The sequence below is a fragment of the Dromiciops gliroides genome, chromosome 5 (assembly GCF_019393635.1).
Source record: "Dromiciops gliroides isolate mDroGli1 chromosome 5, mDroGli1.pri, whole genome shotgun sequence".
NCBI classification, from domain to species: Eukaryota; Metazoa; Chordata; class Mammalia; order Microbiotheria; family Microbiotheriidae; genus Dromiciops; species Dromiciops gliroides.
The window spans coordinates 190,700,748-190,844,793 of record NC_057865.1 but is presented as its reverse complement, the minus strand read 5'-3'; the positions used below and the strand labels follow the sequence as shown (position 1 = coordinate 190,844,793).

At 41.3% G+C, this 144,046-nt stretch overlaps 1 protein-coding gene across 1 annotated transcript; it reads right to left on the bottom strand.

Moving 5' to 3' along the window:
* Positions 1 to 83,985: 83,985 nt before the first annotated feature.
* CD9 (CD9 molecule) lies at positions 83,986 to 142,965 on the bottom strand. The gene is made up of 8 exons (XM_043967202.1): positions 142,738 to 142,965; positions 105,676 to 105,778; positions 92,756 to 92,853; positions 91,889 to 91,963; positions 87,080 to 87,178; positions 86,838 to 86,927; positions 85,713 to 85,796; positions 83,986 to 84,154 (listed from the first exon to the last, which is right to left on the bottom strand). Exons 3-8 carry the CDS (start codon positions 92,819 to 92,821, stop codon positions 84,089 to 84,091), a joined length of 480 nt encoding a protein of 159 aa, XP_043823137.1. The 5' UTR covers positions 92,822 to 92,853; positions 105,676 to 105,778; positions 142,738 to 142,965; the 3' UTR covers positions 83,986 to 84,088.
* Between the last annotated feature and the right edge of the window lie 1,081 nt (positions 142,966 to 144,046).

The window sequence follows — 144,046 nt, the reverse complement described above, 5'->3', positions numbered from 1 at the left end:
TACAATTTTTTTTAAAACCAATGGAGTCCCTAAAAGTCATGGGACGCACAAAAAGATAAATAACTAGAGGTGATCGTGGGAAATGGGGAGGTGGCTAGAGAGGAAAAAAATACCAAACCACCTAGAATATAGGCATATATTAAACTTGAGAGTGGTTCCTAATCTGTGTTAATTTTCATGGCACACTAATATGGTTTTCCTTTCAAAACATTTCATTTTAGGGGTGGGATCTATATTTGAGGGTAGCCTATGTTTGGCTCATTAAGATAATTCCCATTTGGACTTTGAGTGTTCCTAAATGGATGATCCCCTCAGATACTCCAGTGTGGTTGTTGTGGTAACCCAGTGGTAACCTCAGATCCTGTGAAAAGTACCATAGTAAATAGCATGGTAAATGCATAATGGGGTCCTCTAGAGAAGATTTGGTACAGGCAAGGAGGATAAAGCCATGACCACAGGGCACCACTCTGGGACCCTTAATGGTTGAACTCAGTGTAATGAGGAAGGGTAAGATAGTCCCTTATCTGTCTGTCAATTCCCCCACTTGCCATGACAGCGAGGCAAATCTTTTACTAAATAGGAAAGGGATACATCAAACCAATGGGGGTAGGAGGCTGGGACCTGGCTCTCTCCTGTCCTTAGCCTCTGAAGAGTTAACAGTTGGGCTTGCGTGGCTATGGAGTCCAAAGTGTGGACCCTTATCTCTGAGGAGTCCTCAGCTTGCCTCCTCCACCCTGGTGCTAGGAAGAGGGCAATTTGATCAGACATGTCTTGGACTTTGCCCCTGGGATGGAACCTTTTTAGGGCCTTGTGCCAAGTTGATGTTTCTCTCCTGGAGCCCAGGGGATAGAGGCCAGACCTAAGCTTAGGTCCAGACAGGTAATATCCTCAGTTCTCAGATATATGGTGAATAGGGGGATCCTACTCCACATATAAAGATCACCCCAGACTTCATAGAGGATTATTTACTGCTTGGGATGTACCTCCTCTTTCCTGTCTGCCTCCTACCAAATTCTGCTCAAGGTATTCCTCCAGAAAGTCTTCTCTGATTAACCCCATTAACCTATTTGGATTGGTCTTTCCACTCAGCATTGATTTAGTAAGCCCTGCCCCACTAACCCTTCCTGGTTGCATATCTTTGGGACTCATAGGACCTCTTGTAGCAGCCATGGTGAGGGGCTGGGCTGCTGGGCTGGACAGTGGATCCCAAGTGATGGCCATAGTCTAGTCACTTTATAAGAGGGGGCAAAGTGCAGATACAATCAGGGCTTGAAGTCAGGAAGACCCAGATTTGATACCTGCCTACCTGCTGTGTGACCCTGGGCAAGTCACTTAACTCACATCTCAGTTTAGTCACATATTCCTGTATTGTCTTACCTTACAGGATTGTTGGGAGGCTTAAATCAGTGGTGTATTAGAAGCAGGTTGCCGGATTGAAAGCCGTATTTAAATGTTAGCTCTCATCATGAACACTTACAGCAGATGTGTGCTGTAGGGGTGGGGACCTTTAAGAATGAGTGAAGTAAGGGGCAGCTAGGTGGCACAGGGGATAAAGCACTGGCACTGGATTCAGGAGGACCTGAGTTCAAATTGACCTCAGATACTTGACACTTACTAGTTGTGTGACTCTGGCAGGTTACTTTAACCCAATTGCATCACCAAAAAAAAAAAAAAAATGAGTGAAGATGACCATCTGTATTAAAACAAATGGGCACTGTCGCCTTGGAAAAGTCTGGATTTTCAACACTGGATGGGACCCACTTCAGTCTGTTCTAAGTGCTGGTAGAATACTGCAGAATGGGGGCAAATGCTCTGGAAGACCCCTGGAAGAATGTCTTGTACATTTTAATACATTTCATAGTTGCATCTGGAAGACCAGTGTTCAAATCCAGCCTTTAGATGCTTACTAGCTCTGTGACCTGGGACAAATCACTTAGCCTCTCTTTGCCTCACATCTTCAACTGTAAAGTGGCGATAACCTACTTCGAAGGGTTGTTATGAGGTCCCAATGAAATGTTTAGCATACTGCCTAGCATGGGCACACAGTAGTGCTTAGTAATTTCTTCCTTCCTATTGGTTGTCTTATTCTCACTGTATGAATGGGACATGGGATATGTATCAGGAGGGATGCACACAACCCATCTCAATAGCTATCAGCCTTTTTCAGAGGAGCTGGAGGACTTAGGTAACAATTTGAATGGGGCATCTTTGTTATTTTTTAATTAATTCTTTTTCATCAGTGAAAACCTACCTTCTCTCTCTCCCTCCCCTCCCTCCCCCACAACCACTAAGAAAGGAAAAACATAACTCCCATTGCAAACAAATGTAGTCAAGCAAAACAAATGTCCAAATTGGACTTATATGCACACACATATGTGCATGTATATATGTGGCTCTCTCTCTATGTCTCTTTCTGTGTGTGTGTTTGTAGGGTATATGTATATATGTCTCAGCTTCACTCTGAGTTCAGGAAGTGGACAGTATTTTTCATCATGATTTCTCTGGAATCATTCACGTTTGGTCATTCTTTTGATTAGAGGTCCTAAGTCTTTCAAAATTATCTTGACAATATTCTTATTTGTTTATTTTTACAATATTCTTTTCATTTGTGCATTGTTTTCTGGTTCTGTTCACTTCATTCTGCAACAGGTCATGCAAGTTTATTCTCTGAAACCACCTCCAAAGGGTCATCTTTGGCACTGTCATAGAAGCCTATAATCATATGTCTCACACTGAGTGATGGGTTTGCAAGAACAGTTTGAAGATCAGGGTGTATTTGGACTATTGGACTTTGAAAAAGCAGATGAAGATAGATCAATATACCATGTCATCAGAAAAGATGCACTGGATTATAACTTGGGTAGTTCCTAGTTTCCTTTCTTCCTTCCTTCCTTCCTTCCTCCCTGTAACTTGTATGCATGTCAGTAATGAAAAACTTTTTTATCTGAGGGGATATCATATTAGCAACAGCCCTGCACACCCCCATGTGCTGTGCTGCAGACACAAAGCTGTCTGGCCATTGTTTCACCTTCTAGGAAATTGATGCCTGGGTACAGGGAAGTCTTGAGAAGAGAAGAAGGAAGAAGAAAGAATCCAAGGGGGAGGAGGAAATGTGGTGTCTGGAAAGTCCTGAGTTTCCCAAGGGTGGAGTATTGAACTAGAACAGAGCCATATATTGACTTTTGGGCAGGTGCTAAGTATGAGAATGTGAGGCACTAATTGCTATGGAGACTGCCAGAGCTGCAGACCAGGTAGAGTAGTGAATAAGAGTTATTAGTATCAATGCTCAGGGTTCCTAACATGTCCCACTGTTCTCCCCAGTTTTCAGTCTAGAACCTGGGTATTGGAGTTTTCTCTCCTCACTATGAAGGGCCTTTGTGCTCTCTGTGGTTGGCCTAGGAAGAGGGGCAATGGGAATGTACTCATTTAGGGAATTGTTGTTAAGAATATTTCCATGTTTTATTTCTTCTTTTATTTTAAGTAAATGTTTCTACTGCATTTATGTCATGGTTTTTCTAGTTTTTTCCCCCATTAGCACTGTAGTAATTGAATACCTAGACTCATGTTGACTTTAGAGATTTGAACTTTCACATAAAGTGGGGGCTTGAGCTGTGACCGATATACTTATTTCTAAAATACCCCACTTAGAGTGGAGTATTAATGGGCTACATATTTATCATTCTTAATTTCTCTATTTCACTGTGAATTTCCTCATTTGTAAAATGAAAGGTTTGGATTAGATAATCTCTAAGATCCATTTTAGGTAAAAATCTTATGTTCCTATAATTGGAGGGAGGTGATAAATATCAACAGGGGCAGTTAGGTGGCACAGTGAAGAAAGCGCTGGGCCTGGAGTCAGGAAGACCAGAGTTCAAATCTGGCTTCAGATATTTTGTAGGTGTGTGACCCTGGGCAAGTCACTTAACTTCTGTTTACTTCAGTTTCATTTGTAAAATCATGAATAATAACAGCACCAACCTCCTAGGGTTGTTGGGAGGATCAAATGAGCTAATAATTGTAATGCATTTAGCACAGTGCCTGGTATATAGTAAGTGTTATAAAAACATTTTTACTATTATATCTTCCTCAGATCATAGCATGCAGGTGATTCTCAGATAATAATATTGTTCTCTCTTGTCCCTTCACTCTCATTCATGAGTCTTATCGCAAAGAATAGAAGTGGAGGTGGTGAAGAAGAAAATACCCATTCTCCTCTATCCTTCTACCCAATTCCTGCTAATCAGTTCTGAAAGGATTCATAGGGGAGAAGGTTTCTTTTAATATGGACACTCTCCATTTTTCCAATAGCCTCCTTTTCAGCTTTCACTGTTATATAATCCTTTGGTCTCTATTAACTGTCTCCCAACCCTTATACTCTTGTTTTCTAGACAATTGTTGATCAACTGGATCAATTACTGGGAAAGAAGAGTGGCAAGGGTGGGCCTATAGAACTTAGAAATCTTCTTGTCTTCTCTTCCTGGATCCTAACCTGACAAAAATCTATCCCTTTTCAGTTTGGTATGGTAGAAATTAAAAAACAAAACAAAACAAAAACACTTTTAGACTTAGAGCCAGAAGACCTAGTTTCAAATCTTGAATGTGCTGTTTATTACCTGATGTAGGATAAGTTACTTAACCTCTTTGAGTATCAGGTTCCTCATCTATAACATGGGTATATTAATATCAGTAGGGAGTATATAAGATAAAGTATGAAAATTCTTTGTAGTTATACATAATTATCAACTGTTATCATTTTATGTTGTCCTCTTAGGGAAGAGATGGAATTGGTAAGTGCTAGGGGCTAACACGGGGGCTAGAGGTAATATAGGGTTGGAGGAGGTGATGATTGCTGATGGTAAACAAAACAAAGTTCTCCAGTGCTAAGAACCTCAAAGCACTTTGTAGAGCTCATCTCTAGTTTCCTCTCAACATTCCCCAAGAGAAAGGAAAGAGGGGTAGAGGGATTTATGCACATGCAGAAAGAAACTAAGGTCCAGAATGCACCAAGGATATGCTCATAGATAGATAGACCTAGAACTGGAAGGAACTTCAGAGGAAATAACTTACCCAGGGTCACAAAGGTAGTAATTGTCAGTTTCTGGATTTGAACCCAGATTCTCTGAATCTAAAGCCTTTTATGCTGTGCTGCAATGTTTCCCAAGTTTATGTTCTCTTGAATTCATTTGGATTGACAGGTCTCAGTGAGGGGAGAGAGATTTAACCTCTTAATCTTTCCCATCTATTCCCTATTGCTGTTGTCCAAGCCTATCCTCTGCCTCTGTCCCAGTGACTCTTTCCAGGTATTTTGAGAGGAGAGGTTCTTAGAGAAGACTCTAGAAAATGGGAATTATGTCCTAGAGAAAGGGCCTGTGTTGGCAGCCAGGATTCCTCAATCCTATTTGTGAATTACTATGTGAACCTCCCTTCTTGGGACCTCAGGTTTCCCTGTCCTTCTTTGTTAAAGCACAGAGAAAACCCCTCTATTTTAATTCAATTCAAATATATGAATATTTATTAAGTATCAACTAGGTACAAGACACACATATTAGGTCCTATGGATGCAAAGGTAAAAAGATAAAAATTATATTAACTCCCGTGACATGAAGACAAATGGCATAAGACCAAGTAGGATGTGATAGGGATTAAGGAGAGATCCAGAGAAAGTACTCTAAGAGAATTTGAGGAGAGAGCAAAAAACCAAAGCAACCTCTTGGAAGAATTAAGGAAAACTTCATGGATGAGGTGACCCCAGACCTCAAAGGAACAGGATTCATCAGACAGAGAGGAGGAGGGAGTTCATTCCAGGTATGGGGATTGCTTCTGTGAAGCCAAGAGAGAACCCAGAAGTTTCTTTTCCAAGCTCTGAAAGCTGGAGGGTCAGAGGTCAAGGTCTGGAGTAACTAAATTTTGTTAGCCTGGGGATACAGACTCAGACTGGACATCTTGATAACCAAGTCCTCCTCTTAGCTATACAAAGACCTCTCTACACGGCCTGAGTGTGAATTATTTCTCTTTATGCCTCTGTTTCCCTTCATTGAGAATAACCCTCATTCCCCAATGACTGATTATAGCAATGCCACTGTAGGTGGGAGGATCACGGTCCAGGGTTAATGATTTCCTGGGATTAACAGCTTTAGCCAGATGGTAATTAATGGGATAATAGTCTATGCACTGCGCTGTCTCAGATTTTTGGAGGAATCTGGCTACTTCCAATTCTGCTTCTCCCTTCCTTCTCTTGGCAGAAGGCTCAGGGAGGCTCCCTAGAGCTGCTGAAACCATTAAGGGGTGAATCAAGGGGTGCCTGACATCTCCACCCAGCCCTCATCTCTCAAGGCAGGAGCTAATAGTCATCCTGGATTAACAGGCACCAGCAACTGGTCATCACCCTTCCCTTGCGAGGAAGGGTTTAATAATGGGGTTCATATCCTCCCTGCCCAAGAGTGAAGAATTTAACACTGGTCAGTGATGGAGCACAGGTGATGTTGGATAACCTCAGGCACTCAGGTGGGCCAAACACTGCAGGCCATTGGTGCTCCTTCTTATAGAAGAGTCAGCTTGGTGTTAGTGGAAGAGTGTTATTCTCAAGACCTGGGTTCAAATGCCAGCTTTGTCATTATCCAGCTTTGGTGTTAGTCACAGCTCAGCCTTAGTTTGCTTAGCTATAAAATGAGTGAATTGAACTAAATGGTTTCTAAAGTACTTGTTAGCTTCAAAGTTTTGATTCTGTGCTTTCTCCCCACCCCTACCCCCACCCCCAAATGTGCTAAGGGACAGGTTCTGCAAAAGATCAATAGAAAAATACCTCAATTCAATTCAACTGTAACCTGTATCTCAGAACTCCAGCTTTGAGGTCACAGAGACGGTGTTTGTTCGTAGAGGCTTCTTAGAACAAATAATTTCTATGATGTCTTGTGAGTCCCCCCCTCCACCCAGGGTTTACCTAGGAAAGATCAGAATATGGCTGATTTTTTCCCCTAGTCATAATTTCCCCCTTGGAATATTCGAATTTGGTTTTATGACTGTCAATAAAAGACATTGGATAAAGAACAGGTTTCATTTATCTTTCCCCTTCCCCTCCCATAATCCTCAACCCATAAACATAAATCACCTAGAGAGCTCCCCTTCTTTTGTTGAGCTTCTACCTTCCCCAGGAACTCATAGAGACATAGAGTCTTTATTTTTTTAAAAAAGTTTTTAGTTTTAAAATTTTTTCAATTGCTATTGATTAAAAAATATTCATATTACCTTGATTTCCAAATGTATGCTTCCTCTCATATCTTATGACAAAGAATAAAAAGAAAAGAGAAAAAGCAGTTCAGTAAAATCATAGAACACTTCAACTAAACATGGACAGTGTATATCATATTTCACATCCCTAGTCCCCCACCTCTAAGAAGAAGGGGGGGTGAATTTTCTCCTCTCTTCTTTGGAGACAATCTTGGTCATTATTATTATATGATGTATCTTTTGTAGTAATCATTTCTTAGAACACAGTAATGGGGGGGGCGGCTAGGTGGCACAGTGGATAAAGCACCGGCCCTGGATTCAGGAGTACCTGAGTTCAAATCCGGCCTCAGACACTTACTAGCTGTGTGACCCTGGGCAAGTCACTTAACCTCCATTGCCCCGCAAAAAAAAAAAAAAAGAACACAGTAATGTTCTATTACATATATAACTCCACTTTGTTTAACTGTTACCCAATCAATGAATGTTGACTTTATTTCTAGTTTTTTGCTACTACAAAAAAAAAAACTCAACAAAACTGTGTATTTTGGTATATAAGAGACCTTTTTATCTTTGACCTCACTGGGGTATATGCCTAGAGGTGGGACCTCTGGGTGAAAGAATATGGCCATTTTCAGACTTCAAGTGCTATAACACTACCATAGGTGGGGCCTCCCTCCAAGGTGAAAGAGGTTGGCTTGCTGGAGAGTGAATCAGCCTCCTTTGGTGAGCCTTGCTTTCTTCAGGGTACTCTAGACTTAATACTATTACCCTGTGTTCCTACATGGAGTAGGAGAATATAGCGTATTCACAAATCATTCTAGTGCAAGAGAATATATATCAATAGCATAATAGAGGTGCAAGCAAAGTGCCAAATGAAGAGCTGGATTCTATTCAATGCAATGAACATTTATTAAGCACCTACTGCATACTAATTATTATTCTTGTTTGATTTATGACCAAGAGGATCAGGAAAGACCTTCTGGAGGAGGTTGCATTTAAGGTGAGTCTTAACGACATAATGAAGTTGGGATTTAGACCATTATAGGTATAGGAAATGGGTGAAAGCAAAGACACTGTGGCCGAAAAGTATTTGGAATTGCTGAGCAGTTTGACCGTAGTGAAGAAGAATTAGTAAAGAATAGTGTGAGTATGGAGTGGGGTAGAATGGAAAGAAAATTGAATTTGGTATTAGAACACCTGAGTTCAAATTCTGATTTTGCCACTTACCTTTGACAAGTCAATTTCTTTCCCTAGAGGCAGCTAGGTGGTTCACTGGAGAGAGTTTGAGGCTTGGAGTCAGGAAGACTTGAGTTAAAATGTAGCCTCAGACATTTACTATGTAACCCTGGGCAAGTTATTTTACACGTCTGCATTTTAAAAAACTCACACTATAGGGGCAGCTAGGTGGTGCAGTGGATAGAGCACCAGCCCTGGAGGACCTGAGTTCAAATACGGCCTCAGATACTTAACACTTACTAGCTGTGTGACCCTGGGCAAGTCACTTAACCCCAATTGCCTCACCAAAACCAAAAAACCAAAAAACCCCCACACTATAAAATGGAGATACCTCCCAGGATTGAGAGGATTAAATAATATAATATTTGTAAAGTGCTTGGCACATAGTAGGCACTTAATGACTGTTTCCTTCCTTCCAGAAGCTCAGCTTCTTCATCTCAGTAAAATGAGGGCATTCAGTTAGAATTTGGAGGCTCTTAACATTGGACCTTTTGGCATTCTAGTGAAGCCTACAGTCCCGGCTCAGAATAATGTTATTAAATGCATAACATATGTAGACTTGCAAAGAAAACAAATTACATTGAAATACAGTTGCCAAAATATTTAACAAAAAATTTTTACGGACCTCAGGTGGGTTAGATGAACTTTCTTCCTTCCTTCCTTTCTTAATTTCTTTCTTTCTTTTTTATTTTGTTAAATTAACTTTCAAGTCCTTTGCCTTTCTGGAAAGTCCCCAAATTGAGAGAGGGGATATATAATGAGACAAGGGATACAAGAAAACTGTAAAATCACAAAGTACTTTATGAACATAAGTCATTTTTCTGGTTCATGACTTTTTCCCAGGACCATCCCTGCCCTTGGTTTGGACCTGTTCCCAACCAAGGGTGGGGTATAAGAACTAGGGAAGAGCCTGCTTTGACTGATCCTTAAGGCTAAGAAGGGCCATGGAGAGAAGGTATTGGCTAGAAGGGTGAGCTATCTAGGTCATTTAAGGCACCTCCCTGAACTCCTTTCCAATCTTGGCTACTCTGAAGTTAGATTCCTTGGAATGACAAAAATAAACCCCAAGTGAATTTAGTTCCCCATTTGCTCCCTGACCATGTTATTTCTTTCAATCACTTTCCACAGCTCCACCATCTATATTGGAGGATCTATAGCCCCATCTTGCTGATAGTCCCTGGAAATACAATCTAATCAGACAAGTTGGGTACTCCTGAACCCACATGCTTCTATTACTGAGTTCCCTGCCTCCCCCTTTTACCACACACATTATAGTGGAGTCATGTTTATGACTCCTAATTGACTCCAAGTTCTCCTAATTCTTAGATCTCAGAGATAGGTTCACTCATTGGGGAAAATACTGTGGACTACATTTTCCAGGAGGTTGTGGGTGAGTTTCTCAGGTTGGTAATGTCATCTGGCATGTACTCTGATTGGGTAAACATGATTTCATTGTACCTAGTTTAAAAAGAAGACTAGAGTCTCACAGGGCTGTGATCAGGGGTGTTGTGAAGTCCAATGAAATGTGTGAAGGACCTGCAATATTAGCCTACAGTCATCAAGGCCTCAAGACTGGTAATGACTTCATTTCTGAGCTTTCTACTGAGCTCAAGCAATGTTTAAGAGTAATAGAAGGGTATGCTGGTAAACATTTTAACAACCTGGCTTTCTAGGAAAATAAAGTATGCACACATACTTTTGGGTTTAATCTGCATTATTAATACTTTCTCAAGTTTAGACATCAAAACAATAAATGAGCCCTGACTTGTAGCAGTTACTGATTCCTTGAGGTGTATATGCTCCACTGAAAAATTTAATAACCAGTCCCTTAAGCCTTTTAGAGCTGGCTCCAGCTTACCTCTGCTTGTGATCACTGGGAGGTACAGGGACAGCAAAGGGGAGAACAGAGACTGAAGAAAATTTTAGCCTCATCCTGAACTTCAGGGTACCTTGAAAGTCCGGTTAGAGAATCTTTATAAAATTCTCCCTAGTTGAGCCTCTTTGCTGGGCACTGAGGATCAGTGTCTTTCTGGAGTTCATAGTCAGAACTGCTTTCCATCATGAGGAATTAGGATTCCTAAAGCTGTTGCTGTCCTCATGTAACTGTCTTTCTGCATCTGTCTGCAAGTTTTGTCATTTGCCACTAACGTTTCAGGTGGACTACACTAGTGACTCTGGTCCCTGGCAGGGCTCTGCTGAATCTCTCAAAGTGTAATCCACTCTTAGAATAATTATTCATAGGGCAGCTAGGTGGCGCAGTAGATACAGCACCGGCCCTGGATTCAGGAGGACCTGAGTTCAAATTCAACACTTGACACTAGCTGTGTGACCCTGGGCAAGTCACTTAACCCTCATTGCCTGCAAAAAAAACAAAACAAAACAAAAACCAAACAAACCCCCAAACCAAAAACAGAATAAATATTCATCTAGCAATGAGATAGACTAAACAGGAAACAAATAAGGGTGCCATGTGTTTCTCGATACATAGGAACCAGGTGGGAGATACAACAACACAATGAGAAACATCCTCTGACCCCAAGCAGCTAATATTCTAGTGGGAGGATTGTGTTCAATTTATTGGAAAAGATAAGGGGAGCGATGAAGTAATAAATGCCTTCTAAACCAATTACTAAACTTGCTGTTTTTTACTTGACTTTTAGCTCCCTCTTACGGTGGAGCCCTACTTGCAAGCTACACTGTGTCAAACTTTAGAGGGTCCCAGGTGTTTTGGTTTGAGGAGGGCAGGTTTTTTCTCTCGCCTGGCCTGTTTTCTGGTCTGAAGGTAAGTTCAAGCCAACTTGCTAGTGTGGTAAAAATGAAAGCTTTTAACTAAAATTTAAAGAGTTGGTTAACAATAACTGAAGGATGCAGTTTTTGAAGGACCCACCCTTTCGGGGAGGAGACCGTGACGAACAGCCGTGTGCCTGCTGATACCGAGCACTCCACTTCCGGGGTGCAAGCTTAAAAGCAAGGAGAGAACAGAAGTGGGGTCTCTCTCTCTCTCTCTCTCTCTCTCTCTCTCTCTCTCTCTCTCTTTCTTGCTCTCGCTCTCGCTCTCACTCTTGCTCTGCACACACACGCTGACTCAGGTTTGACGGCATGCTCTGGTAATTGGCCTGGTCCTTGGTAGCAGCACATGCTTGACGCAGTTCTCAGCCTTAGAGGTGGCCTTGGGATTTGATGAGTTTTATAAGGAATATAGACTAAGCTTAGATCTAAGATTATTTATTTGTATTTCTACTTTCCTATTTCTCTAATCAGCATCACCTTGTTTGTTGGCTAATTAATTCCCAAACAATAAAAGCTAAGTAATCCATCTCTAACTAAAGCTCAGAGGTTTCTTTCTCTTATTGGTCTGGGAGATATATAAGGGAAAGGTTAAAGGGGAGTTTAATGTTCTTATATCCAATTTTAAATCTCACACTGGTTAACAAGCCAGCAGAGTGCTGTGGTGGTTTTTAGCTTTGATGAGCCTGAGCCCCTCCCCCACCTGGGCCTCCCACCACTCAAGATTTCTTCCTGTTTCCCTGCTGGGGTGGGATATCCAAACTCCTCCTCAGGTCCCACAGACACCCCTGTGTTTTCCACCCCCTGGGCCAGCTGTTCAACCCTCTCACCTGATGGTAAGCTTAGTTCCAGAAGACATAGGTGCTGCAGCAGATTTGGAGGCTGGGGGTAAATTCCCTTGTGAAGCATGTTTGGGGTCTGTGTCGGTGCGATGGGGGGGTGGTGTTGGATTCTGCTCACAGCCCAGTATGGCTCCCTTTAATCTGGAAAATAATCTCAGCGTCTTTTTGTGGGTTTTGCCTCTCTAAGGCTTGTTTCATTGCTGTTTTTCTTTAGCGACAAAGAAGATCAAGTTGCACCCTCAGAAGAGGATAACAATCCTCAGGGCCCCTACATTCAAAGCTTCCAAGAAAAATATGACTTGGTCTCAGGCCACGGAAGCACTCAAAAGGGACTTTGAAGAGAAAGTAGGAGAGATAGAAGGTAGATTTAGAGAGGTGGAGGAAAGAATGGAAAGAGAAATGAGCAATGCAGGAGAGTCATGAGAAAAAAGTCAACAACTTGAAAAGCCAAATGGAAAAGGAGATAAAAAAACTGTCTGATGAAAATTATTGCCTAAGAACTAGGATTGAACAAATGGAAGCTAGTGACTTTATGAGAAACTAAGACACAGTAAAGCAAATCCAAATGAATAAAAAATAGAGGGCAATATGAAATATCTCCTTGGAAAAACAACTGACTTGGAAAATAGATCCAGGAGAGATAATTTGAAAATCATTGGACTACCTGAAAACCATGACCAAAATAAGGGTTTAGACAGCATGTTCCAAGAGGGAAATTTGTCAAGGAAAATTGCCCTGATATTCTAGAAGGAGAAGGCAAAATAGAAATTGAAAGAATCCACTGATCACCTCCTGAAAGAGATCCCAAAAGGAAAACCTCCAGGAATATTATAGCCAAATTCCAGAGCTTCCAGGTCAAGAAGAAAATATTGCAAGCAGCTAGAAAAAAGGAATTCAAATACTGTGGAACTCCAATAAGGCTAAAACAAGATCTAGCAGCATCTACACTAAAGGACCGGAGGGCACAGAATATGATATTCCGGAGGGTAAAGGAACTGGGACTACAGACAAGAATCACGTACCCAGCAAAACTGAGTATAATCTTTTAGCGGAAAAAATGGGACTTCAATAAAAAAGAGGACTTTCAGGCATTAGTGATAAAATAACATGGGTTTATTTATAGAATATATTTTATATGGAATATAGAACATGCATCCACATCATTCATTCATTTATTTATAGAACACCTACATGGGTTTTCTAAATGTATAGATACTTCTTGCTCATGGGTGGCATGGATGGATATCTCTGGAATTTGACCCACCCTTCTCCAAGGGTAATTTCTATTAGAGGGAGGCAGGAAAAAGACCATTGTCTGGTGCTTGTTCTTTTCCTGGCTAGATTAATATCTGGATATCCCACTCAGATATTGCTGGTCTGGGGGTACTGTTTTCTTTTTCTTTTCTTTTCTTTCTTTTTTTTTTTTTTTGGTGAGGCAATTGGGGTTAAATGACTTGCCCAGGGTCACACAACTAGTAAGTGTCAAGTGTCTGAGGCCGGATCTGAACTCAGGTCCTCCTGAATCCAGGGCCCGTGCTCTCTCCACTGCACCACCTAGCTGCCCCTGGGGGTACTGTTTTCTAGATGGATTAAAAACAAATGCCAGTTTCTTGGTTGTTCTAAATGGGAAAAGTAGTGCTTGGCTTGCTCTCTTAAGCCTAGCTCATTCCCATCCAATGCTGATTTGGGGGTGGGTAGGTGGAGCAGTGGATAGCGCAATGGGCATGGAGTCAGGAAGACCTGAATTTGGATTCAGCCTCTGACCTTGTGACCTTCACCAAATTTCTTAAATTCAGTTTCTTCATCTGGAAAATGGAGATAACAATAGGACCTACCTCCCCCTCCCAAGATTGTTATGAGGCTCCAATGAGATAATATTTACAAAGTGTTTAGCATAATGCTTGGCATGTGGTAGTTGCCATATAAATGCTAGTTGTTATTATGTTTGTACAAAAGACCAACATAATCAGTATATAACAAGTAGGTCATTTAAACAAAATAGCAAACAGAAACTGGTGAATTACTACAGGAAATACAGAAGGGTGAAAGCTTTTCTGATAGGATTGAGATAAGATCTCAGTTCAAACCAAGAGAGAGATCAAGATCTCACCCAAGGGGAAATTCTCTCTCTGAAGTCTCTAAGTAGGTAAGCTGGAAATCAAGGACTCATCGAGGAACCAGCTTCCCCTACATGACAGAAGCTTCCAAAGTCTTTCTCTCTACTGGTGTCTGCTGAACAGTCACTGGTACCATATGCCCAAATGCCTCTCCCCTAAGAAGTTCTGGCATCAACTCAATTCCTCATGTAGGCGTCATCTCAGCATTCTCTCCACCACTGGGAATCACATCTCCCTCTCTACAGGCCCTCCTCCACCACATGTGGGAGGGAGCCAGGGTTACAATAATGAAAACAACCTTAGAAACACAGAAACTGAATAGAGGCAGAAGTGTTGGTGGCTATGGAAGTGGAAGCCAAAAAAAACAGATGAACTAAAACCACTGGTGAGTCTCAACCCAGACACCAAAATGTCTTTATTGATGGGGTGATTTCTATACACATTTTTAATGGGAATTAGTTATTTGCATGCCAATATTAAAGCAGTGATAAGCTCCGCCCCCCAACATTAGTCATGTTATAAGAGAAGAATCAGAACAAAAGAAAAAAAAACACAGGCAAGAAAGAATGAACAACAAAAAAGCAACAACAAAAGTGAAAATAGTATGCTTCAATCTGCATTCAGACTCTATAGTTCTTTTTTCTGAATGTGGAGAACATTTTCCATCATGAGTCTTTTGTCATTGTCTTGCATCATTGTATTGCTGAGAAGAGCTAAGTCTATCATGGTTGATCATCACACAATGTTGTTGACACTGTGTACAATGTTCTCTTGGTTCTGCTCATTTCACTCAGCATCAATTCATGTAAGTCTTTCCATGTTTTTCTGAAATCCATCTGCTTATCATTTCTTGCAGCACAATAGTATTCCATTACATTCACATATCACAACTTGTTTAGCCATTCCCCAATTGAAGGGCATCCCCTCAATTTCCAATTCTTTGCCACCACAAAAAAGAGCAGAGCACTGATTAGCTTTAGAACTTTGAAGAATTTGATGACTGGAGGAGAGAGGGAGGCTCTGTTTCACTTAAATCCAATTCACTCGAAAAGACATCACCCCTGAGATGTCATTGTCCTCTACAAGAACGAAGGATGAACAACAACATGAAGACCTCAAGGTATGAGGGAAATTACCTGAGGGTGATGATCCAGCATGGAGGCTACTCTGAAAGAACATTCAGTACAAAGCTCCTGAGGTGAATCAGCAGGAACCCCATTCAGCCCGTCATTCAAGTTGGAGCCATTCAATTTGGCTCAGGCCAGCTCATTTTGCCTGTTAGAGAGACCTGGCTCTGGGCCAACCCAATTTGGCTGTCAATGGAGGTCAAAGTGTTTCATTTGATTTGACCAAGCAGAACTTCAGGAACAATGGCATTTTTTTTAATTGATGGGGATGAGGAGTATACCAGGTGATGATATTGGTTAGAACCAGGTGGCCCTTAGTGAATAAAAGCAAGGATCCATCCTGTTGAACCTACTTCTTTTACATCCTGCTCAGTGGTGCTTCGCTTTGGTACTTCCCCTTCACCTGCTTTGTCTCCCCCAGCCAGGCTACATGATCAAATCATGTTTGCCCACATAGACCGCAAAGCAGGCAAAACAATAGGACATGCTCCACTGAACCAGTCACCAAATCTCAACCCAGCAGCCACAAGTTAGGGGACCCCACAGGGAATACAAAAAGGCATCAATCACGGTCTCTGCCCTTGTGAAGCTTGTAGCCTCTGGGGGAAAAAAGGCAAAGCAAAAACATAAGAAACACGGCGTATTCTGTAAGTGCTCTGCATTTAGAGGGGGCAGAGATTACTGCAGACTGGAGACACAAAAGGGCGGGGGAAGAGGGAAGACCCAAGGTCTTCTTCTTCTTTTTTAAAATTTTTTTTTTTTTTTGCAGGGCAATTGGGGGTTAAGTGACTTGCCCAGAGTCACACAGCTAGTAAGTGTCTGAGGCCGGATTTGAACTCAGGTCCTCCTGAATCCAGGGCTGGTGCTCTATCCACTGTGCCACCTAGCTGCCCCAACCCAAGGTCTTCTTGATGAAGGAACACAATTAGGATAGCCTGGTAGAGTGAGCATGGCATTGTAGGCACACAAATTCCAAAGATTAATTAATTAACTCCAAAGCCCTAATAGAGTTGTCTAATACATTCAGCATGAAAGAGCCAGCATCTGACATAATTTGGAAAATGCTGAGGTAGGGAAAGAGCAGTCTCCCCCTGAGTGTCCAAGTAAGGACACAATTATAAATCGAAAGGCTAGACTGCATCAGTACCCAGAGTGCTATCAGCCAAAGGGTGAAAGGATAGGAAAACTAATTGTGGGAGGATAGATTCAGGCCAGAGGGCCAGGACCAGATTGGAAGGCACAATCGGAAGGCATGTAGAAAGAACTCATTACATTTGATTCAACTAATCTCTGAGCTCAGTCTGTGTTTTACAGAAGCTACTTGTGTTCTCGGCCACCAGTGTGATTAATATGTCAGTATGGTTCATGGTTGGTTTCACCGTGGATCTTTATTGACCCATTTGCAGCCATTAAACCTTGAGCTCAGATGTCTTGTCTCCTCACACCTATACCTCTGCCGTTCCACTAGACGTTAGGAACAGCACTCTTACCCCTGAACAATGCACTTGCCCACCCAGAATAGAAAAGGACTTGGATAGTGCCATTCAGAGTCAGGGAACTATCCTTGCAAAGAACATGGGATGACTTTGGTGTGAAGAAAGGCGCCCCTATGTGGTAAACTAAAATATATCGCACTGCAGTGATGGAGACCTGCTGTTTTGGAGACCCCAGAAAAATAGAGTGAAGTGATTGTATACATTCAAAATCTCCCAGGGGGCAGTTGTGTTCAGCTTCTTGTTTAGACTCTCTTTTGGGTACTCATAGACATGCTGCAAAGGCCTGGACAGCTTCCAACTTTCCCAGTTACTAACTATGGGAGAAAATATATAGTCAAGAAAAACCCCCAAACCAAATAACAACAAAACTAAGAATAGAAAGCAATTTGTATAGAAGGGTGTCCTCTTTGGGAGATGAATGGATGCAATAATGATAACAAAGTTCCATGGAAAGCAGTAAGATGACCTAGGTGTTCTGATGCTAGGAGATAGAATGGCTGGAGGTCTTGTTACAGCATTTGGTTTGGGTACTCTGGATGGCTATTGGACTGGGAAGGAGTTGCTGTAGAAAGGTGACTCTTTTCCTGCAGGGCTGGAACAAGTATAGCTCAGAAATGGGAGCAGACTAGAAACCCAAGTGGAGGTGATGTGAGGAGGACCATGGAACCTCTAAATTACCTTTAGAAACATAGAAAGTCTTGGTTATTCTGTGAGGTCCAGGAGAGAGGAGAAAAAACAAACAAACAACAAACCCACCAAGTCTTGGTCCGATTATCTACCAGGAACAAGATATCATCCTACCCTTGGGGTTTATTTAGGTGCATAATGTTATAGATGACCCAAGGAAGAAGGGGAATCATAGAACATCTGTGCTGCATGTTCCACTGGGTTCTGTTTCACGTGACTAAACACACAGGTTGATAGATAGGCTGAATAGCGTGCTCCATATCTGTGGAGCATGATAGGCCCGGGCCTCTATGAATTCAGGAAGATCTGAGTTTAAATCTGACCTCAGACACTAGCTGTGTGATCTTAGGTCTGTCTGTCTTCCTCAGTTTCCTCAACTATAAAATGAGAATAATAATAGGATCTACCTCCCAGGGTTGTTATAAAGACATAAGGATAAGACAATATTTGTAAAGCATTTAGCACAGTGCTTGGCACATTGTTGTTCTTTGTTCTCAAAGGAGACTATGACATCAGGAAGGTGATGTCATGACTTTCAGTGAATCAGATTTAAGAGAGGGAGGGCTGTGCAAGGCCACCAACCTCATGCTCTCCTCCAGAGTCATCAGGGTCTAGTGGCAAGATATACATCAGGACGACTGGAGATGACCCCGGATGTTTTAAGGCATTTGGGGTTAAGTAACTTGCCCAGGGTCACATGGCCAGTAAGTGAGGTGACATTTGAACTCAGGTCCTTCTAACTTCAGGGCCAGTGCTCTATCCACTATACTACCTAGCTGCCCCATGGCACATTGTAAGTGTTTAATAAATGCTTATTCTCTTTCCTTCTCTTCCCTTCCCCCTCTATGAACAATTACTGGAGCCTTGGTCGAGGTCTCCTTTGCATGGTTAGCCTAGGTCCAGATCTGTGTCTAGCCTTAAAACTCTCCTCTATTCAATCCATTCTCTATATAACTGCCTGAGTGATATTCCCTAAGCACAGGTTTGACCATATTAATCTTCTGTTCAACAAATTCTAATGGCTCCCTATTACTTCTTCTTTTTCTTCTTCTTCTTCTTGTTTTTTGGCAGGGCAATGGGGGTTTAGTGACTTGCCCAGGGTCACACAGCTAGTAAATGTCAAGTGTCTGAGGCCGGATTTGAATTCAGGTCCTCCTGAATCCAGGGCTGGTGCTCTATCCACTGCGCCACCTAGCTGCCCCCCACCCTATTATTTCTAGGCTTAAATACGAATGCCTCTGCTTACCATTTTACAACCTGGCTCTAACTACCTTTTCAGGTTTATCACACACACACACACACACACACACACACACACACACACACACACACACACACACGCCTACCCCGCCCACAATCTAGTCAAATTCACCTTCTTCTTGCTATTCACATTTGACAGAATATTTTTCATCTCTGCCTTTTTACAGACTTATCCAATGCCTGGAATTCACTTTCTCCTTACATCTTTCTCTAAGAGTCCCTAGCTTCCCTTCAAGTCCCGCTCAAGTACCAAATCCTATATGAGGCCTTTCCTGGTCACCCCAGGTGCTGCCTACCAAATTAACTTGCATTTATGTTGTCTATATTTTGCATGTCCTTTTATGTAGGGGTGTGTTGGTAAATATTTAACAATTGACTTTTTTGGGGGGTAGATTGTATATGAAACTATGAACAGTTATATTTATAGTTTGGTTTTTCTACTATGGATATCTTAAAAAATAAAAATGCAAATTTAACATGATAGTTGCAACACTATTCTGCTTGTTTGTCTTTCTTTCTGAACTTCTTTCTACTCTCTTCTGTTAATTTTTAAATTATTCCTTTATATATTTTTTCATTCCCGTATAGTTACATAAATGGCTTGTGTTTAAAAATATAGTTCTCATTTTGCACCCTTAGCCCATCACTTCTCTGTAAGAGGTGGAAAGAGTATTTTATTATCATTCTGCAGATAAGAAAACCTAGGCCTGGGAGCAGCTAGATGGCGCAGTGGATAGAGCACCAGCCCTGGATTCAGGAGTACCTGAGTTCAAATCCAGCCTCAGACACTTAACACTTACTAGCTGTGTGACCCTGGGCAAGTCACCTAACCCCAATTGCCTCACCAAAAAAAAAAAAAATATTAGAAAAGAAAACCTAGGCCTGAGGATTTTCCCAGCATCACATAGTAATGTCATCTGATTCTAGATCTTATATTCTTTTCACTGTACCATGTTGTCCCCACTGATAGCATGGAAGGAGCCCTGCCCTTGGGGACCTTCTTATCTGGATGCAGCATTGAGCTCTTCTAAGCAAAGTGTCCAGAAGCATGGTAACAATGAAGCGGCCCTCCCCGAATCTCAGTGTCTGCCTAGGACCCAGCACCCTGGTACAGAGGCACCAAACACCTGCCCTACAAAGCTCCAAGAGCCACTGGAACCAGATTAAAATTTAATTGGGGTGGGCAGTGAGGTGGTGCAGTGAATAGAGCACTAGCCCTGGAGTCAGGAAGACCTGAGTTCAAATCCTGCCTCAGATGCTTAACACTTACTAGCTGTGTGACCCTGGGCAAGTCACTTAACCCCAATTGCCTCATTTGCCCCCCCCCAAATTTAATTGGGAAATATTTAACAAAATAAATAAAATATAACAGAGCATAGATAACATTAATGAGATTTTCTAAGTCAATATGCAGCTGCAGGGATCCTTATGAACAGTTTAGTGGACCCTGTTTCTATTTAAATTTGATACACAGTGCTAAGGTTATGAAGCACCAGCCACTGAATTCCCCAGTTATATTTATGTAAAGTTCCTCAAAATGTTTCTCTACTCAGAACTGCAAGGACTTGGTTTGGAACAAAGTGGGTATCAGTGGATTGTTTCAATGACTGCTAACGTAGCAAAGGTCCTCTTGGGGATACTCATTCTCTGTGCCAAAATCAAGCCCATGAAATTCATAGATGTCCCTGAACCCTACACAGGTGCAACCTGTAATATTGTGCTGTACTTAGAATCAGGAAGACCCTAAGTTCAGCCCTGGATTCAGGAGGACCTGAGTTCAAATCCAGCCTCAGATACTTGCCAGTTACTAGCTGTGTGACCTTGGGCAAGTCACTTAACCTTCATTGCCCCACAAGAATTTGCCCTCAGAGACTGACTGTGTGACCCCAGGAAAGTCACTTAACCTCTGCTTGCCTCAGTTTCCTCCACTATAAAATGGGAATTACAACAGCATCTATCTCACGGGGTTGTGGTAAGGATCACATGAGATGATATTTGTAAAGCACTAAGCACAGTGCCTGCTACCTTGGAAGTGCTTTATAAATGCTAATTCCTTTTTCCTTCTTGCCTGGAAGTTCAATCTCAAGGGCCAGAGGCAGGGGATGACATGTGAGGAGCAGGGGATGGGTGGATGGGGGCAAGTGATGTCAAGCCATCTCCTAAATACAAGAAGCCTCTGGTCCATGAGTGATTCTTTGCATGCTCGAGGTTCTCCTCCCCCCACCCAAGATGTGTTGGTTCTCTGATATACAAGACTACTGGTGGGTGGGCCAAGAGAATGTTGGGAAATTTGCCATCACTTTGGCTTTGAGAGGTCTTTTTAAAAATTACTTAATTTTTCTTGATGCCTTTTATTTTTCTATTACCTACATTTCTCCCAGTATCTCTTCCCCTGTAGTCCCCACCCTAGACCCATCCCCTAAAACAAAGAATATTATTTAAAATAGAAAAAGTAAGAAAAGAAAGAATGAGCAAAAATGATGAGTACACTGAAAATGTCTGAAAATGTATGCAACACTATATCTCCTCTACACATTATTCCTCTACCTCTGCAAAAAGGTTCTCTCTCTCTCTCTCTCTCTCTCTCTCTCTCTCTCTCTCTCTCTCTCTGGTAGGGCAATGAAGGTTAAGTGACTTGCCCAAGGTCACACAGCTAGAAACTGTCAAGTATCTGAGGTCAGTTTTGAACTCAGGTCCTCCTGAATCCAGGGCCGGTTCTTTATCCACTGTGCCACCTAGCTGCCTCTGCAAAAAAGATTTACAAAGGAAATTTTGGAAATAGCTATGTTTTCATCCCAGTGCCTCCTTGCACATAGTAAGCACTTAATAAATGGCATATCTCCAATAATTTTTACCACACCTCTCTTGTGGCTAAATCCCTTGAGAAGACTGTCTATAAGAAGTGCTGCCATTTCTTCTTCTCTCACTCTCTTTTTTTTTTTTTTTTTTAGTGAGGCAATTGGGGTTAAGTGACTTGCCCAGGGTCACACAGCTAGTAAGTGTTAAGTGTCTGAGGCCGGATTTGAACCCAGGTATTCCTGACTCCAAGGCCAGTGCTCTATCCACTGCGCCACCTAGCTGCCCCATCTCACTCTCTTTTTTAACTCTACACTTCAGCTTCCAACCTCATCATTCCAGTGCCAATGTTCTCTTGATAGTTACTAATTATTTCTGCTTTTTCTCAATTCGCATCCCTTTGGCTCTCCCTGCAGCCTTTGGCACTGTCCATCACTCCGGAGCTCTAGCTTTTCATGACACGAATCTTGGTTCTTTCTACCTATTTGATCACTTCTCCATCTCCTTTGCTGGAACTTCATCCAGATAGTTCCTACTTAAACATGGGTGCCCCACAGGACTCTGTCCTAGGTCTTGCTTATTCTCCTCTTTCTCTATAACATTTTACTTGTTGATCTCTTCCATTTCCACATTTATAATGATTATCTCTGTGCTGTTGATTCTTAGATCTCCTTATCCAGCCATAACCTCTCTCCTGACCTCAAGTTTTGCATTTCCAGCTGCCTATTGGATATCTCAAACTGGATGTCCCACGGACATTTTAATTAAACATGTCCCAAACTGAACTCATTTATTTCTTCCCCGTTCCTGCCAAGTCCTCTCCTCTTTCTAACTTTTCTACCATTGTTGAGGATATTACCATCTTTCTGGGCACCAATGCTCACAAACTAGGTATCATCCTCAACTCTTCACTCTCGCTCACCTCCCCACCCAATCCAGTCAGCGACTAGGTACTGTCAACTGGACCTGCATTACATCTCTGGCATGTAACTCCTTCTCTCCCTTGACACTGCCACTACCTGGTGTAGGCCCTTATGCCTAGAATATTGCAATAGTGGATTGGTTGGTCACTCTGCTACAAATCTTTCTGAACTCTAGTTCTTCCTCCTTTCAGTGGTCAAAGTAACCTAACAGGCAAGTCTCACACCCCACATTCATTAAACTCCAGTGGCTACCTATCCCCTCCAGGATCAAATGTAAACTCCTCTTTAAAGCCCTTCATTACCTATCCCTGCCCCTACCTTTTAAGTCTTTCTATAGGTTCATCATTTGGAATCCCTCACCAGGAACATAGCTAACTGGAACCCACTCTGGGCCTCTTGACTCACTATTTATTATTTTTTTTGCAGGGCAATGGGGGTTAAGTGACTTGCCCAGGGTCACACAGCTAGTGTCAAGTGTCTGAGGCCGGATTTGAACTCAGGTTCTCCTGAATCCAGGGTTGGTGCTTTATCCACTGTGCCACCTAGCTGCCCCTCACTCTGGGCCTTTTGAAACACATAGTTACAATCACCAAATCCTCGGTATGACCCTGGACCACCAGTCCAAGATGACCGAGTCACCAAACTTTACCTCACCCAACCCAGGAACATGGGTGGCTGTTCCCTTCTTCAGGGAAAGGCAAATAGTTCAGCTTCCCTTTGTCACGTATTCTGGTGCCTGACAGCTCAGACTCATCAGGGAGTCTCTTTTTTCTTACTTGAATCCCTCCTGGTACAATTTCACCCAATTTCCTCATATGCTCACCTCAACAAAAATGAAGGACAGCTTCCTGTGTATGATGACACTTCTGAGACAGAAACCCACAGTGTGGGTATCTCTGGGGCAATGAATATTAACTGATCCATTTTCCCATTGGCCCCAGTCCCTACCATCAATAGCATTTGGGCCTCCTAGTATTCTAGAACCAGAATGGCCCTGTCCTCTCGTGGAGTGCTCTATTTTCAAGTTGGTGAATATCTTGGTGTTGTTTGTCCTTTGCTCAAAGAGGACCTAAGGTGATGTCATGACTTGCAGTGAATTGGATTTAAGTGAGGGAGGGCTGTGCAAGGTTACCAACCTCACTCTCTTCTCCAGAGTCATCTGGAGTGACAAGATATAGATCAGGATAATTGGAGATGGCCCTGGATAGGTGAGCATCTACGTCATTCAAGGTGGATCACAGGATTTAGAGCTGGTAGGGGAAATCTTAGGTGGCTAGAGTCCCAAGCCTGGAGTCAAGAAGACTCACTTTACTGATTTCAAATCCAGCCTCAGACACTTACTGACTATGACCCTGGACAAGCCACTTAATCGATTCACTTTGCCTCAGTTTCTCATCTGTAAAAAGAGCTGGAGAATAAAGGGCAAACTGCTTCAGTATGTTTGCCAAGAAAACCCCAAATGGGGTCATGAAGAATTGGACACAACTGAAAACAACTGAACAATAACAATAAAGTAATTTTTATAGATGAAGATGCCCACCTCTGGTCCTAACCTAGTTCTGTATAACCTATGGCATAAAAAAAAAGCTCTGGGTCCAAACTTGGAGGCTCCTCAATAATCTACCCCCTTGGACCTATGTACTCTATCCAGGGATTCTCTTGGGAATGTCAACATTTGGCTTGTGTCTAGGTGTACAGTGTGGGGTAGAAGAACAAATATTGACTTAGAGTTAGGGGACTAAATTAATTTCAAGTCCCAAGCTCCATTTTTGTCACTTTTCATCTCTGAACTTTAATTCCATCATCTATGAAATGGCGATAATATTTGCACTACTCAACACACAGGAGATAGTTATGGAACTACTGTTAAAACCTTAAAGTATCCTATAAAAATTAACTGTCATTACCTAGTCCCCAAATGTACTACTCCAATGTAGCTTTATGGCATGATGGTCATCTGGGATTTTTGGTCTATGAGAGAATGAATGGAAAAAAAAAGCCATTTATTAATGATGAAGGGGATGGTTTAAGAAAAACCTGGGAAGAGTTGTATACAATGATGAAAACTAGAGTAGAACCAGGAGTATAATTTATTATTTTTATTTAAAAATTTTTTATTTATAAATAATGAATGAAAGAAATAATATTCATTAAAAAAAATTCTGAGTTACAAATTCTCTCTCTCTCTCTGGCCCCTTCCCTACCCGTTGAGTAGACAGCAATACAATATCATTTGTACATGTGAACTCATGCAAAACATATTTCCATATTAGCCATGTTGGAAAAAAAAGCAAGAAAAATAAAGAAAGTGAAAAAAGTATGCTTCAATCTGTGCTCAGAGTCCATCGGTTCTCTTCCTGGAGGTGAATGGCATTTTTCATCGTGGCTTCTTTGGAATTGTCTTGAATCATACGCTTCCATGTTTTAAATGATTATCTCTATGCTGTTGATTGTTAGATCTACTTAATAGATCAGAGTATCTGCTCCTCTTCTTGGTTAAACTCTTTGATAATCAATTTCACTTTTAAAGTTCATATGTTTTGACTATTTTTTTATCATCTACTAAGGTCTTTATTATCATTCAAAACATCTTACCCATGCTTATGGAAAATCTAAAACACACATTTCAAGCATTTTGGCCAAATTAACATTTTTAGCTAATAGAAGATTAATAATTAATATATTATAAATGTGTAACAGGTTTAAGATCTACACCTCTGAGATTATCACAGGATATTTTTGTGAGTTGAAATTTCTTCACTACAGAATCCTACTCATTTCAGAGAAATCTTTTTAGGTAGACATATATAAACTACAGCAAACAGAATAGGGCTCACAACTTTGAATTAAGCTTAATAAACTTCAAATATAATATGACCACTATTATTGAAACACCATTATTAAAATAATTGATTAGTAAACTTAATTATTTTTCTTTTCAGGAAGTTTATAAAATCATACTTTTTATACCCAACAGAAGAAAAATCTTAAGAGTTTGCAAAGGTTTGTTTTTTTGTTTTTAGGGTTTTTTTTAAACTCCCAAGTCGATCAGTCTCTCATCTTATTGTTACTTCCCATTTTGATCCAATTATAGCACAGTTCTTTGGGGGAACCATCAGCAACATCATGAAGAAAAGAAGATGAAGCAAAGTAAGAAAACAATTATTCCCTGAGTACAGGAATAGTTTAAAAAATTTTCTTAGTCAAGAGTCAAGCGGTCAAGAGGTAAATGAGCATTCATTGAATGTCTTACTATGTTCTGAGAATAGAAATATAAGCAAAAGTAAAGATGGTCCCTACACACAAAAAGGAAGACTGTATATTAAGGGGTGGGGGAGAGAGATAGAGACAGAGATGGGGGTGTGGTATCCAAGAGGGGACAAAATGTAGAGAGTCAGGATTGGAACTAGGAAAGGAGCAAAGGATGGGTGACCTGAGCATTTCCTCAAAATGGCAGTTCCAGGTGAAATTTGTTGTTGTTGTTTGTCCTTGGTTCTTGAAGAGGGCCATGATATCAGGAGGTGATGTCATGACTTGCACTGAACTGGATTTAAGTGAGAGAGGGATGTGCAAGGTCACCAACCTCACTCTCCCCTCCAGAGCCATCTGGGTCCAGCAGAAAGATATACATCAGGATGACTGGAGATGGCCCTAGATGTTCAAAGCAATGGGGTTTAAATGACTTGCCCAGGGTCACATAGTTAGTAAGTGTCTGAGGTGAGGTTTGAACTCAGGTCCTCCTGACTCCAGGGCCAGTTGGGTGGAAGGATATTTAAGGATGTGAGAAGGCAGCTGAGTCATGGTGGTAAAAGCTTCCTTGAATCCTTGATGTAGCTAGTTAATAATAAATGTTTCTTGAATGAAAGTAAACAGTATTAACAAATACATCAGATTAATTGCAGAGACAAAAGGAAACAATAATAGGGGCCTGAAAAGAAGAGGCAAGAAAAGTGGGAAATGATCTCCTTGTTCATTAACATTTGTTTCAGGGTCAATCAACAAACATTTATTTGTCGTTTACTATGTATGTGCCAGGCACTGTGCTAGGTTCCAGGTATGCAAATACTGAGAGTGAAACAATCCCTACTCTCAGGCCCTGGTATGACAGGTGGTTGTGGTGTCAAACAGAGGAGTTTGTATTTTATTTAAATAAAGATAAAGCCTTGAAAGTCAGGGACCTGAGTATTTTGTAGTTGCTATCAGTCTATCTATAAAGAATCTTGCTCAATTTCCTCCTATCTCTGACTCCACCCTGTAGTTTCTATGACTTCTCGCTGATTATGGGTCATAAATCACAGGGTCATAGAATTTAGAGGTAGAAAAGAATTTGGAGATCACCTAGTCCTTAACATCAGACTTAAATAGAAATAGATCCCTGTGGGCAGCATATTGACTTAGAAAACCACAAATTTATATCATCTATGTTATGGGCCAGCTAGGTGGCGCCATAGTGCACAGAGTGCCTGGTGTCAGGAAGATTTGAATTCAAATCTGACCTCAGACACTTACTAGCTGTGTGACTCTGGGCAAGTCACTTAACCCTGTTTGCTTCAGTTTCCTCATTTGTAAAAAATGAGCTGGAAACATTGTGTAATGATCAGCTATGAATGACTTAGGTCTTCTCAGCAATACAATGATATGAAACAATTCCAAAGGACTCATGATGGAAAATGCTCTCGACATCCAGAGAAAGTACTGATGGAGTCTGAATGCATATCGAAGCATACTATTTTCACTTTCTTTATTTTTTCCATGGTTTTGTTCTTTTGGTCTGTTTCTTCTTTCACGATATGACTAATATGGAAATATATTTTACATGATTACACATATATGACCTATATCAAATTGTTTTCTGTCCTGGGGAGGGGGAAGAGACGGGAAGGAGAAAATTTGGAACTCAAAATTGTATTTAAAAATTGCCTTTACATGTAATTGGAAAAATGAAATAAAATACTATTCAAGTTTTTTTTTTTTAATTTAAAAAATGAGCTGGAAAAGGAAATGAGAATCTTTTCCAAGAAAACCCCAAATGGGATCACAGAGAGTAAGACATGACTCAACAACAGCAACAATCTTTAGTTTTATTTATGTTGTTAAATATTTTCCAATTACATTTTAATGTGGTACTTGCTATTGCCCTGGGGGTTTTTAAGGTCTTAGACAGCGGTCCAACTCTCATTTTACGGTGGGAAACTGAGGCCCAGAGAGATTGTGTGACTTACCCATGGTAGTAGCAGAATTGGAATCCAAACCCAGCTACTTCATCTCCAAATCCAGGGCAAATGGATTGCCAGAAGGTGGACCTGAAGGGTGAAATATCTCTCCTCTCCTTTTCTCTCTTCAACTAATTGAATTTCCAAGTACTCAGTGGGTGCCAGCTGAGTCTGGGGGAGAAACAAGTAACATTGTGAAGGTGTCACATTTAGATCTGGTACAAGTGAGTACCTACCTGAGACAGATCAGAAGTCAAGGACTAGTGAAACTGAGGAAATATGAGGTAATGGGAAGTCCTACCTTGTATGACAGGATACAGGGGTTAGGAAATGAATGTGTTAAGGGGTGAGCTGGAGCCAGTTTTCAATATGAGTATTTTACACATGAAAAATGAGCATTTGCAACAAATCAGGGCTTGAGTTATTGTTTTGTTGATTAAGGTTTTATTGTTGTTGTTCAGTTGTGTTCAATTGTGTCTGATTCTCTGTGACCCTATTTGGAGTTTTCTTGGCAGAGATATTGGAGTGGCTTGCCATTTTCTTCTCTAGCTCATTTTAAAGATGAGGAAACTGAGGTAAACAGGGTTAAGTGACTTGCTGAGGGTCACATAGCTAGTTTGAAGTTAGATATGAACTCAGGAAGATGAGTCTTCCTGACTCTAGGCCTGTCGCTTTATCCACTGTGCCACCTAGTTGCCCTGATTAAGATTTAAGAAAGCATTAATAATTACATTTAAACTTAAAAGTGCATTCTGCATACATTTTTTTTCACTCTGAGAGAGCCTGGTTGTTAAAATTTTACCAGCATACCTCTGCTTAGATATAGAATGTGTGTATGTGTATGGAAAGAGGTAGGGGGTAGGGTATAGAGTACCCTTTGCAGAGACAAGGGTGCACTTATGGAGGGGTGGAGAGGACAGTATAGGTACAGGCTGATGTTCAGTTTAAGAGCAATAGTAGACAACCCAATAGCCTTGAGGCATTGTCTAATTTTCTTTAAGTCCTAGGAAAGATGGACAACTAGGTGGTGCAATAGACTTAGAATCAGAAACATGCATCTTCCTGAGTTCAAATCCAGCCTTAGACACTTATTAGCTGTGTGACCCTGGGCAAGTCATTTAACCCTGTTTGCCTCAGTTTCCTTAGCTATAAAATGAGCTGGAGAAGGAAATGACAAATCATCTTTGGTTTGGCAAATGTCCAATATACATCTTTGCCAAGAAAACCCTAAATGGGGTCATGAAGAATTGAATGTGACTGAGATGATTGAACATCTACATACCCAGGAGGGAGGGGGAAAGGAGAAATAATGACTTGTAGTTGCTTCAGAAACTTCACAGCTTCCAAACCATTTCAGAATCAGCATATCAAGGGGAAGCTGGAGAGGGAAAAAAAGGATTAGGAAGCTGAGGAGTTAGAGAAGTCAATTAGTCAGTCAAAAACTTAATTTAGTGCTTACTTTATGCCAGGCATTTTGCTATGCTGGCAAAAACAATCCATGCCTTCAAGTAGTTCACATTCCTTTTTAAAAATTTACTTTTTATTTAATTTTTTCTCAATTACATGTAAACAAAAATTTTTAACATTTGTTTTTTTTTCCTGATAAAAGTATTTTATTTTTTCCAGTTACATGTAAAAATAGTTCTCAACATTTGTTTATACAAACTTTCCAATGTCAGATTTTTCTCCCTCCCTCCCTTCCCTCCCCCCTCCCCTAGACAGCAGGTAATCTGATATAGGTTATATATATATATACATAACATTAAACATATTTCTGCATTAGTCATGTTATAAGTTATAAGAGAAGAATCAGAGCAATGAGGAAAAACCTCAAAATAGAAAAACAACAGGGGCGGCTAGGTGGCACAGTGGATAAAGCACTGGCCCTGGATTCAGGAGGAGCTGAGTTCAAATCTGGCCTCAGACACTTAACACTTACTAGCTGTGTGACCCTGGGCAAGTCACTTAACCCCAGTTGCCTCACCTAAAAAAAAAGAAAAAGAAAAAGAAAAACAACAGCACCAAAAGCAAAAGAAATAGTATGGTTCAATCAGCATCTCTGCTCCACAGTTTTTTTTTTTCCTGGATTTGGAGATCCCCTTCCATCATAAGTTCCCTGGAACTCTTCTGTACCATTGCATTGGTGAGAAGAATCTAGTCCATCACAGTAGATCAACACACAATGTTGATGATGCTGTCTACAATGTTCTTCTGGTTCTGCTCATCTCACTCATCATCAGTGCATGCAAGTCCTTCCAGGTTTCTCTGAACTCCTCCTGCTCATTGTTTCTTATAGCACAATAGAATTCCATTACGTTCATATACTACAACTTGTTCAGTCATTCCCCAATTGATGGGCAACCCCTCAATTTCCAATTCCTTGCCACCACAAAAAGAGCAGCTATAAATATTTTTGTATATGTGGGTCTTTTTCCCTTTTTTATGATCTCTTTGGGGAAAAGACCCAGAAGTGGTATTGCTGGGTCAAAGGGTATGCACAGATTTATAGTCCTTTGGGCATAATTCCAGATTGCTCTCCAGAATGGTTGGATCAGTTCACAGCTCCACCAACAATGCATTAGTGTTCCAATTTTCCCACAGCTTCTCCAACATCCATTATTTTCCTTTTTTGCCATATTAGCCAGTCTGATAGGTGTCAGGTGGTATCTCAGAGTTGTTTTAATTTGCATCTCTCTAATCAATAGTGATTTAGAGCATTTTTTTCATGTGGGAACAGATAGCTTTGATTTCTTCATCAGAAAACTGCCTGTTCATATCCTTTGACCATTTCTCAATTGGGGAATGACTTGGATTCATATAAATTTGATTTAGTTCCCTATATATTTTAGAAATGAGGCCTTTATCAGAAGTACTGGCCATAAAAATTATTTCCCAGCTTTCTGCCTCCCTTCTAATTTTGGATGCATTGCTTCTGTTTGTACAAAACCTTTTAAATTTAATGTAATCAAAATAATCCATTTTGCATTTCATAATATTCTCTATCTCTTGTTTGGTCATAAACTGTTCTCCTTTCCAAAGATCTGAAAGGTAGACTATTCCTTCCTCTTCTAATTTACCTATGGTATCACCTCTTATGTCTAAATCATGTATCCATTTTGACCTTATTTTAGTATAAAGTGTAAGATGTTGGTCTATGCCTAATTTCTGCCATACTATCTTCCAGTTTTCCCAGCAGTTTTTGTGAAATACTGAATTCCTATCCCAGAAGCTGGAGTCTTTGGGTTTATCAAACACTGCATTACTAATGTCATTTGCTACTGTGTCTCCTGTGCCTAGCCTATTCTATTGATCCTTCACTCTATTTCTTAGCCAGTACCAGATAGTTTTGATGACTGCCGCTTTATAGTAAAGCTCCAGACTTGGTACAGCTATTAACATTTGTTTTTAAAAATTTTAAGTTCCGGGGCAGCTAGGTGGCACAGTGGATAGAACACTGGCCCTGGATTCAGAAGGTGACCTCAGACACTTAACACTTACCAGCTGTGTGACCCTGGGCAAGTCACTTAACCCCAAATGCCTCACCAAAAAAACAAAAAATTAAGTTTCAAATTTTCTCCCTCCCTTTCACCACTTTCCCCCTCCTTGCAAAGGCAAGCAATTTGACTACATGTGTAATCATGCAAAAACACTTCCATATTAGCCATGTAGCAAAAGAAAACAGACCAAAAAAAAAAAAGAATAACAAAGTAAAAAAAAACCACAACTATGCTTCAATCTATATTCAGACTCCACCAGTTCTTTCTCTGGAGGTATATAGCAGTTTTCATCATATATCCTTTGGAATTGTTTTGGATCATTTCATTCTGAGAATGGCTGTTATTCAAAGTTTATCATCATACAATATTGCTGTTACTGTATACAGTGTTTTTTTGGCTCTACTCATTTCACTTTGCATCAGTTCTTGTAAGTCTTCCCAGGTTTTTCTGATAGCATTCTAAATAGTTCACACTGTAAGGGAGGATCCAACATGCTACATGAGGGGATATCTCTCTCTCCACAAGATAAACAACAGAAGGGAAGTACTAGCATTAAGGGGGACTTGGATAGGTTTATTATAGAAGGTGAGATTTTAGCTGAGACTTTGAAGAACAGTACTGAGGAGCTCTAATTCTTTTTTTTACTTTGTTCAAAGACTGGAGGATTCTGTCATCAAACATGGTGGATGCACTTGATTCATGGTCAGTGTTGGGTGGAACGGATCGATAACTTTGATTAGAATAGACCCAGTGAGACAGAAAGACCAAGAGGGTAGCCAGAGGAACCGAGGGGGCAAATGGAAAATACTTTGAACAACAAATGTTATGTAGCAGCTCTTTCCCCCACTCCTGTTCTGATACCTTTCATGGTGAAGGTTGGTGTTTTTGGATTTTTGATGGCTATAACCATTGAAGTTCAGACTCTAGCCAGTCCTGAAAGGTTCTGAGTACAGCATGGCAACAGACACACATGCTGCTGCCCATGGCTAAGTTTAGAGGGCCTCATCACCAAAAGATTGGCCAAAGGGCAAAGAAGGAAGGAGAGTGGATAGGCATCTGATCTTTGTGGTTGGAGAGAGCACCCATGGCAATGAAATCAAGCGTCAGTTATTCAGAGTAACCAAGAAGATGGTTGGACAGATCTAAAGCTCGAGGAGAGGAACAGAAAGACATAAAAACACTTCACAGGGGTGCTTTCCCCACACTAATGTACCCTCTTCTCCTAGTAGGTCTCACTTCTTGAGGAGGGTAACTTCTTGAGGAGGACATAAGCACAACACTCCACCAGAGGGCACTGCAGAGCTAGGGATATTAGCATGCTGGGGTCCTAGCTCCTTGCTTCCCTATTGTCACCAGCCTAGCTTCTCCTGGGGTTGGGGCTCTTCTCCTCACCCTAAAGGTCCAGGGCTGGTGATTATATTGCTACTCTCATTTTCTAGCGTGAACAAAGCAAGTGGACCACTTAAGGAAGCCTCCTGTGGTGATTTGGGCTGGAATCCCACCTCTGACATACTTGTTGGCTGGTTACTTAACTTCTCTGAGGTTCAGTTTTCCTATCAGTAGTCCCATATGGCACTAATTCTATTTGTAGTAACTATCTCACAGGGGAGTACATAAAATGCTTCCCCAACTTTAATGTACTATATAAAGTCAGTTATTATTGACAAGAAGAACTCTCTGACTGTGAGGGTATGTGAAACAATGAACCTGTTCTACCACACATAACCTGTGTCCTCATGTGCAAGTCTCTTATCTGTGCTCTCTTGGCCTCAGTTTCTCCATCTATGAGAATTAGGGAATTGGTTGATGAGATTCCTCCCAATCCTAACACCATGTGATCCTGAGTCTTTGGTGACTAAGGACTGAAGAGACAGCTTTCCTGGAGATGGAGGCTCAGGAACAGGAGAGATGCTGGTTCCACTCTTACCCTGGTCCCTTAGCCTTGTTTGTCTGTGCTCTGGAAGCAGAGTGGAGGGAGGGAAGAAGTCAGGAAGAAGAGGGAGAAGGTTAGGGCGCCATCCTATTCTACTTCTCCTGCACTTGTCCCAGGAACTTAGAATAGCTTCTTCTCCGCCTCATCTCCGAGTCCCAATTAATCTGGGAATGAATGAGAGGTAAAGAAAAGGAGGCAGATCTTGGCTCTGGCAGACACGACTGTCTGGAGTATGTTTTAGATTCTGTTTTGGTTTGAATGGCTGTGGGTGACTCAGTTTCCCCTTTGATCTGAGGAAGAAGAGACCAAGTTGATTAATTGTGAGTAAAGGGCTTTGAGATTGGTGGTGGCGTGGAGAAAGGGGAAGAGCAGCTGACAGGGGTGTGTGTGTGTGTGTTCCTCTGCTTCCCTCCCAGGGGAACTTTTGCTTTCTCTGGTTCCTCTCTCTCAGGGGGACCTCTCTCTCTCTCTCTCTCTCTCTCTGTGTCTCTCCCACTTTCTCCTCCCTCCCTCCCCCTCTTCTCCCTCTCTTCCTTCTCTCCCTCTTTCTCTCCTTTCCTTTTTCCTCCTCCCATCCTCCCCCTTTCTTTTTCTCTCCCCCTTCCCCCTCCATCCCTATCTCTGTAGGTAGGACTAGCAATATTTCACAACATCCAGTCCAAGGTTGAGATCTGTCTTAGACCTAGGTTGGTCTGGTCACAGACACTGAAAATTGACTTTCAAACATATGTTTGTTTATTGTGAAGCTCTGAGTATCTGAGGTTGCACAAGCCTTTTTGTAATTTAGCATAGGCTTCAAAAAATGGAACAATAAAGGTCATAGTGAGGCTTTCACATCTGAATCCATAGGGAATCAAAAGAACTCTGACTTCCCCCTATCTGTGAGCCATCAAAGGGATTCCAGAGATCTGAACATTTCCCATGACTTCCAGTACTGCTATGGGTGGGGCCCCTGCCAAAGGTCAGGCTTTACTCCTCCACAGCTGGGCTCTATACCTCATTGCTCTTTCATCAGCAATTCTGCAGATGCTCCCCTATTTCATTGTTGCTGTGCTCAGTATCTGGCTGGTGCTTTGACATCTTCTTCCTGCTGAAATTGTCCTCTCCTCTGCTCTGCTGCTTTCCTGAGAATCTTCTCTAGCAGATGGTACTAGTTACCTCCTCTCTAGGTACTAACTCTGAAGTAGTTGGAGTCTGGGGATGTAAAAATTTGTCCAAGGATCCACTGAGAGGTACTGCTGCCAATCAGACTTATCGACCCACAGAGACATCTTAATAACCGGTTTATATGCTTTTTATGTCATAGGAACGTTTACACTATAGTCTCAGCTCACAGTGCTGTCAAATGTTTGGCTCCTGGGATGGTGAAACTGAGTTATAGAACAGTTGAAGGTTTAAATAGTCCAAAGGCATTCAATGTCCCAGAGGTAGGAAAGAGCTGCTACATAACATTGAAGTTTTTAGGGGGTCATAGAGTCACTCCTACTCTCTTTCCATTTGTCTTTTCTCCCGTTTTGTTCTGGGACAGCTGGCCTAGATTATGCAAATGAACCCAGGCTGTTTCTTGGAGATCACTAAAAGGGAAGGAGAAGAGGCAGGATCTTTGGTTTCCAACCACCATTCCCAGGGAAGAGCCAACTCCCCAACAACTTTAAGTGTCGATGACTCAGAAGGAGAAGGGTAACCCCTGCCCTTTGTTCCGATTATTTTACCTTAAACCACCATGTGGGAGAGAATGTGATCTGAAAAAGGAAAGAGAAGAGAAGGGAGAGAAGGAAAGGTGGGGGTGTAGAGAGAGAGGAAGGAGAGAGGGCATGGTGAGAAATTGTTTAGGTATGGGGTGAGAGGGAGGTCTGGCTGCTTTTCTAGATGTGGCCGGGAAGAGGGAGGCAGTACCACCCCACAGAAAGACAGAACCAGCTTTGTGAGATCTGAGGGGCAGGGCACTCAGGCTTTCATTCCTGTGGTTGAGTCACTTCCATGGTAGAAGGATGAGTCAGCCTTCCTTGGGGCTTCCTGCCTGCCCACTCCATTTGCTCCCCCTTATCCGCTGCCCTTCCCCATCCTCCCACAGCCAGGGCAAAGCCGAACACATACAGCCTTCCTTATTTCAGAAAGGGCTCAGGCTGGAATTAAGAGAGCAAGTGGAACTGCGTGCTTTGCTCTGACCTCCTTATTTCTCCTGGCATCCTTTGCCCTCTCTGCCCCTCAATTTCTCCCTTAGGCACAGGTGCGGAAGGATCCCATGTCACACCCAGAGCCCAGGAGCCCTGATCTTCCAGTCCAGGCACCGTAGATTAGTTCCCATGAGAGGCGGTGTGGGGCAAGGGCTGTGGAGACAGAAATCCAAGTCCCAGTGCTGCCTCTTACTAGTGGTGTGAGCCAGGGTAGGTCGGTCACTTATGGGACCATAGGATTCAGTGTTGGAAGGGACCCTTGAGATCATTTAATTTACTGAGGCTTTGAGAGATGCTGTTGCTTTCCCAAAGCCCCACAGATATTAAGTAAACCTATGGTTCCAACCCAGTGCCCTTTCCAATATGCCATGGTCCCTTTCTGGACCTCAGTCTTATCTGTACATAAAATGGGAAGAAAACCAAACAAAAATAAAATGGAGAAACCCTCAGAATACTATTATGAGGAAAATGTATTGTAAGTTATAGATCTATAGAAATCAATCAATCAATGAACATTTTATTAAGTGCCTAATATTTGTCAGGCACCATGCTAAGCACTAGGGATAAAAAGAGAGGCAAAAGACAGTCCCTGACTTCAAGGAGTTTCTAATGTAATTGGGGGGGGGGATGTAATTTAAACTTTCTCATGGATTCATCACTTCCTGCTTCTTTCCTTCCCTCTGAGATTGGGTTGACTTTTCTCTTTCTTAGTCTCAATTTCTTTATCTGAAGTTTGATTAAAAAAAAATCCAGTAGAATGGGCTTGAGGGAAGAGTGGGTATGTTTTTGCATGGGCAGTTAGGTGGGGCAGAGGATAGAGCCCTGGGCTTAGAATCAAAAAGACACCTTCCTGAGTTCAAATTTGGCCTCAGACTCTTACTACCTGTGTGACCCTTACCCTTGTTTGCCTCAGTTTTCTCATCTGTAAAGTGAACTGAAGAAGGAAATGGCAAAACACTTGAGTATCTTTGCCAAAAAACAAAAACAAAAACAAAACCCCACTGTGATCCTGGAGAGTTGGACCTCACTGAAAAATAACTCGATATCAACAACAAATGTCTTTGTATCCTCAGTTCTTTGCACATAGTGTTTAATAAATGTCTATTAATTTGAATTCAATTTCAGTTTTCTGCAAGCATGAAATGGAAGTTGCTAGACTCAGTCTGGAATTGGGGGTGAGGTTGGGGAGCTTGACCCATCCAAAGATAAGGGAATTGTCTGAGTGGGCACACCTCTCCATCATTTTTGGCCAGTCCTTTTTTCTTTCTCAGGACAGTTGGTCTACAAAGCCTGGAAATGGTATATGGTTCCTTGTCCCTCCTCTCTCCAAAATGAAAACCTTAGAGGAAGGTACTGAGTAGAGAGGCAGAAATGACAGTGCTGCTTTCCACCTACAGCAGTTAATTGATCTACCTTAATAACCAGTCCTAGCTCAGCAAGGGGCTTTGAGATTCACAGGGTTTAAGAACCCCACTTGCCCAGCTTCCTCCCCACCCCCTAGCCATTTGCCTATTGTAGTGCTCAAAGGAAGGAAGGAAGAGTCCCACTTTCTGCTATTTAAATTTAAATGGTTGTGTATTGTAATGGGGGTTTGGCACCAAGCCCCTATTACATTATGCAATTTGCCCCAGGGGGTAACACTGGGTGTTTGTTTTTTTTTAACTTTCTCCACTTAATGTAAACTGAGTCAGAATATCCCCTTGTTTCACATTGAAAGGGGCAGATTCCTTACCAAATTGAATAGACAGGGCTTAGGTTAGCTTCTGGGCCTATGATTTTCCCCACCTCTATGGAAATGATTAATGTGCACCTTCGTTAGGACTCTGAAATCTGAACTGCTGGAGGTGTGACCTCAGTGTAACCTCAGCAGGTACCTGGGCTTTTATTTAGTCTATTCCATTATTGATTATAATTTTTTTTTGAGATAATTGGATTAAGTTACTTGCCAGGGTCACACACAGCTAGTGTGTGAGGCCAAATTTGAACTCAGGTCCTCCTGACTCAAGGGCCAGTGCTAAATCTACTTCGACACTTACATGCACTATTTATTGATTATCTTAAAAAAAACATACACCTATTCATTAGAGGGCATTGTTTGGAAACTGTTGCTCTTATGAATTTTTTGTTAATTGCTTTCGATGAAAATATTAGAGCTGGAAGGACCCTTAGGGACCAACTGGTCTAACTTTCATTGTACGACGGTAAACACACACCTAGACTTTAATGATACCAATAATTTGCACCTTTGCTGTGTCTGTTTGATCAGTGTAGGTGCTCTGTAGTCCCAGGGTACCTAGAAAGACAGCAGGCATTCAGAGCCTCATAAATCCCCTGGTGTCCCTATTTACCTCTGGTAAAGGACACTCCTTCTGTAGTTTCCTAGGGGATATGGTGAGGCAGGACAAACATCAATGATTGTCCCTGGTAAAAATGAGATAATAGGCCCGGTACGACCATTTTCAGCAGGGCTGTTGTGATGAAAAAGTGCTTTACAATACGAATGCCGAAGCTGTTGAAATTTGAATTCAGTCTCAGGCAGAAGGTCTTGCTTCAGGACTGACTTGCTATCGTGTTATTATTTTAGTCAATCAATCAGTAAGCACTGATTAAGCACCTACTATGTGCCAGGTACTTTGCCAAGAGGTGGATAAAGTATTATTTTATAATTTATCATCTCAATACCTTTTCCACATGTCGTTTTCCTGAACTTTTGGATTTCACAGAAGCAGAGAATTTGAGATTTAGGAGGGACCTCAGGGGTAATCTAATCCAACCCATACACGGAAAGAATCCCCATGACAGCTAACCTCGACAATATTTCACCTCCTCTATAGCCACCTTCCAGACCAGCCTTGCTACTTTCTGGACAGCGGCTACAAGCGCTTGTCTTTCTCTGATTGGCCCAGAAATGTGGTCCGGTTCAGGGGCCAATGGAAGATTCAGGGCCCGCCTCGGAAGGAATTCCCATTCTTCTTTGGCTCTTTTCCTCTCCCTTCCCACCTCCCACAAAGCTCTTCTTGGGGATCTCTCCTTTTTTTCCAGCTACCAGTACGATCCACCCAACCCCCTCCGACCCCGCCCAGGCGTCCTCTAGGCATTCAGCACCGAGCAGCTGCCTTCTCTTCTTCCCTCAGCTGTTTACATTCCTCTCTCTTAATGCCTCTTGGCTTTTTCCTACATTGGCAACCAGCTTCTATAGTGCAGAGTTCCGGACTTAAAGCTGGTTCACAGGGGTCCAAATCTCAGCCTGTCCAGGATTGTACTGGTAGTGAGTAGCACAACAGCGATTTGAACCAGGTCCATACAACACTTTATTGATTGATTGGTGAGGCAGTTGGGGTTAAGGGACTTGCTCAGGGTCACACAACTAGTAAGTGTCAAGTGTCTGAGGCCGAATTTGAATTTAGGTCCTCCTGAATCCGGGCCGGTGCTCTATCCACTGTGCCACCTAGCTGCCCCAATACAACACCTTAAACAAAACAAAAACCTTGGAAACAGGGAAAGAAGCAGTTCTATAGATTTTCTAAAATAGCTTCCACTAAATAAGTGTTCCATGTTTTTCTAGCTGCACGAAACTCTTCTCTCTTCTGTTTCTCCACTCTTTCCTTTTCCCACCTCCTCTTTCCCGTCCTCCCATTTTTCCTTTCTTCTCTTTCTTGCTTCCTCCTCCCTATCCTATTTCTCCTCCTATCATCTTCTCCCCTCCCACTTTTCTTCTCTTTATTTTGCGAATCCTCCCATCCCTGCCTTCCTCCTCTCCTCTCCCTTTCCTCTTTCTCCTCTTTATTCTGTTCCTCTTCCTCCTCCTCCCCCCCCCCAACATTTTTAGTCCTCCAGCCTGGTTCCCGAACCTCCTTGTAATCAGGGACAACCTCTCTCTCCCCCCCCCCCAATAGAATTTGTCCCCAGACAATCTCCTTTGCCATAAAGGCATAACCCCCAGGTTCCTCTCTGAGCCTCCTTCCCATTGAACTCCCAAATAGTTCTCCTTAGGAACTGACTAAACATGGGTAAATATTCACTGTTTGGGTCTAAGGGAGAAGGAAGGAAGGATAGAGGAAAGGGTGGGTGATAGAAAAAAAATGACTCAACACTGAGCCAGGCATGGAAGGGCAAGAGCCCTGTTGTGGTTACCATGGTGCAGGGTAGAAAGATAAGCTGTCCTTCTGTTAAGGGCTAAAATTCTAGCTAAACTGTCTAAAATATCTAATGAGTGGTCGCCAATAAATTATAAGCTTTAGCAAGAGTTAGACTTTTAGGCATTTATTAAGGAGAATAAGAATTTGGTAAAGAGAGAAGGAAAGGCCTAGATTCCTATCTATTAAAGGGAGAGCACATTTCTAGCTCCACTCTCCACCAGAGTCCAAAGGAAAGAGAGTCAGATAGAGCGCTAGTCTCTTCCTTCTTCCTCCCACTACCCAACGTCACTTCCTGATGCCAAAGAAAAAACTCCTGGTCTTGCCCTCAAAGACCTTCGCTTCATGGGCGGAACTGTTCTACAGTAAGTCTCCAGCAGGTGGCGTCATTCCAATCGTTACACTTCCCTGGACATTTTTAGTAGAGGACCCTGGCCTCTTTCCACCAACTTACTCTGTTTATACCTTTTAAAGCAATTGACCCAAATCAAGATGGATGCTCTAAGTTTCTGGGATAGGTATTCACCATTCATTCCACACTTTCTCCATGGAGTTGAAAGTTGGAACCCCTGAAGCTGAAGGGAAACTCCCATTCCCTAGGGCAGGACTCAGATGGGCTGGGCCCCTGAGGAGGCACCCTATTTGGCCTCACTGGAACAGAGCAAAGACCTGGGTTTGAGAATCCACAGAAAATTGTAACTTGGGAAAGTAATGCAAGCCTGAGCTTTGTCACTATGTGGCCCAGCAAGAAGGTTAAAAACTAAAGCAATGCACACATAACACTATATCAACACAGGGATTCAGGTACACCGGGCTAGGGTTGCTCACATATAGAAGCGTACAGGGGCAAGATCTCAGTGTAAATACATGTTCACAGTGGGGTCTAACCAGGGAGGGAAGTTTTTATACCTTAAAGACAAACTTAGCTGAGAACAGGTAATTGATGCCAGATATGGGAGGGGACATTCCTAGTCAGAAAATATACTATTTTTCATGTTCTTTCTTTTGAATCTTTTTATATGGAAATGTTTTACGTACTTGCACATATATAGCTTATATCTGCTTGCCACCTCAGGGAGGGGGGAGGGAAAGGATAGAATTTGGAACTCAAAGCTTTAAATAAAAATATTTATTAAAAAATTTTAAAGTAGAAAAGAACATGCTATCGCTGCTTGTATATTTATGGTCATTAGGACCATTTAGCTTAAACAACTCCATATTAGAGTTCTATCACTTACAACTACAACATCAAATGATATTATAAAAAAAATCACAATTACATTAAAAAAATCACAATCACAGAAGGGCTGTCTTAATTTGGAAGGTACCACAAAAATACCTTTGTCCTGAAAGAGTTGTTGAAATCCCTTTAAATGTTCTTCCCTTTGTATTAAGAAGAGGCCATTCTTTTAAAACCCTAGGAGGTAGGGTGTGGTCCTGGGGATGTTGGGCAGTTAGAAGGTAGTCTAACATTAAAAAAAACTGCTGTTGCTTATCAGAGTAGCTAATATGACCAAAAAAAAAAAAAGGATAATGTTGGATGTTGGAGGGGATGTGGGAAAACTGGCATGCTAATCCACGGTTGGTGGAATTGTGAACTGATCCAACCATTCTGGAAAGCAATTTGGAACTGTGCCCAGAGGACTATAAAACTGTGCATACCCTTTGATCCAGCAATGCAATTACTAGGTTTATATCTTCAAAAAAACCTATTTGTACAAAAATATTTATAGCAGCTCTTTTTGTGGTGGCTAAGAATCAGAAATTGAAGGAATGCCCATCAGTTGGGAAATGGGCAAACAAACTGTGGTATATGGTTGTAATAGAATATTATTGTGCTATAAGAAATGAGAAGCAGGGTGATTTCAGAAAAACCTGGAAACACTTACATGAACTAATGTATAGTGAAGTGAACAGAACCAGGTGAACATTGTGCACAGTAACAGCAATGTTGTACAATGAAGAACTGTGAATGACTTAGTTATTTTTAGCAATACAATGATGCAAGACAATCTCAAAGGACTCATGATGAAGCATACTATCCACCTCCAGAGAAAGAACTGATATTGATTTAACACAGACTGAAACATGCTATTTTTCACTTTCTTTCTTTTGAATCTTTTTATATGGAAATGTTTTACATATTTGGACATATATAGCTTATATCTGCTTGCCACCTCAGGGAGGGCAGAGGGAAGGGATAGAATTTGGAACTCGAAGCTTTAAATAAAAATATTTATTAAAAATATAAAAAGATTAAAAAGATTTCTATAAGTAAAAAAAGAAAAGAAAAATGCTGTTGGATCCAGGGACTCCTTTCTCCTATAAAGGTTTTTTTTTTTTTTCTGATCTGAACACATGAATGCTGTTGGTTTAATTCTGGGGGAGTCTGGCCTCTAAGGAGATAGGTCAGGCTCTCTGCTCATTATTCCCATTCCAATGCTCTGGAGGCAAAATTTACTTATAATTCAGATAATGGATCATATTTAGTTTTCCCCTAAAGGGGGATATACATTACAGTATGAATCAGGTATGAGACAGGTGATGAAATAATAGAGTGCTGGGCTTGGAGTCAGGAAGACCTGAATTCAAATTCTACCTTAGACATTCAGTAGCTGTATGACCCTAAGTAAATTACTTAACTTCTCTCAGCCTCAGTTTCCTTGATTGTACCTCACAGGGATGTAGGGAGGACCAAAGGGAGTAAGATATGCAAAGCTTTAAGTGCTAGATAAACGCTAGTTATTGTTATGCATAAAATAAATGTTAAAGATAAAAGACTCAGTCTGCAATTACAAAATAACTTACACAGGATTTTATAGTTTATAACTATGGTTATAATCTGCTCGGAGACTGCTACTTAAGCCTCAGCAAATGATAAAGCGGTTGGCAACACTGCTGATTAGGCACCATGGTATCTTTGAGATAAAGCTAGGTTTCTGTGAGTACCAGAAGATAGAGAGAAGGCACGTGACAGGAAAAGATCTAGCAGAAACCAAGTTTAACAATGGAAGAAAATTTCAGAGGGTACCATGGAAAGGGAGGGGAGCAAAAGGAGAGCAGGTAGGGCAGGCTAGAACTGAATTTGGGGGAAGGGGTGAGGCATACTGCTGGTGCCTGCTACCTTCCCATGGATGTACTGCTTATCCCACTAAGCCCAAGTACCTTGTTCAAGAGATGTGGGTCCCCAGTGCTTGTGAGAGAGTAAGTCATTCCCATCATGGTGGGTAGGCAAGAACTGGGAGACCGCTGTTGACCGCCCTAGGATCCTGAGGGTTGGCAGCCCAGAGGGCAGGTAAGGACGGCTGAGCAGCTCCAACTCCCCAAGATATTGGCATCTGGGGCAAAGCTTCATCTATACTGCACTTGTTCCTGCTCTGGCAAGGTGAATGGCGGTGGGTGGATTTCATTACCTTTGAATCGCAAATCTCTTGTTTCTCAAATAGGAAATTTGCCACAGTAGGAGGCTTACAGGAGTTCCCTAGGGAACAGACAAGAGAGAGAACAAAGGATTATTTTATCCAAGTATGGATGGCAAGGAGACCTTCTGCTGTGACCTGTTGAGAATATGCCATGCTTGTGTTTTTGCCAAGAGCATGCAACACCTGTGTATGTCCAAAGTGCAAATTGCCCTAGATGAGAAATTGTAAGAGCTAGAGGAACTCATTTCTGTTCTCCAGGTCATCAGGGAGAATGAAGTGTTCCTTGAAATAATTGAAGTACTTCAAGGAGGAAAAAAAAAAAAGAAAAAGGAGGTTAAGGAGGGAGAGGGGATTGTTCTGTGTCAGGCAGTAGTTGGGAAGTTAAGAAGAATGCAGTCGTCAGAAAGAATGGTCTATCTATTATAAATCTTATTATTTATTTATTATAGATTTATTATAAATCATAGTGAACACAATTAAAATTTCCTTCCTAATAGTAAATTCTGAAAATAATATTTAAATGATATATTTTTTAATACTTGCAGATGCTAAAGGTACCTGGTGAAAATTGATTTCCATAAAGTTTACTTGAGAATGTTAAACAGCATGATTTAATTATTTTAAAGATGCAATTATAAAATTACAAATTTGGGGATATTTTTCTCAAGGAAAATAAGTATCTGAGTAATTTTTATAATTGTTCTTCAGGTGTCCACCTGTGAGAGGGCAATATTCAAATATAAATAGTGTAGCCAGTTCAAAAAGGAGAAGGCTGTGTACATGCTATAGATGTATTCTATTTTAAATGTATGTACTAATATATTAAAATATTTACTCATTTAAAAAAAAGAAGAAAAGAATGGGTGAAGAGTAACTGTTGAATATTAGAAAATATAGAATACTCGTTTTGTTGAAGGAGAAGCCTGGCCATCTTTAGGAATGTCGTTTAAGGGGAACAATGAGTAAGCTAACTGTGCTGGAAAAAAAGGAAAGGATAATCCTAAAGAAAACTATAACATGGCAGTCAATGCTAAATGCATCAGAGAGCAGCAAAACAAAATACTGTATGATGTCGTGTCTGAGGAAGCTCAAGGTCCTTATCAACAGAAGGAATCCGTGAGCTCTTCATGGAAGAGGTAGTATCCTTCACCCTGGGACTTGGGAGCATTTAAAATTTTGCTTAACCAAATACTGAAGGAATTGGGGTCCATTATGTCACTATGATGCCCCTCCCCGCAACTCTTTTTATTTTTGGTATGGTATGGTAGAAAGAGACCAACTCTAGGAATCAGAAGACCTTTATTCTAATCCCAGTTTTGTCTGCAATTAGTTGTGTGACCTGAGGTATGACATTTTCCTTTCTGAGCCTCAGTTTCCTGATCTGTAAAAGGAGGAGGTTGTATTAAATGATCTTTTAAGTCCAATTCTAGGAGGAGTTTGGTGAAAATAGAAGACTAAGAGCCACATTCTTTGAATCAAGAAGTTGCTTTTATTGAAGTGCAAGAACATGCATTGAACACTGCTCAATGCCTTTCTTTAATTAATCAATCAATAAGCATTTAGTAAGCTACTACTGTAGAGGCAGCATGGGGGAGCACAAGCTAGCTTTAAACTATTTTTAAGTTATGGCTCTATGTGCCTGACACTGTGCACGTAGGTATACAAAGACCAGCATTGGGGGGCACCTAGGTTGCACAGTGGATAGAGCACCAGCCCTGGAGTCAGGAGTACCTGAGTTCAAATCCGGCCTCAGACACTTAACACTTACTAGTTGTGTGACCCTGGGCAAGTCACTTAACCCCCACTGCCTCACTAAAAAAAAAAAAAAAAAGAAGTTAATATGGGAGGAGAGCGACTTGTTAGGACCATTAGGAAAGACCTCATCTAGGGAGTTAGTGCTTGAGTAAGAACTTTGACGGAAACCAGGAATTCTGGAAACGGATGTGCTGAGTGAATGAATTCCAGGCATAGGGGCACAGTCAGTGCAAAAGCATCAGCCAGTTTGGCTGGACCATTGTACTCATGGAGTAATATGCAATAAGGCTGAGATGTTTTATCCTGGAATCGTGAGTCACTTGAGTTTATTGAAGAGTAGGGTTGACATGATGAGGTTTGTGCTTTAGGAAAATCAGTTTGGCAGTTGGGTGAAGGATGGAATGAGGAGAGAAACTTGAGGCAGAGAGAGCAATTGAGAGGCTATTGCAAGAGTCTAGATGAGAGGTGATTAGGGCTTGAACTAGGGTGGTATCTGAAGGGTACCCAGGGATGCTGCATAGATAACACAACCCTGGGGGTTGGGGTGGAAGGAGCTTCTGAGGGGTAGGTGGAAGAGTCTATATCCTTCTCAGAGAGGTACTTCCCTTGCAGTGGTCAACCCATCTGTGCTCCCCTCCCTTCCAACAGCCACCTGATCATAGTTTCTTGTCAGTCATCATCTGCTGTGCTGCGTTCGAGTCAATTACTGGCCTATCACAAGTCCCTTCCCGTTCTAAAAAACTATAATTTTCTGCAGCTTCTATTTGGTCTATTTTTGTTATCATTCAGTTTTTTTAGACTCTTCATGAGCCCACTTGGGGCAAAGTTATTTTCCATTTCCTTCTCCAGCTCATTTGACAGATGAGGAAACTGAGGCAAACAGGGTGAAGTGACTTGCCCAGGGTCACACAGCTAGTAAGTGTCAAGTGTCTGAGGACCAACTGGAACTCTATTGATTCTATTGATTCCAGGGCCAGTGCTTTATCCACCGTGCCACCTAGCCACCCCTTTATTTTTGACTAAATTTACTAAATTTTTACTTAAATTTAGCATTTCTTTCAAATATTTAAAAACAGTATTCCAAGGAGTGCATCTGTTTTACCTGACTGCCAGAGGTCCTCCATGACAACTGAAGAACTCCTGGCTTAGATCTATCAGGGGATGATGGCTTCAGCAAGTGATCATATTTCCAACTGTCTCCCTAACCATATCATATCCCAATGGAAAAAGTATGGAGTTCCTGGAATCACAAGCCTATGAATAATCTAGTTTCTGAGGCAATGTGCCCTTCTGGTATCCTGCATTCATCACAAGGTATCTCTCCCATCCCTACCCTCAGGGGAGCAATTAGAAATGTTATGTATGCAGGAAGGATATTCTCAGAGAAGTTGTTCATCTTATGTATGGTTACTGTACATTGACTTCATGGTAAAAGAAGGCATGGCCCTGGGTAGCCACTGGCATCTGGTTTACACAAAGAAAGAAAGAAAGGAAGAGCTGGGACCAGAATCAACCAAGAACTTACTGAGCAATGACTATATGCTTAGTACAAGGTCATATAAGATATGCTCTCTTGCTCCCAAGGAGCTCTGAGTCTACTTAGGGAGACAGAGGAACACATGAAACCATTGTGAGCTACACAAGAGAATCTACATATAAATACACTGCATAATTAGCCATACAACCGTGTGCTCTAATAGAAGATTAGAGCAAAGGGAAATCAGTGAAGGCTGGGGGCCTAGGAAGATGGAGGACATGGGTGAAACCTTGAAGGATAAATAATAGAACCTAAGAATTCTTGATCCTAGGCTCCATGGTTAATGCACCTCCTGGGAAGTGGAAGTGAAGCAAGACAAAGGAACAGGAGGTAACCTCTGATTCCTCAGCTCCCCAATTTAGAGGAAGATCTAGCATTCTTTGTATGTTAAAAAACCCATCTGCAGAGAAAGAACTGAGAGTATCTGAAAACAGATGGAAACACATTAAAAATTTTTTTTTCATTTCCTCTTTGACAATTCCTTAATCTGAAGTTTTGAGTTTTTTGACTTTTCTCTCACAACTAGCTAATATGGGAATTTTCCCATGACTACTCATGTATAACTTATTTTGAATTGATTGAGCTCTTGTGGGTGGGGGGTGGGAATGGAGGGGGGAAGAGAAGTTGGAACACAAAGTTTTAAAAAAATTGATGTTAAAATTTTGTTTTTACATATATTTTGGAAAATAAAAGTCTATTCAAATGAAAAAAACAACCATTGCTGGACTCAAGGGCTTGGGTGCTACATCACTTCTTTCTCTAGTAAGGGAGTCCTCTGCTTTGGAATTGATGGAAGAGGCAAAAGGAGGTTAACAGATAAACTCAGGCTTGAGTCCTTACCAATAGTACCTAAAAGAGTTAACAGAGAAACTAAGATTTGTGTTCTTATAGTAACCAAAAGGGTTTGTCCCTACCAATCCTCACCATCAACAGAGACAGTAACCATTGATCATTAATAGCCATTAATATTCCTAGATGACAGGACACCTAGAAACCAGATCTTAAGTATGTGAGAAAATTATTAATAATAGGGGTTTTGGGACTTCCAGGGGCCCCCTTGCTGAGAGAGCCTGGCTAACCTTTCTTGTTTTTTGCAGGGCAATGAAGGTTAAGTGACTTGCGCAGGGTCACACAGCTAGTAAGTGTCAAGTGTCTGAGGTAAAATTTGAACTCAGGTCCTCCTGAATCCAGGGCCGGTGCTTTATCCACTGTGCCACCTAGTTGCCCCTCCAAACCTTTTTTTTTTTTTTTTTAACATATAAGGTATTTTATTTTCTCCGCTATATGCAAAGATAGTTCTCAACCCTCATTCATACAAGCTTTACAACTTCAGATTTTTCTCCCTCCCTCCCCTCCCTCTCCCCTCCCCTAGACAGCAGGTAATCTGATATAGGTTATAACTATATATCTATATATCCATATACACATACATATAGATATGTATATATATATACACACATATATATATACACATAATAACATTAATCCTATTTCTGCATTAATCCTGTTACCAGAGAAAAAATCAAAGCAGTGATGCAAAACCTCAAAATAGAAAAAAAAACAAACAACAGCACCCAAAACAAAAGAAATAGTATGGTTCAATCAGCATCTATACGCCACAGTTCTTTTTTTTTTTTCTTGGATTTGGAGATCCTCTTCCATCATGAGTTCCCTGGAACTCTTCTGTACCATTGCATTGGTGAGAAGAATATAGTCCATCACAGTAGGTCAACACTCAATGTTGATGATACTGTGTACAATGTTCTTCTGGTTCTGCTCATCTCACTCATCATCAGCTCACGTAAGACCCTCCAGATTTCTCTGAACTCCTCCTGCTCATCATTTCTTACAGCACAATAGTATTCCATTGTATTCATATACCACAACTTGTCCAGCCATTCCCCAATTGATGGGCACCCCCTCAACTTCCAATTCCTTGTTACCACATAAAGAGCAGCTATAAATATTTTTGTACATGTGGGTCCCTTTCCCCCTTCCATGATTTCTTTGGGCAAAAGACCTAAAAGTGGAATTGCTGGGTCAAAGGGTATACACAGCTTTATCGCCCTTTGGGCATAATTCCAAATTGCTCTCCAGAATGGTTGGATCAGTTCACAGCTCCACCAACAATGCATTAGTATTCCAATTTTCCCACAGCTTCTCCAACATTTATTATCTTCCTTTTTTGTCATTTTAGCCAATCTGATAGGTGTCAGGTGGTACCTCAGAGTTGTTTTAATTTGCATCTCTCTAATCATTAGAGATTTAGAGCATTTTTTCATATGGGAATATATAGCTTTGGTTTCTTCATCAGAAAACTGCCTGTTCATAACCTTTGACCATTTCTCAATTGGGGAATGACTTGGATTCTTATAAATTTGATTTAATTCCCTATATATTTTAGAGATGAGGCCTTTATCAGAAGTACTGACCTCAAAAATTGTTTCCCAGCTTTCTGCCTCCCTTCTAATTTTGGATGCATTGCTTCTGCCCTCCAAACCTTTCTTAAGGTCAGCCCAGAGTCAGTAGTTACCTCACTCAAAACCACACCTACCTTGAAAGCCTTGTTCCCGCCAGAAGATCTGAACTCTGACCTCAGCACATTCTACTCATGGACCACCCTCAAATGCAGTGAACCAATGGATTTGAGTGATGCTGGCCAATTAGCTTGGAGCGATGCGGAGGGACTGCCTCTCTCCCAACCCACAGGTAGCTTCCTCTCTGACAGGGACAAGATCTCTGTCTTTTTGGCCAGAGACTCAGAAGTGGTGGGCACGTGCCTTGTTCTAGGTATGTAGGGCTTCTGAACTTTCTGAACTCCATGTGTTCTCTCTTTACTAATATTTAATATACTTTAATAAATGCTTAGTGCCCCCAAACTGGTGTAGTAGCCTCTAATATCTAAGTAACAAATATATAATAAACCCCAGCTAAAATTCCCTACACTTGGGACAGTAATAGGGTGAACACATTTAATTTTACTCGCCACAAGTAAAGAGATACCATCAACGCAGAGACCCTCTGGGTCTGACAAGTTTAAGCATGTCTTTAGGAACATGTGCAGAGAAGGCTAAATGTGTCCTTAGGTTCACCTTATGGTATGTAAACCCTAAAAACACACCTCCAGGGAAAAAGGTACCCCCCTCATGGGTTGTCTTAGGACCCCAGGAAGTCCAAATTAGGATAAGACCTTTCATGAACCTCCAACAAGGAGGAGACTAAGATAATGAGGAGATAATCTACTTTTTTCTCACTATAAATATAACTATTCTTCCCCCTATTGGAGACACCTCCCTGGTGCTCTCCCTGTGGTCAGTACAGTGTTTTTTTTTGTTTGTTTTTGTTTGTTTTTTTAGTGAGGCAATTGGGGTTAAGTGACTTGCCCAGGGTCACACAGCTAGTAAGTGTTAAGTGTCTGAGGCCGGATTTGAACTCAGGTACTCCTGACTCCAGGGCTGTTGCTCTTTCCACTGTGCCATCTAGCTGCCCCAGTACAGTGTTTTAATAAAATTTGGGAAACTGAGTCACTGAGTCTTGTAATTCTTTGGGACGCCTCATGATCAATCTGATCAATCAAATCCATCCATCCCCACATCATTTCCACAATTGTAGTCTAGACCTGGTACAGTCTGAGAGGAGCCTAACCTCTAATAACAGTGGGGATAGGCTCCCTTTTTTTTCACATTCTTCAGCTCATTTAATCACCACCCCAACAGTGGGCATTGTTTAAAGCTTAGATTTTGGCTCAAGTCTATGTCTCTTCAAATAGGGGAATAAAAGGGTACTTGATGTACAATATCCATCAGATATGGGACAGATATTTATCTCCTACACACAGAAGAAATGTTCTATCATCTCTATCTTGACCATTTTGGAAGTGCAGCAGTCCCTTATGGCCTGATTCCACTGCTGATGGGCACAGAATGGACCAGCTCTGTTTCTGAGCTGAGCCAGTTTAGCCCTCCTTAGGTACCCTGATAGCCCCTATTCCTGGGGCTCACCATATTGGTGTCACACTTAGTACAGATACTTCAACAACTCTAGCTCTATGGAAGCACAGAAAACCCATGTTTAAGTGATCCACCTGCTTCAGCCTCCCTCATTAGCAGGGATTAGAAGTGGACACCAATAATTTTTTTTGGTAATTAACATTTTTATTTATAGTTTTGGGCTCCGATTTTTATCCCTCCTTCCCTCCCTCCCCTCCCCCTTCTCTGAAGCAGCAAACAATCAGATGTGGGTTATATAGGTATGATTATGTAAAACATTACCATATTTGTCATTGTGTTCAAGAGAACTTAATTAAAAGAAAAAAAATGAAAGAAAGTGAAAATTAGCATGCTTCAGTCTGTTCCATCAATATCAGTTCTTTCTTTGGAGGTGGATAGTATGTTTCATCAATAGTCCTTTGAGATAATCTTGGACCATTTGTATGTTGAGAATAGTTGTCTTTCACAGTTCTTCATCAAACAATATTGCTGTCATGGTGCACAATGTTCTCTTGGCTCTGTTCACTTCTCTATACATCATTTCATACATGTCTTTCCAGGCCTTTCTGAAGTTATCCGGCTTGTCATTTCTTATAGCACAATAATATTCCATCACCATCATATACCACAGCTTGTTTAGCCATTGCCTAATTAAGGGGCATTCCTTTGGTTTCCAATTCTTAGCCACCACAAAAAGAGCTGCTATAAATATTTTTGTACAAATAGGTCTTTTTCTCTTTTTGGGGATGTCTTTGGGATATAAACTTAGCAGTGGTACCGCTGGATCAAAGGGTATGCACATTTCTATAGCCCTCTGGGCATAGTTCCAAATTGCTCTCCAGAATGGTTGAATCTTTTCACAACTCCACCAACAGTGAATTAGTGTCCCAGCTTTCCCACAATCCCTCCAACAACCGATATTTTCCATTCTTGTTATAGTTGCCATTCTACTAGGTGTAAGATGATACCTCAGAGTTGTTTTACTTTTCATTTCTCTGATCAATAATGATCTAGAGCATTTTTCATATGAATATTCATAGCTTTGATTTCTTTGCCTGAAAACTGCCTGTTCATATCATTTGACCATTTATCTATTTTTATAAATTTGACTCAGTTCTCTATATACTTGAGAAATGAGACCTTTATCAGAGATATTTGTTTCAAAAATTCTTTCCCAGTTTTCTACTTTCCTTGTAATCTTGGTTACATTAGTTTTGTTTGTACCAAAGTTTTTCAATTTTATATAATCAAAATGATCTATTTTACATTTTTTACTCTCTGTATCTTCCTTGGTACTAAATTCTTCCCCTGTCCATAAATCTGACACCTAAATGATTCCATACTCTCTTAATTTGCTTATGTTATCATCCTTTATATGTAAATCATGTACTCATTTTGACCTTATTTTAGTATACAGTGTGAGATGTTGGTCTATACCTAGTTTCTGCCATACTGTTTTCCAGTTTTCCCAGCAGTTTTTGTCAAATAATGAGTTTTTGTTCCAAAAGCTTGGATCTTTGGTTTTATCATATACTAGATTATTTCAGTCATTTACTATAGTGTAATTTCTACCTATTCTATTCCACTGATCTACCCCTCTATAGCCAGTACCAAATTGTTTTGATAATTACTGCTTTATAATACAGTTTGAGATCTGGTACTGCTAGACCACCTTATTTTGTATTTTTTTTCATTGATTCCCATGATATCCTTGAACTTTTGTTTTTCCAGATGAATTTTATTATCATTTTTTCTAGCTTTATAAAATGTTTTTTGATAGTTTGATTGGTAGAACACTAAATAAATAAACTTAGGTAGGATTGTCATTTTTATTATATTGGCTATGCCTACCCATGAGCAATTAATATTTTTCCAATTGTTTAGATCTGACTTTTGTATGAAAATAATGGGCTTTGCCAATGCCCAAAGGCCCCAGCTCTAGGGTTTGACTTGGATTGATTGGATTGACTGAGATTGACTGACTTTGCTGATTAACTCACTTAAAGTTAATTCAATTGAAGCCACATCTGCCTGGCCCTCAGGAGGGTGTGATCTTAGGGACTGTGGACTCTGACCTCAACATGGGACCACCCTCAAATCCAGTGAACCAATGGATTTGGGTGATGCCAGCCAATTAGCTTGAAGCAGTGTAGAAGGACTGCCTCTCCTTGGGACGCAGAGGAAGCTTCCATGCTCAGTTCGTCTCTCAAACAGACTAGTGGTGGAGAAATTGAGGAAGAACCAGGCAAGGCTGGAATGCTAGGCTAGATAGGCCTTTTCTTAACTTTCTGACCCAGGTAATCTCTTTTTTTCTAATAAATACTTAATGCCCCAAAACTGGTGCTAAAGTTTCTTCTTCTTCTTCTTCTTCTTTTTTTTTGAGGCAATTGGGGTTAAGTGACTTGCCCAGGACCACATAGCTAGTAAATATCAAGTGTCTGAGGTCAGATTTGAACTCAGGTCCTCCTGAATCCAGGGCTGGCACTCTATCCACTGAGCCACCTAGCTACCCTCTAAATCTTCTAATTTATAAGTAAACCCTAGCTAGCTTTCCCTACACTTGAGAAAGGAATAAGGTAATCACACATTTAATTTTAAATGTCACACTTTATTTCTGTGAAAAGTATTTTTTTAAGTTGAATTTGAAATTGGGGTGATGCCCATCAATCGGGGGATGGCTGAATGGCTGAACAAATTGTGGGATGAGATTGGGATGGAACACTATTATGCTGTGGGAAGTGATGAATAGGATGCTATCAGAAGGCTTTATGAAAAATGCAATCCATCCACAGACAAAGAACTGATGCTACCTGAATACAGATTGAAGTATAATTTTGTTTTTTGTTTTTTTTAGTTCCTCTTTCTAAAGTTTTTTTGTTTTCTTTTACCACCTAACATGGAAATGTTTTGCATGACTGCACATGTATAACTTATATTGAATAGCTTGAGTTCTTAAGGGGGTGGGTGGGGAGGGAGGGAGGAAAAGAATTTGGAACAAAAAGGTTTTTTTTTGTTTTTAGTGAGGCAATTGGGGTTAAGTGACTTGCCCAGGGTCACACAGCTAGTAAGTGTTAAGTGTCTGAGGCTGGATTTGAACTCAGGTACTCCTGACTCCAGGGCCGGTGCTCTATCCACTGCGCCATCTAGCTGCCCCTGGAACACAAAGTTTTAAAAATCAATGTGAAAATTTGTTTATACATGTAACTTGAGGAAAATTCTAAATAAATAAATAAATAAAAAAAATAAAAAGTATTTTGTAGTTCTGCTCATATAGTTACTGTGTTTGTCTTGGGAGATAAACTCCTAAGTGTTTTATATTGGCTACAGTTATTTTATTTTATTTATTTATTTTTTTAGTGAGGCAATTGGGGTTAAGTGACTTGCCTAGGGTCACACAACTAGTAAGTGTTAAGTGTCTGAGGCTGGATTTGAACTCAGGTCCTCCGGACTCCAGGGCTGGTGCTCTATCCACTGTGCCACCTAGCTACCCCTTAAAGTTATTTTAAATGGAATTTCTCTTTCTATCTATTGTTGATGGACTTTATTGGTAATATATAGAAATGCTAATGATTTATGTGGGTTTATTTTGTATCTTGCAACTTTGCTAAAATTGTTAATAATTTCAGGTAGCTTTTTAGTTGATTCTTTCCAATTTTCTAAGTATAACATCATATCCTCTGCAAAGAGTGATAGTTTTGTTTCCTCATTACCTATTTTAATTCCTTTAATTTTTTTTCTTCTCTTATTGCTATAGCTAACTATTTTTTTGGGGGGGGGGCAAGGCAATGAGGGTTAAGTGACTTGCCCAGGGTCACACAGCTAGTAAGTGTCAAGTGTCTGAGGCTGGATTTGAACTCAGGTCCTCCTGAATCCAGGGCCAGTGCTTTATCCACTGTGCCACCTACCTGCCCCTATAGCTAACATTTCTAATATAATATTAAACAGTAGAGGTGATAATGAGTATCCTTGCTTCACCCCTCATTGTATCGGGTAGGCTTTTAGGTTATCCCCATAACAGATGCTTGCTGATGGTTTTAGACAAATAGTACTTATCACTTTAAGGTAATCTCCTTTTATTCCTATGCTCTCTAGTGTTTTTAATAAGAATGGGTGATGTATTTTGTCAAAGGCCTTTTCTGCATCTATTGAAATAATCATATGATTTCTATTGCTTTTGTTATTGATATGGTCAATTCTGCTGATAGTTTTCCTAACACTGAACCAGCTTTGCATTCCTGGTATAAAGCCCACCTGGTTTTAGTGTATGATCCTTGTGATATATTGCTGTAATCTTTTTGCCAGTATTTTATTTAACATTTTTGCATCAATATTCCTTAGTGAGATTGACCTATCATTTTCTTTCTCTGTTTTGGCTCTTCCTGGTTTTGGTATCAGCACCATATTTGTCTCATAAAAGGAATTTGGTAGTACTCCTTCACTTATTTTTTCAAATAATTTATATAGTATTGGGATTAATTGTTCTTTAAATGTATGATAGAATTCAATTGTGAATTCATTTGGTTCTGGCAATTTTTTCTTAGGAAGTTCATTAATGGCTTGTTCAATTTCTTTTTCTCAAATTGGGTTATTTAAATATTTTATTTCTTCTGCTAATCTGGGTAATTTATATTTTTGTAGATATTCATCCATTTCATTCATTTATTTATTTATTTATTTTAGTGAGGCAATTGGGGTTAAGTGACTTGCCTAAGGTCACACAGCTAGTAAGTGTTAAGTGTCTGAGGCCAGATTTGAACTCAGGTACTCCTGACTCCAGGGCCAGTGCTCTATTCACTGCGCCACCTAGCTGCCCCCATTTCATTTATATTATCAAATTTATTGGCATATAATTGAGCTAAATAGTTCCTAATAATTGTCTTAATTTCCTCTTCATTGGTGGTAAGTTCACCCCTTTCATTTTTGATACTAGTAATTTGGTTTTCTTGTTTCCTTTTTTTGATCAAATTAACCAGTGGTTTAACTATTTTATTGTTTTTCCCCATAAAATCAGCTTCTAGTTTTATTAATTAATTCAATGGTTTTCTTACTTTCAACTTTATTAATGTCTCCTTTAATTTTCGGGATTTCCAATTTGGCATTTAGTTGGGGATTTTTAATTTGTCCATTTTCTAGTTTTTTTAGTTGCATGCCCAATTCATTGATCTGCCTTTTCTCTATTTTATTGATGTAAGCAGTTAAGCATATAAATTTTCCCTTAAGAATGGCTTTGGCTGCATCCCATAAATTTTGATATGTTGTCTCATCATTGTCATTTTCTTTAATGAAATCATCATTTCTTTCTATGATTTATTCTTTGACCCACTTGTTTTTTAGGATCAGATTATTTAATTTCCAACAGATTTTTAATCTCTCAGTTGTCCATTCTAATTTTTGTTTTAAAATAAATTTTTATTGATAGCATTTGTTTTTACATAGCCTAAATTTTAAAATCTATCTCTCTACTCTCTCCTTCCGAAGAAATTTATAACATAGAATAAAGATAAAACCCCCCAAACCCAACAAAACTAATCAGCACTTGAAATCTGACATTATATACACTATTCCACATACCTAGGCCCCCACCTCTGCAAAGAAGGCTGGCAGGTCTCTTTTCATATCTCTTCTTTGGTACCAAGTCTGGTCATTATAATTTCACAGCAATTCAAGGGTTTTTTTTGGTCATACATTCCATTTACATTACTGTAGGTAAAAATTGATATTAGATTTCCCATGCATCTCTGTATGCATCATATTTATTGTTTCTTATAACATAGTAATACTCTATGACATTCATATACCTTGACTTGTTGAGGTATTCTCTAATTAATGGGCATCTACTTTGTTTCCAGTTCTTTACTTCTATAAAAAAGTTCCATTATAGGAGAGGGAAAGAAGGAGGGATAAAATTTGGAACTCAAAATTTAAAAATTAAAAAAAAAATGAGGCAATTGGGGTTAAGTGACTTGCCCAGGGTCACACAGCTAGTACATGTTAAGTGTCTGGGGCTGGATTTGAACTCAGGTACTCCTGACTCCAGGGCCGGTGCTCCATCCACTGCGCCACCTAGCTGCCCCTGGAACTCAAAATTTTAAATAAAAATGTTTATTATCAAAAAGAAAAGAAAACACAGACCAAGGAGAAACACACACATAAAATAAAGTGAAAAATAGTAAAAAAAAAATTCCCATTATAAATATTTTGTAGTACATAAAAACTTTCTTTGTATTGTTGATCTCCTTGACACATATGCCTGGCAGTGAGATCTCTGCATCAAAAGTTGTGGACATTTTAGTCACTTTCTTAGCTTAATTCCAAATTGTTTTCCAGAATGGTTGAACCAATTAGTATCCCCATGTCTTTCTAGAACCTCTCCAACATCGATTTCCTTCTTTTAACATCTTTGCCAATTAGTTGGGTGGGAGGCAACACCTCAGAATCATTTTCATTCACATTTCTCTTTTTATCAATGTTTCATATGGTTTTTAATAGTGTGTAATTCTTTGGAAAACTATACCCTGATGCAAAGTGAAGTGAGCAGAACCAAGAGAACCATGTATACAGTGGCAGCAGTATTGTGCAGACAAATAACTGTGAAAGACTTAGTAACTTTGAGAGTGATCTACTAGGACTCCAAAAGCCTCATGATGAAAAATGCTATCTGCTACCAGATAGAGAATTAATGGACTCAGAATAAAGACCAAAGCATATTTTCCCCTTACTTTCTTTTTTCCTTCTTTTCTTTTCCTTTTTTCTTTTCTTTTTCCTTTTCTTTTCTTTCCTTCTTTCCTTTCCTTTCTTTCTTTCTTTCTTTCTTTCTTTCTTTCTTTCTTTCTTTCTTTCTTTCTTTCTTTCTTTCTTTCTTTCTTTCTTTCTTTCTTTCTTTCTTTCTTTCCTTCTTTCTTTCTTTCTTTCTTTCTTTCTTTCTTTCTTTCTTTCTTTCTTTCTTTCTTTCTTTCTTTCTTTCTTTCTTTCTTCCTTCCTTCCTTCCTTCCTTCCTTCCTTCCTTCCTTCCTTCCTTCCTTTCTTTCTTCCTTTCTTTCTTTCTTTCTTTCTTTTGGAACATGGCATGAATACATGTTCCATACTATCTCAATGGGTGGGGGAATTTGAAAGAAAAAAGAAAACTGTTCATATTCTTTGACCTTTTATCTAATAAGAACTTTTGGTCATCTATCTATCTATCTATCTATCTATCTATCTATCTATCTATCTATCTATCTATCTATCTATCTATCTATCTATCTAATATTTCTGTCAGGTTATAATCCATTTATTTAACCAAAAACTTTATTGACATTACCTTTATTTCTGAATATATCTCACACCTCTCCCTTAACTCATTTTTTTATGTAGCCCAGCTGGCTGATCATTCTTTCAGGCATTGTCATGGGTCATATATAGAACACAGGGCATAGCTGTGTTCTATATATGTATAGCTGAGCACACATTACCCAGAGTTTCCAAATGCCCCTGTTGTTGAATTTGGTATTGAAAGAGGAGGCCAGGAAAGGAACAGGGTGCTGGCATAACTATCTTACTAAGCTAAAAGGAGTAGGGCTACTAGGACTCAGAATAGCACAGCCTTCCCAGGGGACTCTTTATTGGTGACTGATACAGATGACAGAATGAAGACTTCCAGAGACTGGCAGGAGTTGGTGGACTGAAGGCAGAAGGCATATTGGATGAGCCTGAGTGGTCAGAATTATTTGCTTCCACTCTGCTCCTAAATGGGAGCTTAGACTACATAAAGCTACCCATTCCTTCTTTGAACCCTTTGACAATTACTTCCTGGCTTCCCTCTGCCCAATGGGAGAGAGGAGTGAAAGAGAGACAAGTCAATTGTCCATTTTTGGCCGTGAGTCAAAAGTGGCTAGATAGATTGATAGATGCTGTCTATGCTTTTGCTTCTCTAACTATTAATGTCTCAATTCCTAATCTATCTTAACTTCTTGATAAAACAAAACATAACCACAATCTTGTGGTTATCAACCCAGGTCAATGTAGTGAATGACTGAGAGCAAGGGAAGAAACTATAAAGTCTGTCAGAAGGAGAGATTTCCCCTCCACCCCCTTTAAAGAGACTAGTGAAATTTTCCAGTGTGGAAAAGAAAGCCCTGTAGTCAATAGGAGGAAGAGAAAGAAAGTATATGAATTTTGCTTATCCTTTAGACTGTAAGTACAGTTAAAGAGACATATAAGGATAAGTGAGCCAAAAAATAGCTGGGGTGATGACTTTGATACTGGCGTAGGAATTATCACCAGGGTTATGTGTTTTTGCTACTGTAGTTGCTGGTCATCTACCTTGAGGCTGCTAGCTGGTGTTAGGGGGATTTTCTACCACCCAAATCCAAACCCCATTAGAGCTCCTGTTACATATACATGCTTATGGATGTAAACATTTGAATATATTTAAATATACTTATATATGTACTTTATATATGAATGTATTTTATGTACATACATACATATGTATGTATGTATGTACATACATAAATACAAAATTCAGACTATAGCAATAGTCCAGGCATGAGGAGATGAGGGCCTGCACCAGGGTGGTTGCAATACCAAAAGAGAGAAGGTGGTATATTAGAGAGATATTGCAAAGGTGAAATTGGTGAGAGAGGGTGAAGAGTCAAGGATGACACCTAGGTTGTAAGACTGAGTGATAGTAGTGCTTTCATTAGTAATAAGGAAGTTTGGAAGTGGGGGAGGTTTAAGGGGAAAGATGAATATAGTTTTGAACATATTGAGAATAAAGTGTTCGTTGGACACAATTCAAGATGCTTGAGAGGCAGTCAGAGATGGGAGCCTGGAGGTCTGCAGAGAGACTGGGGCAGGATAGCTAGATTTGACAATTATCAGCACAGAGATGAGCATCCACGACAGAGTTCTGTGAGATGCTCATAGTTAGTGGGTGTGATGTGGATAAAGATTCAGCAAAGGAGGTTGAAAAGGAGCAGTTATGTAGACAGGAAGAGAACCAGGAGAAAGCAGTGTCATGGAAACTTAGAGAGAAAAGAGTATGAAGGAGAAGAGAATGATTAACAGTGTCAAAGGCTGCACAGAGGTGAACAAGGATGAAGATAGAACTGGGTAGACTTAAAAAGCACATACTGGTTGAAGGGAGCCTTTCTCATCCTTTCCTGCTTGTACCTGAGTGAAAGAAATCCTTTCCACCTGGGCAAACATATGGACTGTGAATAAAGGCTCTGGGTTGTTTTTTTTTTTTTGCAACTTTGCATTTATTCATTTCTATTTTTAGCTGAAGGAGTATTGGAAATGGCCACAACCCTGTGAACTAAAAAAATGTTGGGATAGTATGATGATAATTTTGATGCCCCCTACTCAAATTATTCAGCATTTATGCAGTCTATTTTGATTTGATGGGTATCAGTGATTGTATTAGTGAATTAAGCAGAATAGGATTGTTTAAGTTAGTTATGTATGGGAATGTTGTTAGGATAACAGTTATGATTGTGTAATGATCAACTGTGATAGACTTGGCTCTTCTCAGCAGTGCAATGATTCAAGACAAGTCCTTTTTTCCTTTCCTTTTCCTTTCTTTCTTTCTTTCTTTCTTTCTTTCTTTCTTTCTTTCTTTCTTTCTTTCTTTCTTTCTTTCTTTCCCTTCCTTCCTTCCTTCCTTCCTTCCTTCCTTCCTTCCTTCCTTCCTTCCTTCCTTTCTTTCTCTTTCCAGGAGAGTGGGGTTAAGTGACTTGGCCAGGGTCACACAGCTAGTAAGTGTCAAGTGTCTGAGGCTGGATTTGAACTCAGGTCCTTCTGAACCCAGGGCTGGTGCTTTATCCACTGCACCACCTAGCTTCCCCTTTTCTTTTTCTTTTCTTTTTTGATCCAAGACAATTCCAAAGAACTCATGACAGAAAATGTTCTCCACATCCAGAAAAAAGAACTATGGATTATGAATGCAGATTGAACCATATTGTTTCCATTTTTTGGCTGTTTTTTTTTTTCTTTTTTGAGGTTTTTCCCTTGTGTTCTGATTCTTCTTTTACAATATGACAAATGCAGAAATATGTTTAACGTTATTATACAGAAGCCAAGATGGCAGAGGAAAGATAGTAACCTCTCCGAGCTCCCCACATAATTACTCCAAAAACCTTCAAATAATGCCATAAGACAATTATTGGAGCAGCAAAACCCCACAAAAGGATGGGGTCAGATAATTTTCCAGCCAAAGACCATCTTAGAAGGTTGCCAGGAAAGGTCTGTTGTACTGGGATAGGAGTGGAGCTCAGACCTAGGCTGCACCAACACAGATCCAGCCCCAGACAGGCAACACCAGAGAAAGAGACCTCTGGAGCTTCTGAATTGGCTGAAGCTATGGCTACTTCTGAAACTCAGCTCACAGTCTGGTGAGAGGATTCAGTGGCTGGCCTGGGGGAGATTACAGGGGTTGCTGCTGGTGCTGAGGTGGAACTTGGTTGTTTTGCCTGTGCTGGGAACCAGGAAGCAGTTTTGAGTGGCAGGCCCAGATTGGGGAGGGGTGCAGGCATGCCCAAAGCTAGCAACCATAATGAGATAGAATTCTGTTTCTGGGCTAAAGAGCAAGCAAGCTTGGGGCTATTTACAGACCAAACCACAGGCCAGGGAAGTGAAGAACCTGCCTCTCCTTAAATAGATCCACCTGGGACCCCCTGAAACTTAGGACATTGTGTGCTGGAGGCAGGGCCCCACTTTAAGAAGGAGTTAAAAGTCAAGAAATAGCCTATAAAAAAATGGACAGAAAAAAATGCGGAACATTGAAAGTTTCTTTGGTGACAAGGAAGATCAAAATACACCCTCATAAGAAGATAACAAAGTCAAAGCTCCTACATCCAAAGCTTCCAGGAAAAATAGGAATTGATCTCAAGCCATGGAAGTGCTCAAAAAGGACTTTGAGGATAAAGTAAGAGAGGTAGAGGAAAAAATGGAAAGAGAAATAAGAGTTATGCAGGAAATTCATGAAAAAAAGTCAACAGCTTGAAAAAGCTCTCTGAAGAAAATAATTGCTTAAGAATTAGGACTGAACAAATGGAAGCTAATGACTTTATGAGAAACCAAGACACAATAAAGCAAATCCAAATGAATGAAAAAATAGAGGGAAATGTGAAATATTGCCTTGGAAAAATAGCAGACATAGAAAATAGATCCAGGAGAGATAATTTGAAAATAATTGGACTACCTGAAAACCATGATCAAAAAAGAGCTTAGAAATCACCTACCAAGAGATTGCCAGGGAAAATTGCCCTGATATTCTAGAAGCTGAAGGTAAAATAGAATTTGAAGGAATCCACCATTCATTCACCTCCTGAAAGAGATCCCAAGATGAAAACTCCCAGGAATATTATAGCCAAATTCCAGACCTCCTAAGTCAAGGAGAAAATATTGCAAGCAGCTAGAAGGAAACAATTCAAATATGGTGGAGCCATGGTAAGGATAGCACAAAATCTAGCAGCTTCTAAATTAAAGGATCAGAGGGCATGAAAAATGATATTCAGGAGAGCAAAGGAATTGGGATTACAAGAAAAAATCACCCATCCACCAAAACTGTGTATAATCTTTCAGGGGGAAAAATGGGACTTCAGTGAAAAATAGGATTTTTCAAGTATTCGTGATGAAAAGACCTGAACTGAATAGAAAATTTGACTTTCAAATGTAAGACCCTAGAGAAGCATAAAAAGGTAAACAAGAAAAAGAAGTCATGAGATGTTAAAAGGTTAAAATGTTTACATTCCTACATGGGAAGATGATACTTCTAACTCATAAGAACTTTCTCAGTTTTAAGGCAGCTGAAAGGAATAAATTTAGACAGAGGGTACAGATGGGAATTGATTATGAAGGGATGATATCTGTAAAGCATTTATTTTTTGTTTATCTTTTTTTTTTGTGGGGCAGTCAGGGTTGGGGATCATGCCCAGGGTTGAGCAGTTGGGGAGTGTCTTATGTCTGAGGCTGGATTTGGGCTCAGGTCCTTCTTGGTCCAGGGCAGGTGCTTTGTCCATTGTGTCACCTAGCTTCTCCATGATGATATCTTTAAAATAAAATTAAGGGGTGAGAGGATTGCACTGGGAGAAAGGGAAAGGGAGAGGTGGAATGGGGCAAAGTATCTCATAAAAGAAGCAAGAAAAAGCTTATGGAGTGGAGGGGAAGATGGGGGAGGAGTGAGGAAGTGAATGAGTCTCACTCTCATCTCATGACTCAAAGAGGGAATAACAAAAACACTCAAGAGGATATAGTAATATATCTTGCCCTGTGGGGAAGTAGGAGGGGTGAAGGAAGGGAGGGCAGATTGGGGGTGGGGCAGTCAGAAGCTTTTGAGGAGGGATAGGGTAAAAGAAGATAGAAAATACAGTAAATATCATGGAGAGCAAAAGGGATGGAGGGAAACAGCAATAGTAACTGGGAAAAAATTTGAAGCAGAGGCAAGAGCAATGTAAGATGAAGATGATGGTGATGATGGTGGTGGTGGTACTTTGATGGGCTACTGTGAAGAAAATTCTTTGTTAGTTATGTGAGATTTAAAATTGGATATACGAGCATTAAACTCCTCCTTTTAACTTTTCTTTTATATATCTCCCAGACCACTAAGAAAAAGAAGCCTCTGAGCTTTAATCAGTGAGGGATTAGTTTTTATTGTTTGGGAATTAATTAGACAACAAAAGGTGATACCAATTAGGGAAATAGGAAAGTAGAAATACAAATGAATAATCTTAGATCTAAGCTTAGTCTATATTCCTTTATAAAACTCACCGAATCCCAAACTGCCTGCCAGGCCGAGAACCAGCACCAAACACCAGACGTGTGCGCTGCCATGGCTAAGCTGAGAAGCCAGAGAGAGAGAGAGACTGAACTTCTGTTCCACCCTCAGTTTTAAGATGGTGTGCCAGAAGTTCCTCACGGACTCCACCCCAAAAGGGAGGTCCTTCAAAAGCTGCTTCAGTAGCATGCACTCAACTCTCAAATGATTCAGCTAAAACTTCCATTTTTTACCACAGTTATAAGGTACTATATAAATGTTAGGTATTATTGTTGTTGCAATGATCAACCTCATGGGTATTTTGTAAAGAAATCTCCTTTTAAAGTACTATATAAATATAGTTTACTTTTTTTTTGCAATTGGGCAATTGAGGTTAAGTGACTTGCCCAAGGTCACACAGCTAGTAAGTGTCAAGTGTCTGATGCTGGATTTGAACTCAGGTCCTCCTGACTCTAGGGCCAGTGCTCTATTCACTGCACCACCTAGCTACCCCTGGAACACAAAGTTTTAAAAATTGATGTTACAATTTTTTTTACATGTAAGGTGGGGAAAATTTCTAAATAAATAAATGAGAAATTCTATATGTGCAGTTTTTGTAAAAATAAAGAAAATAAAATAATGCAATTGTACATATATAACCTATATCAGATTGCTTTCTGTCTTGGGGATGGGGGAGAGAAGGGAGGGAGGGAGGGAGAAAAATTTGGAACTAAAAATCTTATGAAAACAAATGTTGAAAACTATCTTTATATGTAACTGAAAAATAATAAAATACTTCTATGATTAAAAAACAAAAAGAGTGGTTTGGGGTGGAGCCAAGATGGTAGAGGAAAGACATTAAACAGAGGGCTCCTGATACAATCACCCCCAAAATAGCAATAAAAGAACCCTTGGGGCAGAAAAACACACAAAAATTCGGGCTGAGAGTTTTCTACAGCTATAGATAGATTTCAGGGGGCCATGCTGGGCCACGAATAAAGCCTAACCCTGCAATCAGGCCAACACACCAGACACCTGCTGGAGGAATTTGCCCCAGTGCCTCTGAATCGGCTGCAGCACTGGTGTCTTCTGGAACCAAGCGTGCGGTCGGGCTGAACAGCTGGCCCGGGGGTGGGGGTTGGGGTAAACGCAGGGGTGCCAGTGGACTGGGGGGAAGGATTTGACTGTCCCACCCTAGCAGGGAACCAGGAAGAAATCCTAAGGGGCTGAAGGCCCAGGTTGGGGAGGGGAGCAGGCAGGCTCATCGGAAACTAAAAACCACACCACAGAAAGCTTTGCTGGTTGGTTGCTTAGTAAGTAGGCCTGAGGTTATCTCTGAACCTGAGAACAGGCCAGGTGAGATTAAAACCTTCCCCCCTCAAACCAAAACACCCGGGACCCTCTGAAGCTAGGAACAGGAGTGGAGCCAAGAAGCAGCCCCTCCCCTACCCCCCTAACCCCCAGTGGAGAGTTTAAAATCAAATGAATGCAAGGCCAGGCAGGCTGAGAAGAAGCCCACCCATCCCCTGGGCCACACTGTAGCTTGAACAGTGTGTCCTGGAAGCAGCGCCACACTATAAGGAGTTAAAAGCCAAGAAATAGTAATCCAGGATGAGTAGGCAGAGAAAGCAGAAGACCATCAAAAACTTCTTTGGGGGTAAGGTAGACCACAATACAACCTCAGAAGAAAAAGATAATAACAGGGTCAAAGCTCCAACACCCAAAGCTTCCAAGAAAAATATGAACTGGTCTCAGGCCATGGAAGCTCTCAAAAGGGACTTTGAAGAGAAAGTAGGAGAAATAGAAAGAAGATGTAGAGAAAAGGAGGAAAGAATGGAAAGGGAAATGAGAGCAATGAAGGAGAGTCACAAGAAAAAAGTCAACAGTTTGAAAAGCCAAATGGAAAGGGAGATTAAAAAACTGTCTAATGAAAATAACTGCCTAAGAATTAGGATTGAACAAATGGAAACTAGTGACCTTATGAGAAACCAAGACACAGTAAAGCAAATCTAATTGAATGAGAAAATGGGGGCAATGTGAAATATCTCCTTGGAAAAACAGCTGACCTGGAAAATAAATCTAGGAGAGATAATTTGAAAATCATTGGACTACCTGAAAACCATGACCAAAACAAAAGCTTAGACACCATCCTCCAAGAGATTGTGAGGGAAAATTGCCCTGATATTCTAGAAGCAGAAGCTAAAATATAAATGGAAAGAATCTACCAATCGCCTCCAAAAGGAAAACCTCCAGGAATATTATAGCCAAATTCCAGAACTCCCAGGTGAAGGAGAAAATACTGCAGGCAGAAAGAAGAAAGGAATTAAAATACTGTGGAGCTCCAGAAAGGATAAAGCAAGATCTAGCAGCTTCTACATTAAAGGACTGAAGGACATGGAATATGATATTCCAGAGGGCAAAGGAACTGGGACTACAGCCAAAAATCACATACCCAGCAAAACTGAGTATAATCTTTCAGAGGAAAAAGTGGAATTTCAATGAGAAAGAGGTCTTTCAAGCATTTGTGATGAAAAGACCTGAACTGAATAGAATATTTGACTTTCAAATACAAGACCCTGGAGAAGCATAAAAAGATAAACAGGAAAAAGACTTCATGAGGGATATTAAAAGATCAAACCATTTACATTCCTACATGGGAAGATAATACTTTGAAATCATAAGAACTATCCCAGTAAGAAACTCACAGAAGACACAGGTCCAGGGGGCAGGTAGGTGGTGCAGTGGATAGAGCACTAGCCCTAGAGTCAGGAGTACCTGGGTTCAAATCTGGCTTCAGACACTTAACACTTACTAGCTGTGTGATCCTGGGCAAGTCACTTAACCCCAATTGCCTCACTAAAAAAAAAAAAAAAGAAGAAGACACAGGTCTGAACTGAATATGAAGGGATGATATCTGTAAAGCATTTATGTTTTGTTCTTTGTGGGGCAGACAGGGTGGGGTGTCTTATGTCTGGGGCTGGATTTGGGCTTGGGACCTCCTGGGTCCAGGGCTAGTGCTTTGTCCACTGTGCCACCTAATTCATGATGACATCATTAAAATAGGGTTGAGGTGTAGGAGGAATAAACTGGGGGAGGGAGAAGGGGAGAGATGGTCTGGGGAGAGGTAGTTCACATGAAGGAAACAAGAGAAAAGCTTATGGAGGAGAGAAGAGGAGGAAGGAGTTGGGGAGTGAGTGAACCTTAATATCATCAGAATTGGCTCAAAGAAGGACTAACATACATACTCAAGTAGGTATAGTAATATATTTTTGCCCTGAGGGAGGGGAGGGAGAAAAGGGGAGGAAGAAGGGAAGGAGGAAAGGGCAGATTGGGGGAGAGAGCAGTAAAAAGCAAAACACTTTCAATGAAGATGAAGATATTCTGCATTATTGCACCAGTATGACATATTGAATTGCTTGATCTCATAGGGAGGGTTGAGGAGGGAGGAAGGAAGAAAAATTTAGAACATAGAATTAGCTCAGGGACCCTGATCTCATTGGAGTGGGCTCATGGAGGGAATAGATTTCATACCCAATCGGGAGGAGTAATCTATTTAACCCTGCAGGAAAGTAGGAGGGGAAGAGGATAAGGAAGGGAGGGTGAAAAAAGGGAGTGCAGAGTGAGGGAGAGGATAGTCAGAAGTAAAACACTTTTGAGGAGGAATAGATAAAAAGAAGATAGAGTAAATGTCATGGGAAGGGAGTGGGATGGAGGGAAATAGTTATGATGATTGATTATAATGGCAAAACATATGGTACCTACTTTGCTGGGCTTTTATGAAGAAAATTCTCTGTCAAGCTTAAGGTACTATATACAGGTTATAATGAACAGGATACCATCAGAAAAACCTGGAAAGACCTACATGAACTGAAGCAGAGTGAAATGTACTGTATACAAAATAACAGCAACAGTGGGGGATGATCTTCTGGGAAGCATGTGGTTATTTTCAGCAGGGCAATGATCCAATATAACCGTGAAGGAGTGTGAAGATTGCAGCCCATCTGCAGAGAAGGAACTGATAGTATCTGAAAACAGATGGAAACACATTAAAATTTTTTTTTCTTTTCCTCTTTGACAATTCCTTAATCTGAGGTTTTGGTTTTTTTGACTGTTTTCTCTCACAACTAGCTAATATGGGAATTTTTCCATGACTACTCATGTATAACTTATTTTGAATTGCTTGAGTTCTTGTGGGTGGGGGGTGGGAATGGAGGGGGGAAGAGAAATTGGAACACAAAGTTTTAAAAAAATTGATGTTAAAATTGTGTTTTTACATATATGTTGGAAAATAAAATTCTATTAAAAAAACAACAATAAGAGTTATGAAATCCCCCACACACTCTGTAACATGCAATAATAACGTTCATTTGCTGGTGCAATATCCCCACCCCATTCTATGACTCACTATTGTCCATTTCCTAGTGATCTTTGCATAAAACCCACAATTTCTTTGGATCCTAAGATACTGTTGGTCAAATACTAGGGTCTTATGACTTGTAGAAGGCCCTGAGATATTGAAAGGGTCTTATGACCTTTGAAAAGCCCCTGCTAGGATGTCCTAAAATTGATGACCTGTGGAAGGTTTCATGACCTGTGAACCTGTTGACAAAGTGATTATGATTGATGGAAATTTCCCTTAGCCAACTATAATATTTCCCCAATTCTGGAATTGACCAATCAGTGACTTGTAATGTCTCCTTCCGTGTTTAGTGTTCTCCCAAGTGTATAAAAATAGTAAGGGGAAGGGTCCCTGACTGTGAGGAAGGTCTTGGACCCAATTGATTAGGGACCCCCAGATTCCCTAATAAATTGGTTAATCATACTTAGAGTTCTCAGTGACTTTTGTTACAGGTTGGAATTTTCTGGTCCACATTTCGGCAAGCCAGCTGGGAGGTTGAGACGTGGACTTCAACTCTCTTTGGCTGCCTTCCCCTGAGGGACCCAAAAAGGAGTGGTCCCCAAACAAATCTCACTGCTGGCTCCCCTGGTAGGTTGGACTCCGCTTGATCTTTGCTACCCAAATTTTCCAAGCTATAGGAAGTCTCTCCAAACTACAGGTTGTGAGTTTCTAAATTTATGGCCTTTTAAACTTTCATTTTGAAAAAGGGACTAACAATTATTTCCAAAATAAATTGGTTTTTCTCCATCGGATGCTTTTAGTTAGGAAGGCTCTACAGCAGTTAGGTTAATTTAGGAATTAAAACAATTGATAAACTGATTAAAAACTGCCCTGTGATTTATTTATTTTTTAATTTTTTTTAATTTTAGCAGGGCAATGGGGGTTAAGTGACTTGCCCAGGGTCACACAGCTAGTAAGTGTCTGAGGCCGGAATTGAACTCAGGTACTCCTGAATCCAGGGCCGGTGCTTTATCCACTGCGCCACCTAGCTGCCCCTGCCCTGTGATTTAAAAATATACACAAACTGAATTCCCTCCTCCCACTTTTCCCTCTCTTTATAAGGGGGGAAATTGAACCAGTTTTCATAATCATATAATTACTTTCCCTTTCATGTGAGTTAAAGTATCTACAAGCCAACTTGGGCTCTTAAAAAACTTTTTTTTTAATATAAATTTTAGCTTCACTCTTTCCTTAGAAATGTATAAAATGAATTTAAAAATTTAGATTGATTTTAATTGATCTAAAGCCTGTTTTTTATTTTGAAACTTATCTCTGGGCCTCTCTATGTATAAAAATATTACATTAGCCTTCTGCTTATTTTTTTTTAAATTAAAAAAAATTATTTTTGCAGGGCAATGAGGGTTAAGTGACTTGCTCAGGGTCAGACACCTAAGTGTCAAAGTGTCTGAGTCTGGATTTGAACTCAAGTCCTCCTAGCAGGGCCAGTGCTTTATTCTCTGTACCACCTAGCTGCCATAGCCTTTTGCTTATAACTGAGGCACCAGGACTAGGCTCTAACCTGCTGATGACCCCAAGAATTCAAATTATAACTGAAAAATCATAGATTAAACATGTTAAAGTACTACTGAGAACAGTCATTTGAAATTCCTTAAAGCAATTTTTAAGAACTAGAAAAATCCTCGCTTGTGCTAAGCACTATATAAACTGTAGTTATCTCTTCCACATTGTTGGGGTTTGGGGTGTTTGTCATCTGGAAAATCCACATAAAATGTAATAGCTTTGATGTATTTGTTGATTTTGCCTTCTTTTTACAAACTTTAACTTTTTACTTATTTTAACTTTTTAAAAATTGTTATTAAAAGATAAAATATATTGATATTCTACAATGCTATACATATATTTTATGTATTTCCGAGTTTCTAAACTTTTTTCTGTGTTGTCTGCCAGCCTTCATGTGTCATCTGTGGTTTCCAGAAAGCTCAAAAAAAAATTCCCATTTAATTTCTTATGCTGACCCAGGATATATTGAAACCATGATGGGGAAAGATGTGATGTGATAACTGTACAAAGATATGATTATCATGAAAATGTCAAGGGCAATAAGATAAATGACTTTCTATGAATTGAAAGTTTGCAATGCATTTGACTAAATTTAATATCACCCGACTGGTAATAAGTTTTGAATACATGATATTTTGATATGCAAAATTTTCTCTTGTATTATGAAGGCTAAGAAAAGCTTTTGAGACAAGTTAATTCCCCCTTTTAAAGTGAATATTGTTAGATGATAAGTATATCTGTTACACAATATTACTATATGTATGAAAGCTGCTACTTATCTACTTAGGGTTTTATTTTGTTTTAAATTAGAAAATAATAATAATGATTCATTGTTGGGTGAAAAGAAAAGCAGATTCCTCTCTAGAGATCCTTGTCTGGGAGTTAGCTTGTCATTTCCTACTCTGGCTGGGTTATGAGATATTAATAGCCAGCCTGACAGTGTATTGTGAAACTGTAGCATGGCAGTTTAAGGAACTCTTCCAGTCAAAGTGAAGAAATGTACAAATTAAATTTTAAATAATAAGTGAATCTCATTTAAGATAATTTGGAAAAACATAAAATTGTATTTTTTAATAAACATTTTTATTTAAAGTTTTGAGTTTCAAATTTTACCCCTCCTTCTCCTCTACCCTCCCTGAGACAGTGAGCAATCAGATATAGGTTATACATGTGCAAATATGTAAAACATTGCCATATTAGTCATTTTGTATAAGAAAAGTTGAATAAAAATGAAAGAAAGTGAAAAAAGCATGCTTCAGTCTGTGTTCAATCAATATCAGTTCTTTCTTTGGAGGTGGATGCTTCGTTATTAGTCCTTTTGGATTGTCTTGGATCATTGTATTGCTGAGAATAGTTGTCATTCACAATTCTTCATCAAGCAATATTGTTGTCTTTGTGCTGTCTCTTGGTTCTGCTCACTTCACTATACATCAGTTCATACAAGTTTTTCTAGGCTTTTCTGAAGTCATCCTGCATGTCCTTTTTTATAGCACAATATTCCATCACCATTATATACCACAGCTTGTTATGAAATTGTATTTTCAACCCAACTATTCCCTGTGTGTGTGAACTTGTGTTTACTACAGTATGGATATGGATACAAGTGCTAATACTTATTAACACAATAGCATCCTGTTCCCTACCGTGATGCTGAAATGAAGAAGTGGAAAAATCTAGAAAAAAAAGAAGCCTTCTTCTCGAATGCTGCAGTGGCTGTGTCTTTTGTGGTGGCGGGTGGAGGGGCAGTGTCAGCTTCAAAGAGGAGGAGGAGGGGGCTTTCAGAAAATTGCTTGGGTGGCTGACAGCAGCCTGGGCTGTGTATGTTATCTCTTGTTTGTTCTCCGAGAGAGTAGAACCTCAATCATGGCTAGACTACTCGTTTTCTAACTCTCCCCCTCACACAACTTCCATTCATCCCTACAGGCAGCTGGTGGGGAATCAGGCCTGTAGGGCAGCATGGGGGACCCCGACCCTCTGCTCCTGACACCAGTTCTCTAGCCTGGTTCTCATTTGGGCTCTGCCAGCCCTGTTTCCTCTGGGATGGGATCTCCATGAACCTAATTGGGCTCCACTTTCAAACCAATGTTCTGTTACTGCTCACACAGTAAAAGACACTAACACAAACCCCAGCAATCCCACATTCCTCAGGCAACAGAAGGGCGACACCAGTATACTTCACGGATGGATGATAGAGTTTTAACCACCGCATTTGATGACACAGAGCAGTCCTTGTCTCCAATGGCACAGAGTAAACTCAATTTTCCCATAGTGATTCAATGAACATCTAAAGTGAAAAGGGTCTGGTTAGGAGCAAATCCAAGCCCAAGGGGGAAAAGAGGGAATGATTATATTCCTAAAGTTTGGTAATATGATCATGATTTTTCCCCATTCTGGGAAAAAGAAAAAAGCAGAAGAAAGTACACAGCAAGATATGTGGGGTGCTGTACTGAGTGGGAATTACCGTGAGACTAACACATTGGTCTTCAACCAGGAGAGATGGGATGTCAGGCGGCATCTTGACTCATACAGGTTTTAGCAAGTGCAAGTGTCAAGTGTGGAAGGATTTTTTCCTTATAAAAATTGTCAAATACTGAATTCTACAAGTTTTGAAGCCTATGTGTACAGAGGTCCCATTGTATTGTGAAATACTGTTAATACTAGAGGCCGATGTTAGAGCAGCCATTTCCCTATTGAGTTATTAAAATGAATGTGATTAGTCTTTGAAAATTATGATGGCTTTTCAATCTAGAATTCTGATATCTTAATAACGGGTTTGAGGTCTGAGTCTGTTTTCAGCTGTGATCATTGAGCAATATTATTGAACCAATGAGCTAAGAGACCAGCAGCTAATGAGAATGACATCTGCCAACTACTTCAGGTAGAGTTTTGTCTCAAAGAAAGGTGGGGAGAGTGACTTTTGCATGGCCTGAGGTAGGACTTCCCCAGTGAGACATTCCCTCTTGAATGGAAAATTTTCCTACCTGACTGAAATTCTAAGCCTGGCCGTGATATTCTGTCACTACAATTGGCTGCCTATATGACTCTTACCTGGAATTGACATTAAGTTAGGGAATTATTTTTCCCTTCCTATAGCTAGGTCCCTCTTTTTCAGTCAATGGCAAATTTCTATAATCAGGGCAGGTAGTCAGTAGATTAAATCTTTATGTCATGGGCTAATGTGTAAGATCTACACCATTCTGAAATTATAGTCATTTCCAAATCCTAACCTACTAAATAAGTGAGTTTAGGGGCTTATCATCTGCCTGTCATGTATACAATAAAGTTCTTCAAATACCTCAGAGTGTTATAGACAATTAGTCAATGTTTCAGTAGACTGTGGAATCTAGTTATGAGTTTATTATCTAGTGAGGATAGATCAGAAACATTTTCAGTTAAAGAAAATACTTCCAGTACACAATCAGTTATCTTAGAGGAGAATAACTTATGGTCTATCTTGTGACATCTAATGTTACTTAAGTTATTATTCTTTTGTTGCCATTAGAGTAAGATTGTCATCTTGAAGGTAAATTTAGCTGTGTGGCCAATAAACTTAGGCAAAGAAGCTACCTACTTAAAAGCAATGTTATTAGTAAGGTTAGATCCCCTAGCTGTTTGGGCAGCTATGGTGAATAACTAAATTGGAGTGAATACCTGGGGTGAAGATTTGTTGAGAAAATAACAAGGCCATGGCTGTGTGACCATGGGCAAGTCACTTAACCCTCATTGACCCACTAAAAAAAAAAAAAGAAAGAAAGAAAATAACAAGGCCAGATGAATATATACTAAATTGTATTAAGATCTATTCTGGGGGGCAGCTAGGTGGCACAATGGATAAAGCACCGTCCCTGGATTCAGGAGGACCTGAGTTCACATCCGGCCTCAGACACTTGACACTTAACTAGCTGTGTGACCCTGGGCAAGTCACTTAACCCTCATTGACCCACACAAAAAAAAATCTATTCTGTAGAATGGTTATTGCAGAAATACCCAGAGGAACCTCTGCCAGTGGCCAGTCTTTCTGTGAAGAACCACCTTGAGAGTTGCCATCAACTGAGAGCCACCCCACAAGAAGTTGTTTTCAGTGACCTCATGAATACCTAAGACATCTGACATCTGAAGATTAACTTAATATTAATGAGTATTGGGAGTGAGTTACTAGCATACAAAATCACTTGATTAGTGTATTACCTGGAAATCTTACCAAAAGGGACAGCCCCCAATGGATTTTGTCATTCTTGTGCCTCAGTAGGGGACTGCCTCCTCTGGTATTTTGTGTCTCCCACAGAGGGCTGTCCTCTATGCATCTTTGTGATCTCTAAGAGCCCCTAGTTCTTTTTTGGATCAAAGGGGGGTAATTATGATAATTTTGAAAACTTCTACTCAAATTAATCAGCATTTAGTCAGTTTATTGCGATTTGATGGGTATCAGTGATTGTATTAGTGAATTAAGAAGAATAGGATTAAGTTAATTAGTATGTATGTTAATGCTATTAGAATAAGAGTTATGAATGATTAATCCACCACATATTGATGATTATATTATTTATATTTATCAGCTAGATTGATATTGTTAGTTATAAATGTAATAAAAGTGTAATTGCTGCACTTTCTGCCCCCTCCCCCAACTCTGTAATGTGCCATAATAAAGTTTATTTGCTGGTGTGATACCACCTTCCCCTTCCCCCCCCTCCCCCAACTATGAATTACTTCTGTCCACTCCCTAGTGATCTTTGCTTCAAATCCACAACTTCCCTGGACCCTAAAATACTGTTGGTTAAACACCAGGAACTTATAGAAGGCCCTGAGATGTTGTTGAAAGGGTCTTAGGAAAGTGCCTGCTGGGATGACCTGGAGTAGATGACCTGTGGAAGGACTCATGACCTCTGAAAGTCCTGTTGACAAAGATGTTATGACTGATGGACATTGCTGTTAGCTAACCATAAGATTTCCCCTCTTCTGGAATTGATCAATCAATGAATTGTAATGCCTCTTTCTATTTTTAGTGTTCTCCTAAGTGTATAAAAGTATCAAACACTCAAGGTGGAGGGGAGTTGTTGCTGACTATGAAGAAGGTCTTGCACCCAATTGATTAGGGACCTTCAGACTCCCTAATAAAGTGATTAATTATGTTTTGAGTTCCCACAACAGTGAATACAAGAATTCCCGAATCTGCAGTCTGTGCCAGGATTTTTCAGAGGCTGAACACCAATGAGGTGACAGCCATTTCTGCTCTTAGATCTGAGCACTGGGGGCCTCTCTTGGGGTCTTTTACCTCAGAGCACCCTGCACTTTGGAGAATCCTACTCATCATAGGTACAAAAAATGGTTAAGATATAAATGAAATATGCAGATCAGAACAAAATAATTATCAGTGATCTATATAACCAAGCAGATGTTACTTTATTTGCATGGAAAATATTTATGAGTCATGGGTATGTCTGAATACATTTAAATGAAGTCAGCCAATTGCCCTGGACCACGTGGTGTGAAGGGAGTTGGAAGGCTGAGAAAGTGAGCTTAGCCTAGTGGAATATGGCTCCCAGGAAAGAGTTAATTTAAATCCTCTCCCCAGAGACTGGAGTGGTAGAGTATTCCCCAAGTTGTTGTTGGAGAAATGCTTGTATTTCTGTTCTTGCTATATCTTTTCAGTATCTCTTTATTGAAGGTAATTGATGTTAATTGGTTAAATAATATTGGGGCTCTAATCAATGGCTGTTAACATTGGAGATGGCAGAGGAATAAGGTCTTAAGCTAATAGTAGAGGAAGAAATCATCTAAATCCCTCAGGGTACCCCTAGATCCTGGAGGTTTGGATGTAGCCAGTTGTGAGCCTCACTCTTGGGGATCTGACCCATTAGTATGTGAGTTAGAATAAAGAAGCCCAGGGCTATTTAAAGGTATTGTGATGATTAAAAATATGAAATACATAGTTTTGGGGTAATTTAATAATTTTATTAATAGGCCAGCAGATTATTAATAAAAGGCTGGTCATTTGGCCATCTCCCTCAGACCAAAGACCCCTAATGGTAGTGGGGTCACTGTTTATATACCCGTCTAACTGTAGGAGGTCCATCACATAGCCATCAAATCTCATTGGTTGACATGATTTGGAGCTGTGTTATATTAAAATGAAGTCTGGGGATACAGTGACCCAGGTCACTCAACTTTTTGTAAGAATAATATCAGAGAGGGGGCAGCTAGGTGGCACAGTGGATAGAGCACCAGCCCTGGATTCAGGAGGACCTGAGTTCAAATCCAGCCTCACACACTTGACACTTACTAGCTGTGTGACCCTGGACAAGTCATTTAACCCTCATTGCCCCACAAAAAAAGAAAAAAGAAAAAAAAAAGAATGATATCAGAGAAAGAATGTAAGACCTCAACCCAAGTTGATCAGAGCAAAATAGTTTCCATCCAGGTGTGGTTGTGTAGGCTAAATCTCATCAGTAAAGTCCTTCAGCTATCTAGACAAAAGGATCTTTCTCCACCTAAAACTCCTTTGCAAGCTTGGGTTGGGTTTGACCCAGCTGAATCTTACTTTCAAGGAGAACCTGCCTTTGGAGTGAGGGGGTGGATAAGGACCAAGAAAAAAGGGGGAGATCACTGGGTCTCCTAAGATATTGGTTATTAATAATTATTCTCACAATATGCATATATGCATACATACAATGTTACAGTACACATAGGACTTTTTAGCATTTATAATAAAGAATAAAAGAGAAAAAAGTAGCTCAGTGAATCAACTGATATGTCCCATACTGACTCTTCTCTTCCAATCAACTCCGTACATCTGATCCATTGTCAACTGCTGTCATTTCTGCTTGTTTAAGTCCCCTTCTCCTTCAACACAGCTTCCACCCTCTCATCCTGGACCATTTCAAGAGCTTCCTGTTGGGTCCATCCTGCCTCAATTCCAATTGATTTCAATCTATCCTCCACTCAGTTGCTAAAACAATCTCCAAAAGCACAGGTCTAATCATTCCACTCTCCTACTCAATAACCTCTAGTGGATCCCTATTACCTGCAGGATCAAACCTAATATTCTCTGCTCAGCTTACCTTTGCAATCTTCTTTCACCTTGCTCTCTTTCATATAATCTATGATCTAGTGACGCTGGACTTCTTTTTTTTTTTAGTGAGGCAATTGGGGTTAAGTGACTTGCCCAGGGTCACACAGCTAGTAAGTGTTAAGTGTCTGAGGCCGGATTTGAACTCAGGTACTCCTGATTCCAGGGCCGGCACTCTATCCACTGCGCCATCTAGCTGCCCCCAATGCTGGACTTCTTGATGAATCTTGTACCCAATACTCCATCTCCTAACTTTGTGATTTTTCACTCACTGTTTTCAATGCCCGTAATGCTCCCCCATTGCTTTCCTGGTTTCTGTCAAGATTCAGCTCTAATTCTACCTCCTGCTTCTTCCCAATGCTAGTGCCCTCTCTCTCTCAAATTACCTTCATTTTACCCTTCTTTGTATATCTATATCTTTTTATTGTGTGTGTGGTGTTTTTTTTTTTGGGTGAGGCAATTGGGGTTAAGTGACTTGCCCAAGGTCACACAGCTAGTTAAGTGTCAAGTGTCTGAGGCCGAATTTGAACTCAGGTCCTCCTGAATCCAGGGCGGGTGCTTTATCCACTATGCCACCTAGCTGCTCCTGTATATCTATATCTTGTATGAACACAATTGTTTGCATATTACTTCCCCCATTAGAATGTGAACTCCTTGAAGGCAGGGGCTGTTTTTTTGTCTTTCTTTGTTCCCCCAGCATTTAGAATAGAGCTTGGCACATGGTAGTAAGTGCTTAAGAAATTCTTGCTGAGTTGACACTAAATAGCCAGAACATTTACTTAATATTCACTGACACAATATTTATTTGCATTCTCAAGTTAGGGCAATAAGAAACACAGCCACCCATCATAGTCCCAGTATATGAATGCTGTTGTCACTGGGGGTAGAGGTGGGGGTGTCTCTATCCCTGTCCCTTTAGACATCGGAGATTGATTCTGGCAGGAAGTCTCACAGGATGCTTATAGTCAGAGGACCTTCAGAAGTGATTGGTGAAGCTTGTGACTAAGGGAGTTTAAACATTGAGTAGATTCGCATGCTAAGGTTGAAAAGTTAGGATTGGCTGATGGAAATTTACAGTTTGTGGCTCTATTTGCATGGAAGTAGAAGTTTCTCTTACTGAGAGACCTGGAGGTCTTTTTTCTCTCCACTCTTTTGAGAGTAGAGTCATTTAGCACTGATGGGCCCAATTAGACACGCTTTTAATTTAGTCTGCATTATTAATATTTTCTCCATCAACTCTAGACAATTGACAAAACAATAAATCAAGCCCTGCTCTGTAGTGATTTCTGAGGTTTAAAGGCTTACACTAGAAAATTTATCAATTGACTCTCAAGAGCCAGTTTGAGCTGGCTACAGTATTCCACTGGTTTTGTACAAGTAATAGGTTAGTCAGGGGCTGAACTAGGTGTCTGAGTCCTTGGGAAGAAAGTATATTTACATAAATAGAAAGGATCCAACCAGTTTTGAAAGCTACCATCAAAGGATCACATTTACTGACATTTTGAAGGCAGTACCCGCCTTCTTCATTCCTTTCTATGACCTTCCCTCCATCACTTAAGCCAGGAAGCTGCATGAAAAGCAAGTGTTCTATTGGCTTCTTGTCAAATGAGATAATATTTGTGAGGTGCTTAGCACAGTGTTTGGTGCATAGCAGGAATATTACAAATAAATAATAATGTAATAAACAAACAAATAAATGCATATTCCCTCCCTCTCTCCAAGCACTACTAGCACTTAAGGTGGGAAATAAGCTTTATATTCAAACTTCATTTTCTTCTTTTTGAAAAGTTTTCATCTAAGGATGAGTCTGGGCCATAGGATTTTGTATAGTGGAATCAGAGAACTCTGCTACTCACTTATTACCTGTGTTATCTTGGTGTATTTTCCTTTTCTTTTGGAGGCAATTTGGATCAAATTACTTGTCCAGGGTCACACAGCTGAGGTCAGATCATTACTCAGCTCCTCCTGACTCCAGGGCTGATGCTCCATCCACTGTGCCACCTAGCTTGCCCTCCTATTACATTTTTTTTTTGAGGGGTAATTGGGGTTAAGTGATTTGCCCAGGGTCACACAGCTAGTGTCAAGTGTCTGAGGTCAGTTTTGAACTCAGGTCCTCCAGAATCCAGGGCTGGTGCTCTATCCACTGTGCCACCTAGCTGCCCCCCCACCCCCATTACATTTTAATCTGGTTTGACCCACACTTGGGAGTGTTTTGGGCTGCCTGGGGCCCAAGGTATGTTTGACATTTCTGGGTTAGATCCCCAGTAGCTAATTTTTGATATTTAGAGCTGTAAAGAAACTCAGAGATCATCTAGTATAACCTTCTCATCTTACAGCTAGGTCTCAGAGCAAATAACGAGTCTCTTGAAGTGATAACTTGTATTTGAGTTCACCTATTCAAAGTTAAAATTATGTAAAATTTGGTTATTAGTTCCACCACACTGGAAATATGCAGTGTGAATTCAAATACTACAAATACTTCAGGGGAATTCATTATTCACACTAATCAGGACTTTAGCTGTATAGATGAGGAAACTGTCCCAACCTAGGTTGGAAATATGATTCATAGTGATTTCCCCTCTTAAGAGTTCCTAAGAAGGCATTATGTTGGGGAGCTTAGCTGTACTTCTTCCTGCTACTACTCTGCCATCATGGCTCTCCTTCTTAGAAATGCCAAATTTCATTTAGAAAAAAAGATGAAATTTTTTTTCTATTCAGATTTGTGGACCCCAGGAAATCTGACCTTGGATCCTAAGTTAAGAACCCCTGGGCTAGAGGGAAGAAGAGGGACAGGTAGACAGAAGATGCTAGAACAACTGAGGAGGGGGCAGCTAGGTGGAGCAGTGGATAGAGCACTGGCCCTGGATTCAGGAGGACCTGAGTTCAAATTCGGCCTCAGACACTTAACACTTACTAGCTGTGTGACCATGGGCAAGTCACTTAACCCCAACTGCCTCACTTGAAAAAAAAAAGAGATAAGAGAGGACAGGTATTATAACTATGTTTCCATTGAGGAATGCAGTGGTAAAGCCAGAGCCTGGCTTGTTGACTGCCTCTTCCTAGTGCTAATACCTTGAACAAATTACTTGCCCTCTCTGGGACTGTTTTCTCACCTGCAACAGAGGACATTGAACTATATCCATGGTTGTTAAGACCCCTTTTAGCTGATGTTTTGTTATTCAGAATAGATGAAAGATGTTCTGTCTCTGAAGTTCTGTGTCAATGTGGGTCTGAGCATAAACCAGAGAGAGCATTTGGAGCAGCTCAGGCCTTCTTCTTCTTCTTCTTCTTTTTTTTTTAAATATACCTTCTGGCCTTAATAGGTTCACAGATTTAGGCTTCACTTATTGGGTGGTGTCAGAAGACCTGGCTTCCATAACAGAAGTGGTGCTCTCTGGAGGGCTTTCTGGGTCCCTTGTAGATGTTGTTGTAGCTGTGATGCTTGTGCAACTCACAACCCACCTTCAGAGCCTCCTGAAGCCGCAGCTCTCTGCAAGAGACCTCCTTCACAGACACTGTAATGAGAACTTTTGACCAGGATGAAATATGGCCTGTCTACATTTCCACAATGCATGCAGATGGTTCATGAAAATCCAATTTAAAAGGAAAGGAATTGAGTTAGCTGGCCTGGGGTCTGCTATTGCTTCAGGGTTGACAATTATGTTAGGTGCTCAGAACTCTACTAGTAACAACATTAAAGGTTAGGGGGTGAAGAGATGCTTTGAGTCAACATGTCCTGCCTGTGTTTCACCACCACTAGAGTTGAGAGGAGTGAACAGAACTCTGAAATTTTCCAGGAAAGGTAGCTCTGCTGGTGATTCCCAGGCGGCCTTGAGCATCTCACAGGACTTCTTGTCTTAGTTGACACCCAATGAGAGTAATTCCTGCCAGGTTTTCCCTCCTCTTTGGGATTGGGGGTACCTATGAGATTCTGATGAACATAGTCACAAGGCCATATTTATTACAGAAAATACCATCTCAGCTTCCCTCTGGAAAGCAACACTGTCGGGAAGGCAGTGATTCAGGCTGCAATATGCACCTGTAATTACAGCTATCTCAGAGTGAAGTCATTTATGACACTAATTAACAACACAGATCTTCATTGCTGATCAGCACTAGTTCTTATCCTCTTCCTTTTGGAACAAGTTCTCAAACTTGTAGGTTTAATTTTAGATCGAGTAGCATCCATTCCGTGGGGAAGTTCTTGAAATGGGTGTGTGTTGGGGGGGAAGGGTTGAATCTTCATGAAAAATTATTTTGTATTTACTTCATGCTCAACAAGACATCTCTACTTGGATGTCCCACCAGTGCCTCGAGTCAAAATGTCTCAAAAAGGAGTTATCTTTGGCCCTAAATCAATTCCTTCTTTTGACTTTGCCATTCACAAAGGCTCCCATGTTCAAAACCCAAATGTTATCTTTGACTCTTGTCATAGGCAATCGATCACCAATGGATTTTATCTGCACAGTATCACTTATGTTTTCCCCTCATCTCTAATTCCATTGCTGCCACACTAACAGAAGCCCTTATTTCTATTAGCCTGGACTATTGCAATTACTTCTGCTCTCTACAGCGGGCCCTTCTGCCTTTGTTCTCTCACCACACAATCTATCCTTCCCATCCCTGATAGACTTATTTTCATAATACACACAAAGTCCTTTAATGGCTCCTGATGGCTAAAGGAATAAAATTCAAACTCATTATCTTGGCATCCAGGGACTTCCACATTTTAAAAAATAAAGACATCACTAGTTTTCTCAGTATCCCTCCCCCATCCCAGAGAATCATCCTATAACAAATAGTATTTTTTTTTTTTTGCTGGGCAATGGGGGTTAAGTGACTTGCCCAGGGTCACACAGCTAGTAAGTCAAGTGTCTGAGGCCGGATTTGAACTCAGGTACTCCTGAATCCAAGGCCGGTGCTTTATCCACTGCGCCACCTAGCCGTCCCCCCAAATAGTATTTTTTAAAGACAAAAAGAAAAAAAAACTAGCATAACTGACCATTATGTTGAAAAAGTCTGACAAATATGTGCAATATGCTCCCATCTCAGCAAAGGAATGGGTTGGAAATATTTTCTCATTTCTTATTTCAAGTGTACGAGTCAAGATACCTCATTGGTTGTCTTTGAAAATGAAGGGCAAGGGGCAGCTAGGTGGCACAGTGGATAGAGCACTGGCCTTGGAGTCAGGAGTACTTGAGTTCAAATCTGGCCTCAGGCACTTGACACTTACTAGCTGTGTGACCCTGGGCAAGTCACTTAACCCCAATTGCCACCCCCCCACTGCCCCAAGCAAAATATAAAAAGAAAATTAAGGGCAAATAATGTTATTGCCTATCAATGGGGGCTCACTTAAGGATTTGCTAGCCTCAGTAGGTATTTCAAGTCTTTTGCCTCTCTTTATACTTCCCTCTCCCTTTCCATTCTTTCAGCTGAGGATGTTGCCTTACACTTCACTGAAGAAAGTGAGGTCATTCACTTGAGATCTCCTTCTCCCATCCTCCTTATCACAAATTGCTTAAATATCTTTCCCACTGTTTCAACTCCTGTCTCTGAAGAGGTGGGACTTTCTCCTTCCAAAAGCCAATTCTTTTATATCATAAATGTGCTCCTAGAACTAGACTAGAATGAAACTAGGAAATGTTGAACAAAATAAATGAAAATACGACAATATGAATTTGTGGTTTTCTAAGTCAATGTGAAGGCAGAAAGGAATGTTTCGATTTTGAATTTGATCATTTGTTTTAAATGAATCCCTGATTACACCTTATTTAAAAGATTGCTTTCACTATCATCCCCACTTTAATCTTGCATCTCTCTCTACCTACTGACTCCTTCCTCTATCCTCATTTAATGGGAACTGACATATGTGCCAGTGCCTCTGATGGTGTCTTCCTATGAGGAGGGCCTGTGTCCTGGAGAGTTGTGATGACATCTAACTGAAGCATCTTGGGGAGACTTGAGCATTTGTAGGTGGTTCTGTAACTAGTTCCAGTCTGCTAACCACATGGTGAGAAGGCTTTTTGAGAATGGGGGAATATTTTCAAAAAAGCTCCTAGTCACAAAAGTCTTAGTCTTTCTTTTTGGCTGCATAACCTTGGTGATTCTCATTGACTATACTGATGGCACTCAGTGAGAGATAATGCTGTAAGGGAAGATAGCTTTGGTCATCTGAAGCCCGGGTACTTTGCCAATCTTATTTGTTCTCTTCTCTTAAGGACTGGAGACCCTGGCGACTCAATGTTTTCTGTAGTCAGCTTAGCATCTATACCCCATGAGCAAAGAATGACTGTCAGGACACAACCAGAGGTAGCTGAGACAAGGACTCATCTGGTGGCGATGCCACTTTTGGATGCGAACTTGGTGGGACCGATGCTATGGAAGAACTGCGCTAAGAGTGAGTCTTCTGGGGGGGGGGGGTGGCTGGGTGGTGCAGTGGATCAAGCACTGGCCCTGGATTCAGGAGGACCTGGAGTTTAAATCTGGCTTTAGACTCTTGACACTTACTAGCTGTGTGACCCTGGGCAAGTCACTTAACCCTAATTGTCCCATGCCAAAAAAAGAATCTTCTTTCCTCAGTGACTGAGGTGAGGTTATTTCCCTTCTCTGGGCCTCAGTTTCCTCGTCTGTAAACCTATGTTGTTGGATTCCTAAGATAAAAGAGAATGTGTCTCTAAGGTGTTGGGAGGGGGATGGGTTTTTTAAACTTTCTTGTTACATCTTTTTTAAAATTTTAAAAATTTTTAAATATTTTTAGTGAGGCAATTGGGGTTAAGTGACTTGCCCAGGGTCACACAGCTAGATCAGTGTTAAGTGTCTGAGGCCGGATTTGAACTCAGGTACTCCTGACTCCAGGGCCAGTGCTCTAATCCACTGTGCCACCTAGCTGCCCCTCTTGTTACATCTTTAAAGTAAATATCCTTTTATAAAAGTTAACTGGTATTAAGTGATTAAATGCCCAGCTAACAGAAACTTGATCATTTTCTTAATGTGTTTAAGGATCTATCATGTGGAAGGATTAGGCTTTTTCCTTTTGGCAGAGTGAACAGAACTAGGATCAAGGGGTGAAAATTGCAGAAGTAAATGTAGGCTTGATGAAAGGAAAGTCTTTTTAACAATTAGGAGTGTGGGGCAGCTAGGTGGCGCAGTAGATAGAGCACCAGTCCTGGATTCAGGAGGACCTGAGTTCAAATCTGGCCTCAGACACTTGACACTTACTAGCTGTGTGACCCTGGGCAAGTCACTTAACCCTCACTGACCCACAAAAAACAAAAAACAAAAACAAAAACAAAAACAAAAAAACCATTAGGAGAAGGGGCCACCTTGGTAAACAGTGGCTTTCTCTCTAGATGGAGTTCTGAGTAAAGGCTGCATGACCATTTGTGGGACAGGGTACAGAGAAGATTCTTGTTCAGGTACTGGTTGAGTTAGACAGACCACTGTGGTCCCCTTCAACTCAGGATTCAGACACTGTATTATGAACCAGGACTCTAGAAAGCTCTGAAAAGTGGAACTCTACAGCAGCCCCAAGAATATCCCATTTCTGGATGGGTTGGGGTAGAGAGAGGGTCGACACCCAAGGTGGCACTACCAAGAGCAACAATAAGGCTTTTAACCCTGCATTGTAGTTATTATTATTGTTATTATTATTATTTTTTGCAGGGCTGGATTTGAACTCAGGTCCTCCTGAATCCAGGGCTGGTGCTTTATCCACTGCACCACCTAGCTGCCCCCCATTGTAGTTATTTAATTTAATTCAGTAATGCTATTTCCCTTTCAGTAGTCAAGGGGGAGGAAGCCATTTAGAAAAACCAGTCAAAGTTATTGTCATAGTCTTTATTATGTATGAAATTGTCTTCAACATAAGTTATATCCTGATTAAATCTGAGATAAGACTTTTTTAAAAATCTATTTAAAGGCCATCATGACCCTTTCTTCTGTACAATATCTTCAACTAGAGTCTAGCAAATATAGTACCTTTCATTGCAGGATTTCTTTGACCATAAAAGCAAAAACCAAAAAACCCTCCACTACAAACATCGGTATCAAATAAGGCATTAAAAAGATAACAAATATAGAACAACTTTGTCTGTTTAAAAATGCAGGATACTAAAGTTAGTGGCGAACAAAACATAATATAAAACAAAAGACACAAACAGAATAGTTCTAGAGGGCAGACCTTCCTGCTCAGGGGGTGAAAGCAAAGACTCTAGACCATTTCTCGGTTCCTCCGGATAGCGCAGCATAGAATCATACTGAAAATCATGCCAAAAATCTGAAAAGAAAAGAAGCCAGAAATCAGATGGTTCTATTGGAAGAAGACCAGGCTGTGCTGCTCTTGGCAGAGAGGTGATGCACAATGGCCAGAGAAGAAGGAAGACATCTTCAAACGTGGTTAATGAATTATTTGTGTGGTTTAACTGTACTTACTTGTTATAAGGGGGACTTTTATTTGGGAGGTGATGAGGAGTTGAAGGGAAAGGATGGTATTTTCAAAGTGAAGAGCATCAATAAAACATTTAAAAAGGAAGAAAGGAGGAGGCTGAAGGGAGGGTAATGGAATTATTGTCTCTAAGGCAGGCTAATTACAAGCAGAACATTGTCTACAGGAAGCTAAGGCTCTACTTAAGTTAGGTACCAGAGAATTTCCTGAACCCTGATAAAATTTCCAGGAACCTGAAGTCTGCTGTCTCTGAAAGCTAGGGAACCTTTTTTTCCCTGGAGATCTTTAGCACCAGAAAATCATAGTCAGAGTGGGCAGGACCGATCTAAACCCTCATTTGATAGAAGAGATTGGCACACAGTATGGTAGGGAGAACACTAGATTGGGAGCCAGGGGACCCGGGTTTGAATTCTAGAACTGCTATTTAACATCTGTGTGACCCTGAGCAAATTATTCTACTTTTCTGGGCCTTGAGGAAACCTAGGAGATTCATGCATAAAATCAGAGGGTTGGCCCTTTTGGGTTCCTATAATCCTAAAACGAGGAAACAAACCAAGAAAGGTAGGTAGATTTGTCCAAAGCCAAAGAAGGAATAAATGACAGAATCCAGAACTTAGGATGAGTTCAGGACTATTTCCTCTGTATCATGAGGACTCTCTTGGGTGGTGTCAAGGACAAGTCCAGAGGAAGACAACTACCAGTAGGCGTTTGCTTTAAAATTCAAGTGGGACATGTGTTGACCAGAGTTCTTTGCTTTGACAAGATAGAGGGAAACCTATTTGTTTAAGAAGGGTCAAGGTCTTTTCTTGCCCTTATCAACTTTTTGCCTGGGTAAAACTTTTTGCCTAAGGTAAAAATTAAGTAGATTTAGCTTGCAACAATCAGCACTGGTTTGTAAAAAAAAACCTGGTAAGGGAAGAGTTTGCAATAATGGCAAAATTAAGTCTTAGGGCTGTGTATAAATAGGTAAAGGGCCTGAATAATATGTAATCTGCCACCAGCCCTTGGAAAACAGAGTGGTCAATAGTTGTAAAGTTTGGGGTGGAGAGTCAGTGCCAACATAATTGGTGGTATGACTCACACATGGCATAGTGCTACAGGATTCCCCCCTGGCCTGTTTAATCTGGACATGGGGCTCTTTCAACTATTCTTCCCATATCACCTTTCCCCAGGTGGTACTCACCTCCCTACCACTTAACAAACACTCTACTGTTCATTCATATCCTGGCTTAATGGCCCTATTCAGCTGCATATTTTTGTCCATGCCAAGGCCCATCCTGGGGTACAAACTTCTCAGATGACCAAGGCCTGATTTATATATTTTCCTTTCTAACCTTACATAGCATTACAGCACGAGAAACCAGCCACTTCATCCCCTGTCCCTACTTACCATCACAACAGCAATCCCTATGCCGACAGCTCCGATGATATGGAATTTATTATTGAAGACTTCCTCAATAGCTGTTGGGCAAGGCTTTAGGGAGAGAATACAAGGAGACATGTGTCACAACCCATGCTTTGACTCAGCTTTGTCCATTAGATACTACTCATCTTCTTGCAAACAGCATGCTGTGGGATAGGTTGGTGAAAGAGGACAGAAAATAGGGGGAAAAAAAGCAGAGAACAAGAGAGTTGAAGAGAAGAAATCCTGGCTGAGAGTCAAGAGGGAAAACTTGGAAAAACATGGGGAAAGGGTTATTAAAAACTGGCTGGGAGACATAGGGAGGCATAAAATTTTAAGCTGCTACCTTAGGGTTTGGTTCTGTCCTCAGGTTAGATACTTTCCTCTGATCCAAAATTACATTAAACATCATGTTTACAAAGCATTTTATACTTCACTAAAATCCTGGAATGGTAGTAGTATATTATTTCCATTTTACAGATGAAAAAACTGAGGCTCAGAGATGGCAAAATTATTTGTGCAACAACAAGCATTAATTAAGCATTGGATCAAGAAGTTGAACCCAGGTCCCTGCATTCAGTGTTCTTTTAATAATGTCATGTTGGAAATATTTGTATGGCAAGTCAGAGGAAGGAGCTCTAATTAAGGCAAGAAAGTTATCCCCCCTGTATGAGATACTTTAGATAACACGATTGCCTGGAACATCTGGGTTCTCTTCCCAGCCTCCACCTCCTTTGCTATTGTGGATAAAATGGAGGCAGAAGGGTTATCATTCAGGAAAGAATGGGGAAGACAAAGCTATCTGTTACCTACCCTGGAGGGGAGGAAGTATTGATTTAGAGAAGGGCTTTTTAAGTTTTTCCCATTTATGACCCCTTTTCACCTGGGAAATTTTTACTTGACCCGGGGTATAAATAAAATAGGTATACCCCACCTTTTACTGTTGCCAAATTCTTTGAGACTCCCATGTTCAGTTATGCAACCCCATATGGGATCATGACCCACAGTTTAAGAAGATAGGATTTAGAAGATACTTGGAGATTAAATGGTGGCTTGCCCATTTGGCTGAGGTGGATTGGGGAGGGAAGGAGAGAAGAACTCAATTGTTTTTACCTTCAGAGTAACTGATGAGACCAAGTCCTTGTTGGGGCAGGTGTCTGTGATCAACTGATCGAAAACTCCAGTCAAACCACAACAATCTAGCTGCAACGAGATAACCACAGGTCAAATAAAAAATAGAAAAGAAAAGTTTGGTTCAGCTATTAGCTGAGTTGGTATGACATAGACCTACACACACTCGCATCCCCACCCTCTCCGAAGAAGTTAGAGAGATTAAGTATAGAAGGAAGACTTACTGCATGGTGGATGGCTTTGAGGGTGTCTCTGTAGGGACCTTCTTTGGACTTCATATTGTTGTATGTTTCCTTATAAAATTCCTGGATCTCACGAATTACCTACAGGGGATACAAGGAAGAACAATGACCCATTTCACAAATCATTTTATTCATTCCTTTGTAGCAACTGGTGAAAACTCCTTTTTTTTTTTTTTTGGTGAGGCAATTGGGGTCAAGTGACTTGCCCAGGGTCACACAGCTAGTGTTAAGTGTCTGAGGCCAGATTTGAACTCAGGTACTCCTGACTCCAGGGCTGGTGCTCTATCCACTGTGCCACCTAGCTGCCCCGAAAACTATTTCTATTTAAGTACCCATCCTACTTTTTCTCTTTCAGTAGATGAGCTCATTTCTTATTTTTGGAGAAAATGGGGGCCATGTGAGATGAGCCCTCATGTTCCTTAGTCTCCTCCTCCTCTTCCCTTAGTGAGTTCACATTATCTCTTCTCTCCCATCCTCTATCTTCTCCTCTCTACTGGCTCCCTATTGCCTCAAAACACGTTCAGGTCCCCTGGATTCTAGAACAAAATAAAACGAAAGCCTTTGTGGCCATCTTTCTCTTTCCAGTTATTGCCCATCATCTCAAGAAGTGAGGTGCTATGAGAGTTTGGCAAGCTATATGGGGAGACACTAATGACACACTCTTAAGGAAATCCACACACTTTGATGCCTGTTCTCCATGGAATTCTAGAATGTGTTTTGTAATGTAAGTCAAGCCCTACATGTTCTAGTGAAGTGTTAAAGAGTGAAGTCCTCAACAGGCTAGAATGATGGGCCAAGTCTAAGAATCTATCTAAAAGCCTGCCACTCGTGGGGTTGGTCCAATTTTTTGAACCAGAATATAACACAAATATATTGTCCTAGCTCTGTGCAAGAGCAGAATCATAGAAACCTATAACTACCAAGTACACCTCAGTAGTCGACTGGAATCTAGTGGAAGACCTCCATTGACAAAGAACTCCTAATTTACAAAATCTTTTACCCTGCTGTTTTACCCATAGGTCCTATAACATGCCTAACTCTTCTTTCACAGAACAGTCTCTCATATCCTTGGAGATAGCTTTTGTGATCCCTCTATGGACTTCCTTTTTCAGGATAGGCCTCTCCTTCTTTGACGTTCACTCCATCCGGATACATCAACCTATCAAGAGCTATTTGAGGCCGGATTTGAACTCAGGTCCTCCTGAATCCAGGGCTGGTGCTTTATCCACTGTGCTACCTAGCTGCCCCTAGTTTTCAGTCATTCTACATCTGTTCCCCACCTTTCCTGAGCCATCAGGAAATTTTAACAAAGTGAGGCCATAGCCTCACTTTTCTGCCTTCAAAATCTTGACCCTATATTTAACCAGCTTAACTTTTCACTTCTTTGACCCTTGCATCCCTTTTTCCTTTGGTCCTGTTGGTCAAAAAGCATGTACTGGCCTAGTACCATGCATTCCTTCCTAGACTCCCTTCTTAGTTCCTACTTGCATAACAGAAAGCGCCCAATTATGTTGCATCTACTACAACTTTGTCGTCTAATCTCAGCTGGGCTCTCACCACTGCCTCCCAATCTGTCTACCCTTGCCCAAATCTATTGTGCTCCCCACACCATCTGTTCCAAGCCTCCTAAGTTATATACACCATCATCCCCTTTCCTCCCTCTCTGACTCATACCTGCCTGGGGAATAAAAAAAACACCATTCATTAACAATTCTCTCTTCTCCATAATTCTACAATTCAAGTCATCTCACCACCTTTCCCCATTTTTTTCTCCTTTCCATCAATCCAAGAACGGATGGCTCTTCTTGATAACATGTCCCTCTTACTCATACCCTCAATCCCCAAACTCCCCTTTGCCTCCAAGAACTTGCCTCTTCAATCATCCCTTTTCTCTAATTTTTAACTTCTTATATATTACTCCTTTCCCTGCTATATAGATCCTCATGGCTACATTTCTCCTCCCCTTCAAAAACCTTCATTTGATCTTGCCATCCTCTCAAGCCATCACCCAATACCCTTTTCTGTTTCACAGAGATTCCAAGGAAAAGACATACACACTCAGTTCCTCCCATTCACTTTTCAGCTCCTTATGATATGGCTGCTATCCCTACTACTTAACCAGAACTGCTTTCTTCAAGGTTACCAGTGACCATTTTATTGTAAGTTCTCAACCTCTTTGTAGTGTTTGACACTGTTGACTACTTTCTTTTAAATGATCTCTACTCCATGGGTTTTCAAAATTCTATACTGATGGATTTCCTTTCTAAGATCTTCATCTACATCCTGCCATTATGAGTGGATGCATCCCAGTCCTGGGCCCTCCTTTCCCTCTTGCTATATACTCTTGGTCATTTCAGTTCTTGTGAGGTGTTATCTTTATGAAGTTGACACCCAAATCTCTCTATATCCAGATCTCCAATCTTTTTGCTGAGTTCCAATCCCATATTTCCAACTACCTGTTGAACATCTCCACTGGGATGTCCCATAGGCATCTCAAACTTAGCATGTTCCAACCAGAACCCATTATCTTTCCCCCTAAACTCTCCCTTCCCACTTTCCCTGTTTCTTTCAAGGGCACCAGTATTCTCCTAGGCAATCTAATTCATCTAGGTTCTTCCTCTAATGTGGTCCTCAGAACTGGACACAGTGCCCCAGTTTTATGTGAACAGAGCAGAGTGCAGCAAGACTATCATTTCCCCTGGATTTAGTAGAAAATTTCACTTTTTAAAAAAAATTATGATGCAATTCTGATTTCCCCAAGACAAATTGTAGTTTAGACCTATATTATATCATTAGACTATGAACTCCTTGAGAGCTTTTGCTTCTTTTTATATCTCTAGTACTTAGCACAGTGACTGGCACATAGCAGGTGCTTACAGAAATAACTACTGACTGACATGTGAAATTGATTTTTTGAATCCAAGTAGAAAAACTGATATTTACTACTATTAAATTTCATCTCAAATTTAACTTAAAGTCCTAGTCTGTCAAGATTTTAACATCTGACGTGTTAGCAATTTCTCCCAGCTGCATGTCAGCTGCAAAATCTTATAAGAATTTATAAATGTGTTAAATGGCGCAAGACCATAGATTTCTGGGGTACTCCAGTGGACACCTCCTTCCAAAATGACACTGAACCACTAATAACTGCTCTTTAGGCCTGGCCATGCAACCAGTATATTCAAACTGTACTGCTTTCTAGCCCACCTTTCTTCATCTTGTCCACAGCAATGGCAGGAATGCCTGAAAAATGTTTTGCTAACATTTAGGTAAGATGTAGCATTCCTTTGATCTATCCAGGCTAGTAATCCTGTCTCAAAGAAAAAAGTTAGGCTGGCCTGATGTGTTCTGGTTAAGCCATGTTTTCTCCTTAGCACTTCTTGACATTTCTATTGATTTTCTTCTAACACTGCAGCTGTTCTCTATGGTATCTAGCTTAGCAGAGCTATCTATCTGTATTTCTATTTACAGGGTGTGTATACAGCTATTGATTAAACTTGACTAAGCTATTCAAGTTTAAAATTGTACCAAGACGTGTGGGACATTCCATAGAGAGAGAGAGAGAGACAGACAGACACACACACATACCCCCTAGAGATATAAGATATACATGCACATATATATATGCATATATCTATAAGAATTTATCCACAAGGGGCAGCTAGGTGATGCAGTAGAGCACTGGCCCTGGATTCAGGAGGATCTGAGTTCAAATCCGGCCTCAGACACTTTATATGCTTACTAGCTGTGTGACCCTGGGTAAGTCACTTAACCCCAATCACCTTACCAAAAAAAAAAGAGAATTTATCCACATATATAACCATATTTAGAGATATGCATATAGATGTGCACATACAGGATGGGTGTCCCAAAAGTCTTAGTGCACATTTAAGCTTTAATGGCTACATTTCCAAACTGAAAAGGGAGAAGAGAGAAATCTCTTTCCAGCTGTCTAGCTTTTGAGCATTCCCACCTTACTCCTTTACAATGCAGTCAGACTAAAATGATTCTCCATTTCTCTAAACTTTCTTTGTCTTGCTGCCATTCCCTCACTTGAAATTTCTTACTCCATCTCTGCCTCTAAAAATTTTAGCTTGAATGTTAACCTTCTTTCATGAAGCCTTCTTGGATCTCCATAGCTGGGTGAGACCTCTCTTACCTCTGAACTCTAAAAATATATTTTTTGTACCTCTTATAACACTAATTGAATTTTGCCTTGTATTCTGGTTGTCTTTGTCTTATCTTCTCTACTAAGGGGAGGAACCCTGTTTCCTTTGGGTTTATACCCTTTATAAAATTTATTACTCTACCTGACTTAACATTTATTGAGTACTCTAAATATATATTGAGTAAATAAAAATACTAAAGTGTCCATCTCATCTCTGCTTTTCTTGGAAGGTTATGACTTCTCAGGCATTTTTTTTTTTGGCAAGGGCAGGATGAGGGAGGACATTGAGGAGGAAAGGGTAACCCACAATGTGCTGTGAGAGACAAAGGGGAGGAGGCCTAAGAAAAGGCCATTGGGTCTGATGATTGGCTTGTTGCCATTTAGACACTTTAGTTTCCACTGAAGACTTCTTCAACACTTTCAACTGAAGGGGCAGAGATGGAATGTGTGCTGGTCCCTAGCATGTGTATAGATGCACATGCATGTATATGTATATGTCTGTGTTCATGATAATGCAAGATTCTGCTAAAAACTGGCAAAGAAGATAGCCAGGAGCAATGTCACATCCCTCAAACCCAGACTGCTCTAATCAATGGAAGCGAGTCCTTTCAGGCAAAGCCTACCTCGTCTTTGTGGGAATAACCCCAGATGGCAGCAGCTATTTCAATGGCAAAAATCACCAAGAGGAAGGCAAAGAACTAAAAGACAAAAAGGGGAACAAGGGTCAGGAGAAAAAAAACCACACACACACAAATAGTTAGATCATAGGATTTCAGGATGTACTCTGTACAATTTTAAGCTTATCCTTGGTAGAATTTTCAATGTGTCCTGAAACCAAGGAGAATCGAAACCCTAGGGCATGGGTTTCTGGGGGCACAAATACTTAGTCACATGCCAGGGAGAAAAGAGGAAAGTATTATAGTAGCAGTAGGATTAAAAGTCAGGAAAAAGAGCCAAAGACTTAGAAGAGATAAAATACAGATAATAGAAAGTCATCCCTAACTTGATAAATTTACAAAAGCATGGCCACATTGCAAAGATCCTAAATCTTGGGAAAAGGGAAAGGAGGTGATAGAAGCTGGGAAGAGTTAAGGGAACTAGAGTTATTTCCAAGGAGAGAGGGCAAAGATACCTGTGGATTCAGGGAAAAAAAGCAAGCGTAGTCTTCAAAAAAAGAAAAAGCAAAGTTCTGGCACTTAGTTGCCTAGAGGCAGTCATGGAATAGATGCCAGGAAGAAAGAAGAGAAAACCAGTCACCACCAAGAAGGAGAACTAGTATATATAACCAGGCTGACCACCCGCCACCCCCATCTCTTGCTAATAGACAGGGAGGACTGCCCTAAGGGAAGAGAGTGGTAGGGAGATATTGGGATAGTTCATTTCGTTAGAGAACCCTATGCCACGCCAGATGGGTTCTGTATCATCTGTGCCTGGATGGGACTAAGAGGATCAGAGTGGGGTGATGAGGCAGTTTCAAAAGGGACACTCACCAAGCCCAGCATGCATTGTGACTCCTGCACAGCCCCACAGCAGCCCAGGAAACCCACCAGCATCATGAGGGCACCAGCCCCAATCAAGATGTAAACACCTAAGAGGACAGAAGGGAGAAGAAAAAAAACACACTGCAGCTTTACAATCAGTCCTTAGTGCAGTTATTCTAATGGTCTAATGCCCCCCCCCCCCAAACAAACATCTACTGGTCTCATTGATTTAATACACTAGCCCTGAGAAGAAAGCAAGAATATTGGATTCTGCCTCTAGGCAGAAGACACAACCTTCTTGGATCACCCTGGCCAAATCAGTGGGCTTCTCTGGCTCTGCAATGAGAGTGATATCAACCAACTTTTTTTTTTTTTTTTTTTTTTTTTAGTGAGGCAATTGGGGTTAAGTGACTTGCCCAGGGTCACGCAGCTAGTAAGTGTCAAGTTTCTGAGGCCGGATTTGAACTCAGGTACTCCTGAATCCAGGGCCGGTGCTTTAACCACTGCGCTATCTAGCTGCCCCCCTCAACCAACTTTTAAACAAGGCTGGTTGGGATGATAATAGTTAATGGAACATGCATGTCTCCAATTTGCCAAGGAAATATTTTATGATTCAGGGAAGTGGTTGGTGTACTGAATTTCACAAAAGAGGTCCTCTGGAGTATTATGGTCTAAGCGGACTTAAGTGGTGGAAGTCTTATGAAGCGATGAGTTGTCAGCTTCTTAAGACTGCAAATTCCTAGAAAATAAGGACTGTTTTTTGTATTTGACCTTTTATAAAGTACTTTATACAAGATCATAGTTAAATAGGTGCTTATTAATGTAGCTAGTGGATAGAGGGCTTGACCTGGAGTTGGGAAGACAGTTATTGGCCATGTGACCCTGGACAAGTCACTTAACTTTTATTGGCCTCATCTGTAAAATGGGGAAAATAATAACACCCACCTCACAGGACAAAATGAGATAATATTAGCATGTTAAAATGCTAATAGAAATGTTAGTTATGGTTAATGCTTTTTGTTGATGAATTTTAAAATTGGGGTTTTAAAATATTTTATTTTCCACCAATTACATGTATAAACAGTTTAAATATTAATTTAAAAAAAGCCGAGTTCAATATTCTATCTCTCCCCATAAGATGGCAAGCAATCTGGTATAGGTTATACATCTGCAATTATATAAAACATATTTCCATATTAGTCATTTTGTGGAAGAAAACTTGGAGAGAGAAAGAAAGGAAAAAAGAGAAAGAACAACAGTATGCTTCAATTTGTTCTTTCTCTGGAGGTGGATAGCTTGCTTCATCATTAGTCCTTTGGGATTGTCTTGGATTGTTGTATTGTTGAGAATAGCTAAGTCATTCGTAGTTCTTCATTGTACAACATAGCTGTTACTGTGTACAATGTTCTGGTTCTGCTTACTTCCCTCTGTATGAGTTCATGTAAATCTTTCCTGGTTTTCTGAAATTATCCTGCTTGCCATTTCTTATTTGCTCAATAATATTCCATTATAACCATACAGCACTTGTTCAGCCATTCCCCAATGATGGGCATCTCCTCACTTTGCAATTCTTTACCACCAAAAACCAGCTGCTATAAATAATTTTGTACATGTCGGTTCTGTCCTCCTTTTTTTGATCTCTTTGGGATATATACCTGGTAATGGTATTGCTGGGTCAAAGGGTATGCAGTTTGATAGCCCTTTGGGCATAGTTCCAAATTACAATCCAAAATTGTTAGATCAGTTTACAGCTCCATCAACAATGAATTAGTGTCCCAGTTTTCCCACATCCCCTCCAACATTTATAATTTTCCTTTTCTGTCACATTAGACCATCTGATAGGAGGTTGTAGCTCAGTTATTTTGGCTTCATTGCTTTTATTTGTGCAGACTTTTAACATTCCTCCCTGAACCACATATCTGACAGCTAAACTATTCCATACTCCTCTAATTTGCTTATGGTGTCACTCTTTGTGTCTAAATCATGTACCCATTTTGACTTTATCTTGGTATACTGTGTGAGATGTTGGTCGCTACCTAGTTTCCTGTCATATTGTTTTCCAGCTTCCCCAAGAGTTTCTGTCAAATAGTGAGTTTTTGTCCCCAAATCTTGGCTCTTTGGGTTTATCAAACCCTAAGTTGCTATGGTCATTTACAACAATGTACTATGACCCTAATCTATCCCACTGAGCTATCACTCTATTTCTTAGCCAGTACCAGGTAGTTATTGATGAATTTTAAAAATGCTGGAGGACACGAGAGAAGAAGGCGCTGACCCTTGGAGAGCTTTGCAAATGAAGACACCCTTGGCTTGATGGAGTACTCTCCTTTACAGAGGCTAGAGCAAGGAGGAGATGACAAAATGTATCACTGCTCAAATAAAAAAAAAAATGGATTAGAGCACTGTTGTTCATCATCTGATTGAGTATAAAGACTTAGAGATGTCATTTGGGGTGATTATTATATTCTAATATTACAATCTTACATTTATGCAGCACCCTAAGATTTTCCTCACAGCCCAGTGAAGTACTGTTAAAAGGGGGGGAAAAAAAAGAGGCTCATAAAAGTCAAATGATTTGAGGCAGCTAGGTGGCGCAGTGGATAAAGTACCAGCCCTGGATTCAGGAGGACCTGACACTTACTAGCTGTGTGCCCCTGGGCAAGTCACTTAACCCTCATTGCCCAGCAAAAAACACCACCACCAAACAACAACAACAACAAAAAGCAAAAAACTAAAAGAAAACAAAAAAACAAAAGTCAAATGATTTACCCAGGGTTCCATGGCTACTCTTTAAAATGAGAGGGTTGGACCCTCTAAGGTCCCCTTCTAGATCCAAAACTGTCGATAGTATTTTATCTGAATTTAGTTATGTTTAGAATGGAAAGACTTCTGTCACCCTCACTGGGTCATGAATGCCAGAGTGGAACTTGGTGAATAACACTGTTAAGGGTGAAGAGATAAAGGGATTTGGGAAGAAGTTGGGGTAAGTGAGTGGGTGGCCAACACTGCCTGCCTCATAGCAAAAGATGAACTAGGATTGGTGGGGATGAGGTCAACCCTGCACAGGCTCTGCCAGAGGGCAAGGGAAGAAGGTTGTGAAGGACCCCATTTTTATATCTGTTCATCCTGCTAAGCTGTTGTGTATACTACTGTACTCAGAGGTAGGAAAGACACTCCATCGGGTCTAAGGTTTATTCAGTCTATACATCCAGTTGGGTGGCAAAGGCAGTCCCAGAATACAAATAGTACAAGACTGACCGAAAAGTCTCATGGGACAGTTGATTGTTTTGATTTGAACCTACATTATGTACAAGACGCTGTGGAAAGGAAAAAAAAATTCTTTGACTCTGGGGAGGTCTAAGAAATCGGTCCTGTGATCTCATTGGCAAAGTGAGCTCCTGGGGAGAAGCTTCTTTTACCATTGCCAAATTGGCATCTTCTCCTGAACTTATAGTCTTCGAAGGCTGACTGGGGCACAGGGAGGCTAAATTCTTTGGCCAAGCTCACAGAGCCAATGCATATATAGCCAGGTATTCTGTGTAGCTTTTTTTCCTCATTAGAATGTAAGGTTCTTAAAGGCAGGGAGTTTTTGCCTTTTCTTTGTATCAATGCTGAGTCACAATACTGGGACTAGAACCCAGGTCTTCAAGACTGTAAGAATGATGTACTGGCTCTCATGAATAAACAGAATTCTAGTTAAAATGATAATTACTACTATGTGTAGTGTTGAGATTATGAGACTAGGACCATATAAGGTAAGGCCTGAAAGGTTCCTCTGACCTTTTCTTTCTTTCTTTTTTTTTTTTGGTGAGGCAATTGGGGTTAAGTGACTTGCCCAGGGTCACGCAGCTAGTAAGTGTCAAGTGTCTGAGGACGGATTTGAACTCAGGTACTCCTGAATCCAGGGCCGGTACTTTATCCACTGTGCCACCTAGCCGCCCCTCCTCTGAGCTTTTCTAAACCAACTCCCATTTTTCAGATGAGGAAACTAAGGGGGCAGCTAGGTGGAATAGTGGATAAAGCACCAGCCCTGAATTCAGGAGAACCTGAGTTCAAATCCGGCCTCAGACACTTGACACTTACTAGCTGTGTGACCCTGGGGAAGTCACTTAACCCTCATTGCCCCACAAAAACAAAAACAGATGAGGAAGGTGTGTCCCAGGACAGGTTAAGTGATTTGCCTACTTACTTAGAAAGATAAAAAGCATAGCTGGCACTAAAAGCCAAGTCCTCTGCTTTCTAGTCCAGTGCTCTTGCTTCCACCCACAGCTACCTCTTTTCTATTGTTTCTTTCAGGGGCTTCAAGCATTAATGGACATTTCATTTATTCCTATTCACAATATCCTTTTGAAGCCTTGATAACCACTTCCAATTTATGGCTAGAAAAACCATAGGCTTGGAAATGGACTTATTCAAGATCACACAGACAGGATGGTGATGGTTTTCATTCCCACTGTACACATCCGGCTCAGAGAGCCCCGGGCCCAAATCAGTACTGAGCCACACAGCTTTGCATGCAACAAGCTGAGGGCCTGTAGCCAAGAATTCATACTTCCTCTGCCTTCATTGACCACTACCTAGCTCGAGTGATGTCAAGTCACTGAAGTTTGCTGTAAAATCCTTGCTAATTATGGTTATAATTTCTGGCCAATCCCAGGGTTGAATGGCTTATCCAGAGGGAGGAGTACAAACCCAGATTACATCTAAACGGTGGGTCTCTTAGAACCAAGTTTTATTACATACATTATTATTGAATGATTGGTATAAACTCTGTACCATGGGGAGACAGAACAATCACAGAAGATCATATCTACTAACATTTTATGGCTCTTAGTGGTGAAGAAAAATGTTTTCTTCAAAACAATCACAGGACACAGAGGATACAAATATTATCTCCTTTTTAAAGAGGATGAAATGGGCTCAGTGAGTTTAATTGATGCTCACAGCCACAGAGCCAGAAGTGTTAGGAGGAAGGATTTGAATTCCGGATTCCTGACTCCAAGTCCAGTGCTCTTTTAGCTACTAACAATGCCTATTGGTTGGGAGAGAGGCTGAGGTTCTCATCTCAGCGCTGCTTCCCACTGAGCTGGGGTCAGCTCAGTGTAGTTAGTGCCTTTTGCTGTTTCTACCTATGGCATGAGAAAGATGAGTTGAGGCAAGGCATTCCACAATCCAGTTCCCATCTCCCTCTCTGGCTCTGTTTCACAACAATCTCCTTGATGAACTCTACATTTCCAGCCAGACTGGACAAGTAGCTATTTCCTAAACTTGACATTATATCATTGCCCGTCTCTGAGCATTTAAATCATGGCCTTCTTCACCCCCATACTTGGAATGCTCAGATTCCTTATCTTGTTTCGGCCTTTCCAGTTCTGGGCCTCACTTCTTTACTTATCAGTGGATTTGCAACAGCATCCTGATCAAGGCAAGTTCCTAGAGGATCAAGGCTATTTGACATCCTTTTGCCCTTGGATATCTGGAGCCTAGCTCCCATGTCTTGCACAAACTAGGTACTTAAACAGTATTTATTGCATTGAATGAAAGGTGGTACAAGAATCTGGAGTCATAAAGGCCTTAGTTCAAATCCAGCCTCAGACACTTAGTAGTTGTGTGACCCTGGAGAAGTCACTTGATCTCTCTGTGCCTCAGTTTCCTCATCTATAAAATGAGGATAATAATAGCACCTACATCCCAGGGTTGTTCTGAGGAGAAAGTGAAAAACTGTAAAGTACTTTGCAAAATCTATGTTAATGCTAGCCATTATTGATAAAGGGATTAAGAAATTAGAAATTATTTTTCAAGGACATGAAACAATTCACAAAGGTGGAAAAATTCCTCCAAATTTCTTTAAATTCTATTTTATATAACAGAAAGATCATAGTTTTTGTACACATATAACCTATATCAGATTGCTTTCTGTCTTGGGGAAGGGGGAGGGATGGAGAAAAATTAGGAACTAAAAATCTTATGAAAACAAATGTTGAAAACTATCTTTACATGTAACTGGAAATAAAATACTTTTAGGAATTAAGAAAAAGAAAGATTATAGTTCTAGGAGAGGGCACTAACAGAATTTAAGAGTCCCATCTTTCAGTGTCTAGGGTCTACCTAGAAGACACTCCTATTACTTGCACATCTGTTCTAGTGGTTATAACAATGAAGTATAAGGCTATATTCTTCATGGGGGAGGGGAGCAGAAAGTCTTTTCTAATTATAGAAGCAACGGTCTTATTGGTTCTCTCAATTATTATTATTTTTTTCATAGACAACTAGAAAACAGAGGTTGATAATGAGGATGAGGGCTTTTTTGGGTCAGTCAACAGGTACTTTTTTTTTTGCGGGGCAATGGGGATTAAGTGACTTGCCCAAGGTCACACAGCTAGTGATTGTCAAGAGTCTGAGGCCTATTTTGAACTCAGGTCCTCCTGAATCCAGGGCTGGTGCTTTATCCATTTCACCACCCTAGCTGCCCCATAACAAGTACTTATTAAGCACCCATTATGTACCAGGTGCGGTGCTGAGTGTTAGGAATACGAAGAAAGACAAAAGATGGTCCCTGTTCTCAAGAAGCTCCCAATCTAGTGAGGGAGGCAGTAAGATGAAGCAAGATACAGACAGGATAAATTGGGGATACTCTTGGAAGAAAGGCAGGACTTGAGAAAAGCTTCTTGCAGAAGATAGGACTTTAGTATAGACTTAAAGGAAGCCAAGGAGGCTAGGAGGCAGAGATGGGGGGGAAGAGAGTTCTAGGTTTGAAGGAGCTTTTTTCCTCAGATGTGTGCCATAGGTTTAGCTGGAGATACCAAGCTAGATACCAAGCCCAAACGGAAACAGACCTCCAGAATTGGACTGGATTTTTAAATGGGCAGCTTATTTTGGTTTCCATGAGGAATTCCACCTTTATTTCAACCAATAACCCTTCGGATCAGCAGCCAATGACAAGCTGTTATGTTTTACAAAACAAATGCTTGTTAGCTTTTTGGGTCTGACTCATGGAAAAAGTCATCTGTCATTGAACATTCTCTCTTCTAGGATTACAGTATTAACTTCTGTAACAACCACGTTGTTTATCCCATTCTTTCAAGCAGATGCTTCAGGCCTCACACACATTTCCAGGCATTTAGCTTAGGAAAACTGGAACTTTGGGTGTGGCAGTTACCAAATGCAGGGGTGGCCATCACACCAGGACGCATGACTAATTTTCTGCGACTCAGCAAAAGGAAAAGAAAAGTTTCCTACTTGCTCCTCCTGATATCCACCCCCTGCCCACTTCCCTCTACTGACAGGGACTTATTTAGCTGCGTAAGAGAGTTCCCAGATCACCTAGGGGTTTTTTGTATAGCTCCAGGAAAGGCTTTGAGCTCTACTTGTTTGGAATGATTCTATTTCACATTTCTTTCTTATCAGAGAAGCACACATTGGGACTGAATTTGGGGAAATATTTTATATATCAGATTCTCTTGATACCAATTTTTGTCATACCAGGCAAATTCTTTCTTTGAAAATCCTTTAGGGGACCCAGAGGGGATAAAAATTTATGTCTCTTTCAGATGCCCAAAATATCTGGTTGCCTACTCAGGTCAAAACATTTTTTTCCAATTACAGCAAACTCTTCCCTAATCCTAATACATTTATTCCAAGTATCACACTGCCTGTTAGGACCCACCAATACTAAGAATTCCTTTACCCCCAAAGGCCTCTAGGTAAGAGCAATTGTTGCTTTCTTGCAAGATACAGAAGCATCGGATTAACTGCTCATATCAGCTAACCACAAGGCACCCAGCCATTAGCATTATTGGTGCCCAAACTTCCCAATACCAAGAGCTTCACCAATCACCTATGAAACCTCTCTGACCACAGACATCCTGCTTGACTTCCTGGCAGGCCTGCTTCCCACAGTAAGAACTCAGCTTGTCAGTGTCCACGATGGTCTGTCTACTCAGCTGAGCCTTGGGGTGATATTACCAGTTGAAAGGTCTGGGCATATGTGCTAGGGACAACAGCATTGATATACTTGTGCCTGGACTGACAGCATCAACTCTCAGCTTTCTCCTGTCCCCAGTCCAATTTGTGAGATTCTTGGTTCTGCCTCAGCATGCAGAGAACATTAAACAGGTATTCTGAAATTTTATTGTCTTTGCTTGTCTGAGTGATTGTGTTCTGATCACCTACATAGGCAACTGTACCACTTGAAGTAGATGGCCACTCCTACCACTTTAACTGGAAGCACAAGGTTGAGGGGGGCAGGGCTCCTTCCTATTGGGTCTCAAGTTATCAATAGCCTTTGTGGAGGAAGAGAGGGTGGCTGCTATCTACAGCCAAGGGTTCTGCGGCTAGTACAGGAGCCTCTGGGTTTATTCCCATTGGGGAGTTTCTGCAAACTAGTTGCTCCCTAAAACAATGATGGGGGTGAGAAGGTTATAAAAACTGCAAAGCCTCTTTGGGAGCTCTACTGTACAGTTTAATATTTCAGCCTTTACTCAATTGCCAAAACATTTCAAACCAGAGTCAGGTAACATGTCTGTTATATGACATGTATTTATTATTCACCCCAAGATAATTAGCCAAAACTGAGATAGTTTACTGTTATCTCAGTCACTAATCACCACTTCAGCCATGCCTAGGTAAAGGATGGCAGCTGGCACAGATGGTGAAGAGACTAGCAAAGGGCTGGCATGAGATCAAGTGACTAGCCATGGCCAATGTCCCACCCAATATTATTTCCCACTACTTTCATTCACACGAGTGGCAGCTGTGGCATAGTCACTAGGGAGCTGGCTTCAGGTTCAAGATCTGCCTCTGACCCATGGTGGCTGCATGATCCTGGGCAAGTCACTTTTACATCCCAATTCTCTAGACAGCTCCCTCAGACTATAAAATGCAAAGTGCTGGCATCAGGAATAGAGGGAATTCCCTATACCAAGTTCACAGATCCAGTCTCCCTATTTATACTCTAGAAAGTGGTTGTCTCACAAAAACCTTTCAGTCTGTCCCAAGAAGGAGGAGCCTGAAAAATGGGCACCGTAATTAGCATAGGAAAATATGGCGGTGGTTGTGACTCTGGTGATGCAGGGATTTTTCAACATTACCTACTATTGGGTTTTTTTGTTTGTTTTTGGTGGGGAGGAGGAAGCTTCTGTTCCTGTATTCCTTAATAAGTAATTCTTAAAGAAAGGGACTGACTTAGATGATCTCAAAGGTCCTTCCCATCTCTAACTCCCAGGAACCTGTATGATTTCCTGTCTTGCTCCTCAACTTCAGGCAGAACCGCCAGTTTTCCAGTGGTTGGTCATTAGGGTTTTGAACTCATGTACCTAGAGTGGTGTGAGCCCTTAGGAACAACAAATATGCATTCCTTAAAGGCTTAATAGGTCTTGCTCCCCATCTTATAACCTTGTGCATGCACACAGCCCTGAGCGGGTGATCTGGCTTTTCTAGGGGCTGGGTTTGGGTTTCTGGGGGTCACAGTTCCTCTCTGTGAATGCCAACATGCATCAGGCTCTTGACTGGCTCAGAGTTGCCACTCGCTTTCCTACTCTTCAAGGCATTCAGGGGCATTTGCCAGCTGGAGGTATGCCCTGCAATGACCTGATGTCTCAAGTGCAAGGGAAAGAAGGGCTCTCCACTCAAACATGACAAATGTGAGTACTATATTTACATGGTGCCTACTACATGCCAGGCACTGAGCTAAGTGCTTTATACAAATATGATCTCATTAGATAGATAACACTCGATAGATCACATTCTCATGCTACCACATAAGTCTCCATACATTCATGCTATTTTACAAAACATTAAGCAGCCAAGGTACATTCTAAATCTGCCCTGGTCAAAAATTGAGCCAGCATCCAGGCCACTGGTCAACAAAATCAACATCTGGTTGTCAGCAGCAATCAGAATGGGGAGGTTATTCATCCTAGGGGGAGTACAATGGAAGAATTAGGACCTCTTTGGGGGGAAGGAGGGGAATATTGGTATGCCTTTGGGCTGATGTCAGGAAGGAGTTCTGAAGTGGCTTTTGATCTACTTTCCCTAAAAGAGCAATCAGACAGTCTCAGGGTTGGGAAAGAAACAAGCATTAATTAAGCACCTACTACACACAGTGTGTGCCAGGCACTGTGCTAAGTGCTGCACAAATTTATTTTTTACTAATATAATCAATCAATCCTCATAACCTCCTTGTGAGGTACGTGCTATGATTAACTTAATTCTACAGTAAGGAAACCAAGGTTAAGTGACATGACCAGGGTACAGCTACTAAGTGGGCAGGGCTTCCTGACCCCATGCCCAACGATTTACTGCCCCTAAAGAACCTGAGAGGCCTTCCTGGGCCAACCTATAATTGTGCAGGAATCCCTTCTAGGATCATAGGAGCCTAGACCTAGAGACAGGAAGGCATCAAAGGTCTTGGAGTCCCAGTCTCTTATTTGAAATATGTGAAACCCACAGGAGATTAAGTGAAATTGCCCAAGTTCATATAAGAAAGTCAAGTAAGCATCAGAAGCATAATTTGAACCCAGTTCTCGTGATTCTAGAGCCAGTGGTCTTTCTTCTGTACCCAACTACCTCCAACATCCAACAAAATTTGCTTGAAGACCTTGAGGGAGCAGAAATCCGTTTTTGTTGTTCAGTTGTTTCAGTTTTGTCTGACTCTTCATGAGCACATTTGGGGTTTTCTTGGCAAAGATACTGGAGTGGTTTGCCATTTCCTTCTCCAGCGCATTCTACAGATGAGAAAACTGAGGCCAATGGGGTAAAGTGACTTGCCCAGGGTTACACAAGCTAGTAAGTGTTTGAGGCTGGATTTGAACTCAGATCTTTGACTCTAGGCCTGGCACTCTATCCACTATGCCAACTAGCTGACCATGGAACCTGCTACCTACCTCTAATTGTTAGGAAATCTGTCTCTATGTCTTCTACTCAATGTTTCTGCTGCTGTCCTCTTGGACTAATCAGGACAAATTGAATCCCGATTCCACATGACATCTCTTTATATGTTCCTTCTGACCAGAAAGAATGAGGGACTTTCTTTTTTTAAAGGTCAAGTGCTGTGGTACAGCAAAAGGAGATTATCTACCTCTCAGCCCCACCCCCTACCTGCAAAGACCTTCTACCTTCCAATTCTGCCCCCTCATTTCCTTTTAAGCTACCATTTTGTAAACACTTCTCTTGAAGCCAACTGTATGAGATGGCAGGGCAACCCTCCTGTGGGCCTCTCCTCTCTTTGTTGCTAAAAACAAGCTGGGACACTATGGAAACCTGTTCTCTTAAAACTGGTTTTTTTGACACTGTACTCACTCCTCTATTTCGCTTTCTTTTGATAGTGGGTGGTACACCCTAAAACAAAACAAAAGACAAAGCAGTTAAGTCCCAGCACTGAGTCTCGTTTGGAATGCAACCAAACAGGCCCTGTGAACAGGCTCTCTCCTGCTCCAAACCAGCCCAGTGGAAAGTCAAAGTCAAAAACTCATTCTGTCCTGGAGTGAGGGTGAAGATAACCTCTGTCTGCCTATATTGTTTTTCCCCCTTCCCCCCTTAAATGACTTCTCTGGTGGGTGGGAAGGTTCGAGCTCTACGATAGCATCATTTGAAAATTAAGAAGTTTCTTTTGTTTCTTATAAACGAAGTCACCTTTCAAAATGTAGCAGAAAATAGAACGTTCTGTGTTTTACTTGGAAGCGGGTAAATCTAGTTTGATGGCCCTTAACCAACATTTAACTCTGCCTTACACCTTCTGTTTGTGTGAGGCACTCCATTTCATGATGCTTTTTCCCCCCAAAAAAGTATTTTGAAGAGCTTAAATTTGAGAGGAAATGAATTGAAATAATGACGAGGTTTGGCCTCAGAAAACAGTTCTTCCCTTCTCTGCAGAGATGGGTGTTGGTTTTGCTGTATTGCTTTCCTCTCCATCCCAAATATCTTATTTAGAATCTTTGTTACAAGGGGTGACATTTTTGGTAATGAAATAGCAATAAAAATAAGATTAAAGCAATGGAAAGCTCTGGGGTGGAAGGGGGGGAAGAGGAAGTACACACACACACACACACCCCTCCCTATGTAGGAAAAACTTGAGTTTTTACTTGTTGAAATGTCCCCATGCAACTAGTGAGCTAGGTGTCAGAATGGATAGAGCACCGAGTTCAATTCAAGCCTTAGATACTTATTAACGGTGTGACCCTGGACAAAATCACTTATCCTCTATCTGCCTCTGTTTCTTCAACTGTAAAATGGAGATAGTAGTACCTATCTCTCAGAGCTGTTATGAGGATCAAAGGAGATTTGTAAAAGTGCTTATTAGCACACAGTGCCTGACACACAGTAGGTATTTAATCATTATTTGTTTCTTTCCTTCCTTTCTTCCCGTGTGCCATTTAAATTTTAAATCTCTACCATATAATAGAAGCAACTTGGAAAACAGACCCCAGGGTTCAATCTGAATCTGCAGTCTACTTTCTTGGGTACTCTGATTTACTAACACTAAATGGCTTGGGAAACAAGTCATACCTGGGTCTCAGGTTTCCTTATTTAAAAAAAAAAAAAAGAACAAAACCTACCCAGTTCCCTCCCTCTTTGAATCAAATGAACTAAGTTCTTTGAGTAAAAGGAATGACAGAGTACAAGATGTTCATTTCAGAAGGATTTTTTCTGCCTCTGAGACCCAAGCTACCTTCTTATAACCAAGTTAATATTTCTGGCTCAAAGTGCCCCCTCCTCAGGCTTAATTGGAAAAACAATCCTTCTATTCCCAAGGCCTACCTTTAGCTAAGCTTTGTGATTCCACAGCAGTGAAAGGAAGGGAGCATGGTTGATATTACCTGCTAGTAAGCATAGTTAGCTAGAGAAAAGGACACTCTCCCAGTTCCTTCCTGGAGAGATCACTTCTCCATAGGTGAGAGGTTTATGTCCTCTTTCTTCCTTTCTGGCCTTACCTGTGTAGAAACTGGAATTGTTATTTTCCTGCTCAAAGATACTCTTCGTCTGAGAGTCAAACCGGAGCCATAGGCCAATGGCAAGGACTGCAATTCCTGCGAGCTATGAGAAAGAAGACATACCCAAATGAATAGCTGTTATTCAGAATAACACTCTCACACCCTGCACTGTTATACTTTCTTTTTTTGGGCGGGGCAATGAGGGTTAAATGACTTGCCCAGGGTCACACAGCTAGTAAGTGTCAAGAGTCCGAGGCTGGATTTGAACTCGGGTCCTCCTGAATCCAGGGCCAATGCTTTATCCACTGTGCCACCTAGCTGCCCCAACACTGTTATACTTTGTGATTAATCAGTGTTCCTTAACATGTGCTAGGGAAGATTATCAGCCTGAAAATTTTATGCACAAGATGGCATCTACTGTGCTTAACCATTCAAATGTGGATGAACATGATGATCCCAACACCCTTTTGTATGAATGAATGAACATCAAATATTTAGTTCTACTCCTCCTTGCCTCTCCCCTGTTTACCTTATTTCCCACCAGGCAACACCAAACACAATGAGCCCCAAATGATTTTTTTTCAGCTATGGACCCAGTAAATATTAACCAATGAGATCATGTTTGCTCAGCTGGGAAGAAATCATCTTATTTAAAGATGGAGAAATTGAGGAAAATTAGGGATGGCTAGCTCACCCAGTGAACAACCTGAGTTTTAGGTCAGTAGGACAAAGAATGAACCAAATTTTCTAGTGCTGTGTTCTGTATCATTCCTATGCTGCTCTGTCCTAGGGATTGGTACATTAGAGCTCCCTACCTAAAAACTCAATACCTAGGTGGCACAGTGGATAAGATGTTGGGCCTGGAGTCAGGAAGACCCACCTTCGTGAGTTCAAATCTGGCCTCAGACACTGACTAGCTGTGCGACCCTGGGCAACTTGCTTAACACTGTTTACTTCAGTTTCTTCATCTGTAAAATGAGCTGGAGGAGGGAATGGCAAACCACTGCAGTATCTTTGCCAAAGAAAACCTCCATGGGATCATGAAGAGTTGGAAACTAAAAACAACAAACCAAAATCTAAAATCTCTTCCAATTAGGGTGTACATGGTTATCAATAAAACAGTTCAAGCCTACAGAGTAGAGGTGGCTAGACATGAGCTAGGCAGGCTCCAGACCAATTCACGAGACTGTAGCTTTCTTCTGTTATCTACCTTCTATGGAGGGACTTACAGGGCAGTATCAGCTCTCTCTACTTGGAAGATAGATCTTGTCACCTATAAAGAGAATCTCTTCCTTCCTGTTTTGCCACACCATGGGGAATGTGGTGACTTGGATAGTGCTGGAGATTTGGGCTTGAAACTCAAATTCCACAATCCCATGAAAAGCATCTTCAATAAAGCAATCCATCTGTGAGCTAGGACCTCAATCTGTTTTTTGAGTTTTCTTGATGGTAGGGAAAAGGATAAATATTTTCTGAATGTACATAAATGAGTAAGGTCCTCTCCAGTCACCTCTTGGAGCCTCTCTTTCCTCCACTTATGAAATGGGAATAATATTTGTACTACCTACCTCACAAGGTTGGTGTGAGGAAAGCGCTTTACAAAAGTCTTACAAAGTCATCTCTGCTATAGACAATCTTTACTTTAAATCTAACGTGTCTAGCAGCAAGGGAAAAGGTGCCCTTGTCAGTGTCCACATCATTCCCAAGTTGGGTCTATTTTCTCCATGGGGGGAAGTTCCAAGTTGACTTAGTTTGACTTGGTATTTTTTTTTTTCAGGGCAACAAGGGTTGTGACTTGCCCAGGGCCACACAGCTGGTGTCAAGTAGACTTGGTAGTTTTATGTAAGCATTTCCCCAGGCTTCCCCAGAAGAAACAGATATGAATGCTTGGGTTTTAGTTCATTTGCAGCAGAAACAATTTAGCAGAAAGAATAAGTCCTGAGGGTGGTTAAAAGGCCAGAAGGTCAATCAATCAACAGGTCTTTATCAACTATCTACTCTGCCAGGCACTGTGCCAGGATATGGACTTTCAAGTTCAATGAATGAAATAATTACAACTTACAATTTCAAAAGGAGTGACCACAAGCACACATATATATAAAGAGAATAATAGAAATAAATTCAAAGTAGTTAAATAGAAGGTAGTTTTTCTTTGGGGGGGGGGCACTAGCAATTTTGGGGCAGGTAAATCAGAAAAGGTTTCATGCAAAAGATGGTACCCCGGGACTCTAGAAGGCAGGGGTAAGGAAGGAGGGCAATATAAGCATACCTTGCTTTATTGAGTTTTGCTTTTTATTGCAGATATTGGGGGGGGGGTGCTTTAAAAAAAAACACATTAAAGTTCTATGGAAATGTGAGTTATATCAGAAAAAGCTTCTTTTTTTTGCAGGGCAGTGAGGGTTAAGTGACTTGCCCAGGGTCACACAGCATCACGTATCTGAGGTCCTATTTGAACTCAGGTCCTCCTGAATTCAGGCTGGTGCTTTATCTACTACGCCACCTAGCCTGCCCTGGATGTTTTTTGTGTGTGTGTGTGTGCGTGTGTGTGCGCGTGTGTGTACGTGTGTGTGTTTTTGTTACAAATGGAAAGTTTGTAGCAATACTGTGTTGAGCAAGTCTATTTGCTTCATTTTTCCAACAGCATGTACTCACATTGTGTCTGTGTCATATTTTGGTAACTGTTGCAATATTTCAAACTTTTTCATTATATCTATTATGGTAATCTGTGATGTTACTATTGAAATTGTTTTGGGGGTCTAGCAAATTGCATCCATATATGATAGCAAACTTAATCCATAAATGCTATGTGTGTTTCAATTATTCCACAGACTGGCTTCCCTCTCCCTCACCTCAGGCCTCCCTATTCCCTGAGACGAAACAACATTGAAATTAGGCCAATTAATAATCCTACAGTGGTCTTTCAATGTTCAATAGATGAGGACAACTTCAATTGCTGTCTTATTTTAAGAAACTGCCCCAGCCCCACCAACCTTCAGCATCCACTGCCCTGATCAGACACCAGTCATCAACATTAAGGTAAAAAACAAACAAACAAAAAACCATTGAGGCAAGACCCTCTAACCAGCAAAAAGATGATGACTCACTGAAGGCTCAGATGAGTGTTAGCATTATTTGGCAATTTTTGAATTAAGGTATGTACCTTGATGTAAACATTTTTATGCACTGGGGAACAAAAAAAATTCACATTTGCTTCATTGCAGTGGTCTGTAACTGAACCAGCTAGGTAGCAAAGTGGATAGACTGCTAGCCCTGGAGTCAGGAGGACCTGAGTTCAAATCTGACCTCAGATACTTCCTAGCTTTGTGACACTGGGCAAGTCACTTAACCCTGATTGCCTCAGTTCCTCATCTGCAAAAAGTTAAAGAAGGAAAAAGCAAACCACTCAGCATCTTTGCCAATGGGGTCACTACTGAAATGACTAAAAGAAAGAAGGGACTGTTTTTGATTTTCTTTATATCAGTCAGTAAATACTTATTAAGAACCTACTGTGTACTAGGCAATTGTGCTAAGTACCAGGAATACAAATAGAAAGAAAGACAATCCTTGAGACAGTAAGCATCTGAAATAGGTTATATATGTGCAATCATGTAAAATATTTCTACATTAGCCATTTTGTACAAGAAGACTTGAAGAAAAAGGAGAGAAACAAAGTGCAACGTAATATGCTGCAGTCTATATTCAGACAATATTAATTCTTTTTCTGGAGGTGGATAGCATCAAACAAACAGTGTTTTTTTCTTTTCTTTCTTTCTTTATTTTTTGGTGAAGCAATTGGGGTTAAGTGACTTGCCCAGGGTCACACAGCTAGTAAGTGTCAAGTGTCTGAGGCGGGATTTAAACTTAGGTCTTGAATCCAAGGCCAATGCTCTATCCACTGCGCCACCTAGCTGCCCCAAACAAACATTTTTTACAAACATTTTATGCCAAATACTGCACTAGGAGCTGTAAGAGACATGATTTTGAAATAAGAAAAAGCCCATGCTTTCATAGAATTTTATAGTTTATATCTATGATAAAGAATTACAACAGAAAGTGAGATATGCCTTTCAGGAAGATCAGAGAAAGTAGCTGGGGAAGTGATTTGGAAAGAGGAGGCATTTTGAACACATTCACCATTGAAGAAACATAGGAACACCTCTCCCATGTCCTTAAAATTCTCTCCAGTGGTAAGGTCACTCAGGACTGCCCTTTGAACATTGTCTGGTCATCCCCCCCCCCCCATGAGTCAGCCAACTAAATGGTTCATACTCACTATCAGTACAAGTATTAACCTTTGTGACCAGATAATGATGATAGGACAGCTTTGGAAGAAAAAAAAAATAAGATTCAAAGGAGATGATTTGAGTTTAGACAAATATAGCCATGCAGAGACATAGGTTCATGGGCCTGTTTATAAAGAAAAATGGGGGGCAGCTAGGTGGCGCAGTGGATAGAGCACCAGCCCTGGAGTCAGGAGTACCTGAGTTCAAATCTGGCCTCAGACACTTAACGCTTACTAGCTGTGTGACCCTTGGCAAGTCACTTAACCCCAATTGCCTCACAAAAAAAAAAAAGAAAAGAAAAATAGGGCAGCTATGTGGTGCAGTGGATAAAGCACAGGCCCTGGATTCAGGAGAACCCGAGTTCAAATCCAGTCTCAGACACTTAACACTACCTGTGTGACCCTGGGCAAGTCACTTAACCCACATTGCCCCCCCAAAAAACCCCAAAACAAAAAACAAACAAACAAAAAAAGAAAGCATTGATTATTTTTAAAAAGTAAAAATTTATCTTTTCCTTGTCTCCTCTCCACCCTCTGACCTTGATGACCTTGTTCAGGAAAAAACAAGATTACGGATGTAGGTCTGAAGAGACCATCAGGTTCAATATCATTTCACAGGAAAAGTAAATTGCCTTGGGTCACATAGCTAATACGGTTCTGGGGATAGGATTTGAACTCAGGCCTTTTTCTGGTGCTCTGTTTACTCTACCACATCAATCTAGGACCTGATCGTCTATCTAGGGGTCTGGCTAGTAAAATGGTATGAAGATTCTTAGATGCCTTGATGGGCCCCTGAGGGTATTGATTCACCTCTTTAAACAAAGCAGTTCATTTTCGGCATAAATTAAGCATTAAAGACAGCAGAAAAAAAAAGGGAGGGGGGGGTTGGGGAGAGAGAATGAACAAATTCACATTAGTTTCCAAAGAGGGGGAAAAAGCAACAAACAAGTGTCTCCAAGTTCCTTCTTTCAGACTCCTGGCTATCTTACTTACTTGAAAGGGTTACCATCTAAAACAAATAGGATACAGCCGCATACACAGTTATGGGCCCTGGCAGAGGGTTCTGGGTTTTGGACAGACTTCAGCCCACAAATATTTTTCCTTAGTCAGTAGTGCTCTCATGATGGAACACAGCTGATAGCCAGAAGCAGAAGTGGCCCAGAGGAAGAAGGTCCTATGCCGTGTGTGGGGCAGTCTGATGTCCTTTCCTGCCTTGAACCTCTACTAATAAGGGGGCAGCCCTAGTTTGGGTCATCTCAAGTCATTTTCCTTATTAGCAAGTTGTTGAGTATAGTTATCCACTTATTCCTTGGTAATGCCGAGAAACAGCCTACTATCAAAAAACACCATGAAAAGAATACCGGTGATTCAAAAAAAGAGATGAGGACTTTATGCTCTCATCTCAAAGCATAAGGTGACGTGGAAGAACTGTGGACCCAGAAGGAGTCAAGAGGAGATAAGTTCCATCCTAGCTTGGCAGGCAACTAATTAACTCAGTGAATTTAGATAAATCACTACATCTCTTTGACTCTCAGTTTTGTTCCCTATGGAGGGCTTCAAATGCTGTAATTGAGTGAAGAATAGGTTTCTTATGGACAGAAAACTGAGGCGGAAACAGGTAAGTGACTTACCCAAAGTCACTTACGTGGCAAGGGACAGAGTTAAGATTCAAAACCAACATCCTCATACTCCTAATCCAGAGAGTCTTTTCCACTGAACCACACTAGGCTCTGAGAAATGTAGGCAAAGACATATACAGAACCCAGGAACCCCATTTCCTTGGATGCTGTGCTCAGAATTAATAGTGCCATTGCCTTAGCTGCAATTACTTAGCTGCAATTGACTCTGGAGAGAGACAAAGAATTACTCAGACAGCCTGAGACATTACAATTTAAAAGGAAGTTGAAAGGAAAGGGAAGTGAGGCAGGGGCTAGGAGTTCTGAGTCACAAAATTCGTAACCACCAATGGATGGATGGCCTTTGTTTCCTTTTCTGATTGAATTAGAGATCTAACTAGCCAAAGAGGAAGATGCCATGTACATCATTAAAGACGTCACTTTAAATCTGAAGAAACTGTCTGTCAGACCATGCAAGGAAGGCTAATTGAAGGTGAAAGTAAGCAGTATCAAAAACAACAATTATAGCATGGCCCTAGGGTTTCTGGGATGGAGCCAAGATGGCAGAGGAAAGGCAGTAAGCTCTTGGAACTCACAACACGATGGCTCCAAAAAACCTCCAAATAATGCCATAGGACAATAACATGGCCCTAACAGGTCCAATATACACCTATAAGAAAATATATTAAGAATTCAACATTTATTAAGTGCTGTGTACTAAACAAGAGGCAGCATGGAACTGTGGGTAGAGAACTGGCTTGGTGATAGGAAGTCTGCATTTGACACATACTTCTCGTATGACCAAGTTGTTATTGTTGTTGATCCTTTGTTTTCCAAGAGAACCAATGACATCCTGAGGGTGATGTCTTGACTTGCTCACGAATTGGATCTAAGTGAGGCAAATCTGCACAAGTTGTCCAGCCTCATTTTCTCTTTGAGAGTCAGAGGTCCAGTGGCAGCACAAAAGTCAAGATGACTGGTGATGACCCAGGATGCAGTGGCTTACCTTGGTGTCTTCGATGTCTGACCAAGCTCCAAGTGCTCCACAGTGCCTGCTTCAGCTGCCTTGTGGCCATTGGAACACAATTGTTCTCATCCACCCAATCCACTAGAGGAAGTCTTCACAAGTTTGGGGATGGACATTCCCCTAATGCACTGATGAGTCTCAGGCCTGCAGGTTACCTTCAAACCTGGTTTAGGAGCCATCGACTGAGACAGTTTTACCAGGGTGTGGCTGCTTAGCATGCCACAGTTTCTTGGAACCACAGGTGAGAGTTGGTGTGAAAAGTGGATACCAAAGGTGGATAAGTAGCCTGGAAAATGGCTCAACAGACCCTCAACCCAGAGGTGCTAGTCCTCCTTGACCACCCCATAGCAACATACAAGGCACTGTGCTGGGTGCTGGTGGATACAAAGATGAAAATGACAGACTGTTTTAATTTAAGGGACTAAGATAGAACCTATTCCAACAGGTATTATGCAAGATAGAATGGGATAGAGGTGAAGGAAAGATCGCTGAGTTGGCTCACAGGGAACAAGTGAAAGATGCTGCTGTAAAGCAAAGGGAACTGGAGAGTCAGAAGGCAGAAGCAGCCTGCAGCAAGGCAGGGGGGTCTTGTCAGCAGCTTGATGACATAGCAGAAGGAACACTAGATCAGGAGTCAGACTTCGATGGTTCAGGTCCTAGCTTGGACAATCATCAGCTATGTAACTGTGGCCAAATCATGGCCAAACCAAGCCAAGCCAACTAGCATTATTAAAGTGCCTATATGTGCAAAGAGCCCTACTAAGTGGTAGAGACACAAAGACCCAAAAAAAGTCAAAATAAAAAGCAACAAAAAACCAGTGCCTTTCTTCAAGAACCTTACACTGGGACAAGATACAACATGGAAACAGGGAAGTGAAAACAAGGTATTCTAAGAAAGGGAGTCTAAAGGAGGCCAAGGGAAGAGGAGGTAGCATTGAGATGCATCTAGATAAGGATTCAGAGACAAAACTGGAGGGGCAAGTGCATGCTAGACATCAGGGACAATTTTGACATGAGGTGGAATGATGAGTGGATTAGCTGGTAGTTCAGATCAGCCACGTCCTTTCCTTGGGTCTCAGTTTCTTCATCTTAGTCCAACCACTATATTTAGATTATAACAAGAGTTTCATTTTGGCTTTAGATTGATATGGAGAAATGCCATATTTAAACTCTGAAAGGGTCAGACTAGTACCTTCTTTCTCAGGCAGCCATTTTATTTAGAGCACAGGAAGGAGTTGTTTGTCCTTCATTCTCAAAGAGGACCATGGCATCAGGGTGATGTCATGACTTGCAGTGAATTGATTTAAGTGAGTCAGGGCTATGCAAAGTCACAAGCCTCACTCTCTCCACCAGAGCCATCTGGGTACAGTGGGGGGTCATATCAGGAAAAACTGGAGATGGCCCCAGATGTTTAAGGGCAATTGGGTTAAGTGACTAGCCCAGGCTTCACACAGCTAGTTAAGTATCTGAAGTGAGATTTGAACTCAGGTCCTTCCAATTTCAGGGACAGTGCTCTATCCACTGTGCCACCTACCTGCCCCCACAGGAAGGAACCCATACTCCTAAAGAGAATCTTGCCTTTAAATGAAGGACTCATGACAAACAAAAGACTTCAGAAAATAAATGGAACTTGGGGAGGTTAAGAAATTGCCTGGATATCCTTTAATGATGATGAAATGAAACTCAGCCATGAAAATGACAGTTGCAATGGTCCAGCCACAAGCACCTTAACAATAGCTAATGTTTAAGTTTTTATAGGGCTATTTACACATCATGTCATTTGATCTTCACAACGATCCTATGAAGTAGGTACAATGGATACCATTATTCTCATTTTATTGAGGGAGAAAATAAAACTGAAAGGTGAAGCAACTTCCCTATGAACATACAGATGATAAGGATGGAAGAAAGCAGTCAAAGTCAGGTTTTAAAATCCAGAATTGAATCCACCATCCTTCCTCCCATACTCGTTGTTCCAATATGTCTACCATGGCAGCACTGCCCACCTGCCTCACCTAGTACCTTCTCAGGCTCTAGAAGGAAAATCTGCTTTTGGTCCAAGGTCATATTTATATCATGTGACAGACAAGTAGGAAACCAAGTCTATACTCACAGTTCCGGATCAAACTAGCTTACTCAACTTCATTTTATTTCTAACCCTTGTAGTATGGAAATAATTTGTCTTTCCTGAAAAAAGCTCTGAGTAGATACCAACAATAGGCTTGTGTAATTGGCCATGGGAGAAGGGGGAGGGAGAAGCAGAATGGAGAGCTTCACATGTTGTTCTGGTAATTGCACTCTATTTTCATCCATCATCTTTCAGTTCTGTGTCTGTGGAAAATAGGCCTTGTGCTTCGCGTTTTCTCCTGCTTTCTACTAGTTGGACCTTGGTCCTGTCTTTCATCCTTTTTTTCTATTGAATTCTCCAAACTTCCCTGTCACCATCAAGGGTACCACTGCCCTTCTAATCAATCAGGTTCCCAAGCTTTCTGTCCTCCTAAATTCCTTATTATTCCTCACCCCATTTATCTAATCAGTGGCCAAGTCCTGATGATCCGACCTCCAAAGACTGCCTCAAATCTGACCCCATCTCTGTACTCCGCTACCACCCCCATTCAGGCCCTTGTCATTCTCCTGCCTTTATTATTATATCAACTTTGTAATTGGTTGGCATCTGGGTGATACAGTAGATATAGCACTGGACTTGGGTCAGGAAGACTTCAGTTTAATCCGGCTTCAGACACTAGCTGTGTGTGCTTGGCCAGGTCAATTTCTGTCTACTTCAGTTTTTTCCTCTATAAAGTGGTAACAGTAATAGCACCTAAGTTTCAAGATTGTCATGAGGAATAGAAATGGGATGTTTTTTAAAGCAATTTGTAAAACCTAGATACCACTCCAGCATCTCTGCCAAGACAATCCTAAATGGGGTCACAAAAGAGTTGGACACAACTGAAAATGACTGAACAACAAAGTGCTATATTATGCTTGTTATGAATAATTATAATTTTTGGTCTCTCTGTTTCAAGGTGGTTTCCTCCACTGAACTGCTAAATTGATTTCCTAAATGCGGTCTGCACATGTCAGTTCCCTGCTCAAACTCCATTGGCTTTTTATTACCTCTAGAATCATATAATTGCCCCTGGTGGCATTTAAAGGCTGTTAATGCCTAGCTCCACCCTACCTTTCCAGCCTTGTTATAGATTACTTCCCTTTGTGCACTCTGTAGTCTAGCCAAACTAGCCTTAATTATGTTTCTCACATAAAAGGTCCCATCTTCTGTCTCCATGCCTATGTGCTGACCATCTCCCATGGATAAGATAGAATCCCTCCTCAATTTGGTCTCTCAGACTGCCTTGTTTCCTTTGGAATATAGTTCAAGTGCTATCCTTGACATGAGAAGCCTTTCCTGTTACCCAATCTCCCCAGATACTAGTGCATCCCCCCAAATTATCCTACATTTATTTTGTATATAGGGCAGCTAGACGGTATAGCAGATAGAGTGCTGATCCTGGAGTCAGGAAGACTCACCTTCCTGAGTTCAAATTTAGCCTCAGACACTAATTAGCGGTGTGACCATGGGCAAGTCACTTAACCCAATTTGCCTCAGTTTCTTCATCTGTAAAAGGAGTTGGAAAGGAAATGACAAACCACTCCAGCATCTTTGCCAAGAAAACCTCAAATGGGGTCGCAAAGAGTTGGACATGACTGGAAAGAACTGAAACAAAACTCCCTTATTTTGTATATGCTTATAAGGATACATGCTATATTTCCCCTAAATCTTGAAGGAAGCTGGGATTCTGAGGTGAGGAGGAAGAGGTCTTATTTTGGGGCATGGGAAATAGCCCATTCTAAAGCATGAATGAAAGCAGAAGTTGGCATGCCCAGATTGGGAAACAGAAATAGATTAGTTTGGCCTAAATTTAAGAGGGAAGATGAAGGAGAAAGTGTATCAATCTTAAAGATAGAATGAAGCCAATCTATGCATGCTTTAAGAGGCCATACCAAGGAATTGGCATTTTAGCACAGAGATACTAGGAAGCCATTAAGATTCTTGAATCAGGGAATGATATGGTTTGACCTGTTTTTAAGAAAATTACTTGGATAGTTCTATGGAGCATGTAAAGGAGGCAGTAGGATATAGTGGAAAGAGCACTAACTTGGAGTTAATGACCCAAGTTCAAAACCCAGCTCTACCTCTTGCTGTGGAACTTTTGAACAAGTCACTCTTGGCTTCAGTTCTCCCTGTTCTGGAAAATGAGGAGGTTAGACTAGATGACTTTCTAGAAGACCTTTTCAACTCTGATGCTATTATCCTTGGAGGGAAAAATGGAGATCAACCAGGCAAGAGTGATAAGGCTCTGAATTGGATGGCTGCCCTAGTAGATAGGCAAGAAAAGATTGGATATGAGAGATGGTGAAAAATAGAATTAAAACAACTAGGCAGAGGACCTGAGTTCAAATCTGGCCTCAGACACTTGTCGCTTACTAGCTGTGTGACCTTGGGCAAGTCACTTAAACCCTCATTGCTCCATCAAAAAAAAAAGACTGAGGCAACTGATTGGATGTGGGAGGTGACGAAGAAGGTAGAGTTAAAGATAACTCCTGGGTGCCTGAAAGGATAGTGGTGTACTCAACAGTAACAGGGAAGTTTTGAAGGAAGGTTAAGTGTGGGCTGAGGAGGGAGCGGAGTTTCATTTCAGACAAGTTCAGATGAGATGTGACATCTAGGTGGAGATATCCAGCAAGGAGTTGGTCTAAGTGGTTAGGAAGTTCAGGAGAAAGACTGGGGATAGATACAGAGGTTTGAGAGTCATCTAGGGAGATGATGGTTGCACCCATGGGAACTGAAGAAATTCACTGAGATAGAAGACACAGAGGGAGAAGAGTAAAGAGCCCAGGATTGCTGGGCTCTGATTCCAATTTCTTTCACTAGCTAGCTATGTGACTTATGGCCCTTCTAGCACTTAGAGCCCATTTCCTTTCTCACGACCCCAAGTGACAGGAATAATGGACAGCCATAAGACTGCTTCAATGGGGGACAGACACTTGGCTCTGGGTTGGGTCTAATGTCTGAGCTCATGGCAACCAAGAAACTAAAGTGTCCTCAGGCTCTGGGCAAGGCAGGCTCAAGATGGCAAGAAGCCTAATGTCTGAGTGGCTAGATTATTTTTGGAAGACGGGTGTTTTTTTGTTTTCCTTGTGTGGTTTGGTGAAACGAGGTCTTTTTTACAGATGAGGAAACAACTCCGAAAAGTAAAAGAGCTTGACTAAAATCACCAGCTGGCACCGCTGAGTTCAGAACCAAGTCATCAAATCTCAAATGGACCTCTAGCTCAATTCATGCTAGGAGGCACCAATCCTCTCCTAGAAAGCCGTCATTCACCCACTGCTTATAGATCCTGAACCTCCCAGCTTTCGGGCCATGAGCCTTCTACTCAACCAATTAAATAGTCAGAGAGGCCAAAACATATCAATTTACATTCATAAGTCACCTCAGCTTTTGGCAAACAAACACACACACCAAAAGTCCCAAATTAAGCACTTAGTCCACCTTTTCTTGGTTATTCCTCTTGCCCCATCCTCTATTCTATCACTTCTGTAAGGGTTCATTAACCTGAGCCAGAAAGACATTGATAAAAAAAACCACAGTGCGAAACTTTAAAATATAATGTTTTATTTCCCCCCCAATTACATAAAATATTATATATAAAAGATGTGTCCCATGGCTTTTTATGAATCAAATCTTTATAAGAATAAGATCAGAAATCAAACTACAACAAAAGTATCCAGAGTTGAAATTAAAAGTTTCAATTCAAAATGAGGCTTAAATGTTTTTTAAGGTATTATGGAGATTTGGAACATCTGACAGTACAAAAGTTGCAAAACCGGTTTCTATTTAGAAGGTGAGGAAGTATTTCTATTCAGTCAGCCAGTTCAAAAGAAATACTTTTGAAGTAGGTGTGGATTGAGGGGGCAAGAGAAGATTAAGAATCTAGGAGTAAATGAGGGGGGGAAATTACTCAAGTCACTAAGAAACAGGTTTAGGAATATCACAGAATCACAAAAGGAGTTAGAAGAAATACCAAAAGCCATGTAGTCCAAGTTACAGCTGAACAAAAATCTACCCAATAACAAATGACTATCATGCAGGCAGTTCCATGGTATTGTATAGAGGGTGCTGGGACCTGGAATCAGGAAGACAAGTTCATAGCCTGCTGCCTCAGCACTTACTTACTAGTAGATGTGGGATCCTGGCAAGGGTCCCAACAAGTTGCTGTGAGGACCAAGTGTGATTTTACACACACACACACACATACACACACACACACACACACACACCCCTTTGCAAATCTTAAAAGCACTGTATAACTAATCCATTGTTGGTGGAGCTGTGAACTGATCCAACCATTCTGGAGAGCAATTTGGAATTATGCCCAAAGGGCGATAAAGCTGTGCATACCCTTTGACCCAGCAATACCACTTTTAGGTCTTTTGCCCAAAGAGATCATGGAAGGGGGAAAGGGACCCACATGTACAAAAATATGTATAGCTGCTCTTTACGTGGTAGCAAGGAATTGGAAGTTGAGGGGGTGCCCATCAATTGGGGAATGGCTGGACAAGTTGTGCTATATGAATACAATGGAATACTATTGTGCTGTAAGAAATGATGAGCAGGAGGAGTTCAGAGAAACCTGGAGGGTCTTGTGTGAGCTGATGATCAGTGAGATGAGCAGAACCAGAAGAACATTGTACACAGTATCATCAACATTGAGTGTTGATCTACTGTGATGGACTATATTCTTCTCACCAATACAATGGCACAGTAGAGTTCCAGGGAACTTGTGATGGAAGAGGATCTCCAAATCCAAGAAAAAAAAAAAAAAAAGAACTGCGGAGTATAGATGCTGAATGAACCATACTATTTCTTTTGTTTTTGATGCTGTTGTTTTTTTCTATTTTGAGGTTTTTCATCATTGCTCTGATTTTTTCTCTTATAACATGACTAATGCAGAAATAGGATTAATGTTATTATGTGTGTATATATATATATATATATATAACCTATATCAGATTACCTGCTGTCTAGGGGAGGGGGGAGGGAGGGAGAAAAATCTGAAATTGTAAAGCTTGTATAAACAAAAGTTGAGAACTATCTTTACATGTAATGGAAAAAATAAAATACTTTATTAATTAAAAAAAAATAAAAAAAATAAAAATCTCCAGTAAGTGTGAACTCATTACCTCTTGTGTGAGGCAGGGTAATTTTATACACTGTAATTATAACAAGGTTCCATTTCCATTATAATAAACCTGAATTTGCCTCTAAAAAAAAAAAAGCACTGTATAAATGTTACCTATTCTTCATGTAGTCATTCAATTTTTACTTGCTGTATAGTAAAGGAAAACCTTTTGAGGTAGCCCAGTCTATTTTAATTATTTAGGCAAATTTTTAATTATTAGAAAGTTTTCCCCCACCTTAGGCCTAGGTCTGCCACTCTGAGGCTTCTACCCTTTCCATCTATTCCTAGTTTTGCTCTCTGCATAACCAGACTAATTCCTCTAGTATGGCATGGACTCCAGGCTTGTCCATATCATGTTCCACCTTATTGGATTTCTTCCTCAAATATGGTATTTGGAACGCAACATATTTTAGATGTCATTTGATCTGGGCTATGATCTCCACTGGAACTGTGACCTGCCTAGTTCTGGACCCTGTGCTTCTCTTAATGAGGTTTAAGATTGTATTAGGGGTGATTTCTCCTGTTGAATTCATTCCATGGGATCTTACCTATCCTTTCTATGAACTCATGGAAATCTGTTTTCCAAGGCAAATCCCTCTGAAATTAACTATCTCCTTACAGCAAAAATTTCTAAGCCCTCCCCAGTTACCTGTGTTTCCTTAGGTCTCTTCCCTATCAACACCCTGGATTTCCTCCACTAACTAACCTTTTGGTGTTAATTAAAATTTTTTTTAATGTGCTAATGTAAATTTAAACATTAATTTTAGTATTAATTTTAATAGACTTTCCATACCACAAGCCTTTGTAATACACAAAAATCTACCATTCATCCTTCAAAATAGAAGCAATTTATATCACTTTATCCTGGGATGAGTCTAGAGACTAGACTATGTATTGAAAACAGAGACAATGGGGCAGCTAGGTGGCGAAGTGGATAAAACATTAGCTCTGGATTCAGGAGGACCTGAGTACAAATCTGACCTCAGACACTTGACACTTACTAGCTGTGTGATCCTGAGCAAGTCACTTCACCCTCATTACCCCACCAAAAAATGAAAAAATAAAAAATGCTACTATAAAGAAAGAAAGAAAACAGAGACAGAAAGCAGTTCTACATAGGTGCTTACTCCGAGTTTATCAGCTGCCTCAGGGTTAGTAAAAGACTGCTTCTTAAAAAATAGAAAGTAGAGAGTTGGAATCAGCATGTTTTGCAGGAAGTTTCTGCTATATGAAGGTATTATTTCTTTTGCTAATCTGATCTTCAAGAATGGGGACAGGGTGGGGGGGGGGCAGCTAAGTGGCGCAGTGGATAGAGTACCAGCTCTGGATTCAGGAGGACCTGAGTTCAAATCTGATCTCAGACATTTGACACTTACTGGCTGTGTGACCTTGGGCAAGTCACTTAACCCCAATCGCCTCACCAAAAAAAAAAAAAAAAAAAAAGAACGGGGACAGGGACACATGGTGGGGAGGAAAAGGGAAGGAAGGAGAAAGACGCTACAGCACAGTTGGGTAAAATGCTTTGAGAAGATGGTACAAGATAGCAGTGATACACTTATGGGCTGAGTAGATTTTCCTCTTCCATTAGGGAAGGCAGTTAAAGAATCCTGGGAAATTCAGGACACCAACCTCCAAGGCTAGGGGTGGGTAGGAAGGAAGGCCAAAGAGGTTAAACTTCTCAGTTACCCCAGAATCATTAATGCAGTCCCTCAACACAAGAAGGATCTAACTTAATCAGACCCAGCCACAAAACAGGAAAATTCCCACTAGCCATGTGACTCTCTAATAAAGATATATATAGCCTTTTAACATTTGCAAGCACTTTTACAGCATTTAACTCCCTAGAATCTCACAGGTCTGCGGTAGGCATTATTAACCCCATTTTCTGAATGAGGAAATTGAGGCAGAGATGTGAAATACCCTGTCCAAAGTCTTGATAGTAATAATGTTTGAAGTAGGTTCCAAACTCATGTCTTCCTGACTTCTAAAGAAGCCCTCCAACTGCTTATATGAACACTGCCCCCCTCAAGCAAACAGCAAGCTTCTGTTGGTCTTCATTTGTCTTCAGGAATATGAGGGCAGGGTGTCATTTATTGCTCCCTCTATCTTCACAGGGTAGTGAAGCTTAATTAAGAAAATAATGCAAAATACTTTGAAATTCCTATGTAATTCAAGAAATATTTATTAAGCACCCACTATGTGCAGGGCATTTGGAACCACAGAAGGTGCTGGACTTGGGATTCATTTCTGGACTCTGACACTTACAAACCCTGTGACCACAGGCAAGTCACTTCAACTTTCTGAGCTTTGGGCAGCTCTTTTACCAGTCACCTAAGTTAAAGTGGGATATTTTTAAGAGGGAGGGAGACCTGACATCCAAGGAAAACACCAGTCTTTTGATTTCTGTTCAAGGCACAGCACAGTTCAGCTGGGGATAGAAAAAGGAAAATAAATAAGCAACCAACAACCCTAGGGGGTTGCTGTAAACTAATAGAGGGAAGGGAGAGAATCGAGAATCTGGAAAGGACCCAAATAAACCCAGCACCAAAGGACAATGGAGTAAGGACAAAACAGAGAGCCTGACAAAGATTCTTAAAGAAAGTTTGAAAGAGGGAAGAAGTCACTGGTACATATGAGTTCTTATTATCATTACTACATATTATTATCTTGAGTATCATGGATATGAATACTTCTTCCACTAGAAAATATGAACCAGTACGATAAAAACTACCAGGGCCAGTGGCTTATTAAAGATCTTCTTACTGCTGTCAAGAGTTTACCCCAATTGTTGTAAGGATCAGACAAGATAATGGGTACCAAAAATGCTTAGGAATGTATGAAGTGCTATATAAAGACAAGGTGTTATTATCATGTAGTTGTCAAAAGAGTTAGCCTGGATAAAGCGCTGGCCCTGGATTCAGGAGGACCTGAGTTCAATCTGGTCTCAGACACTTGACACTAGCTGCGTGACCCTGAACAAGTCACTTAACCCTCACTGCCCCTTCCAAAAAAAAAAAAAAAAAGAGTTATCCTAAGTCATCCCCCAGGGCCAGACTGGGTAGCTGGACTTGAAGGGGGACAACTCAGCCACCTTCTTCTTAGCTTCCACCTTGAATTCAACTCTGTCATCTACCTCCAAGCTTCCTTTGGTCCATTCCCCCTCAGGGTTTCCCTGAGACACTCTTTTTCAGCACTGCAGCACTTTCTCTCATCTCTCTAACTCTTCTCCCTACTCTGGTCCCAGAATACTTTGTTTTCCATTGTCACTTCCAGGATTTCCCTCTATGAACATCAGTCGGCAACTTCTCTCTCCTTTGAGGTTCACACTGAGTAATTCAGATTCTGGTGGCAGTTTATCTACTGACCCTCAGGACTGTCTTCTTCCTTCCTCAGTGAGGAATGAGCCTCATTGAGCCAGTGCCCCACTTACAGTCTCTCTCCACCACACTACTAGGGAAATTCCAACAAACATTTTGATGATCCCTCCAATAACCTAACATCCCACCGTCTTCAATCCATTTAATTCCCAAGACCTACTTGTCACCTGTAACCAGGATATGGTATTTTTTTTTTTGGTGGGGCAATAAGATTAAGTGATTTGCCCAGGGTGCATACAGCTAGTAAGTGTCAAGTGTCTGAGGCTGACTTTGAACTCAGGTCTTCCTGAATACAGGGCCAGTGCTTTATCTACTGTGCCACCAGGCTGCCCCCCCTCCCCCCAATATGGTCTTACCATTACTCAGAAGTATTTCACCTCTCATTCTCATCAATCCTAAAATTCCTTTATCAGATCACAATCTTAGAACAATTCCATTTCCCCTATGCCTTAGGATTCTTAGTCTTGGTTTTTAAAATCATCACTGTAACCTTCACTGTTATATTTTTAAAAATTTATTTTATTTTTAATTTATGAAATTAAAAAAAAAAACACATGAGGGGGGCAGCTAGGAGGGCGCAGTGGATAGAGCACCGCCCTGGATTCAGGAGTACCTGAGTTCAAATCCGACCTCAGATGCTTGACAACTTACTAGCTGTGTGACCCCTGGCAAGTCACTTAACCCTCATTGCCCCACAAAAGAAAGAAAGAAGAGAGAGAAAGAAAGAAAGAAAGAAAGAAAGAAAGAAAGAAAGAAAGAAAGAGAAAGAAAAACAACAAAACCCCCCCCACATGTCCATAACTTAGAACAAAAAGGTGACCGCATATGAAACTGCTATAGCTTGCCATTCCTTTTAAAATATAGTTGTTGGGCAGCTAGGTGCACAGCTGGATTAAAGCACCACCCTGGATTCAGGACAACCTGAGTTCAAACACCTCTCAAACACATTGAGACCTTACTACTGTGTGACCCTGGGCAAGTCACTTGACCCCCGTTGCCTCTCAAAAATATAAGTTGTTTTGTACATTTCCCACCTTTTTTCTTCCCTTCCCCACCCTTAGAGATGGCTACCATTAACACAAATATCTGTGTGTGTGGTGTGTGTGTGTGTATAATGAGCTCATCATTTCTTATATCACAAAATTGCCCTTAGTCCTTTCCTAGCCATCATCTCTGTACTGACTATACTGTTTTGAGCCCTTGGTGAACCAGTTAACACTACACGATCCCTTGAATCCCTTACCCCCAAAAGGACAAGGGTCCTTTTATCGCTTGACCATACCCTGCCAGCCTAGTCATGGATCATTCCCACCATTTACCCTCTTCAACCTTAACAGTTTTGCTGCGTGAAAAAAACCACTAAAATGTGCTGAATGGGTCCATTATAAATTAGCTGCCTAATACCAGTTTGGCCTTCACTGCAGAGGAATTGTGTGTGTGTGTTTTTACGCCTTTCTAATTCTACTTCATTCTTCACAATAGCTGTTCCAAACCTTGTCCTCCCTTTAAGTCTTCCATAGCACCTTCTCCCTTCACTCTTACACCCAAGGGCCTCATTTTATTGCTCCTGCTCTTCAGTCATTTCAGTTATTCCGACTCTGTGACCCCTCTTGGTGTTTTCTTGCAAGGGGATACTGGAATGGTTTGCCATTTTCCTTCTCCAGTTCATTTTACAGAAGAGGAAACGGAAGTAAGCAGATTAAGTGACTTGTCCAGTGTCACAGGGTAAGCGAGCTGGATTTGAACTCGGGTCTTCTGGACTCCAAGTCTGGTGCTCCATTCACTGTATTGCCTAGCTGCCTCCTTATTTTACACTTCATTGAAAAAACTGAAGATCATTGTCAGAGAGTTTCCTCTTCTCCTCTTTCTCCTATCACTGAACATCTTTCCTCCATCCATCTCTCTTTCACTCCTGTCTTGGTTGAAGAAATGGTCTTTTTCTTTGCTAAGGGCCAATCCCTGGATGTGCACTTTTGATCCCATCTCCTTCTGTCTTCTCCAGAAGGCTACCCTTGGCATCATCCCCACTCTCTTTAATCTCCAGACTTTCCTATCTATTAGCTACTTCCCTGTTATCTACAAATACTTTGTCTCCCCCATCCATAAAAAAAAACACCCCTCTTTCTTGATCTGTCTATCCCTGCTAACTACCATCCTAATCTCTCTTCCCCCTTCTCAGCTAAACTCTGAGAAAGTCAGAGACTTTCCCCTCCTCTCTGTTCTAAACCTCCTACAACTGGCTTCTGACCTCATCAGTCAAATGATGGCTGATTGACTGGAATTCTCAATTACTTTTGGTTTTGCTTCTGTCTGATTTGGCTCCTACTTTATTCACATGAGATGAAAGATGAGGCAATTAGAAGAGGATTTTTAGTGGAAGAAAGTGATAATAGAGAGGAGATGACCTATTACAGACAGAGCCATTCTCAGAGTTAGATGAAAGTTCAAATCTCATCTCTGACACATACTGCGTGACCCTGGACAAATCATTTAACTTCTTAGGTTGCCCCCCTCCCCATGCCAACTCTCTAATACCAAGTCAAAGAGTAGGTTACTGATCTTCATTGTAGAGGGAGTTTCCCCTACTGATGGAAATAGGCTAGTTCAAACAAAACACACAAATAAAACCTCATTCCACACCTCCCCTCACTAACCTCATGCTCATTACCATGAAAAACTAAAGGGAAACATCAGGGTGATCTTCAAGTATCTGAAAGGCTATAATGGGGAAAAGGGGTCAGACCTGTCCTGCAATGGTTAAAATCGCAGAGAGGTAGATATAAGTTTTATGTAGGAAAAATCTTCCTAATAACACAAGTTACCCCAGAAGTGTCAGGGACTACTTTGGGGACGTAGTGGGCTAGAGGATGTAGAGAAGACTCTTACTGTAGTGGCAGTTTGGACACTTCTAGTCCCTTATGAACTCAGGTTCTAGGAATGGCTATTTTCTAATCTCTAGAGGGAAGTGGAAGGCAGCTGGTGTTCAGTGGATAGAACACCCAGGCCTGGAGTCAGGAAGGCTCATCTTCCTAAGCTCAAATATAGCCTCAGATACTTACTATCTTGGGCAAGTCTCTTAATCCTGTTTGTCTCAGTTCCTACTTTGTATAGTAAGCTGGAGAAGGAAATGGGCAAACCATTCCAGTATCTTTGCCAAGAAAACTTCAATGGGGCCATGAAGAGTCGACATGACTGAAAAACAACTGAACAACAACAAAAGTAGGAAATGGGGCTGATGCAGTAGAAGAGGGAACCCCAATTCCTCTCATTGAAGTAGGTCAGGGAAGATAGTGGTCCAAAGACAACCAGAGATGTAAAAGCCCACAGCCTAGTATGAGGTACACAGCTGTGCTCCCTGACTCTTCTACCTTTCCAGGACTGCCAGGCTTGTGAACTTGCTCCATCCAAGAGTCTGGGAACATCAGAGAATCTCACCCTTTCCCAAAACCTTGACATGGATTGGTGTGGTGCCAGCCAAGAGAAGTCAAATCAACATGGGAAAAAGGAAAATCAGAGGGTCCAGGAGAGAACAGCAGATAGTGGTGCGTCAGAGACTTGAGGTTGAATCCTGGCTCATACAGGAGGCAGGATTATTAATTTATTAGTTGTTTGATGCTGAGCAAATCACTTAACTTCTCAACCTTGGTTTCCTTATCTATAAAATGGGGATGATGATAACACTTAGCCCCCAGAGTTGTAGAGGTCAAAAGAGGTAACCCATATAAAGCACATTGCACACCTTAAATAGGCAAATACTACCTACCCTTACTCTCCATTTCTGATAAGTGAAACAACCTTTCTAATTCTTCCCTCCCAAACCAAAGAACCAGAACAACCCTCAGGTAGAAATCATTCTTAACTGGAAAGGGCTTTAGGTAACACCCAGTGCAAATCTATCACTTTACAGAAGAGGAACCTGAATCCCTGAGAAATCAAATAACTTGCCCACGGTCACAGTCAAGAAAGTAGCAGAGCTGGATTTAATTAAGATCATTGTTCCTTCCAAGCAAATTCTTCAATGTACCTGTGATCTCACTGATGTGGGCACTTCCTGAATGACCCAGATTGCCCACCAACGCCTTCTCATTTTGGGTGACTCCTTGATGTCTCCCTGGGAATTCCCTATGGGCCCCACCTTTAGCCAGGGGCCTCCTTCCCCTGGGTTTCTAGACATCATGTGCACACCAATGGAGCACACAGGTTAGCCAGTACTTAAGACTGGGGATTCCCCACATAACCAGTCCGCCTTCTTTTCCAGTTACCTGTCTGACTCCTGAAGATGCACTTTATGCCATTTCTCTTGAGTAATTCCTTGTGAAGGGCTGCACATGCCCATTATGCCTCTCAAGGCTGTCCTGTGAGGAGCCTCGATTTTAATTCTTTGGAAACCATGCTGTTCCTTCCTTGAGTTACATGGAGCACCACTAGAATAAGAGGTATAGGCTCTTGATGGTTATTTCACTGGTATAGGGAACTCCTGTGTGAGAAAAATTCCCTATATTCATCCAGGCCAGCACCATCTTGGAGGTGCTAGAGCCCTGAGAAGTTGAATGGCTTGCCCAGGGTCCACAGAGCCAGGATGTTTCAGAGGCCAGAGGGGCAAGGCAGAGTGGATGGGAGAGAAGATGAATAATGGTTTGTTCAAAAGTTACCATAAAACATTAGGATATTGTCCTGTGCCAGGCAGCTGTCGAGGGGACAAATTCTGAACTACTGTTTACTAAAAACAGTAAAAGAGGTAAGAGGATATTACTGAGTCTCCCTAGCTGCTGATCATCTGATTCTATTCAGGGGATGAACACAAGCCAAGGGAGACTCACTACATAAGCAATGCGATTCAGCATATGTTATTCTAACACTTCTATTCAGGAGACTCAAACTCCCTCCCTTCCCCCACCAGTTGGGGCCTAAGGGGCAGCAGCAGTCCTTCAGTGTGGGGAGAAAAAAAATCAGCAGCTATAAAACAGCAGATTTGAGAAATCTTTCTAGGGGTAGAGATGACTTCCAAACAGCACCCATCATCCTAGGACTAAATAGCTCTTTAGAATGAAGAGTCTTAGACAGAATTCAATGTGTTCACCCACTGTTTAAGGTCTGACTAAACAAGTGTAATTTGTTCAGATTGTCCTCCCATATCCTTGACTTTGCTCAGGCTGAAAAATGCAGCAGTTGGGGCAGAATGCTTACTCCCACCAACCCCATCTCCATTGAATTTCCTTCCTTCATTTCAGACACAACTCACAAGGCAGCACCTTAGTGAAGACCCCTCCAGTGTTCATTATTGCTAAAAACCTCTCTTCGAAATTTTTTCACAACAGTGCCTGGCTCTTGGCTCTTTCTGTCCCTGTCTCTTTAACTATCATCCTCTACCTTATGTTACATTTATCTGTGTACATGTTGACTCCTTTCCTCCATTAGTCTGTAGCCTTGGGGGGCCAGAGTGATCCCCCCACCATATCTTCATTGTCATTTAGTGCCTGGCATAGTACGCTGTATATAGCGGGTATTACATTAATTCCACATTCAGTTCAACATAGTCTGTCCTACACATTGTTTAATAGTCAACTCAATTAAGTCCAGAAAAATCACCTGACTGAGGAATTTCAAACAAACAAACAAACCAAAACCCCTCCCAATGGTGACACCCTTGCTTTCTATTGTGCTTGGGTCTCTAAGAGTCTAAAGATTTGAAGTCATGCTACTGCAGCCTATGAGTGGCCCTGTTATCTGCAGCTCAGTAGGTTCAGTGACACTTCCTCTACTAAGTGGCCCGTGATGCTGAACCAATTACAGAGCAAGGCACTCCCATAAACAGACCCTGGAGTGAATTAATTAGCACCACAAGCAAATGGCTCTCCTCGGCATTTCACAAAGATACTTCTCCATTTTCCAAGCATGACTCATGGGGAGGTTGGGTCACCAGGAGCATTGAGTCAGGCAAGAGAAATAGAATTGCTATTTTAGCCAGGTCAAAGCCAACCTCTATCCCATTCCACTCCTCCGGGCTCTTTGCCACATGGGTTATTTTCCCAGAATCCATAGGTTCCTTCTACCTCCTGAATGAGCCTCTCTTATTCTTACTGTATACATACCTTAAAAAACAACAACAACAATCCTTCCTTCCCTGTAACATGCAATCTTGATTCAAAAGGTAGAATATTCTGGTCCCTGAAGGTCCCACAGAAACCACAAAAGCCACTGATTGGGTATAGAAAACCCCCCTAAGACTTTTCATTGATTTTAAGACACCCTTTTACATTCCAACTAACGGACAGTCAAACTCTGGGCTGGTGGCGAAGTGGATAAAGCTCCTGCCTGGGATTCAGGAGGAACCTGAGTTCAAGTCTGGCCTCAGACACTTGGCACTATACTTACTGTGTGACCCTGGGCAAGTCACTAAACCCTCTTTGCCCAGCAAACACTCAACCCAAACAAACAAACAAAAAATGTCTATAATAAATGATCTTGGTTCAGAAAACAGATGATAAAACACACTTCTCATCTCCATAGAAAGGTGGGAGACTGAGATGGAATGTTACACACCACACTGTGTGGAAGCCTACCTGCGCAGTGGATGGACACTCACTAGATCTGCAGCTCAGGAAGATCTGAGTTCAAACTCAATCTTAAATACTAACAATTTGCTGAGTGACCCTGAGCAAGTCACTTAACCTCTAAGTTTCCTCGTCTGTAAAATGAGAAGTGTCCAAATTCTCATAGCAATGAGATCTCTCTAAAAGGGCTTTGCTACTAAAGCACTATAAACATGCTAGTTTGCAATTGTTTATTTGATTCCCCCCCCCCCTTAAAAGTCGAGGTTCATAGGTGTTAAGTCATAAAATGGAATATAAAAAGCAAAACACCTCAATGGAACAGGTCAGAAATGAAGTCCAGGTATACTCTATATAATGCTCCCAACAGAGTATAACTAAAATCGCTCAGGAACCTTCTCTCAAATTGTTTGTAGCTGACTCTGTTTCTATTATCTCACACTAACTGCTCCAGTAACATTGTTTTGCCTAAAGTGGTGATTGAGGAACCAGTTAGTGCCAATAAAAAGGGTATGCCTGAAGCTGCCTCATGCCTGTTCTCCACAGCAGGCCCCGAAAATGGGGATGGTGGGGGCTTTGCCAGCCAAAAGCAGCTTCTTCGACCCACAAGCCCTGCTTTCTTGAGTTTTTTGGCACATCTGTCTTTCAGTCTGTAAAAAAAAAGGGGGGGGCAGGGAGTCATCTTAACTTGGCTGCTTTTGGAAATTTGGCAAGGACGGCCACTGTGCATCTATCAATAGGCCATTGTGCCTGTGGACAGAGGGCCCCACTCTCTGAATGTGCTTAATGCTGCCACTGCCCCTCCAACAGCTATGTCCTGGTAATGCAATGGCTTCATGACAGACCCAAGCTTCTCTCTGCTCTTGCTTAATAAGATGCCGTGCGGCTGCAGGGGCTTTTGGCGAAGGCCTCTCTAGGACTCTGCCCAAGCCTCCTCTTGGCCTGCTGCTACTGCTGCCTCTGCTTCTGGTGTTGGGTCTGCTCTCAGCTTGTGCCTTCCCTGCTGTACTGATGTGTGTGTGTGTTCGTGTATTCCTGTATGGCACATGTATACTGTGACATTTTCACTGAGTGCAGGAAAAAACTTGATAGGGACTCTGGCTCTCACCCACCAATTTGCAAAGCCTATCTATCATCAAATTTCTGCATGAGGCTTCAGTATTATATATCAATTTGACCAAAATATTTAGTAATTATCTATGTCCAAGGAATCATGGCTGGGTGGTAGAGTGGGTCAGAGAGGTGGATTGGCATCAGGAAGGCCCAAGTTGAATCCTGCCTCATTCACTGAATTACTGTGTGTCAGTTACTAACCTCTCTGTCTTAGTTTCCTCATCTGTAAAATGGGAAATAACACTAGTACCAGCCTCATAGGGTTGTTGTGAGGATCAAGTGAGGTAACACTGTACAATCATTTCAGGTCTCTGTCATGTCCAACTCTTTGTTGACCCATTTGGGGTTTTCCTGGCAAAGATACGGGAGTGGTTTGCTCTTTCCTTCTCCAGTTCATTTGACAGATGAGAATGTAGGTGGGGCTTCTTGTTCAAATGCTGCTAGGACTGGGCTTGATATCCATTTTGACCTTATCTTGTGTTTTTTTTTTATTTTGCCGGGCCAATAGGGTTAAATGACTTGCCCAGGGTCACACAGCTAGTAAGTGTCAAGTGTCTGAGGCTGGATTTGAACTCTGGTCTTCCTGAATCCAGTCAGGTGTTTTATCCACTGCACCACCTAGCTGCCCCCTTGACCTTATCTTGGTAAATGTTGTCAGTTATTGGTCCTTGCCCAATTTCTGCCATACTGTAAAAACAAATTTTAAAAAACTCAAACAATGAATTCCCAAAATCTTGTCTTTATATTTGTCAAATACAAGGTTATTATATTTATTTGATACCATAAATGTATGTCTACATTGTTTCCATGCATCTACTTTTCAATTTCTTAGCTTTCATGTAATGCTGGAAGTTCTACTGGAGTTGAAGATCACCCTCCATTTTCCTCAAATGACTCAAGGAAAGGGTCAGGGCTTTCTAGATCCCTTACTTTGGGAAAGAGGCAAAAGAGAATATGACCTTCATGGGTAAACCTTCCCTTTGTTCTGAAATAGTGTCAAACTATGGGAAAATTGAACCCGAGAGTAAAGCTGGGCAAGAAGCTAATAAAGTTACACTTGTCTGAACTACAAATAGAAGGTCATCACTCATTAAATTTAGAAAAGAGAGCAAAGGCTTCAAAGCTGTTGGGGAGGGGGGGGAGCTCTGATTAGGTCAAATGTCAGAGACAGGATGGGTGGGAAGCTTGCCTAGGCTGCCTCCAAACATCAGAACCCATGGAGTTCTTTCTCTCTCCATCCACTTTAACAGTCTTGGTTTTTTTAATGCAACATAGTTTCCTGATTTTTCTCCACCTCCCTTCATTAAACTCTCTTTTTTAAAATGAAAATTCAAGCAAAACCAATACAGTGACTACATTTGTCATCACATGCAATATTCCCACACTCCCTGTGTCCAGAGAGGAATTCCATACCTTTCTATGGAGAGAAGGAGGCATGTTTCATCATCTGTTTTCCTGGACCAAAACTGGTCTTACCAATTTTTAGTGTCGTTATTGTAATGAACTATAACGATATTCTCCTAGTTCCGATTTCTTTGCTCTGCAACAGTTCGTGAGACTCTTTCCACGTTATCTCTGAACCTTCATTTCTTGTGGTTCAATAGTAATTAATTACATTAATAAACCATAATTTAGGCACTAGGTGGCACAGTGGATAAAGCATCATCCCTGGATTCAGGAGGACCTGAGTTCAAATCTAGCCTCAGACACTTGACACTAGCTGTGTGACCCTGGGCAAGTCACTTAACCATCATTGCCCTCCCCCCCAAAAGAACAAATGTTAATTCTAAATCTTGTAAAAATGAATGTTGAAAACAAAAAAAAAAACCCCATAATTTATCCAGCTATTTATCAATTGATGATTACCTGTGCTTCTTGTCTTTATCTACCAGAGAGATTACAATGGAAAGTTTGGCATATTTTATTTCTGTCTTTTACCCCTTTGGGGTATGGGGGGGGGTGCAGGAGCCAGTAGCCTTATTGTTGGGCCAAATGGTATGAGCAATTTGTTGACATCCCCCCCCCCATTATCTTAAATTTCCAGAATGGCAAGAGTAATTTACACTCTCTTCCTTCTATGCAACTGTAGGATAGAAGGGGGAAAGGGAGAAAATTTCTGAGGGTTATACTTGTATTGCATAGTGGAGAAGTTACAGGATACAAGACAGAGTGGGGGGTGGGGAGAGAACCACCCTGAGGAAGATGCTTCTTGAGATAAGGGGGGAGGGTGGATAATAAGTGTAGGTGTCCTTCAGAGTGCTTTCTTGAGCCCTCTCCTTTCCCCCCTCTATACTACTTCATTTAGTGATCTCATCAGCTCCCACAAATTTAAGCTATCTCTATGCTGATGACTGGTAGCTAGGTGTACAGTGGATAGAAATATTGGGCTCATCTTCCTGAGTTCAAATCCATCCTCAGACACTTACAAGCTGTGACTCTGGGCAAGTCACTACTGAACCCTGTTTGCCTCAATTTCTTCATCTGTAAAATGAACTAGAGAAGGAAATGGCAAACCACTCCAGTATCTTTGCCAAGAAACGCCCCCAAAAGGGGTCAACGAAGAGCCAGACACAACTGGAATGACAACAAAATGTTGATGATTCTCAAATCTACTTTTCCTGCCCCAGTCTCTCTGCTGACCCCCAATCTCACATCTCCATCTGCTTTCAGATACCTTAAACTGGATGGCCAGTAGGCATCATAAACTCAGTATGTTCAGAGTAGAAATCATTATCTTTCTCTTCCATAATCCTCCCTGCCTCCAACCTTCCCCGATACTACACAGGGCAACACTACCCTCCCAGTCCCTCAGCCTTACAACCTAGGAGTCAGTCATCCTGAATTCCTCACTATATTTCAACCCTCCCACATGCATGCTGTTGCCAAAGCCTCCTGGTTTCAGCGTTGCAATATCTCTTGAATATGTCCCCTTCTCTCCTCTGACACAGCCACCATTGTAATGCAGGCCCTCAGCACCTCTTGCCTGCCGGTAGATCTGTCTGCCTCAAGTCTCTCTTTACTCTAAACCACCCTCCATTCAATAATTAAAGTGATTTTACTAAAATGCAGGCCCAGTCATATCACCCCCCTTCCTCATTAAACTCCAGTGGCTTCTTACTGCCTCTAGGATCAAATACAAAAATGCTTGTTGGTCATTCAGTCTCCTTTCTTTCTAGTCTCCTCCTAATTTTCCTCCCTGACACCCTCTTCAGTCAAGTGATGCTGGTCTCCAGGATGTTCCACCAATAAGACACTTCATCTCTTGGCTCTGGGCCTTTTTTTTCTGGTTGTCCCTCCTCTTTTCCAATTAATGACCTTCCTGACTTCCTTTAAAAAGTCTCACCTTGGGGCAGCTAGGTGGCACAGTGGATAGAGCACTGGACCTGAGTCAGGAGGACCGGAGTTCAAAGCCAGCCTCAGACACTTGACACTTACTAGGCTGTGTGACCCTGGGGGCAAGTCACTTAACCCCAATTGCCTCACTAAAAAACAAAAACGAAAACAAAAAAAAAGGACTCACCTTCTACAGGAAGCCTTCCTTAACCTCTCTCTTAATTCCAGTGCTTTCCATCTCCTAGTTATTTTCTATTTATCTTGTATAGAGCCTGCTTTGCATAAATTCTTTGCATGTTGTCTCTCCCATTAGACTATAAGCTTTTTGAGAGCAGGGATTGTCTTTTGCTTCTTTTGGAATTCCTAGTGCATAGTACGATTGGCAGGTTTTTTGATTGTTGTTGCTCAGTTGTTTCAGTTGTATCTGACTCTTCATGACCCCATTTAGGGTTTTCTTGGCAAAGATACTGGAGTGGTTTGTCATTTCTGTCCCCAGTTAATTTTATAGATGAGGAAACTGATGCAAATAGGGTTAGAGGTGACTTGTCCAGGATCACATAGTAAGTATCTGAGGTCAGATTTTGAACTCAAGTCTTCCTGACTCCAGGCCTGGGGCTCTATTCACTGTACCATCTAGCTCCCCTGCTGGCACATAAAAGGTGTTTAATAAATGTTTACTGATTGACTGATAATCACTAGAATGGTAGGAGAGGGCTGAGTTCAGAACTTGGGAAAGGGCAACTTATAAGTCAATAAATCTAGAGGAAGAAAACAAAAACTTCTGGAAATACCTGTTATCAAATTATCACAACTGGTACAGAGATGAGTAGGCCTTCTATAGCTGTAGGTTGTCACCAGACAGAAAACAAAAGTGATTTTTCTGAAAGAATGAAGTATATAAGTTGCCTGTCATCAAATCTCAAATATTACAAACCTCAACTTGGGAAAAGAAGCTATATTTGACTTTTAGACTCCTTCTTGATCAGAAGTGAAACTCAGTGTGGGCAGGGGTTTATCTTTGTGGTTGACCATGAGAGAAAGCTTATAAGAGTGCATGTTCTATTTTCAAAGATGGCATCGCTGACAGTGGTGACCGTATGTGGCTATCAAGATTGATGAATGACTAGACACCCTGTGTTGTGCACCTGGAAGGTTGTTATAGATTTAAGGTAACACTGTTCCCTGCAGTGTCTGTTCCTATTGTCAGCCAAAGGCAATAGACTTGTCAATACTGGTACTAACTGGAGCAAAGGGTGGAAGATGGAAAAGAGGAGCCCAGCAAAGGGATAAATTATGGAGGAGGAAAAAAAATTCTAACTTTACCTTTCTTTCCCTCTCCTAGCCCCTTTCTCCCCAACTCATCATAGCTCTACAACTAGCTAGCAAAGTTTGTTGTACCACTTGTGATCAGAGAGGTAGTTGGCTTGGGATTCAGATGAGTTGGGTTCAAGTCCTTGCTAATCCTTTCTGTGTCCTTGGGTAAGTCAGGAATATAACTCCATTGGGCCCTAACTTCTTCATTTGTAAAAACCGGTTTAAATGAGATGATCTCTAACATTTTTTTTTTACTCTCCAGATTTTAAGACCCTAATATACTAGATTTTTCCAGTTATTTTTCATTTGACTGCCAGACTAAACCATGTGATGATTTGCCAGGCTTGAGTTCACTGGAAGAAGGCCCTTGTAGATCCAGGATCATTAAAAGTGGCCACACCATTTGCATATGAACTGAAGTCAAATGGAACTCACCAGTTTTTTTTTTTTAAAGAATGGAAAAATTCCCATTCAATTTACCCTCCCCAGAGTAGTTCCTGAATTTTTTGGGGGGGGGGGGAGGGAGAAAGGACAGAGATGTCTTTTTTTCACTGGTTTCAGGCGTCCTGTCCTCTCCCTTTCTAACCAGCAAGAGCTTCAGTGATAACAACCTCATCCGCCCATTTTGTACAGATGCCAGAGGCGGGAAGCCATTTCAGTACAATGCTCCCTCTTCAGAGCCGGTTTTCTTGGCCCAAATGCCCACATCAAGAATTAAAGCTTCTTGGAAACCTGGAAAAATGGTGAAGGGGCATCAGGCTCATTTCTATCTTCCCGAATCCCTCCTATACATGCTGGCACTGGAAAGTTGTTCTTTTTAAAAAGGCGGGGCACTGCCCCACAGCCTCACAAGTCCTAACACATGATTCAGTAATTACAGACACAGCAAAGGTATAGGGTGGCCTGGCACTGAGGAAGGAGGGAAGAGGAAGGGAAGGGAGACAGAACAAAGGTTGGATGGGCCTTCATGGAAAGAGTTGTGTTTATGGTTTGAACTTTCACAATTCCACAAGGAACTGTTCCCATCCTATTACAGGCTCCGACTGCTCCTCTTACTTCTACACTTTTTAAAAAGTGAAGTTAAGTTTTTAAAAACATAAGAGGCTTCTGTGTGTGGGTAGGGAAAAGGAATATCCAAACAGAATAGCTCTAAACTCAGAGCCAGCAAGCAGAGCCTACCCTTGCCTTTGTACCACCCCCCTCCACGTGCCATCCCTCCTCCCCCCAGCAGCCTGGCAGAGAAAAGTCTGAAGCATTGGTCGAGGCTCATTATTGAGCACACAGTTCAGAATTACATTCCACAGGTGAAACCAAAGAAAACCTTGAATTTAGAGCTGGAAGAAGGCCCCCTTATTTTAAAAGGAACTAAAGCCCAGAGTACTGAAGTGATGTGGCTAGTACCCAATAGTCCCGTGTGGGGCTAGATCTTTGAACCTCTAAACCAGTGCTTTTCCCACCAATTCATATAAAACTAAAACCAAGACCTGTGGAAACTGGCATAATCTTCGTCATCTTCTCAGCTTTCCAATAAGCTGTTACCTTATTTATTGAACAATTTGTGCTTAATTCTACCTTTAGGTTTCTGCTGCAAGCTGCAGAGGAGTTGGATCAGTCCCTGCCACAAGAGAACAGTGAGGTGGGAGCTCCACAGAGCCTAGCTCTGCAAGGGACCCTGGAGGTCACTTAGTCCAAACCCCTCATTCTTATTTTTTTTTTTAAATTTTAATAAGTATTTTTTTTTTCCTGCTACTTGTAAAGATAGTTCTCAACTTTTGTTTATACAAGCTTTCAATTTCAGATTTTTCTCCCTCCCTCCCCAGACAGCAAGCAATCTAATATAGGTCATATACACACACACCACACTCACACACACACACACACACACACACACACTAACATTAACATATTTCTGAATAGTCATGTTATAAGAGAAAAATATGAGCAATGACAAAAAACCTCAAATAGAAAAACAACAGCACCAAAAACAAAAGAAATAGTATGGTTCATTCAGCATATACTCCACAGTTCTTTGTTTTCCCCCCTGGATTTGGAGATCCTCTTCTATCATGAGGTTCCCTGGAACTCTTCTGTACCATTGCACTGGTGAGAAGAATATAGTCCATCACAGTAGATCAACACACAATGTTGATGATACTGTGTACAATGTTCTTCTGGTTCTGCTCATCTCACTCATCATTAGCCCATGCAAGATCCTCCAGGTTTCTCTGAACTCCTCCTGCTCATCGTTTCTTACAGCACAATAGTATTCCATTACATTCATATACCACAACTTGTCCAGTCATTCCCCAATTGATGGACATCCCCTCAATTTCCAATTCCTTGCCACCACAAAAAGAGCAGCTATAAATATTTTTTGTACATGTGGGTCCCTCTCCCCTTTTCATGATCTCTTTGGGAAAAAGACCCAGAAGTGGTATTGCTGGGTCAAAGGGTATGCACAGCTTTATAGCCCTTTGGGCATAATTCCAAATTGTTCTCCAGAATGGTTGGATCAGTTCATAGCTCTACCAACAATGCATTAGTGTTCCAATTTTCCCACAGCTTCTCCAACATTTATTATTTTCCTTTTGTGTAATTTTAGCCAAATCTGATAGGTGTCAGGTGGTACCTCAGAGTTGTTTTAATTTGCATCTCTCTAATCATGTAGAGATTTGCAGCATTTTTTCATATGGGAATAGATAGGCTTTGCAAACCCCCATATCTTATAAAGGGGAGAACAGAGGCCCAGAGAAGCTCAATGACTTATATGTGGTCACATATCTGGTGCCAGTTATGAGAACCCTGATACCAGGCAGTAAGCATATATTGAGTCCTTGATCTGTGCATGGTGTCGAGCTCTTCCATCAATTACACAGGACTTCCTGGTAAAGGATGATTATTTGGCCATTTTCTCCCTCCTCCCTCTTCCCAAGGTCTCATTCAGAGTAGTATCATGGATAAGGTACTTGAGAAAGTGGAGAAGAACAAAGTAGGTAGGAGAGGCCGATTCTTCTCAAGTAGAAATACTAGGAACTAGGGATCCTTCTCATCCCCATTAAATAGACACAAAGAAGGTCAAATAGCACACATGGGTGAAGATGGTACATATTCCATAAGAAGGCAATACCATAGCTCATATTTTGTCCCACTTTGAGTGGCCAACACTTATTTTGGAAATGGTGGCTAGGAGGGGAGAGTCTGAAGGAAAAGGAAAACTATCATAAAACTGGGTGGTTTGAACAATTCAGATTGTTGGTGTGGTTTGTTGGCTTTCTAAAATGCCTACTCCACCCCGGAGCATCAGACTAGATTAGATGTCAGAAGCCAAGGATAAATTGTGGTTGGGAATCCTTTAGCTCCAAACTGACCAATTCAAAACAATCACAGTTATTAAGTACCTACTATATGCAAGACAAAAACTCAAAAAGTAGTTTTTGAAGAGCTTTCTAGTCTGCTCAGCAATATAGGAAGCATTTTTGACACAGAATTGTTTTATGATAATCGAGCATAGGATAGGTTTAAGTGGGAAATAAAAGGAAGCCTGGCAGACAGAGCTAGCCTCAGAGCTTGAAAACACCTGGTCTTGGGCAGGCTAAGTGGTGCAGTGGATAAAGCACTGGCCGTGGATTCAGGAGGACCTGAGTTCAAATCCAGCCTCAGACACTTGACACTAGCTGTGTGGATCCTGGGCAAGTTACTTAAAAAGAAAAAGAAAACACCTGGTCTGAGTCTCACTTTGAATACATGCCAGCTATATGAACCTGGAAAGTCATTTAATCTCTCAGGGTCCCAGGCAAGATTATAAATTGCAGTGGCTACCAATTTAAAATGGGAGAGTTTCCACACTGGGATTTTCCAATGCAATGAAGACACAGGTTGGAAGCAAATTTTAAAAAAAAGGATAAAATAGGGGTGAAGTGGTTTTAGTTCATCTTGCTCTTTTCCCAAATCCCCAACATAACTCTTTTATTCCTACATCCTCACCAAAATAATACATGTATGCCTAAATTCTTGGTCCAGAGCTAGGCAGTGAAGTGAGAACATATTTCAAGAAGCTGTTATGGTTCCTGGCCCCCTTCCTTTCCCAATACTCCTTCTCTCTTTTACCTCCACAAAGCTATGGTTATGCTGATTTTAAAAACTTCTTCAGATCTGCAACTCTCAGAAAACGCGGGGGATAATGCCATCATGGACTAGAAATGCTAGATGAGAAAAACTTGATTTGAGACCTGGTTCTGCCACTACCTCCTAACCCGGACAAGTCAGTTTCCTTCATCTGTGAATAAGGATACTACTCACCACCTGCCTAACAGGGGTGTTGTGGGATCAAATGATATAATGAATGTAAAGATATCTGTATCTGTAAAACATTACATATTTAATATATACATATATATTTTACATTCAATACAAGTACCCTACTAATATTCAGTAGTTTTGGAGGACTGACACAAATACTGCTCCCCTCCCTCCGCACCCCCAAGCCACATTTACCTGTCCTGCTTATTGAGTAAAAAATATAGCTGAACCTCACAGTCAAAAAGACATGACTACTCATTAGTGGCAGAGCTCAGATTAAAAATTTCTTTACATTCCTGGAAACATAATTTATTGTCAGGACTTGGTTACCTCACTCTTTACAAAATGTCATCACTTTCTCTCACCCTCAGTAACTGAGTTAGGGTTTGGCCTAATCCTGGAGGTACCTTCCTAGGAAGAACATAAGAGCCAGCAGCAAGCAGAATGAGGCAATACAGGGCTCCCAACACTCCCAGCAGTGGCCCTTCACTGAAGAGGAAGAAGCACAAGGGGCCCCCTCCAGTCTACATATCAGTTCCTGAGATGGTTTACAGATTACTAGAGTGTGGTGTGGAGGAGATATAACCTTTAGTAAGAGAGAAGGGAAAAACTTCAAGTCATATTGCTTCCCTCTGAAGGCTGAGTGGGGGTGGAGTCAGATTGACTCTTTCCAAGATTCTGTCCTCATAATGTTCCATACCAGGAGTTCCTCCACCTCTGAGTATTAATAATGGAGGAAGATAAGCAGTATGACAGGTGGCAGGATATGGGAAAGAACCGCTCAGGTCTTATGAGACCCTACCCTCTATCCCTCCCATCCATGCCTCCCCTTAGCCTTGGGCTAAAACAGATGGGCAGTAATCCCACCAATCTGAAAGAGTGGATTTGGAATCAGAGGATTCGGGTTGAAATCTTGAGTATCATTTACTGTAATCTTGGGGCATTTTTTTTTTTGCGGGGCAATTGGGGTTAAGTGACTTGCCCAGGGTCACACAGCTAGTAAGTGTTAAGTGTCTGAGGCCAGATCCAAACTCAGGTCCTCCTGAATCCAGGGCCAGTGCTCTATCCACTGCCACCAGGTGCCCCGGCATTTTTTTTTTTTTAACCTTTTTGGGTCTCTGATTTCTCATCTCTAAAATGCAGGGCTAGATTAGATGATCGCTAAGATTCTGACAGTCTATGATCTGCAGGATGAAAATAGGGATTTCCTAGTATCAACAAGGTAGCAAACAGAGTTTTCCTCCCAAACTATCTCAAATTCCTAATTCCAGTGGATAGAGGTGGAATACTCCAGTACTCTCCATTCCTCCCTTTCCCCCTCAGCCAGGACAATAGCTTTCAGCTACATTTTTTATCTAATAAGGGACTGAATTTTTCCCCAAGTCTTTCTGAAATAGTATTGTTCACCTGTGAAGAAGTCCTTAGTTCTGCCCCAGCTTAAATGGGGCTGGGAAGATCAGAATGGGGCCAGGTACTGTTCTTTCCCAAAGCTCAGTCTCTTACTCTGAAAAGGTGGGGAGGGGGCAACTAGGTGGTGCACCAGCCCCGCAGTCAGGAGGACTTGGTTCAAATTTGACCTCAGACGCTTGATACCGATGCGTACTAACTGTGTGACCCTGGGCAAGTCACTTCCTTGCAAAAAAAAAGAAAAAAAAAGAAAAAGGTGGGGCCACAGAGATGGGGAGGCCGCTAGTCCTCGGTTCAGCTCTAGTAGGTGGTAGCTGTTTCACGGGTCTGGGTACATGGGCTGCAGATCCTTAGTGCCACCTAGGCCTGGGGAAGAGGTGAGGTGTTTTTCTCCTCAGGCATGAGGGCACCTGACCCCTCATAGCCACGCATGCACCTAGCCATGAGAATCCCAGTACTCAATTGGGAAACCGCGACTGATAGAGATCTCACAGTTCCTCCTCCCCTTGCCTCCAGCAGTTTTCTAGTTAAGATACTTATCAACCTAAAGAAGGAAAAGAAAAAGAAAAAGCAAGACAGGGCTAGACTTTCGGGTAGGATTGACAAACTGTAGACTTTCTCACGGATGCTAGAGTCAAAGCCCCGGTAAAGGTGAGGGGTAGGACCCGGAGGGACAAGGATTCTTCACGTGGACTATGGGGGCCTGGTAAAGGGGACGAGCGCTACACTTTTAAATCAGGCAGGACAATGGGGTGTAGTGTCCCCATCTCTTTCCTAATCCTCAGTGAGTGGGAAAAGTGAAAAAACATTTCTTAGCAGCTTCACTTCTTTTCCATGAACTCTCCTTCAGGTCGCCCACCTCAGACAGCAACTCCACCCTTAAGTACAAGCCTCTAGACCTACACCACACAAAAAAGCCCAATAACCTTCTTCAGGGCTAGAAGATTTGGGACGGGGTGGGGACTAGTGGGGCCCGGGAGGAGACTCCAGGGTGGAGGAAAAGCAAGCCCAGCCGGTCCTTACCCAAGGGGCACAAGAGGAGGGGAAAGATGTCCCGGATCGCAGACTCCTATACCCATATCCAATAAGATATTCAACCGGACTGTAAACATCTCGTTCGTCCCATGCCCTGACCTGTGCCCTAGAGGAATCCTCGGTGACCCTTGCCTCCACCTCCCACCCAGTTTCCTTAGCCCACGGTGGAAACTCCTCCTCCCACTCCCTTCTGGTCTGTACTGGCTCGTCCCGGACCCGTGCAGTTGCACGCCACCCGGAGAGATGCCAGCTGGCGACAAGGACAGACACCTTTTCCCGAGTTCAACCAGCCTTCCCCATCCCGTCCCTGCCATCTTCCTGGCATCCGAGCCCGCACCAAGCAGCCCTGGCTGCCAGCCCCCTCTGCTCCACCCAGGATGAGGGAGCAGGTAAAGAGCGGGGTTTGGGAGTGGGGGAGAGGGTGCAGGATTCAGGGGGTGGGAGGCGTTTGCCTCTGTTTCACTCACCCAAAAGATGAAGTTAAATCCAAACAGCAGATATTAATGCACTTGGTACCTCCTTTGACCGGCATGGTGGAGACTAGGCTGGACTGGGTTTGGGTTCTCAGTGAGGAAAGCCGGGCGCACACAGGACCAGACTGGACCCAAAAGTAACTAAACTAAGGTAGGAGCTGGTAGTGGGTGGCCTTAGGCTGAACTTTTAAAAGTGCCACTCCTTAAGGCGCTTCGCCTGGTCCTGTGCGGCATGTGCGAAGAAATTCCGCGCCCCCGCCCCCGCAGACCCCTCCCCCTTTTGCCAGCACCTGCCCCGGCCTCCCCCCTCCTGACCCGCCCCACCCAAGTTCTGGGGGTGGTGTCCCGCTAGGAGGTGGCTTCTACTGACACCGCCACTGCCTAGGTGCAGCTGCATGTCCAGGAGACCCTTCCCGCTATCCTCAGAAAGCGGACGGCGAACTGACACCTTCTATCCTGCCTCAGCCTGTACAGAGGTCTTTGCGGACGGCCCCATCGACCGCCTCCCACCTTTTCGGGGATGCTATGGGCGTGGCCCGCTGAATACTCCCCTTATTCACCCTCGGGACTCGCCCACTAAGTTCGTCTCTCACTTAGAGTATTTGGAGACCCGGCCTTCCTTCCTCCACCTTTCAGATTTAGGTCTGGAGGGGAACCGAGAAGTCTCGGATCCACGTCTTAATTGCCCCATTTACAGCTGAGGAAATTGAAGCCCTAAGAAAAGAAGTGACATAAGAAAGGAAGAAGGGGAGTGACTTACTCAAGATAGCTGAGAGACCAACTCTTTCCAGTTTTCCTTCATCCCTAGTTAGAAGCTGCATTTTAAGAGAAATTTTCTACTCATCTCATTCCTCATACTTTGTATCCAATCAAGTAAGCCATTCATTTAGCAAAGTAACCAAGGTTGTCAGAGGAGGAGAACTTAAAATGAACCATTCTCCTTTTGCAGTGGTAGGAGAATATGGCTATGGAATAGTGCATATACTGTTAGTCAGTGATATGTTGGTTGGTTTTATTGAACTGCTTTTTTTCCTTAAATATTTTTTGTTACAAGGGATTGGAGACACTGTCTGTCATAATTGCAACCAGAAGTTTAACCAGTATGAATTAATTGCTACTACAAGGAGACAGAGTCCAGAAAGCCCAGGAGTCCAGAATAAAACAACTGACTTGCTTGCCCAGCCTGAGAGAGATACGGCTGCCAAAAGCAACATAGGGTTAAAATAGAAACCCGTTTTAAAAAGGGATGATTTCGGGGACAGCTAGGTGGTGCAGTGAATAGAGTATGGGCCCTGGATTCAGG

What these genes read in the sequence shown, in the direction of transcription:
- CD9 (XM_043967202.1), bottom strand. Translation starts at nt 92,821, where the DNA reads ATGATGCTGGTGGGTTTCCTGGGCTGCTGTGGGGCTGTGCAGGAGTCA. An exon ending in TCAAAGCCATCCACCATGCA is followed by an intron (nt 86,928 to 87,079) that starts GTAAGTCTTCCT and finishes ATCTCGTTGCAG; the next exon opens with CTAGATTGTTGTGGTTTGAC. An exon ending in TCTCATCAGTTACTCTGAAG is followed by an intron (nt 85,797 to 86,837) that starts GTAAAAACAATT and finishes CTCTCCCTAAAG; the next exon opens with CCTTGCCCAACAGCTATTGA.